General features: G+C 51.0%; 1 protein-coding gene and 1 long non-coding RNA gene across 2 annotated transcripts; one reads left to right on the top strand and one right to left on the bottom strand.

The window, feature by feature from the left end:
* Nucleotides 1–13306: 13306 nt before the first annotated feature.
* Nucleotides 13307–14866, bottom strand: LOC113259376 (uncharacterized). The gene is made up of 3 exons (XR_006410136.3): nt 14449–14866; nt 14198–14363; nt 13307–14084 (listed from the first exon to the last, which is right to left on the bottom strand). It is a non-coding gene; the product is annotated as an uncharacterized LOC113259376 (long non-coding RNA).
* A 131-nt stretch (nt 14867–14997) lies between these two features.
* SYNJ2 (synaptojanin 2) lies at nt 14998–113217 on the top strand. The gene is given in 28 exon segments (XM_026505137.4): nt 14998–15207; nt 41391–41477; nt 50790–51060; nt 55096–55321; nt 62423–62506; nt 69536–69597; nt 73895–73991; nt 76464–76636; nt 78109–78190; nt 78946–79095; nt 79171–79336; nt 86101–86292; nt 88228–88309; nt 89066–89206; nt 90797–90989; nt 93379–93537; nt 95072–95228; nt 96159–96276; nt 99694–99912; nt 100031–100109; nt 100650–100818; nt 101244–101417; nt 103134–103268; nt 104900–105012; nt 106084–106192; nt 107993–108144; nt 109585–109803; nt 109805–113217. Coding segments are annotated over 28 exon segments (4440 nt in total). The 5' UTR covers nt 14998–15080; the 3' UTR covers nt 110309–113217.
* The last annotated feature ends 8679 nt before the right edge of the window (nt 113218–121896 follow it).

Here is a 121896-nt window from a genome sequence, read left to right as displayed (position 1 = left end):
CCCCGAGAGGACGGTGGCGTTTGTGGGCCCCGCCTGGCGCTCCTGGCGATGCCTTCGCGCTCTGGCCAACGACCCTCGCACCGTTTCCAGTCCTGCGTGACTTCCGGAACCGTCTGGGTCCCGAGTTCGGGCGGCTGTGTCACCATCCTCCTGATTTCCTCCCAGGAGTGCCGGCGACCACACGGCCAGCCTCGTCCTTCCAGGGGACGCGCCTCCGGAGCACGCGCGCTGGCAGCACCCCCCCCCCCCCGCCCCTGTCTCCGGAGAATCTTCTCGCTCTGCCCTTCCCATCCTGGCCGCCTGGGCCCCTGAACACGGATCTCAGGCTCCTCAACTCAGCCAGACCACAAAACTCAGTTCGGTTTCCCCCTCCCCGTTCTGGGCCTGGCATCTGCTTGCAGCCAGTACTTTGGGGCCGACATGGGGCTCACCCCGCTTGCTTCTCCTCTCTCAGGGATCGAAGTCCTGCGCTGCCTGGGGTCGAATGGCTGAAGCCACTTTTCATAGATTCTGTCCATTTTTCTCTTCATTTAAGGGGGGGTAACTGGCCTCTAGTCCTCCATCGTTGCTAAACGTGGAAAACGTACTATTGTTTTTAAACTCTAAGGCCAGGGTAGCTTTCCTGCTCCCAGAGAGTGCTCGGCACGCACATCCGTCCCAATCTACTGTACTGTGAAGCGCGTTCCAGAAGTCCCCGTGAAAACACAAGCAGAAGGTTGAACAAAAATCAAAATGGCTGCACGGATGCTTCGGCAGGGCTCCGTTTTCCGCTGCGTAAGCTTTCTTTCCTTGCTCTCTTCTGCAGACCTCCCCTCCTTCCTTCTTAGCCTTTTGTTTCAGGAACCCAGGACGTCCCCTCCTCCCCGCAAGCATGGGAGCCTGGCAGCAAGCACACACTGCCTGTCGGAATTTCCCTGTAAGCCCCCAGCCCGTTGGCCGGCAAGGCAACAAAGCCAGCGTTCCTCTTTCTCCCAGGCTGTCTTCGCCTTCTAGTTCGTCTGCGAAGCCCGGAGGCGGATTTTGGGCAACACCTGCAGAGGCAGTACGTGGTTTGCTGCGTCGTGGCTCTCGCCTTCCTCTGGGCCCACGGTGCGCCCTGCTTCCCCAGGTGTCACCGTGTGCCTTGCTCTGGCCAAAGAGCGATGTTGCACTTGCACGGGGACGCACGGGATTGTGGGTGCGCATCTCTCCGGCTCTTCTCCGCGGCCCACGGTGACAAGGGGAGGAGGCGCTGAAGGGTTCAAGCAGCTTAGAACACAGAGCCAACACACACAGGGGAGGTGGCCCCAGGAGCTGCTGCCCACCGCTCCCCCCCCCCCCCCCGCACAGAATTGTCACCAGCGAGAAATAACCCCTGCCACGCTGAGCCACTGGATTGGAGTTGGGTCTCCGGTAGCACGAGCTGCACCGCATCCCCTCTGATCGGTATAGTCGCTCATCACTGAGCCAGAGTGTGAATTCACCCTAACCCTAAACAGGTGGCCAACAGGAAATATGTTGGCTTAAGGAAGCAGACGCATTTGAAAATGGGCCATTTGGAAAACTCTCGACCCACCTCAAAATGAAGAGCAGGAAGAAGCAAAACAAAAATTTACAAAGGCAAATAAACCACTTTTGTGAGATTCAGTTCTTTTGTTGACGTGTTTACATCACTCCAGACAGATCGATCCATTGTAGTTCAGGAGTGTTTATTCTCCCAGCACCACACATCTGAACAGAGTGAGAAGTGAGCTCCCGTAAACCGAAGGCTCTGCCTACAGATGCAGCAGTACTGACCCCCTCCCCCTCCCCGGGGAATTAAGGTTTTCTGGGGGAGCCCTCTGTTCTTGATCCTTTTCTTTTGGAAAATATTAACTGCATTGTCTAGTGCCTTGGAAATGTCTTCGTGGTTAAGATTTACTTCCCACCCTCTTTAGAGGTACGTGTGTGAGCCGCTTTTTCTAACTTGCTTCTAAGATAGGAATTCTTGGCCGTGTGGTCCATGTAATTGCCATGTATCGTGGTTTGTGGCGGGGCGCAGGGCTGAGGGAGCATCTGGCTCCAGGGGTCCCAGACAGACCAGGTTCGGCCACTCGCCGCAGACAGAACCCAAAGGCAGAGAAACGAGTGGGTGATGGAACAGGAAAGGGACTTATCCAGTGCGGCCAGTGCCGGGAAGACAGACTAGCGTCTCAGAGACGGTCTCCAAAGTGCTCCAAGTCCTTCCAGGTTTATATAAGGAGAATTGGGGCAAAGGTGGGTGGGCGCTTGCAGGTGGGCCGGGAAGGTCCTGTCCATCGTTGTCATGGACTCAGTCACGGCCAGGGTCTTGCTGGCTCGGGGCAGGCCTTGTTGCTTGAGGGGTAGTTTCGGTTCCCGTTACGGGAGGCTTCGCCCACGGGGTCTTCTGTGTGAGCCGAGAGCCCAGCTGGGAAGTCTGAGGTCAAGAGGGAGGCAGCCGAAATCCTCTTTCGGTACCACAGACAATTGCAGGGATATTATTTGTGTGCATGTTTTCCATTATTTTCAGAGGGGGAGCCACCGCTGATTTCTAACATTTCTGGGGAAAGGGGTTTATACCTTTCGTTATCTTATGAAAAGTGCGGGTGACTCGGGTAAGGATTCAGAGGTACTGCTTTAAAGACAGAGTGGATTTCCTCATCGTACCAGACTTGCTCACATTTCATCCGCCACATCCTGGTCTCCTCCCTCTTTCCCTTTCCTTGTAACACATGGACTGAAGGAATGTCCTGAAGAGGGAGGGATGGGTAATCTCACAAGTGGACGGGAGGTAGTTCCCACTGGGCCCTCAGAGCTTCCAGATGGTTCCCCCGGTCAGCTGTCTAAGCAAGACCCCGTATTTCAGTCCGGGGGGTCACTATGGAAAGCACCAGGGGCTCCTGCCGCCCAGAACCTCTGGGATAAGTGGGACCAGATGGCAGAGCGAAGATCTGCTCTCCCCCTTTGGCCAGTGGAGGGGAGAAAGGGAAAGGAGCTGAGGCTCGAGGAGAAAGGAGATATCCTTCTGCTACAGAGGTGTGTTTCCTTCAGAGCCCACGGCCGTGTGTGGCCCCCAGCAGAGTGTGAGATTTATGTGGGAAGGGTTTTGGGAAGAAGAGGGAAACTGTGGCAGAGAGGAGAGAGAGAGAGGGCAGTGAAGAGAGTGAGAAGACCCTGGCTATCTAGTCCATATTATTGTTTAAATAAATACGTGCAGGCCCCAGTGTGTGCCGGGTGGAGGCAGGAAGCAGGTGGAGCGTGGAAACCCCTCTCTGACTGCAGACATTGCTGCTTGCAAGGCTTCGGGGGAGCAGGATGGGGAGTCACCACCGATTTCCAACATAAATATGCTTAGAGGCACAAACTCTGGGGCATTTTTATAGTTCAAAAACCATGTCTTGGGGCGCCTGGGTGGCAGGCGTTGAGCGTCTGACTCTTGGTTTCAGCTCAGGTCGTGATCTCAGGGTCGTGGGATCGAGTCCCACGTCAGGCTCCGTGCTCAGCGGGGAGTCTGCTTGAGGATTCTCTCCCTCTCCCTCTGCTCCTCCCACTCATGGACTCTCTCTCTCTCTTTAAACTAAATAAATAAATCTTAAAAAAAAAAAAAAACAAACCATGTCTTTATTGAGAAGCAAACAGAATACCTCTTTTAACAAGGAATCCTTTAGGAAACTAGAAATAAGAACCTAAGACGGACAGGTGCCAAGTGACCTGGGGTCACAGCTCCCTTTTACTTTCTGTCTTGCTTACGAAGCTGTGACAGATCTTTCCTTAGTTCTCATTTTTGTTGCATCTTACTTGGATTTGTGTTCAGTTTTGTGGTTAAAACAGTCACAAAGTTTCATCTGAGAAAGGCTGTCTTGTTTATTCGGTTGTGGTCAGCTTTGACTTCCATGCTCCCTGTAGAGACAGGTCTGTACAATGACAAGGTGGCCTCCTGCTTCTAGAGCTATGGGGAGAATACCCATGCCCAGTGCCATACTCAGTAAACAAGGACAAACACTCTGGCCTGCAGAATTCATCAGCTGCACAGTGGAAAAACAAGTTCTCTCAAAGAGAGAAAATACGAAATCAGAGGCAGTGTAGCCAATGGGAAAAAACACAGGGTGAGGAGTCTGGAGAGCTGGTGTCTAATAGCAAGTCTTATCAGGGCCTCAGTCTCTTGTAGCAAATCAGAAATCATTCCTGTCCTTTCCACTTCGTGACTGCCTTGGGAGGAAAGAAATGACATATGGAAAAAATTAAAATAACATAACCGTTTCTAAGGCAGCACTGAGCCTTATGCCAAAATAACAAGACTGATGATCTGACGCTGACTGTTCTAGACACAGGAGACACTGCTGGTCAGCCAACCCCAAACCCATTCATGCCCATTCCCTTTTCTCTCTTGTCCATCTCAACCAAAGAGACAGGAAAAGTCCGCATTGTAGCTAATGCCAACTGTGTGACAGAGTTCTGGCCAATGAGACTTACGTGGAAATGTGTTGGGGGTTTCTGGAAAAAGCCTTTTGCCTTTTTCTTATAAAAGAGACGGAGCTGACTTGGATTCCTCTCTCCTTTATCTTGAATATAGGTGTGATGGCTGGAGCTGAAGCAGCCATTTTGTGATCCTGAAGACAATGCCAACATGCTAATGATGCAGTAGGTTGGGTCTGAGGACCCCAAAGGGGCCCAGCAGGACCAGCGAAGAGGGTCCTTGGCTTTGTGCAGGGTAGAAATCAAATGCGAGCAGAGAAAGTAAAAGCACAGTTTATTGAATAGTGTAAGTGACAGGTAGAAAATAGCAGATGGAATGTCTGGGAGACTTGGAAAGGATAAGAAAATGAGTCTCTTCGTCATTTGGGGCTAGAGGCTTATATTGGAAAAGGGGTCTAGGATACATGTTCTTTCAGAAATCCAGGACAGGGTCTGATCAAAGGTGAGTGACTGGGTAATAGGTGTTATTTTATAAATCATGGAAGGTAGCGGGTGTTGATGCCAGTGTGGGCCAAGGTTTGTTCGAAGCTAATGTTCTGGAACATGTTTGGGATCTAGCTCTTCTTAGATGTGATCAGGTGTTGGGAGCCTAGGACAAAAACTCAGAGAATGATTAACTCTCTCGCTTCCCATTGGAGTGGGAACATAGTTTCTTTGGTTTTCAGTCAGAAATATAGGGGGCGCCTGGATGGCTCAGTCGGTTAAGCATCTGCCTTCGGCTCAGGTCATGATCTAGGGGTCCTGGGATCGAGCCCCGAGTCCAGACTCCCTGCTCAGCGGAGAGCCTGCTTCTCCCTCTCCTTCTGCCACCCCCCCTGCTTGTGTGCACTCTCTCTCTCTCTCAAATAAATAAATAAAATCTTTAAAGTCCATATCTAGAGCATGTGTAAATAGGGCCTCAAGGGAAAACAGCAGAGACGGAGCCTTCCTAACGCGGAGTCCCATCAGCTTCCCTACCTCAGTAACAATTACGGTACAGAAAGAAAGAGCTGAGAGCTGCCCTGCCTGCGGATACCCTACCGCGAGAATCCCGGTTCATCTAAGACTTCTAGATTTGAGTTTTCCATTGCTTCCAGCCAAAGCCTTTTAAAGTACCCCTGATACACGGACTACAATATGTTATTACTGGAAGATATAACTAATTTTAATCAAAAGGGAATGACCAGGTAATGGTCCAAAATTTCACTGTATTTTTCAACACTGTATGACAAAGCAAAATTTAAGAGCAAATGTTGTAAGAATTTCTATTTTGGGGCGCCTGGGTGGCTCAGTCGGTTAAGTGTCTAACTCTTGCTTTTGGCTCAGGTCACGATCTCAGGGTTCTGGGCTTGAGCCCTGTGTCAGGGTCCCCACTCAGCAGGGAGTCTGCTTGTCCCCCTTTCTCCCTCTGCCCGTCCCCCTGCTCACACCCTCTCTCGCTCTCAAATAAATAAATAAATCTAGAAAAAAAAAAGAATTTCTATTTCAATAATTTTTAAACGTACAGTAAAAGAGCATAGTTGTAGATACATATTTTATTTATATAATTTATATTTTTAAAATTTTTATTTTGTTTTTAGTTCATTACAAATGTATACTTTGAAAGTTTTTAAACATGCAGAAAAGTACACACATCAAGAAACTGTTTCTTTTCTCACACACCCACAGGAGGGGTCATCACCCAGCCTCCCACTTGCATTCCTCCAGAAATGGGGAGCTTACTTCTACACAAGGCAGTCTTTTTTCTTCTTTTTGACCCCTAATTCCTAGAAAAATCTTTTGAACCTTGAACTCAAACTTACCCCCCATAACTTTTCCCCCTGCTGTCTGGAGTGACGATGTATAGGCCTTGTTCTAAAACCCCTGGTGGCATTTTCTCTATCTATGGATCTTGGAAGCCACTCAGAAAGGAGGTATTTCAGAGGAGGGTCAAGGATGGAACAGAAACAGGCCTGCCCATCGGCTGAGGTGGGAGCACATTCCAGAGGCCTGAGTCTCCCCCTGAGCAGGAACGTGCCCCTCCCCGCCCCCGCCCCCCGCTATTTGCCTGGCTCTGGTGCCAGGCATAGGAGGGGAGTGGGGGAAAGACCTTGGCTGTCAGAACCACTTGAGCTGACAATGACTGAACAGCCAGAACCGTCTCGATCATTGTCCTGCCGCTGGTAGGTGCTCTCTGAGTGTGGAACTGAACCGACAGGCAGACGCTAGCTGTTCGCGGCATCTGAAAGGCCCCACACCCTGACCTGGAACGGGTGTGCTTTGGCTGGTTTTCCAGCTGCGATGCTGGATTCAGGCGCGGCTGGCAGCTGGCACGCCTGCGTGCGGCACTTGGTCTTGGCCACAGAAGTCAAGAAAGCCCCCCGGGGCCCCAGAGCCCACGGGTGCCCACACAAGCTGTCTCTGTTTCAACCCATCTAAGCAGCAGGTGTTGTTGACCTTCAGCAGGAGATGGGGAGGGAAGGAAGACGCCCAGGACCTGGGGGCAGAGAGGGCCGGCGTCGCACAGACACGTGGGGGAGCGTCTGAATCACAGGGGCATCTGGGTTTGCTGAGCTCACCGCCGGCTGCCGGGCACACTCTGCTGGGGGCGGGTGAACTGTGTCCGGACCGGCTCTGGGGCAGTCCTGTGGGAGGCCGGTCTGCTTGAGGGGCCCTGTGAGAAAAAGCAAAGCAAGCCTGTACCCAGGTCCCCTGACCTCAGGTCATAGGTGCCGCCCCGTGCGGGCAGGTGTGTGTAGATAGATAGATCCAGTGGCGTATATTCCTCTCTCTCAAAAATAATAACGAACCTCCAACCACCCTCCTGTGACGTCTGCCTGACACCCAACCCCCGCGTAAAGGCCAGCGGGGCCAGGCCAGCTCTCCCAGAGACTTGAGATCCCGGCCGGCCAGGGGTGGGGGTGGCAGCCAGAATGCACAGTGGTTTCTGCCCCGAGTGACTGCAGACAGCTAGACAGGATCCCACTTGATTCCCTCGCAGCTGGTGAATGTCAGCTCAGTCGGCTGGGCTGCCCAGGCCGTGGGCTGCCTGCGACAGTCAGTACAGAGCCCCCCTCCTGCTGCTCCGATCAGCGCGACCCCTCAGTATTTCCCACGTTATCAGGACCCTGTGCATCAGTATTTCGATTCTGGACTCTGGGAATGAAAGACAAGGCACGTACCCTCTGAGCTGCCAGCTGCCCCATGTCTGCTTCAGAGGCTTGATTTCCCAGCCAGCTCCAAGCAGGTGTTCCTACGTCCTTCGTTTCTTCACTCAACAAGGACTCCTTGAACTCCAGGCGCCGGGGGTCCGATACTAACCATACAGATGCAGCCCTAGCTTTGCGGACCAGCGGGATGGGGGGACACACGGAGTGATGGCTAGCACATCCCTAGTGCCCACTGCGGCCCCGCACCGTCCCATACCCCTTCCCTGAATATTCCTTCTCATGAATCCATACAATAGATGAGGCATCTGAGGCACCAGGAAGGTAAGTAAATTGCTCAAGGTTGCCCAGTGGGGAAAGGGTAGATCTAGGCTTCAGACCCAGGCCATCGGGCTGCATCATTCCTGCCTTGGACTCCCACGTGATTTTGTCTGTGAAGGCAAGCCAGTGAAGCCCAGTGCATGAAGCATTCAGAGAGTGAACTGCCAGCAAGGGAAAGGGCAGGGAGATGTGGCGGGGAAATCGTGGGGTCAGAGCGCTCTGAAGGGTTGCGCGCGTGTAGGCTGAAGAAAGCAAGCTGGCCAAGGAGGGAACTTTCTGAGCATCACTAAAGACAAAACCGCAGTGGGCGGGAACGATGAAAGTGGAAAGACAAACTAATTGGTCACCATTGCAGGATGTGAATGGACCAGTTCGCAGTCATTATTTGAATGCTAGTAAATAGAGGAAAAGAATCCTATTCTGCCTGTTTTGTTTGTATGCCCATTTGGGTAACTTAGAGTCGATGGGAATTTTCCGTGTCTAGAATTTCGGCTACCAGTGAAGAAGGAATGAGAGAGTAGGATATAACTGTTGGCAAGGATTACAGCGTGGAGGGTAGGGGTCGTTATGGCACATGGAGGAGCAGCGGGACGTATGCTTCCTGATGGGAAGCACACACCACACCATGGGTCACAATGTGCTCGAGCTTCTATATCGTCCACGCCCCCCTCCCGCCACCCCCCCCCCCCCGCTATGGGCAAAGCAGCCAGAGGATGGCGCCACAGGGACCACGCTCAGCAGAGTCCCGTCATCCCCTTGATTACGCTCCCCGCAAGTCAGAGCGTCGCCAGAGGAGTGTGTCCGGCGTGCTCAGCAGGCTTTCGGAAGTGGAGAAACTGGAAGTCAGCCCAGGAAAGCCATGAGTGTGATGAGCGTGATGGAGACCAGGAGACACGAGGAGCGGTCCAGGAGCCTGGAGTGTTCCATCGGGGAAGCTAAGGGGGTTCAGAGTCACTGCCCCCAAGGCTCCTGTGTGCTTTTAATCCTCTAAGTCGACAACGAGATCTTCGGGCATACAGAGGGTGAAGCAAGAAGAAACGGGATGTAGAGAAGAACTGCTGTATCCCCAGCCGGCTTCTGCAGCTGTGCCGTCGGGGCTGGACCCGCGGCAGGCTTTGCCATCTGCTCCTTGAGACGCGTCCTTCCCTTGGACTCCAGGACGCTGTCACTGCCGGGTGCCCTCCCACCTCACGGGCGTCCCCCCACTCGGCGCCACAGGCCAGCCCCCAGCGCCTGGCGAACTCATCCAGGCCCCAGGCTGTAATGCCATCAGGATGTCCATGGCCTCGTGTTTACATCTCCGCGCAGCCTCGCCTGTGGACTACAGGCTTGCGTGACCAACTGCCCCCGCGCCACCTCATATATGGGATGTCACAGGCATCCCAAACTCACGTGACCAGCCATCGGCTCCTCCATCTGCTGTCTCCACCTGACGGCAGTGCCAGCCTTCCTGTTGCTCTGGCCAAAGCGTGGGGGTGTCCGAACTCCTGTCTTTTCCCCCGATTATTATCTGCTCTAACACCAAAACCAATGGCTCACCCTTCCAAGGCCTACACAGAATAGGACCATTTCTCTCCACCCCCCTCCCATTCTCCCTGTGGCACCCCCAGCAATGGCCTCCCTCTCTGCTCTCTGCTCTCCCTCCCTCTGCCCTGCACTCGGGTTTCAACTCAGCAGTTGGGATGGTCTGATGAAAACAGCGTCTGAGCATGTCACTGCTGTGCTCCCGTCTCTCAGAGCAAAAGTCCATGTCACCGTGGCCCACGTCCCCTCCACCTCCCCCTGTCCAGGCACTCCCTCCCCAGGGATTTGCACTGACTGTTCCTGGCACCAGAAATGCCCTTTCCTGAGATACCCTTGGGCTCATTCCCTCGATTACTTCAGTTCCTAACTCTGACAACACTTCTCAACAAGACCCCCCGTGACCCCCGTTTAAAATTGTCTCCCCCCCCCCCAGCAGTCTCCTGTCCTCCACAGCACTTTGTCACCTAGGATGTTATGCATTTTGTGTGTTTGACGTCCCCTCTGTCTGTGACAGGGACTTTTCTCTGTTTTGTGTGCTGCTATTTCTCCAGCGTCCAGAACAATCCTTGGCACACAGTAGGTGCTCAGAAAATATTTGTTCACTAAATTCATCAGCCAGGGTAAGAATCACTGCAATGGACGACCGCAGAAGCTGAATTCTCCGCCCTCGCAGATCGAGGTGGTTCTAAGCAGATTCATTTATTCACTGGCCTGGCTCCTTGGCTCCCACTAGGAATCAGGTACCGTTCTTGGACCGGGGAGATGCCAGGCACACATCAGACAAAACAAAACATCGCTGCTCAGCGAGCTTGTAACGGTGGGAGGAGGGTGACAGACAGGCTAAGTAAGTAAATAAGCGATTTCTTATGTTAGCGAGGGATGCGTGCTGAGGAGGAAATTTGAGCTGGGAAGGAGATATGAGATAGTGTATTCGTCTGTTTGGCCACCCGAACAAAGTTCCACAGACGGCGGGCTTAAACAACAGAAGTTTATTTCTCACAGTTCCTGAGGCTGGAGGTCAGAGGTCACAGTGTTGGCGAGCCCAGGTCCCGAAGCCCTCTTTCCCTGCGTCTGTAGACGGCCATCTTCCCCTGTGGCTTCACACGGTCTTCCCTCTGTGCAGGCCTGTGTCCTGACCCCCTCTTCTTACAGGCACACAGTCAGGTTGGATTAGGGCCCACCCACGTGGCTTCACTGTAGCTGAATCACCACGTGGTTTCATTTTAGCTGTCTCCAAACACAGTCACATGCTGACTGTGAGTTTGCAGTGATACAGCTCAGCCCATAATAGGGGGTTGGGTGGGTGGAGGAAATTTAGGTGGAGATGCTCAGAGGTAGGTTATGTGTGTTGGCTGAACAGAACAGAAGCTGATGGCCCGGGAGGGCAGGGTCCTGCATCACAGTGGACGTGGGCTTCTGGGAGTGTGGGTGTTCATGGGGAGCAGAGGGGAGGGTGACTAGTTCCAGGCTCACAGTCTTGGGCAAGGAGGGGCAGGGGTGAGGTGGTAGAAGGAGGCAGTCACTCTCTCAGCGCTGGAACGCTGTTCCTGGCCGAAGGGAGCCACCTGGCCCAAGGCTGTAGCCACCTTGGAAGCAGAGACGGGTCGATGCATTCAGGACACTCCAGGGGCCACACCACTCTCGTCAGTGAGGCCTGCACAGCAGCTCAACTTCATTCTCCCTTCCCTTGGCGTGGGGCCTGAGAACCCTCCCCAGTATGCCTCTGCTGGCGAATTCCCCAGCTCAGAGTCTGTGTCACAGAGAACCAAACCCGAGTTGACGGGGAGGCTAACAGTGGTCAGACCCTGGGTATATTTTTAAGGCATTGCTGACAGGATTGAGACATTGTCCTCCTTTGGCAAAGAACCCTCGAGAGGATCAGCTGAGGTTGTCCCTAGCTTTAGGATCCCATTATCTCCTCAAGCCCAGGGGACTTGGAGCTCGCCTTCTAGAGACAACTATGGCACAGCAAATGTTCTGGGCCTTTCCGGCTTTCCTCAGTTCCCATTCCCACCCCCTTTTTTGCTTATTGGGGGTTCAGCCGGAGCCAGGCCTTTGGAAGGATGATGCCTCTTATCCTCCTTCTCGACCCTGCCCTCCCACCGTCCTATCTCTCCGTCCGAAGAGCCCATCCTTCCACCCACGCTGGGGGCCTGGCCTTCCTCATCTCCAGAGGGGATGCACCCTTTCCACACAGGGTCTAACTCCCCCCTCCTGTCTTTGCTGCCCACCCTCCAACATGTGCAGGCCCGGCCCATCTTAGAAAGCCTCTGCGGTCCTCGCTGGCTGCATCAGATCTGTGTTTCTTGCAGACAGGCTCCTGGAGCAAGCCCACTATCCTTACTGCCTGCGGTTCCTCCTTAATTCTTTGCAAGCTGACTTTTTGCCCAACCCTCTAATAAAACTAACCACTCAAAGGTCACCAAACCAAGGTTTCTTCAGAGTCCTCATTCTTGAATTTTTTTTTAAATTTTTTAAGTAGGTTCCATACCCAGCAGGCTTGAACAAAGGACTCTGAGATCAAAAGTGGGATACTCAACCGAATAAGCCACCCAGGCGCCCCTGAATTCCTATTCATACAGACCCTTCTGAGGTTTACAACCACTGGCCACTCCTGCTTCCCTGGGCTTCTCTAATCTCTCAGGCTGCTGCTTTCGGGTCTTTTTCCCCTGCCCCTCCCAGGCTCAGATGCCTGTCTCCACGCCCCTGCGGAGACAGGCCCCTCACCACCTCCGCTGTTCCTGTCCGGTCTTTTCTACTGGGTGACCCGCTCATCTAAAGCTCAGCTCAACCCCAGCCACACCCACCAGCCTGCTCCCTAGTTCGCCTGTCTCTGTCATGGTGCCCCTCTGCCCCATTATCTAAACACGGGGCTCCCTTCTGACTCCTCGCTGTCCTTTTTGCCTCTCATGCAATCAGGCACCAGACACAGCTGTTCATTTCTTTCAAAGTTCTCCCCTCTTTCTCGCTCTGCTTTGAGGGCTTGCTGGCCTCCAGACTCCCCCAGGTCCTGCCTCCCCCAGCACAGCCAGCATGAATTTCCGGCGAGGGAGGGGTTCTCCACTCAGCGGGATGAAGGAGGTGGCTTTTCACTCCTTCCTCACTTCCTCCCCTTCCAATCACGGGCCCTCCAGGAGGACCCCATCTCAGGAGCAGAATATGCCCAGACTCTCCCCCTCAGATGGGTCCCCTTGCCTCCCCAGGTTCCACTCGCTGGTTAGGTATCAGAGCTGAGCTTTTTCCTGAATGTCTCAAGCTCTGCTACTTTCTCCATCTGCTAACTGTGCCAGCGCCCAGGGGGACCCTTGGCCCATCAAGGCAGTGTGCACGTACAGCCGGTGCTCCGTCCGCCACCCACGTTGACGGTCCATTCCAAACCAGAGGGCAGCCCCCTGAAAACCCAGCAGGCTCCTGGCTCGTTCAGCCACTTGTCAGAGGTAAGGGGACAGCCTCTACAGTTCACCGAGTCTGAGATGCACACCATACCATTGCCGAAATCTGGGCATAGCCAACAATTTAGTTACGTAGGTGAGCAGGCACCATCGTTTCTCAGTAGTACCTAAAATCGTGGTTCGTCTTCCAGTTGATTGTCTTAGATTCTATAAACTGTAAAGCTCCAGTGCTGGTCTTCACCGTAGGAAAATTCCTACAATATGTACAGCATGTCACTGTGCATAATTTGTCCCTTCAAATTATGTGATGCTAGAGAAAGCACAAAAGAGGGGGAGAGTTAAAATTTACAAAGACTAGTGAGATCTTATCTCTAATTTGTGAAACAGAGCTAAAAGAAATATAAAAACACGTCTCAAGCCACACATGAGCAAATGAGAGCTGAAATGTACATCTGTGAATCTGAGTACGTATAAATGCTATTTCCTGGGACCTCATCATTCCAGGAGGGCTTCCTGGAAGAAGTGAGCTTCAAGTTTAAAAGGAATGGAAAAGTGGGCCAGAGGCTACTTTGTATCCTTTCATGGGTACACTGTTCTCATGAGGGTAATATCTCCATTTCACAGAGGAAGAAAGTGTGTGGACAGCTTCTGAGCATCATACCTGGGATATCCACCACTTCAAAACTGAATTTGTGAGCAACAGGACAGGCTGAGGAATGATTTGAATCTCTGCCAGTGGTTTACATTTACTTTATTCCCCAATTCATCCCCTGGGAGGTTGTCCACGACCATTGAATATGGTCATTCCCAGTCGTTCCTGAATGTCTGCAAGGGCACCAGACTGTCCTGCTTGGCCCTCGGTGCTCTGCTCCTTCTGGAACATGCTCTGGAGACAAAGAGCTTGACCCACCGTCTTCTCAAGGTGAGCAGGTTGGGGTGAGAGGAGCCCAGTTGGTCTGGGAGCCTGATGGAGGTGTCTGGGACTGTCCATACACCCCATGACAGGAGAAGGAAACGAAACCTCCAAACCCACCCACGCAAGGAGCCCTTCAGGGTAAGCCCTCCCACTTCTCCCCTCCCCTGCAGATGACCAGTGCCAAGAGGGGCCCCGCCTCCCTTGACAGCTGCGAGGGCATCCGGGTAGGGGCCGCAGACTCCGGTGGATGATGCACGGGTTTGTGCTGAGGTCCTCGGGCCACAGGTACGAACTGGCTGATTGCTGTGTCTGCCCTGAAGTCACGGATTAGACCCAGAGCGGGAGGAGGGGCTGCAAGATGGAGGGGAGAAGGCAGCTGCAGGGAGAGAGGAGACCCCTCGCTCTGCCCCCACCAGCACCTCACAGCTGCCCCGCTTGTTACTTGCCGATCTTTCAGCCCTGACCTCTGACTCGGCCCCCATCCGGTGAGCCGGTGGGACAGGTACAGCCGCCATCTGACCGGGGAGGAAAGCTGGCTCAGAGAAGTCAAGGTCACAGAAGGGGCACGCCTAGAAGTCATGGTCTCCGTTTTCTCTGAGACAACACGCCTCTGATCCGCTCAAATTCTCCCTGGTGTGGATCACAATATCCTCACGTCTGGAAAGCTAGTAAAAGGCAACATTTCTTGAACACTTCCCACTCGCCGGGCACTCACCGAGCCCCCTCTGGGAGTTAACTGGCTCCTCAGCGCCACCTTAACCCCGCCTCTCCCGCAGGGCAACTGAGGCACAGAGCGTTGAAGGGCCGGGCCCAGGGTCGTCACCGCCTGGGCCGGGACTGGGGAGCGCAGGCCGCCGGCTCCCGCCCGGCCGCGGGCCGGGCCCGGGCTGCCCATATAAGGCCGCGGCGCCCTGCAGCGTTTCAGGCTCAACGGGGCACCCCGCGGCCGCGTCCTCCCGCGCGTCCAGGAATGTGTGGAATCTTCCTCCTGGCTGCCGCCCGCCGCAGGGAGGACTTCCCCTCCGGCCAGGGGCCCGGGATTAGCCCCCCTCCCCCAGCAAGGCCTCGGGGGCGCGGGGCGCCGACGCCAGGCCCGCCCGGCCGCCCGCAGCTGCCTGGCCGCTGGGGGGAGCGCGGCGCCTTCGCGAGCGGGAGGCGGGAGGCGGGAGGCGGCCGTGCGCCCTCACCTGCCCGGGGCGGCGCGGCTCGGCGGGGGCGGGAGGGGAGGCCGGGGAGGAGCCTGCGCGGGGCCGGCAGCCGGGCCCAAAGTGAAACTCCTGGCGCTTGCGGGAGCGCGGGGAGCGGAGCCGGGCTGCGCGCCCTCGGGCCGGACGCGCCCCGGCGCCCATGGCGCTGAGCAAGGCGCTGCGGCTGCTCGGGCGGCTGGACGCCTCGGGGGAGTGGAGCGTCCTGCTGGAGGCGCGCGGCCGCGGGGACTGCCTGCTCTTCGAGGCCGGCACAGTGGCCACGCTCGGTGAGTGCGACCGCGCCGCGGACCCGGGGTTGGGGCCGCGCGCCCTTGGTCTGCCGTCCCGGGGAGCGGCGCCCCAGACTTCGAGAAATGGGCACCTCCCTTCCCCGAGGTGACCAGCCCCGGGCGGCGCCGAGACAGCCGGGGCGTCGGGGTCGCGCGCGGGGTGCGGGCCGCCCGTTTGAATGATGTGACCCCGGGGACGCCGGAGTGCCCCTCAGGCTGGGCCCAGGGCGTGGCGGCCCGCAGCACCTCCTGGGGAACTGCCGTCGCCGCGCCCGCCGGGTGTTGCGTTCTTGGAGAGCCGGTGTGGCCTTTTCTGCCCCGTGCTCCGCCGGGACGCCTTACAGAGTCACCACGATCCCAGGGGATGGATTTAGGCGCCGCCCGGACCCCGTGCCCGGCGCTCGTTTTCTTTTGCACCTGTTGATGAAACCAGTGATTGCCCGTTGGTTTGTGTTGGCTAGCTTCTGTTTCGGAGGGGATGGGGGACGCAAGCACGGGCACATAGACCCCGGAGAAACCTCTGATGGCAGCTTTATTTACCTCCCATAGATAGTTGGCCCAGAAGCATCGGTTATGCAAAGTGCAGGACTTGTAAGCAAATGTACTACCTGGTGACTGTACCTTTCTGCTGGATGTATTTGAAGTTAGATGCCAAGCCAGTGTATTTCACGTCTGTGCTTCAGGAAGTGTTGAGACTGGCCTTGTGCCAAGGACTTTAGCGATGATCTCATTTAACTTTCACAATTCCGCAAAAGAGCTCCTATTATTCCCATATTATAGATGAGTAAACTGGGGCCTGAAGAGGCTATGAAACTTGCTTGCCCCAAGGTGACACACCTCTACCTGAATCCTATGCCGTTGTTTTTAAAGATTTATTTGAGAGGGGGAGAAGGGCAGAGGGAGAGAGAGGGAATCTCAAGCTGACTCCCTGCTGAGGGTGAGCCCCAGGTGGGGCTCCATCTCACACCCTGAGATCATGACCTGAGCTGAAATCAAGAGCCAGGTGCTTCACCGAATGAGTATATGGCTGTTATTATAACGTCATATGATGCATGGCTTCCTGGTATCCCCAACCAACACCCTGCCCCTTGTTTTGTGGCTAACTACATGGGGAAGGCCAAAGTGAGCAAAATCAGGTAGGACTGTTAGAACTTTAAATTTGGACACTGGAGAGTCGGCTTCCAGCTGGTGTCCTGCTATACCCTCTTACCTTGCTCGTCCTAAACAAAGCACAGAGGAAGGTCGGTGTCTAGGTTCTGAATGACCAGTGCACTCACTCCCACAACACTTTATAAATGTCTCTAGTCTCTCCCCCACAACATTTGTATGCATGGATTCTTCAGTTAGGATATACCTCTTGGAAAAACTATCTCTCCTATTTCAGCTTCCCTCATCATTTCATTAGCATATAGTTACCGGACTTGTTTTTAGTGGCTTCGTTACCGAAGCAGTGTCTCCAGTATCGTCAGTACCATAGTGTGTGTCCAGTCTTGATTACATTATTATCGGATTATTCCAGTTTGTGCTCTGTCCCGAAAAATCCAAGTTTGGTCATTTGCTAAGGTCTTGAAAGAAAACCACAGAAATTTCCATTCCATTTTAGATGTCTACTTCATACCACATTTATCAGAGCCGAGAGATTCATTTCATGGTACAAAAATACTCCTTCATCAAAGAGATTAAAACATCTGTCACTTGGATGACGGCAAGGGTAAGCAAGGGCCATGCACACTGAAGAGTTCCTTTGAAGCCACTTGGAGAAAAAGACTTTATTTTTTCAGAAGTTAAGACTTTAAAATGATTAATGAGAAGAATATAATGCATATTTTCCATTTGGAAATTAAGTTTGGGCTGTGATGCATGTATATTACTTTGGTGATTACGGTGGGCTAGATTCTAGTACAGAGGGTGTAATGGGAGGAATTGGCTTGTCTTCAACTCATGTGCAGCCCACATTTGTCATTTCACCTAGCATTCATTTTTCAGTAGAACTTAGGCTGAGTACTTAATTTTTAAAGTCTCTTTTTCTTAAGTGAAACTATTTTTAAAAAGCAGCTGTAGCGCTTGGTGGTATTGCTGGTCCCGCGGAGGATTATAAAAGCCTTCTGTTACTAGAAAGTTGTTGTTTCAGGCTTTTCAAGTATCCTAAACACGCCACCATTTGATAGAATGGTTCTGAATTTGAAATTCCCATCTGTGTTTCAAAGGGCTAGCGTCTTTGCTTTCCTTTCCTTGACAGGGACAAGCGTACTTTCGTTTTTTCCCCCGAGAAGGTTCCAATGCCTGCTTTTGCGTGGGACCGTGCGTCTGTGGAAGCCCGGTGGCTGGCGTTGGAATCCTGCCCTTGCACCCTTTCCATGAGGTTCAAGCTTGAGGGCAGCTTCCTCTCGCTTGAGCTGTGGTTTCCTGGGATGGGTCTCCCCGGGGAGGAACGAGAGGCCAGGGAGACTTAAGTGGACGGTTTATTACCGTGTGGGTGGCGGCTTCTCCCCAGCCCGCGAGTGTTCCTCCCAGTGAGTGTTCCTCCGCTCCCTCCCGCTCTGAAGTAGATGCATGCTGCTGTTTTCAGGGGGAGCAGCGGGAGAGCTGGTGCGCCCCCCAGCCGGCTGCAAGCGCAGCTCTTCAAGGCACACTTACCCCGTAAGGATCCACACTTGAAAAGGCCTCTCACCACCAGTAGGGGCTCAGCAATTGCTTCGCATTTGCAGGCAGTGCTCAGAGACAGTCAGGGGCTTGAGCTGGGCTGAGAGTTTAGGAAAAGCTGACGATCTCTTGTGGGTCTGTGGCTGGGCGCAGTCCTTCTGTTCCTTCTGTGGTGACTCTGGGGCCGGTCTCCACGCCCCGGGCCATCGAGCCTGCTAGCAGGAAGGCTGCTGAGGGAATACTTCTAAATTCCAGCGTCTGAAAGAATTAGGTTGAGAGTCTCTCTTCAGAGTGGATCAGTGGGAACAGGGATTCGGAAGCAGAAAAGCCAAACACGTTGGCACCAATTACAAAAGTTTTTATTACGTTTTCTTGGTGACCTGATTCAAAAGTAGGAGGCCTCTCAAGCACAGGTGGAAAGCCATAGCATGGAACAGTCCCTATGGTCCGCACTCCAGAGTTAGTGTGCAGGTGTTCTCTTACTTGCACGTCTGGACGAAAAGTACGTGCTGTTTCCTTTTGTGTCTTTTAGACTTAGTGAGGACCAGGTGAAGGGAACTGTGCCTATTGTTCATGGACTGCATTTTCAGAACGAGCACGGATACTCCAAAGTTCAGCCTTCTCCAAACAGCCTCCAGGAGGGGTGGCCTGCGAGCGTCCGTGTGTTTGCACGGGTGTTTGTGAGCGAGTGCAACCCTGCCTCTTTCCCCCAAGTACGCTTGCTGCTGAACAGGGAGCCGGGGCCGTGGGGGTGGGAGGGAGGCCTGGGAGACTTAATTAACTTAATTAGTGAGTGTCCCTAAATTACGCTGAGCTTCTGGGGGAAAGTTTCTGGGTAAACTCCGGGCCTGGGTTTTCCCAGCTGCTGTGTTTATGTAGCGACCACAATATCCTGCTTTGTTTGAATTGCTGGAATGGTCAGGGAGCCAGGCGAGGCTTCTGCCGAACTCTTGCCTTGCTCACTTTCCCTGGCTTTGCGGCCCGGAATCAGATGGTCAGTGCCTTGAAGTCTGACCTGCTGAAGGGCACTGAGAGAATCCGTGAGCGGCCAGGTTATCAGCTGTCCTGGGTGAAGACTGCAGGACACGTAGGGCCAGGTGTGGGCTCCGGGCCACTGACTTGGGACACCTGGGCAGCTCCCACGTGTTGGCCTCCACGGCACATGGCGGGGTCCTTCTTCGTGCTTGTAGGTAGGCTCAGCATGATATTCACGAACATGCAAACTGGGTTAGTGTGTACTACCCGCCGCTTGCGTACCTCGCCAGTAGGAATGTCATGTTATCTTGCCAGGCTCCTTTTTGGGGCCATGTGGCTCAGAAACCTTTCCTGTAACCTTTAAGTGTGAACATTTTCAAATGTACAAAAGTAGAAGGAAAAACAAATCCCCTGTTCCTGTCACTCAGCATTGATATCTGTCAATATATCTCAATTCTGTGTCACCTGTCCCTGTATTTTTTTTTAAAGATTTTTAAAATTTTATTTGAGAGAGCAAGTGAGAGAGAACGTGAGTGGAGGGGGGAGGGGCAGAGGGAGTGGGAGAAGCCGGCTCCCCACTGAGCAGGGAACCCCATTGGTGCTTGATCCCAGGACTCTGGGATCATGATCTGAGCCAAGGGCAGATGCCTAACTGACTGAGCCACCCAGGCGCCCCCGTCCCTGTATTTTTTACGAGAAGTGAATCTCCTAAAATATAGTTGGTTCAATGCCAAGCACGATTTTAATTTACTTGGCTTGGCTTTTTTTTTTTCCTGATTTGCATTTGTGTCTATGTGTGTAAGTTTAAAGATTACTTGACGGGTTGAGATGTGACCAACAACAGAGATGGTAGTGTGAATTGATTCTGAGACTCTGGCCAAGATATCTATATCTATATCTATCTATATCTATATTTAAAGATCTATTTATTTATTTTTGAGAGGTGGGGGGAGGGGCAGAGGGAAAGAGGGAAAGAAGCAGACTCCCCGCAGAGCACGGAGCCTGATCCCACAGTCCTGAGGTCCTGAGATCATGACCTGAGCCAAACCAGGAATCCGCTGAGATCATGACCTGAGCCAAACCAGGAATCCGCCGCTTAACCAACTGCACATGCAGGCGCCCCCTCTGGCCAAGATACATTTTTAAAAACAAAGTGACCTCATGGGAAGAGTAAACCTCTAGCTGGAAGAGCTGGATGTCCCCGCCTTGGGATGGCAGTGACGGGCTCACAAGGAGACAGTCTGAGACCTTTGGTGGCACTGCCCTAGACCATGGCGAGAGGGGGCCTTGCCTCGTGCCTCTTATTGTGCCTCTCTGGACCTCACTCCAGGTACACAGGACCCTGGGATCTTCTACCCAGGCGGTGCCCAGACTGCTGCTCTCCTGCTCATGTCTCTTCACAGGGTCTGTGACAGATGGCAGTGCACATGTCCCCTCCAGGCCCCGGGAAGGGGGTGTGGCAGGGCTGTGCAGTATGGGACTGAACGTAGGACACACTGGCTGGGGTGTCCTCAGGTGTGTGCATGAGGCCCCTGGCAGAGGGGTGTGAAGCCCAGAGGCGGGCGTAAGGAGGGGGTGGTGTCAGTGGAAAGAGAAGGGGCCCAGGCTAAGGGCAGTCACCCCCACTGGCCACATTCTGGACCTGATCTTCCAGTTAGCAACCGGGGTGAACTTCTCAAGCAAAGGGGGTAGAGCTTATTTGGTGGAACAGAACTCTGGCAAGTGTTCCGGGCACCCGTGTAAGTATGGGTGTCACCTCTGGGGTGTTCCTCGGGTACCCAGGTCCCCCTTTGTGATTTTGGGCAGCTCAGCATGTGTTGCTAGACTGGGTCAGCCTTCCCATCTGAGATGAGGAATATTTTCTGTTGTTGTTGGTTTTTTTCCCCCCTCTTGAAGTGTCCTTAAAGCCCTGGGAAACTGCCCCGGACTCAAACTTGGGAATCAGATGGGGGTCCCTAAACATTTCCGGGCAGGGCTGGTGGTGTGGTCACCAGCCACCTCCATCTGAAAATCGGATCCATTTTGTGGGGGTGTCTGCCCCTGACCAAGCTGAAGGCTTGAAGGCAAAGCCCCCAGAGCTGCACCAGCATCTCCAGGCCGCATCCGCAACAGACGTGCTTCTGACGAGACGAGATGGGCACGTTCAGGGCGGTGTGGCCTCCAGCAGGAAGGCGCTTCTGTTTTCCACACACTGCTAGACGTGGAGCAGACACTGGTAGACTCATCTGGGTGCTGGTAGGTGAGGGGCTGTCAGTGGGCAGGCCAGGGTCCACCTGCAAGGCCAGTGCAAAACAGCCCAGTTGTGGGCACTTTCTAATTGTGTTCAAGGAATGCCGTAAGGAGGTTCTGGGTGCTGTTACGTACATGTAAGTCATTCTTGAGGACTTAATGAAAACCTTAAGAAATATACATGTCCTTGGGGCACCTGGGTGGCTCAGTCGGTGAAGTGTCAGAATCTTGGTTTCAGCTCAGGTCATGATCTCATGGGTCCTGAGATGGAGCCGTTTGGGGCTCTGTGCTCAGCAGGGAGTCTGCTTGAGATTCTCTCTGCCCTTCCCCCCATGCTCGCTCGGGTGCGTGCGCGTGCACAGACACATGGCGCGAGCTCTCTCTCCCAAATAAATCTTAAAAAAGAAGAAATATGCATGTCCTTGATCCAATATTAAATGGATAGGAATTTATTTCAGGATATATTCATATATCATGAGCTCATTTTGCTTTAAAGATGTTCACTGCGAGCTGCTTTGAATTTTTAGCTGACTAAATAAACCTTGGTCCAACTTGATAATAATAGCTAACATTTATGGGGAAAAAATGGCTAACATTTATGGAGCACTTACCATGTGCCAGGCGCTGTTCTAAGTGGTTTATGTGTATTGATTTATTTAATGCTCACACCAAGGCAGGTATTAATTACGATTGCATTTTGCACTTGGAGAAAGCGAGGCACAGACGCGAGACTCTGCCTCTAGGTAGCAGTGGGGTCATGACTTGAACAAGGCCCAAAGGCTCTAGAGAACAGTATGTTTAGTAAAATCTCATCTCGAGAAAAAAAGAAAGTTTAGGGACGCCTGGGTGGCTCAGTTGGTTAAGTGTTTGCCTTCAGCTCAAGTCATGATCTCGGGGGCCCTGGGATCAATCCCTGTGTCAGGCTCCCTGCTCAGTGGACAGTCTGCTTCTCCTTCTCCCTTTGCCGCTCCCCGCTGCTCATGCTTATGCTCTCTCTCTCACTCAAATAAATGAATAAATAAATAAAATCTTTAAAAAAAAAGGAAAAGAAAGAAACAAAGTTCAATGTGTGTATGAAAAAGATTAGCTGTGTTTTCTGCATGCTTATTTTGGGTTTTAAAACACAAGCGTTGTCAGTGAAGATCAGGGATGCTGGTGAGTGTAAGTGTGTCGAACATCCCCATGGGGACTGGATTTTCATCCAATGCTTGTGTCAACAGGAGCGTTCAGGCTTGGGGAAGCCGTTGGTCCATTTTCTGAGCAGTGTGTGATAGCACGAAGGGGACATCTTCAAGAGAAAGGTGTGGGCTTCGGTCCTGCATTCCGTCAGAGCTGAGGCTTGTGCTGGGTGGTATCCGTCCAAGTGGATGTCCCCAGCACCTAGAACAGAGCCTGATTAGGAAGGACTCAAAGCTCTGAAGAAAGTGCTAAGTTTCTTAGCATAGAGGTAGCGTCAAGCCACCAGGCTCCCCAAGGACATGCTTCTGAACGGGAGGTGTGTCGAGCAGGTAACATGTTGGACTGGTGTCTTCCCAAAGACACCCTCCCAGTCATGAGTGGGGAGAGATGCCTGAGTGAGTGAATGCATCTTCCTGTCCTAAGTCTGCTCGTTCTAGAGGATTGGGGGTGGGGGTGGGGGCTCTGCCAGCTGGGTGGACAGAACTGTGTTTTGCACCCAAGGTGGGCACTAGGCATCTCTCATGGGCCTTGGTGCTTAGCAAAGGGACTGTCCAGGAAAGTTGGATGCCTCTGGCCAGGTCCTGGGGGAGTGGCAGTCCGCACTCTTGGCATATGAAGCTGGAGGGTTGCCATTTGCTTGTAAAGCTTCCTGGTGCAGAAAGTGACTCCAGGAGGAGGATTCACTTTGAGCATATTAGCTAAGGAGGGCAGGCAGGGCAGCTCCTTCTGGTGACCCAGTTCTTGGCAGCAGTTCCAAAGTACGAATATGAAAGTCTGAACTTAATTTTGTGGCAGTTTTTTGAGGATCAGGGACTCTCCCGGAGAGCCTTCTGTAATATCACGGGAGCTAGTACTTTAATTCTGTTGCTGCTTCCTGTCCCACCTCCTCCCTTCTCTGAGACCAGGCCTGATGGAGCCCACCCTCCCTGACTTCCTGGAGCCCCTGTCCAGCCTGACCACAGGCTGCCATGCTGTATGCACCCACTACCAGAGAACAGGCCTCATCTTCTGCCACTTCTGCTCCTTGACAAGGTCTGCGGCGGTGCTCATGGCAAAGCAGGTGATAAGAAATGAAGAGGGACCTTCCTTTGTCCTTTAGAGCAGTGTGAGGTCTCACAAAGCGGAACTTGGGCCAGCAGGGCACTCCTAGTTTTGGAATTAATGTGGGATTTGGGGGGTGGGGTGGGGAGAGGGCAGGGTGGTCACGGTGATGCCCAGACCCAGCATAGAACTGGAATGGTCTGGACACCCATCAAGATCTAGGAAAATGGCCAGATGTAAGCAGGGCATGACGTTCAGGTTATCTCTGCTGGCCAGCCGCCTTTTTGTATTCAGCTTGTATTGACTCTGTTACGGATTGATGGTGGTAATCTCTACTCAGAAAAAGCAAATTACTTCCCTTTCCCTCAGGTCTCACCCTAGAATGTTCCAGTGAGTCCTCCACTAAACCCTTCACCTGTTTCCTCTGCAGCCTAGTGGTGGGAGAGAGAAGAGGTGAATTCTAGCCTTGGCTCCTTATGCTGGTCCTTCTCTGAGCGAATTAACACCTCCGGCCTCAGAGTCCGCATCTGAAAACCAACCAATGACAAGCTACATTGCCTTCCCTTCTCTGGAATTCCATGTGTCTTTAAAAAACAAAACAAAACAAAACAACTAAACACTAAGCATAAGCAAATAAGCAGCTCCCTTACTTTACACACCTAGTTAAAATAATAAACTATCCAGAAATTTGAATCTTAGGAGAAGTGATCTGGAAGGTAAAATCTAAGATGGTTCAGAGTAAGTGTGAGGTAAGAATCTCATGTTATACATTTTTTTTATTAGAGACTTATGAATTAATTAAAAAGCATGAGATTATCTCTCCTTGGTTCTGCCCCTTTCCTGTAACTGGCAGAGAAAATTTTAAAAAGGCAATAGCAATTTAGCTTTAATTAGGGACACAAATTAAGGTATTTAAATATCATAAAATGTGCTAGAGTAGTAGCTCCTTTAGTTGGTTCTTTTTAGCATCCGTTAACATTCTGAAAATCCTTCCTTTCGTCATAAACATTACTTTTTAACAGTCTGCTCTGGAGGGGGGAGTTTGTGTGTCTGGGAATGTGCGGTCTCGTTTCAGCTGCGTTAGTGGCTCTGTTGTGTGAACTTAGCTTCACCTCACACCTTATCCATGGCTGATAATCCAGTTTGTTGGAAAAAAACTCTTCAGAGGAGACAGTTTTCTGCAGCTCCCGCTTCCCGATTAAGCAAAACTGAGGTCAGGGGGAGCCACGCTGGATCCTGCGGGCAGGAGGGATAGAACGCGGTCGGATGTGGCAGTCCACGTGCTCTGGCCCCGCGGAACTGTGACACTCGGGTCTGGGCCTGCTCCAATAATGGGCGTGTTTTTATGTAAATGGTGTAGATAAAGAAAGGGATATTGGAAACCCTGGGCTAGAAATAACTTGTCACCGGCAGGCCTGAGCCAAGCCCTTGTGATACGGTCCATCATAGTAGTATCTGCTTCTCTTACGCAGACCACCAGTAGCGGTGAGGGGAGGGGCCCTGGACCAGAGGGGCGGGGCCTGTGGCAGGAGGGGCGGGGCCTGTGGCTCCGGAGGGGTGGGGCCTGTGGTTCCGGAGGGGAGGGGCCGCGGACCAGCGGGGAAGAGAGGGTGGTTACTGCGCGCTCCTTTTCCTCCAGGACCTCTCCTGCTTTCCAAGCGGGTCTGTCTAGAGGGGACACTTTTTTCTAATTCACAGAAAGGCACCCTGTGGGCTCTAGGCTGCCTTGGAGAAAACAGACTGGTAAAGGCCTTTTTCTAACTTGTATGGCAGTGATAAAATTTTAACACAACTCTGGCCCTGGTATTTGCAGCTTACCCTTGCAACATAGGGGCACATTACATAAGAGCACATACATGAAGGGAAGAATTGTAATGAAATGCCATTGCTTGCGGCCGAATGGCTCCAGACCTGGGGGTTTCGGGTGTGTGTCTGACTTCAGCACGCTCTGCCTTAGGTTTCTGGTTCAGTTTTGCTGTTAGGAAATCTAGGTTGCTGAAAGCTTATTAGAATCTTGTCTTAAACGAGAAAATAGACCCAGATCCTGTAAGAAAAGTTGTGAGCTTTAGAGGCCAAACTTTGTGACTTTAGTTTGCTCACCAGCTTTCTCCTGGGCCTTGTAGGAGGGGCCTCAGTTTTGTGGCTTCTGTGTGTCCCCCTCCTCCACATCTGCAAGTCTTTTGGGTGCAGAGGATAAGCTTGTGCACTTAGAAGCTTCAGGAGATAGATCCTGAAGTATCTGTCAGTGAAATGATGGCGTATCTGGGATTTGTTTGGCAATATTGCGGGAGGCAGATGGATGGGCACGTATGCGCGTGCGCGCGCCCACACACGGCACGGGAGGGAACAGGTGAAACGAGACTGGGGAAATGTTGGTAACTGTTGGAGTTGGGTGGTAGGTATATGGGGGTTCGTGAGACTTAGTGAATTAATTAGCTGGCTGCTTTTCAAGCTCAGCAGATAAAAATTGATGGCTTTCCAATACCCTATCATGAGTCAATTAGAAATTAGAGTATCACATAGGAAAACAAAGATTCCACTCCCAGTGACAACAGTTTCCGAAAATACACATAAAAAAATATGTAAGGCCTAAAAGAAGAAAGCTATAAAACTTTACTAAAGCACCAAATAATTGGAAAGGTATCCTGTATTCTTTGATAGGAACATCGACATTGTAAAGATGTTCTTCTCCAAGTAATCTATAAATCCAAGTATCTTATGAGTAAAATCCAATTAAATTCCAATAGGAGTTTGATATAAAACATAATGGGCTGATTAAAGGGTATCTGGGACTCCCCCCCCCCCCCCACTTAAATGACAGCCCCATGTGGGTGGGGCAGAGGCTCAGGACAAAAACGCCTGAGTCATCCTGGACCCACTGTTTTCCTCCACTCCACCCAATCCCCCAGCAAGTCCAGACCTCTCGACCTCCACAAGGCTCTGGATATCTGGAGGCCACCAGCTCTGCAGCCCCCCCCCCCCCCATAAGTACAGTGCTCATCCAACCATGCCCTCCTTCACTTGGACTGACAGCCACCACCTAACTGGTGTCCCACTCCAGGGCTTTCCCCGCCCCCACACGGGGACCTGCTCGAGCCTGCACGGCCTATGGCCTCTGCCCTGGCTCTGGCCTCTCACTCTCTTCTCCTGAGCTCTGTCCATTTGAGCAGCCCTGACAGCTTTTGTACTTGCTGTACCTTCTGCCTGTAGTGTTCTTCCCCCAAGACCTCTGTCTGGTTGTGTCCTCCTCATTCGGGGCTATCTCGATGATTTTGGCGAGACTTTCCTGGCCACCCTCGCTGAACTGGCCCATGACATCCACACTCGCTGCGCCCCCATCGTCTCCATTCCATTACCTGCTTTCTCGTCTTCATAGCGCTTATTACGAGAAGCACCTTTGTTGTTTGTGTGCCCGTGTGCTATGTAACCTCGTGCACCACCAGAGTGTGGGCTCTATGGGAGCAGGCTGTTACAGGTTGCCCCGTGTTCCCCAAGAGACCTGTCCAAGTCCTAACCCACGGTAGCAAGATAACTGAATGTGACCTTATATGGAAATCAGGTCTTTGTAGCCCTAATTAAGTTGTAAACTAAGGTGAAGTCATGTGGGGGTAGGGTGGGCCCTTAATCCGGTAGGACTTCGTGTCCTTATAAAAAGAGAAGACACAGAAACAGACACACACAGAGGGAAGATGGCCATGTGAAGACAGAGGCAGAGATCAGAGCGATGGGGCTGCCAGCCAAGGATCCCTGGGGACCCCAGAAGCTGGAAGAGCCAAGGAAGTTTCCTCCTCTAGAGCCTTCAGAGGGAGCACGGCCCTGCCAACACCTGAGTGTGGACTTCGGACCTCCAGAACCCTGCGAGCATAAATTGTGGTTATTTTAAGCGCCCCAGTTTGTGGTTCTTGGTTACGACAGCCCCAGGAAACTACGACAAGGGGCATTTTCTTTCTTGCTTAGTACTGTTTTCTCAGCCCCACCTAGTCTGAGGAGTAGCTCCAGAACACTGCGGAACGATGAAGGAATGGCAAAGTAGCCAGAAGATTTTGGAAAAGATCAGTGAGGATGCACTTGATCTACCAGATCGTAAAGCATACTGTGAAGCCATAAGAATGGTACAACAGCAGGGGGCCTGCGTGGCTCAGCTGGCTAAGCTCAGGTCATGATCTCAGGTCCTGGGATTGAGCCTCACATCTGACTCCCTGCTTAGCACTCTCTCCCTCTGCCTACTGCTCCCCTTACTTGTGCACTCTCGCTCGCTCTCTGCGTCAAATAAATAAATAAAATCTTAAAAAAAAAAAAAAGAATGGTATAATGGACACAAATCAATAGATTAGAAGAGAGGGCTCAGAACAGACTGATGTAAATGGATTAATTTCGTTTATTGTAATGGTGACGATTTAATCAGCCAGGGAAAAGATGGATATTCAACAAACGGTGTTGGTAAAATTGACAATTCTGTGCCCGGTTGGGGCTCTTCCTTTACTCAGCCAGATATTCAGACTGGGTTCCCCTTGGATTGTCTGGTCTGAAAGGGAGAGGGCAGAAACCTCAGCTTGCCCACAGGACAGTGCTGGCTGTCCCTGCCCAGGAGACAGAGTGGTCTTTGCAGGAGTTCCTGCAGGTGACTGTTTGCACAGCCATCCATCTGCTGACCAGCTTCTCCCCTAGCTTAAAGCTTTGTGCCCTGTTGGAAACAGTATCTTTCTTCAAAAAAAAAAAATTTATTTGAGAGGGAGGGGGAAAGAGAGAGAAAGAGCAAGAGCACAAGACCAGGGGGAAGGAAAAGCAGACTCCCCGCTGAGCAGGGAGCCTGAGATCCCAGGACCCTGGGATCATGACCTGAGCCAAAGGCAGACGCTTAACCAAGTGAGCCACCCAGGCGCCCTGGAGCCAGTATCTCTTATCAAACCCCCAGAAGTATAGATTCCAGGCTTCACCCAAGCCTGGTGTCCTCATCAGCAGGTATAAATCATTTATGGCTCTTCTCTGTCCAGGAGCAACTGGCCAGTTAAGGTCATTTTTACCACAAGCAATGTTATCTAGTAACATAGTTGATGGTTTACCTTTATGGGGTTCCTAGGTTTTGTTAAGCCCATGGAGATGCTAATTAAGTTAGAGCCCTACATTATATCATATGTTAAAGCAAATTACAGAGGCCTTTAAGGTTAACTATAAAGAGCCCCAACTTTTAAAGTATTAGAAGAACATATAGGAGAAACTTTCACAGTTTTATGGTGTGGAAAGCCTTTCTAAACAAAGCATAAAACTCGGAAGTCAAAAAGATAAAGAAACGTGACAGATGTAAGAAATATTTCTTTGTTGAAGTGTAACACATAGAGAACAATGATCAAATCCTAAATGTACAGCTCTGAGAGTTTTCACAAAGCGAACACACCCACATGCCTGTGCAGGATCTGGAAACAGAGCCTGGGTGGCACCATAGGACCTCTGCTCAGCCTCCGCCCTGTGTCAGAATGATAGATTGGACTACATAAATATGTAAAACTCCAGGATATCAAAAGACACCATAAAGGTAGTTTAAAAAGGAGCAGGAGCCTGGAAAGAAATTGTGTATACCCGTCTGCAACATATAAAAGGGTCAAAGACTGACAATCATTGGCTATAAACAAGCGCCTACAAATCACAAAGAAGGACAAACAGTTCACCAGGAAAGATGGCAAAGGACATCTGAGTCATTCTCAAGAGGAAAACTACAAATCGCCCGAGCCACGGAGCCAGCACTGCCCACTCTGCTTTGGGCCATAAGCCGTGCTGGTTCTGTTCTCCATTTTTCTTGCCATCTCCCTCCTGTGACTCAGGCGTGGAGGTCCCAGGACAGACACTGCATTCCACCCAGTGTGACCCCTCCCTCCTGGCCCCCTCCCACCTGTCTCTCCCCTTAGGTATTGACCCGTTTCCCAGGAGACGTTTGGTTCTCTCATGCACTGGCTCCCAGGGCAGCGGCACAGGCCTCCAGATAAGCCCAAATTTGACTTGTCCTCTAGGGGACATACCTGTTCAGGTCCCAGCCAGGCTCAGTTCTGGGAATGTCAGGGTGGGGCTCAGGTGCTTGACACAGGAGCAATAGCTGTGGCTGGACCAGGAGTGGCAGAAAGTAGGAGGGGGCCGCCATTGCCAGAGGTTGGGGCAGGTGGCAGGTAAGGTATCCCATTCAAAAGGCCAGAGTTGGGGAAGACAAAATAGGCACCCAGAAAAGAGTGTGGGACTGGCATCAGAAGTAGTAAAGTGTTCATTCTGTAAAGGTGAACTTCCCAGAGAGAGGCTGCTGAAAAAAAGGATTTCACAGGTAAATGACTGGGAGAGTCTGTACCTGTGCCCCCCCACCCCCACCCCGGCAGAGATGTGCAGCTCAGGCCATGTGGTAAATACACCTGGTCAACCAGCCCAGGGATCCCAAACAAAGTATGTTTGACCTTCTGTTCACAGAGCACACATCAACATCTTAGGGTATACCAGCGTCTCTTGGGGTGCATTTGAGGAATCGCTGCCGTGAAGTGATTAAGATTCTAAGGGCAGGTTCTGACCCAGCCACAGACTTTCCTGTTTGCAAGCCTGGAGCTAATTCCAGGTACAGAAAGACTTTGGCTGGTTGGTAAGTCAGAGGAGGCAGTTCCCAAATCAATGAAATGTGGTAGTAGGGCCATTTGAGAAGGTTTCTTCTGCCCTTTTGTAAAAATGGTGTGAATATCTTCCCTTATGTTGTGTGGGGTCTCCGCGAGTAAGAAGCATGTTTAATTAATAGACACGTACGAGGAAGAGGCCCAACTAATTACAAAAGATGCCCCCAAATATTACATGTGGGGATGCGAATAATAAGGCACAATTCATGTGTCTGCTCAGAGTTGAACTTCCTTCATCTTTCCTGGGCCTGTGTGCCCTGTGTTTGCCCGAGGTCAGATCCAGCCGGGCTGCAGCCCCGCGTCCTTGTGGCACATCTAACACAAGTGAACACACTGGCGTTCTAATCACATCTCAAATGCTAGTTTTCCCGCTAAACAGCAGAACAACAATTTTTAAAAAATCAAAGAAGCCAGAGGGATGAATTATAGTCTGTTTTCTGGGTTAAAATACAGAGTAGGAACTGGCTTTCTGTAAGGATGAAATCTTACCTCAGCTTCCTGGAGCTGTGTCCTGACCTCAACAAGTCCCTCACCCACCAGCCTCTCCGAACCCCGTCTTACTGCAGGGACTCCCCCCAACCTGAGCCTTGCTGGGGGTAGGGCAGGCATCCTGCTGCCCATGCCCCCCTCTGGGCCAGGGTTCCTCCCCAAGAAGGACCACTCCTAGTGGATACACACGCCTCCTTACTGCGACCTCCCTTCCTCCTGGCCATGCTCTCCATTCATGGAGGAGCTGGGCTCCGGGCTCCCTGGGTTCTTCCACCACAACTCCTGTCCCTATCGTAGGTGAGCTCCTGGCCATCAGCATGACCCATTTGCCCCGCTGGCCTCTCTCTGCCCTCACCGTCTCCCTGCCAAGCCCTGCCTTCCCCTCACTTCACCCCACTAGGCCTACTTGTTACCCCAGTTCTCACGCCATCCTGCAAGTACATCGGGCACCCTTTCCTACCTGCTCCCTCCCTCACACCCCACCCAGACAGCTCTGCAGCCACCAGGCCCTCAGCAGCGGGGCCCTGAAACCTCCCCGCCACCCCCACCGACACTGCCTGCACACCCCCTCCCCCGTACTTACAACTCGCGCCATGCAGTGACCACTCCCGCCGGCGCTCTCCCCCTGGTGCGCCCCAGGCAGCTCCCAGCCATGGGCGAGGCCACGCCCCCGCTGCCCCACGCATGCGCCCGTGGTGCCTCGTGCGGCTGGAGGGAAACCCGCACCGCACGGACTTCTCGTTGCAACGCCACGAAGGGTTTTGGTGCTGGTCCTTAGTCTCCTGCGTTTTCCTATTCAGGTTGCTCTTCTGCTCTCCAGGATGGCTAACACCTTCTCAAGCCTTCAACACCTTGGCCCTCTCAGCTGTTTTGCTTCCTATTGCCCAGAGAAAATAAAAGGAATTAAAAGGAGAACTTTAAGGGGCCCCACTACCTGACCTGTTTGCCCCGTGCTGGCGCGCTCTCCACCTTCCTCTGTTACAGCGACAACCCCGTGCTCCTGTGTGTCCACCTTCCCGCCCCGTCCCTCTCACCCCCACTTTTGAAGACTGTGCTCCCACTCTTACCCCTTTCCTTCCAAGCTGGGTGATTCCCACCATTAAACCGACAGACAGTCGGATCTCATGTTAAGAAACGTCTCCCAGCCCCGCCCCTCACCTCCTTTCTCCATCCGCGCACATGACGGGGTCGTGCATACGTGCGGCCTCCGCTCTCGCTCCTCGCGTTCTCCTGGCACGCGGGACGTGCTTCGGCCAGGCTTTGGTACCTGCCACTCCTCCGAAGCCCTTCGTCAAGGTCTCCACGACTTCCACCTTGCTGGATCCCGCACAGGTCTGCCCTCCCTCCAGCAGCACCACCCAGGGATCGCACCTCCTTCCTGCAGCGAGGCTCCTTCCCCTGGCGGTGGTGTTCCTGCCTCGCTGCGGTTCTCCTGGCGGCTCAGACAACCCTGGCACAGAAATCCTTGGGAGGGATGGAGTTGACGCAGGCTCCCGCTGGGCAGCTCATGTAGCACGAGAAGATATGTGTGGATCACGCTACATGGCTTCCAAAGGGGTGTGTGTGTGTATGTGTATGCACACACATATGAGTGCAAATAGGGCTTCTCTGCAAAGGAGGAGGCTCTGAGGAGGGGTTGTAGCAGGGCTGGGAGGGTCCGTTCAGCTGGATGGATGACTGAGGAAGGAAGGAGGCAGAGGGATGTCCTGAGGAGCTGGTTTGGCTGATCGGTTAGAGAGGCAACTGGGGAAGTAGCTATTAAGGAGAACCTCCAGCGCCAGGCCAGGCCCGTGGACCTAATTTGTTAGTCATAGGAAGCGAACCGAAGGGCTTGCTGTGTGAGGAAGTGACGCATCGGGACTCGCTCCAGGAGGAGAGCCTGGGGGCACGCGGGAGAGTCTGGAGGCCCAGGCATGAGATCTGCGGTCAGGGGGGAACGCTGCCCCCAGGGAGCTGGTCTGCAGGATCCGCCCCCACGTGTACAGTGAACGCACACGTATTTGTAGAGAAACAGGTGTTGTTACGGTTCACTCTGGCTCCCCTCCCTGTGCTGCGCCCCGCTGCCCCTGTCCCCCGCTCTGTCAGAAGCGTGCTCAGCATGGGCAAAAGACTCCGATCGAGAGGCTCCGTGGCCAGCCCTGCACCCCAGCCCTCTTGTCGGAGGAGCCGGCCCCCTCCTCTTCCCGCCTGGTCACAGCCACAGCTGACCTTGGTGCAGGGAGGGACGTGGGGAGGGGCCCACCCCGCCCGGCCCCACAGATGTTTTTCCAGCTGTGGCTGCAGGAGATGATCCATTTCCCTTTTATTTTCTCTGCTCGGTTTGCACAGGCTAGCCCAGCCTTGGTGGGAGGCTGTGCATTTGCTTAGGTAATGTGTTTTTGAGGACCCACCCCCTCTCCCCTCCCCCCCGCTGGCTCTTCTGTGTGGCCTGGACTTTTTTGGTGAGAGGGAGAAGCAGGGGGGAGTACAGGAAAGTTTTTTCTTGGGGCTGACCTGCGTCTGCCCAGTTGGCTTTCATCGCGGCTCACAAGCTTCTGTTATAGACTGATGTTTTGATTTGCACTTTGCTTAGCAACCGTCCTGTGCCTCCATCAGCCCACCCCACCCCGAGAAAAACCATTGTCTTTCAGAAGAGCTGCTTTAGCTCTAAACTGATAACTCTGGAAGGAACAGCCCTAAGCCAGTCTGCACTGAGCTCCTGAAGGAGACACTGACCTTGATCTGGCTGATGCTGTCCTCTTGAGAGCCTGAAATACAAGACGATGGTTTAAAATCCTGCCCAAGAAGGCAGCCACAAATGGTACCTCAGTCTGGGGCTGTCTGCGTTGTTCAATTGACCTACTTATTTTTGTGACATGTGGGCTGGGCTTCGCTGGAATTCCCTTATGGTGTGTTATTGTGGAATATATTATGAAAGAAAGAAACATGTGTGGTTGGTTTGATTCTGGATCTGGACTGGCTGTGTGCAGACCAGGAACATGGCCTGCGTGGCCTGGGTTTTAGGAAGCAGAGCACGTTCTGGCTCTGTGGGTGACTTCTACTCTTGATGACACCAGCCCCAACTCGGGACATCAGGCCAAGTTTGCCCGGCTTTGGGGCAAGCCAGCCTCTCCCTGGTGGGCCTAAGTCCTGGCTGTTTCTCTTCCACTCCCATGGCCCACTGGCCCTGGGGGTGGGATGTGTGTCCCCAAGACCCCTCTTTGCCACCTCCGGACACTCCTTCCCTCCTCCATAAAAGCACTCAACTTTGAATCTCAATGTGCAGTGCCTAAGGGAGATCTTCCAAGGCTCATCCAAACTTCTAGACTGTGACGAGCCCACCGGGGAGCCACGGGTTGCTGGCAGAGCAGTGTGGGACGTTCTCCTGAACGTTTACCCAGCCATCAGGAGACCACAGGCCCATTTCACTCACCTGGTGTGCATGCCAGGGCTGTTTGCAGACAGGGTTCACTCACAGGATCCAGTGTCCTGAGCTTCCAGGGTCCCCTCAAAAGACAGGCTTTTTCGTTCCCAGGGTGTCCACATGGCCCCGTCATAGTTATTATAGGTCACCTGTGGTTCCTCGCAACCCAGATGCCTTCTACCAGTCAGGACTATTTTTAATCATAAGCCATGCTGTCTAGTAACATAGATAACTTATATCAGGTTACCAGGGAAGCAGGACTGGAATGTTAACCTGAGGTCAGTTCCCTTGCAGGCTCTGTTAACCCTTTGCCCACGCACACCGGGGACCCCGTCACCATTGCCCTATGTTGGAATTACCTGGTGATTTTACCTTGTTTAATGCCAGTGTCGCCAATGCTGAGGCTTGCTCTCGTTCTTGGTTCCTTCAGTCACCATGGTGATCCTCCTGAAACCGTTGGCCTTGGGCTCCCTGATCTCCCCCCCACCAAGTGGGTCCTCTACCCTGGTTCGGCCACTCTCTCCTATGGCCATGCTCTGGTCCCCCCTCTATCCGTGTCAAACACCCACTCTGCACCTACTATCCCCACCTTTTCAGCTTACCCCTTGGTTCCCTGTTAGGTGATCTGTGACCCTGCTAGGATGGTGGTCCCTGACCCTGCCACCCCCCACAGTTCCTTGCTGGCCCCCACGCCTCCCCTTCGGCGCCACAGGTCACAGCCACTAGCTCTGTCTTCGCCTCTCCCTGTGGGCCCTTGTCCCTCTCTTGCTTGTCCTGCTCGCTTGGTGATACTGCCAGTGAGATCCTCTCCTCCTCTGCATAGCTGGAAGTTTCCAGAGACCCACTACCATGCTGATAGTGTCGTTGCCACTTCATGATCCCTGAGTCCAGGTGGGACCTTCAGTGATTGTCCCAATGGGCTCTTCCTCGCCTCCCTCCTTCCAGCTCTGCCGCTCCTCCTCCACCTGCTCTTCTCCTCACTCTTAGCTGATGGACTTGCCTCTCGCTGCCCGGAAGCCCGTAGCGTTTGGGAGGAGACGTCCCCACCCCGCCTGCGCCCACATCCAGCCGCTGTCTGCTCCCTTGTCTCCTATTAACCACGGATGGACTGTTTTTGAGGTTGGCCCCCACTTAGACATTGGACTCCAGCGACCTTCTCTGGGGCCTCGCTCCAGCAGCTCCCCCCCTCCTACCACATCAGTTATTACTGTCCCAGAGCATTTCCACCAGCACATGTGTGTGGGTGCACATGCACACACGTATACACACACATATATGCACACACATACACACAGACATATACACATGCATGTACACACAGATGTATACACTCGTCATGTACACACATAAACACACAAACATGTACAGACACACATGCATGTACACGCATATATACGCACATACGTGCACATACACATGCATATATACACATGCACGTACACACAGATACACGCACACACATATCCCCACCCCCACGCACATGCATACACACAGAGTTCCTCAAAGAACTGTACACACTGTCTCTGTTTCTCCCTCTCCATTCAGCTTCTTGCCCCTCAACTCCACGGACACTGCTCGTTTCTGGCCACCAGCGCCTAACTGGAAGGACGGACACTCTGTCCTCATGTTACGGACACAGAGCAGCATCTGAGCTTGCTCACCCCTCCTGCCTCCTTTAAGCACTTTCTTCAACGACGTCCAGGACACCACGCATTTCTGGTTTTCCTTACATCTTTTTGGACATTTCTCTTCACTCTCCTTGATTTTTGAACCTGCTGTTTCCAGCACTCACTTCCCAGGTGGTCCCCTCCAATCTCCAGAGTTTAAATACCTTCTGTTTGCCGGGACCCCATTTGTATCTCTGGCGGGACTTCTGTGCTGGACTCCAGGCTGGCACAGCTCTGGCCTCACGTCTATGCTGGGGCACCTGTGGGCACCGCAGGCTCATCTGTCTGACCTGAGCCCCTGATGCCCCATCCAGGCCTGGCCCGTCAGTCTCTGTCACCCCAGTGACGGCTGCTCCAGCCTTCCCATTGTCCAGGAGGAAGACTCGGCATCATCCTTGGACCCTGTCTTTCTCTCATATCCCACATCAAGACTGTCCACAGATCCTTTGGGTTCAAACTATATACAGATAACTGGCGATATTAAGGAATTATGGGTTTTTTAGATGTGATAATGGTATTGTGGTTACATTTTTATTTTATTTTGTTTTAAATATATTTTTAAAGATTTTTATTTATTTATTTGACAGAGAAATAGAGCACAAGCAGGGGTTAGCTGCCGGCAGAGGGAGAGGGAGAAGCAGGCTTCCTGCTCAGGGAGCCTGATGTGGGACTCGATCCCAGGACCCGGGGATAATGACCTGAGGTGAAGGCAGATGCTTAACCAACTGAGCCACCCAGGCGCCCTGTGGTTACATTTTTAAGGGGAGCCTTTATCTCTCAGAGATTCTTACTAAAGTATTTATAGATGAAATGCTAGGAAGGTTGGGATTTACTCACAATAATCTAGGGCAATGATTTTCACCAGGAGGACTCATTAAAGCAGATTTCTGTGTCTCAAGGCCAGAGTTTCTGACTTAGTAGGGTTGCAGTGGACCCGATCATTTGTATTTCTAATGCAGGTTGATGCCTATTGTCTGAGGCCCACGTTATGAGCCCCACTGAGGGAAGGTAGAGGAGAGTGGTGGGGGTATGAGTGAAGAGGGCTGGGCAAGAGCTGATGGCAGGGGAGGCAGTAGGGACGTGGTAGTGCGGGTCCCTACGCTTGTGCCAGTACTCTATTTTTCTTTGCAGGTGTCCATAGGAAAGTGTGTGTGTGTGTCCAGAATTTGACTATTTCTCAGTACCTCCACTGCTACCACCCTGGTCCAAGCTAGCGTCATCTCTTGCCTGGATCATTGTAGGGGTCGGTCTCTTTGCTTTTCCCCTTGCCTCTCTAGGATCTGTTCTCAACAGAGCAGCCAGAGCAATCCTCCAAACCCTGCAGTGGCTCCCTGTCGCTCAGAGTGAAACCCCAGGTCTTTCTGTGACCTGCAAAGCTCTCTGCAATGTGTCCTCCACTCTGTTTCCTCTGCCAGGCGTGGAGCTCCTCGTTGGTCCTTGGATATGTCAGGAATGCTTCTGCCTCAGGACCTTGATACATGATCTCCTGGGCCTATAGTGGCTCCCCCCACCATCACTCTGCCGTCCCTGTCATTTCCTTTAAGCCTGCGTTCAGAAGTCGCCCTTGCAGTGAGGTCTTCTTAGACTACAGTATGTAAAATCTCACACACACACACCCCGCACACTTTACAGCCCCTTTCCCTGCTCCCTTTTCTCCTTAGCTCCTATCTGTATCATGCTTATTGAGCTTGTCTGTCCCCCTTGGCAGGAAGCTTACAAGGTACTTGGCACCCAGTAGGCCCCACCGCTCTGCCTTTCTGGATGTGCCTTGCCCGTGCCACTGTTCCTGGCTCCCACCCCCTCGCGGGTTGGCCTCCACTGTCATCTCATATCCATTCATGACATATGTTCCTTCTTTGCCACTGCCAAAGGCCTGCCTTGGCCAGCTCTGCTGTAGATGGATTTTTGTCTATGGTTCGCTGCTGTAGTTGTGTCTAGGACAGTGCCAGCCACAGCAGGCTCTCAGCACACGTTCGCTGGGCGCGTGACTGCGTCCCGGGGGTGAGAGGTGCATGAGGAAGAGGGCGGGAGAGCAAATGAGGGGACTTTCCTTAAAGGCTGGAAATTTGTGGCCAATGGGAGGGGAAGCGAAGGCATTCTAACATGGAAAAACCTACAGGAAATGCAACAAAAGTGTGAAAGACAGGAATAGTCTATTTTCGAAACATGAAGTAAGGGAGGACAGGAGTTGCAAATGGGCAGGCCAAATGCAGTCTGCAGAGGTGTGCGTTCAGCCCACACGATGCTTAAAATAAATTTGGATTGGTTGCCAACACTGAAAAATCAGGAGTGTCCTATTTCTCTCAAAAAACTGGAGAGGACTTGCTGGCCCTGGACTGACATGGGACTGACCATCTACCCCCGTTAGACGGTGTATATGTCCTCTGATCACCTGTGGCCCCCTCCAGAAGCTTCAGTCATTCATCACCTGCCTAGTGCTTGGAGACATTCGATCTGTGAGCTCCCTTTTGAAGAGCAAAATGGATTTCTTCCTTCAAACCTAACTGAGGAAATACAGTTGTTTGGGGTGAGCAGGGGTGTTGGGTGGTTTGAGAACAGGCTACCTGAGAGGCCAGGCCTCTGGGAATGCCGGGTACGGGCGGCGGGGGCGGGGGGCGGGGAGCTGCATTATGGAACCAGAATGTCCCCTCTTATACAGTGAGGGTTAGAAGGAGTGTTGGAGAGGAAGACATTGAAAAGAGAAAACAAGCTTATAGAAGAGACAGCTTGCCAACAAGTCTGGGCTTTAAAAGGACTGGCTCAGCACATGAAAAAGTGACCAAGTGTTGTGGGTTCCCATGTGTCCCCAAGAAAAGATATGTTGAAGTCCTAATTCACAATACGGCAGAATATGGAGCTGGGGTCGTTGCAGATGTCATTAGGTGAGACGAGATCGTGCTGGAGTCAGGTGGGCCCCAAATCCAATATGACCAGTGTCCTTTTAAGAAGAGGACAAGACACAGAGACACACATGGGGAAGACGGAGGCGGGGATGGGAGGGAGGTGGGGGGGTTGGGTGGGAACCAAGGACTGACAGCCCCCACCAGAAGCCAGTAGGAAGCAGGGAAGAAGCGTCCCCGGGAGGCTTCAGAAGGGGCCAGGCCCTGCCGACACCTGCTGCAAACTTCTGGCCTTTGGCCTTGTGACATGGACCGTGTTGTTGTTTGAGGCCAGTAAGGTAGCGACTTGCTGTGGGTTCCGATGTGTCCCGCAGAAAGGCGTTTCCGGTTGGGAGGCAGTAGCTTACAGGACTCCAGTGGGACCTGGTGGCCCTGGGGTTGTGCTTGTTTGTCTGCTAAATAAGGGGATGAAGAGCCTTTTGTTACTTGTACTGGCTTCATGTTCCTGGTGACGGGCTGTGATGCACGCACTTGTCACCTGTCACCTAGCAGAACAAGGGGCCAGCTGCGTTTCTAGAGCCCCATCTCGTGGGCACGTTCCCACCCCTGACGTGTGGATCTGACCACATCACTTCCGTGGGCAGTTTCCCTCTGTTTTGTTGTATCGGTCAGGATGATTTGCAGAGGTAAGGGAGTGCACAAAGCCTCCTTGTTGCTGGCTAACATGAGAACGGGGTGACGCTACGGCTTAGGGATTCTGTGTGAGGGCTTTCGTAAAGCTCCGAGGGTTGAAATATCTATATTTGTGTCAGATTTATTCTCGTGCTTTACCAACACGTGTCCCGAGAGGAGGGCCGGGATCCTGGTCCTGCCTGCAACACCTGCATGCGGGAGACCACGGGCTGGCCGTGCCTGTGGCCTGCGGGGATAGGCTTTCATGGGGTTTACTTGTCCTGGATCTGCGTGCAGGCCCGTTTCCAGCAGGACTCTGTAGGCACAGGGCACAGGGCCCGGCCCTCAGCAGTGGGCTTGCCATCACCTCTGGGCAGGGGACGTTGTTCATCTCAGCCAGGAGCAGATGCAGGGAATGCAGAGGCTACCTTGCGCCCCTCACCCATCATCGGTGTGGGAGCAGGAAGCCTGTGGCCTCCGAGAAATGGGTGATAGCCATCGGTGGGCCCCTAGGAGGTCAGCATCCTAAACCCTAGTCCCTGTGACTTTTACCTTGCGTGGCAAAACGGACTTTGCAGATGTGGTTAAGTGAAGGGCCTTGAGATGGGGAGATGGTCCTGGGTTACCTGGGTGGGCCTGGTGTACTCACAAGGGCCCTTAAAAGAGGGAGGAGGGGGGCACCGGGGTGGCTCAGCTGGTGAAGTGTTTGCCTTCAGCTCAGGTCATGATCTTGGGGTCCTGGAATGGAACCCCGAGTCAGGCTCCCGGCTCAGCAGGGAGTCGGCTTCTCTCTCTCTCCTTCTGCCCCTCCCCTTGCTCGTTCTCTCTCTCTCTCTCAAATAAATACATAAAATGAAAAAAAAAAGGGAGGAGGGAAGCAGGAGAGGGAGAGAGAAAGAGAAGTAAAGGTGGGAGCAGAGGCCAGAGTCAGGTTGCTGCTGGCTCTGAAGGGGGTGGGCAGGGTCAGGAGCCCAGGAACGCAGCCGGCTGGAGATACTGGGAAATGCCAGGAAACACGTTCTTTCCTAGAGCTTCCAGAGGAGTGCGGTCCTGCGACATTGATGTTAACCCAGTAAAGCCCATTCCGGAGGCTTCCGACCTGCACGGTTGTCAGCTCAGGGAGGTGTGTGGTTTGGAGCCGGTGGGTCTGGTGTTTGTGACCACAGCAGTGGCAGCAAGACCAGGGAATGACGTGCCTCGCGGCTGCCCCTCTCTGCACCCAGCCAAGGGAGTAGGTGGGCCGGGCCCCCCAGTCCTTCTCATAGTTAGCTGTAGGTTACTATGCCCCTGTGCCCCCCCAAACCCCCTAATCAATCAGAATGATTCCTGAGTATTGGGGGAGATGTGACTTAGTGAGCTGGCTCTTAACTTCTTCAGGGTCACTAACTGCTTTGCCATTGTGACGGAAACTGGCTCTGGGCCCCAGAAATAAATACATCCCCAAATTTGCACAGAGTTGTAGGGGTTCTACAGACCCCCTCCCCCCCCAGACGCTCTCCTGTGAAGCTGCAGTGTCCGCCGGACCTTCCTCTGTCACCGCACATTAAGAGCCCGTCTGTCACAGTGAATCAGAGGCAGAGTGACTGCTTTCCTGGTGAATGTCCCTAATGGTGTCTGCCAGGCCCTTATTTGAGGATTCATCCGGGTTCCTATTTTGTTCTCTGCATATAGAGACGTTCTTCAGAGGAAAGGTCCAAGGGCCTGTCGCCATCAATGCCAGATGGGTCTCTGGTGTCCTTGAAGGTCAAGGGCTCCCGGCTACAAAGGGTCCTTCCCTCTGTCAGGTCAGCTCTCTTCTTTTGCTTTCTCCCCAGGCTGTGTCTTGTCCTGGGCACTGGTGGTAACTGCTGAAGACCCCGGGGCTCTGCTCCTGCAGCTGCTGGGGGGGCGGGGTGGTGTGCCTCGGGCCCAGGCGCGGGGTCCCTGGGACACGTGGGCCTTCTGCGCAGTCTCCCCTGTCCGTTAGTTAGCAGGTCCCTGGGGGCAGGTGGGCACTCGCAGGACGAGCCTCCAGTTGGAAATATTTAGGAAAGGAGGTCCTCCCCATCGGGTAACGATGACTCACTCCTGTTTCTGAGCCTGCGGACTGGGCTGGGTCAGAGGCACCTGCTCCTGGCTTGAACCCCAGCACCTCCCGGCAGCCGGAGACGCTCCTCACCCTCCCCAGCCCCCCAGGGAGCTGTGGGAGCTTCCAGAGAGCAAGCTTTTTGTGGGAAGGTCCAAATCTCTGCAGCACGGTGATTCGCTAGTCAGAAAACCTCCACACACATTACTTGAGGCCGAGCTATTGTCTCTGCGTTTTCTTTTTCGAGTGGGTGGGGAGCCAGATTGGAAGGCTGCAGTGAATGAACTCCAACAGGAGACCCAGGCTGATGTTGTCTGTGATGTGTTTCTCTCCCAGCTCCGGAAGAGAAGGAGGTCATTAAAGGCCAGTATGGAAAACTCACGGATGCTTATGGCTGCTTGGGGGAGCTCAGGTTGAGGTCCGGTAAGTACCCGTCCAGACAGATCCGCAGCTGTCGGCACGTCTGAGGCTAGACTTCTAGGGCGCCGGGCAGACCTTCCCTTGCTTTCCGTTTGGAGAGACTGCCAGATTTAGGCATTTTATTTTAGCTGTTGTGATCTTTTAAAATGTTTCTTTATTTTGCTGGTCCTCCGTGCTGGGGAGGAGGTCAAGGTGAACGCAGCCTGATTCTCCCTGGTCTGTGCTGGGGAGGAGGAGAAAGTTGTGAGAAGGAAGCTCACCTGCATTGTCTGCCCTCCAGGACCTGAGTTTTTCCAAAGTCGGGTCTGGAGGACTGGGGGTGTCTGGGGGTGGGGGGTCTGCCCAGGGGGCTGTTTGTCGTTTAAGAGGGATCTAAAAGGGGTGGACACGGGAAGTCAGAAGCCCCCGGGCTCACAGGGTGGCTTGGAGAAGAGCGGGACTGGGCATGTGGGCGAGGAGAGAAGAGCCCCCGTGCACCTGCCATGGGACCCTGGGGGTGGGGTGTGGGGGAGAGGAAAGGAAAGTGCATTTGAAAAACGGGCTGTGTAGTCTGACTTTGAAAAGGCTGAGAACTCACAGGAACAAGCAGGCATCCTTGCTTGTATGAGACCCTGGGGGCTGCACTGTCAGCTGGGCAGCCATTGGGGGTCACAGCCTTTCCGTGGGGCCCCCACGTTGTCACCTCTGTGCCCCTGGACCTCACTTCTGGGTCTGCAGCCACCATTTCCTTCCTCCTGTCTCAGCCACCTCATTTATGTTGGCCCCACCCGGTGTCTCCAGGGACGTTTGGGGCCCAGGCCAGGGCACAGGTGACATCCCTCATTCTCAGTCCTGCTCCCCTGCTTCCCGAGCCGAGCATGTTAGGGCTGCACGTGTCCCACAGCAGCTGTGCTCACAGACTGAGGATTTTTTAAGCCGACAGAATGGCACTGTTGTTTGTCATTACTTTTCTGGGTCTTTTCTTTCATGGGTGGGCTCTTCTGAACTCTGATGATACCACCGATCGTTTTCAAATAGTGTGTAGGAAAAGCACTCAGTATAAATGGCAACGTGCATGCATTCAATGTCTGTTTTGTGCCCGGGGCTAGGTATACGGTAACTTACTTAATCCTAAAAATAAGCCAATACCATATTGTGTCTTTTCCACTGTTCATAGTAATGGAAACAGGCTCAGAGGGTTCGAGTCATCGCCTCAGGTAAGAAGAGTAGCTAGGATTCAAGCCCAGACCAAGCTGCCTTCATACACTCGCTTTTTCCCTGAAAACGTGCTGCCTGCCTCGGGTCTTCTGTGGGGCTTTTCCCCACAGTGATTTTAATGAGGTTACCAAAAATCCTGATGGCCCTCCCCTCCACGATGATGATGTGAGGATGCCAGCTAACCGTCCATAGCGCCTACTCCATGCCAGGCGCTGTCTTAACGTAGTAACTCGGATCTCCCAGCACGAGAGGTGGCAGCCTGTTACGCTCCTGCTTTACCCACACAGACAGGAGCTCAGAAAATTTAGGTGCTGTATTTTGTCTATTCTGTGATGTATAGCATCTTGGCTCTTAGGATGTTACCGTTGCTGACATCTTACAGTTATAACCGGCAGTGTTTTTCTGCTACATGAATCAACGATCCATTTTGCATCTGACCCAGACCTGGATTTAGCGCAGGCCAAGGTCAGGCAGTTCTCAAGGGGTGACCTCGGTTTTAAATGCATGCCTTCTGGCATCTGGGGTTGTTGTCAACCACCGGCATGTTCTGTCTTGAAAGGGGGCAGAAGAGGTTGAGCTTCCAAGGACAGGAAGAGCAGTACCTTTCTGTCATCCCAGAGGAAAGCGTTTTTACTCTGGATGATGATTTGGGATCGGCTGCAGGGAGTTACTCTTAACAGGGAAGGGCAGCAGCCCCCTGGTTTGAATCCTAGCTGTACTTCTTACCCGAGGCGATGACTTTAACCTTGAGAAATATTGTCAGACTGGGTCAGGGCGTCTGTGGGGCAGCTGGCCCAGGGTCAGGGCATCTGTGGGGCGACTGGCCCAGGGTCAGGGCAGACTTCCATGGAATCACCCCAGGGCAGGACTTGGAGAGAGGTGACCACGTGCTGGGGAGCTGTGGGGGGAGGAGGGCAAGGCCCTGCCCCCTTCCTGCAGCCTTTGCCACCACCCACCCGCCCCTCCCCCCAGGAGTGAGTGCGCACAGCCTTGGGGGGGCCCTCTGGAGGGCCGTCAAGTCCCCAGCCCCCATTTCTCCTGTCCTCTGATTACCCCCAGCCCCTCCTGCCAGAGTCGACCTCTGGGGCCGGCTGCCAGAGCTCTCCGAGGGGGTGAGGGTGACTTCCCAGTGTTGGAATGTCAGGATTCTTTGGCCTGTTTTCAACACATTCCTGAAAGGGCCCTAGGGTTATCTGAAGGATAGATGGAAGGATTGGGCCTTAAATCCCCTTTGGTTACGTGAAGGAGTATGTAGCTTTAACTTGATTTTCTTTTCCTGCTGCAAGTCCCCAGCCCAGAGCTAGCGTATTTTCTCCTCACCTGTTGGCGGTGTTGGGCGGTGCAGAGTGAAATCCCGATTTGGGGCTGCCACCAGCACAACCAGCCTGAGTTGGGGATGGGCCTCCCTTTTTGACTTTTTTAGGTTGAGGGTCTCTGTACAAAGAAAGAGACTTCCCCTTAGGCTTGTGACGTGGGGCAAGTTGTTGAATTTCCATCTACCTAAGTGAAGATAGCTGTTTTATGTTAGAAATTAAGAAACGTGCATAAAAATTGCATAAAAGCTTTATTCCAGGTTCCTAGGTTTTCATGGAGTCTGTAAGTCCCTCCTTCCTCCAGAAATGCCAGCGGGAAGGAGGTGGAGCCCCCACAATTAGCCGGGGAGTCGAGCTTCCTGATGCATCCGTGATACAAAGCACAGAAAGTGAGAGTATAGCGGTGGAAAGAATTTATCCCAATGATTACAGGGATTTAACTCCCTTTTAACCTAATCTCTCACGGCTTCCCTGTTTCATAGCCTCAAGGGTTGAATACAGTGAGGTCTATAGTGAATCGTGTCTTCTGGAATTGTGTAGTGTGCAGCCTGTGAAGCTGTACAGGACAGCCCTCCTAGATTCTGGTCCAGCTCCACGACAGACTCACTTTCTGTATTTATTAATCTCTCTGTATTCCCACATGCAAAACCAAGAAAATTGCCTCATCTCTATATTAGATCATTCTTAACAGGTCTTTAGGGGAGAATAAACCTGGTCTGAGCGTGGGTGCTGAGGGGGAGGGGCTGGCCTGCAGAGGGGTCCCTCTGGGAGAAGTAGGTGTGGGGTAGAGCTCAGGGCACCGAGTCCTGGTGGGTGCTTAATCTGCACAGGCTAGTGGAGGGCTCACTGCTGGGCAGTCACGACAAAATGAAATGTCTCTGGAGAGGGCAATGGGATCATCTTTAGTCTTGAGATTCGGGGTATGCCGTGTTCTCTAGAAAGTCTTGATATGGCCTTCATCAGTCTTAGGCAAATTTATGACCTGTATCCAGTGATGTGCTGGTAAATACTGGACATCCAGCTCTCTGGGGGCAAAAGCCCTGATAGGAAGCGTCTGCCAGTTTCCATGGTATAGCTAACCCACCCCTGGTGGATTTCAGGCTACCGTGCAGAGTTGGGGAAAGATGGGCACTGCTGGCTCCCATGAACCGGTGTAAGCTCCCAGCACACCCACGTCTGCACTACTTTCACGTTCTAGAAAGGGAAGGTGAAAGAGATCCTTGAAACTGTGCCATGTGGATGCAGGGTATTTAGGACTCTGAGCTGGTTGGTATAGGGTGGAGCCTTGGGGACCCACCCCTCCATGGGTGGGCAAGGCTAGAGCTCTGGAGTCCTCTGTCTACAGCTTTAGAGTATGAGATTGTCCTACACAAGCAGGATGGATAAGGTGGTCTGTAGGCACCCCAGGGTTGAGATTGGCACAAACCTTGCCAGGGAGTGAACTCCAAGGCTGAGCCAACAGAGAAATGCCAACGCAGGGGAAGCAGGAGGCCCAGCGGCCAGAACACACCCAGCATTGTCCCCACACAAACGGCATTGTGTCTGTGCATGACTCACCGTGCTTCCAGCGCCAGCTCTGCCCAGCCAGATGACCGTGGCCACAGCTAGAACAAGACACGGACCCCGTTCCTGCAGGGCTCAGGGGGCTGGGGGCAGCTGGGCCTTGGAGTTGGGTTTTGAAGGCAGCCCTCTCGAGGGAGAGAGTTTCTAAATCGACACTGAGGTCTCCGAGGTTGTTGTGTGTCCGGTAAAATACCCAGAAGGTAAAAATTTACCATTGTAACCAATTTAAAGTGGACAGTTTGGTGGCATTAAGGACATTTACGTTGTTGTACAACCATCACCGCCATCTGTCTCTAGAACTTCTTTCATCTTCCCGAACTTAAATCCTGTCCCCACTGAACAGTACATGTTGGGTGGCTGCCTCCCACTTCTCCACCCTGCTTGCTCAGGCTGCGGGACTTGTCTGGACCGTGAGCCTCCTGCCCCCCGGAGGGGTGTCTGTGTCCTTGTGTGTGATCCCTTCCGACCCTGGCTTGTCTTCAGGCCTGTGACCTGTTGCTTGCCCTCCCTGTCACCTCCCCTGACTGTGGCCAGCGACCTCTGACCCAGGCGTGCTCTCGCTTCGGCCCTGGAACCAGAGTTCCTCCGAGCTGGATGGGACGCAGAGGCCATCTGGTGCCTCGTTCTCTGAGGCCCAGAGAGGGGAGGAGACTGGACAGAGGCCCCGCAGGCCGGGGGAGGCGTGCACAGTCCAGAGCCTCACCTTCTGAGGCCAAAGCACGTTTGAGTTTTGTCTTTGCCTTGCTGTAGATCCTTACTGGTCTCAAGCCCCTGGCCTCAGCCTCGACTAATGAGTCCTGAGACCCGCCACCCCCCGGCCTTCTTGGCTCGGAGAAAACTGTTTTACTAAAAACAGTCTTGTGTGCAGTGTGAGCACTGGAGGGGACACCTCACACACCTGGGTCCCACCAGCCCCACTCTTATCCCCTAGACACACCTTCTTTGCGAGGATCGCAGGCCAACGCCGCACGGACAGGTAGGCCAGGGGCAGTGACCCCTCCCCCAACGGTCTGGTGCTGGCCTTGAAGCAGGACGCTTTCCTTAAAACCTGTAGTACGTGGAGCACATCCGAGGGCGCTAGACACAGTTGGGGAGGTGGAGTCATGCAGGGACTGGAGTGACAGGAAGCCATGGGCCAGGCTAAGGAGGGCCGGGTCCCCCTCCCAGAGAGCCCGTGGCCCGGCGCCGTTCCTCTGAGGTCACAGAGACTGTCCATGGCACACGGACTTGGTCAGTTCTGAGGAAAACAGTTCCTAGGTCCTCACCTCCTTGGTTTGCCTTGGAATGTCCCTGGGATGAGGGGCCTGTTTCTCATTCTCCTCTGTCCCTTCCACAGCCACCCACCTTCCATCTTACCTTTGTCTCCCTCCAGAATCGTGCCATGGCGTGTGGCTCTGGGAGGTAAATACCTACAGATGCCAAACAAAGGGCCGGTTCCCACTATTGTTGTCAGCACTGCTGAGGAAGCAAGTCCCCTCCGTGCCTGGTGACAGTCGGTGTACAAGTCAGGGGATAGCCAGCTGTTGGCTTCCTACAAAACTGGAGGAGACGTCAGTGGGCTATCAGCTGACAGCATTAATAGTAATTTGATGGACAGATTTTGTGATTTTTTTTTTTGGGCAGGTAACTCAGAAGGACGTGGAAGAGTGATTGGGCAACATGGCTATAGTGAAGCCCTTTCTGTTCCCATCGATCTCTGAATGTGAACGAGGTTTCTTAGTGTTCACGTCTATAAAAATGAAAAACAGAACTAGAATTGGTGCAGAATCTAGTTTTGTTCCATTAATAAATAATATTTATCTGTGGATATATGAACCACAAGTCCCATCCACCTTCCAACAAATCTCTGTTTTTTATGTTAAATCACTGTTTAGCAAAGCATTTTGTTTATATTGTTTGACCGATTTTGTACTAAAAATCATTGCAATGATAACTCAAGCCAAAGTCTTAAACACTTCAAGTGCTGGGACCAAACTGCTGCAGGGTATGATCGGGAGACACAGAAGCACAAAATATGTGTCATTAAGATGAAGTTCTGGGGGAACGTGAATTGGAAATATGAGGAAGATCCCATCTGTTGAACTTATTCATGCATTCCTTTATCAAACCAGAGTCTAGCTTCCACTGGTACTGGTAAAGAGGCCCACAACAGTTTTATTTTTACACGTCAATATTTAGCTTATGCTGGAAAATATATTATTCACAACCACTTAAATTAATGATGAAAACTTGTGGCGTCAAATGAGCACGCGGTGCATTAGTCAGCCATACCCCTAGTGAGACAGAAAGCCAGCCCACTGGAGACCGCCAGACCTGGGGGCCCGAGGGAGCCGGAGAGGGGGGACCCATGTTTGCATTGTGGGTCCAACACAGACTGGCTGAGCACTTGGGCGGATGATTTGGCTCCCCCTGGGGACAGTCCCTCGCGTGTAGAATGGCGGCCTCATCAGGCACGTTGGCCACCCGTCAGCAAGGACATAGGTGAGGAGCACGAGCTCTCGAAGCAGACTTGGTCTGAGTAACTTGCCCAGGCGGTAGAGCCCAACAGTGGATTCAAATCCCAGCTCCCCCACTATGTCACCTTGGGCAGGCTTCTTTTTTTTTTTTAAGATTTTTTTTTAAATTTATTTATTTGACAGAGACAGAGACAGCCAGCGAGAGAGGGAACACAAGCAGGGGGAGTGGGAGAGGAAGAAGCAGGCTCTCAGCGGAGGAGCCTGATGTGGGGCTCGATCCCAGAATGCTGGGATCACACCCTGAGCCGAAGGCAGACGCTTAACGACTGAGCCACCCAGGCGCCCCTTGGGCAGGCTTCTTAACCTCTCTGTGCCTCCATCTGCCTCTCTGTGAAATGGGGCCAGAAGTGGTACCTCCCCCATGGGCTTGTTGAGAGGAAGGTCACGGAACAGTGCCTGGTGCCCGGGAAGCACCGCCCTGAGAATCTGCTGTCATCAGATGCTTGGTTCCACTGCGCTCCTGTGGTGGCTTTTTTAAATTTACCTGTGCCCTCTCCCCACCCCTCATCCTGGGACCCAGGAGCTCCAGTTCTCATGGATTGTAAGAGCCGTTTTTTCATGCCTGCTGCAGCTGCCCCTCCCGAGCCTCCCTCGGGCCACTGCCCTGCGCAGGAAATGCCTACTGTCTTCGAAGCCACCGGGACTCTTGCCAGGGACTCGGTCCCCCCACGCAGAGGCTGATGAGGAAGTGCTGCTCGAAATCCACTCCACAACTTGGGTGGAGAGATGTAGTTTTCCATGCTTCTCCTTGACCCCACTCTCTATAGAATCTCCTCTGGGCTCGCAGCCTAGACCGCAGGGGCTGTCCCCTGGCCACGCCTCTGACTGTTCTCGAACTCTGCTTTCCCCACGCTGAGCACATTGAAAGAGGCAGATGGGATGCCTGGGCATTGGTTCTAGTACAGGCTACGGGAACATTTGTGTTTGGGAGGCTATAATTCGAGGACGTCAAGCCCACATAAACCCCACCTGTCTTCCAGAAATGATACTTATTCTGCTTAAGAAACTCAGCCCCCTGACACCTATCACTGTCCACAGCATAACTGCTTTATTCTTATGTTGCTTAAAGCAGTTTCCTGACAATCTGTCTGGGGAGGTGGGATATGAGCCAATATGGTCACCCTGTTGGTCCCCCCAGCAGGCATGGTAGGAGTGGTGACCTAGTCATTGGATGAAGGCATCTTTAAAAAAACCCAGACGTGTCCTGGCTCCGAGCAGCACTCTTCTTCCTATCAAGTGTGAGGAGGGAGTGGGGGGGACACAATGAGCAGTGGGACTTAAGGGGCTTTTATCAGAGTGTCTAAAATGTTGACCACCATGACTCCAGATAACGACCTCTGACCATTTGGAGTAGATCTTGCTGGGAGCAGATCCTTTAAACCTCAGCAGGGTGGGGAAACTATCCTCTGGACCAGAACCACACCAGCCCCCGAAGGCCAGTTGGTCATCCCACTCACTTCTCCTGAAACAGAGCAGGGGCACTGTCCCTGCTGTCCCCAGAGCAGAGCCTTGCGACACACCCCTGACTCCCACAGCATGGGCTTATCAGCACCTGTGCAGTGGGGGGTGCGGAAGAGAAGGCAGCACAGATGGTTTGGTGGGGTCCCCGGAGAGGCTGCCTCGCTCTCCTGACAGCCAGGTGGGCGGTGGTATGGGTAATCATTTCACGGGGAACGGGGAGGCCTGAGCTGCCCTCTCACTGGCTTCGGTAGGAAGTAGTCATTAAACAGCTGCCATGTGCAGTGCTGGGATATAACAATGAAACAGATTCCTGCCCCTAAAAAACTCCCCATCTACTGGGGGACACAGATGGGAACGAGGTTGTTAGCTTTGCGTGTATGAGGGGCACATAGCAATGTCTTGGGAAAGCAGGGCAGGCTCCCCAAAGGGTGGAGAGGAGTTCTCCTGGAAAGGAGGGACTGAGCTAGGGTGGCCCTGATGAACACTGGGAAGGCTCGTGGCTCTTCTGCAGGGTGGAGGCAGTGGGGGCGAGTGGGGAAGGCCTTGATAGGCAGATGGTGGGGGGAGGGGCATCCGGGACAGAGACAACATTTTGGGCAAAGGCCCAGGTGGTGAGGGCATATGGTATATTTCAGGAGCCACAAAGGACAGCCCGTGAGAGCTGCTGGACCATGGGTGTCCACAGGTGGGGAGGGATGGGGGTGGTCGGCCTGGGAGGAGTTCCCCTTTCAGTTCTGGGGGAAGTGGGAGCTGTGGAAGGATTTAAGCAGAGGGAGGTCTTCCATCAGGCAATTTCGAGAGGCTACTCCGGTGGCTGAGCTTGGAGGACTGACCGCACGGGGCGGGGGAGGGGGGGAGCTGAGCCAGGTGGTGCTTGAGGATTCGTGGAGAGGGCAGATTTGCAAGGCTTTAGGTGGCAGATAGTGGGAGAGGCTGTGGGGCTGGAAAGGCTCCAGGCCAGTGACCCTCGGGCTGGTGGGCAGCAGAATGGCCTGGCTGCTTGTTAAAACACAGGTGGCTGGCCCCTGGCCCTGCGGTCGGGATGGGGCCAAAAATTCACATTTCTAGGAGGTTCGCAAGTGGTGGCACTGCTGCTGCCCGTCAGTGGCCACCCTCCAAGAACCAGGCACTGGGCTTCAGGCTCAGGTGACAGAGATTCCTGGGGCTGCAAGGGAGTGAACACAGCCACGTGGTTGCAGTGGAAGCGTGGGTGCTTGTCCTCCGCTCCGTGTGGCCCTGAGCCCCCTTGTCTGTTTCCCTTCCAGGTGGCGCTTCCCTGAGCTTCCTGGTCTTGGTGACAGGCTGCACATCAGTGGGCAGAATTCCAGAGGCTGAAATCTACAAGATCACTGCCACCGACTTTTACCCTCTGCAGGAGGAGGCCAAGGAGGAGGACCGCCTCACAGCCTTGAGAAAGATCCTCAACTCGGGGGTCTTCTACTTCTCGTGGCCCAACGATGGGTCCAGCTTCGACCTCACCGTCCGGGTGCAGAAGCAGGGCCATGACAGCGATGAGTGGGGCAGCTCCTTCTTTTGGTGAGGGCCCTGGGTCATCTCTTACCACCCCGCCCCCCCACCCCCCTCCCCCTTGAGTCACATGGAGGACGGGCTCTGATCGGCACCTGCATCCTTGCTCTCCACTTTACATCATCCCCAGGATCCTGGGGTACTTCTTAGAGTCCAGTTGCTCTCAGCACAGTAGAAGGCTCACCCCCCCCATCCCCACCCCTGAGCTCAGGGAAGGTGTTCAAAGCAGTCTAATGTAGATTTAGAAAAGAAACTCTCCATAAGTAAGGAGCATAAGAGCCAACATCCACGTGGTACTTCCTAAGTGCCGGGCTGTGCTCAGTGTTCCTGTGGTTCTCTCAGCGATCCTGGTTCCCCTCTGGTGCACACACATTTACCACCGACGCTTATATATGGCGCTTATGTTCTAGTAAGTTCCCTGCTGGTACTAACTCAGAATCCTCATAGTCACCTATGAGGTAGGGTCTGTTTGTTATGCCCATTTTATAGATAAGGAGACTGAGGCTTGAACAAGTGAGGGAATTCGAACCCAGGCATTCTGGCTCCAGATCCTGTACTGTTAATCACCAAGCCAAACCAGCTCCTCCAGCAATGGGGAAACTGAGTCAGCCTGCCAAGGTGTCATGCGGTCATGTGGTAAGACATATCCTGAAGCCCAGACCAAGGTGCCTGGATTTCTGTATGTTTCGGCTTATTCGGGTGCTCCTTCCTGAACACAGCTAGGTGTGGATGACCGTATAAATATGGAAATTATCTATTGCTCTTTCTGGGCCCTGGGGGTCATGACCCTGACAAGTCCTGGGGGGGAGGTGTGGTGCAGTGATTTACATCGACTGGTGTCAGGCCTGGGTTGTCAACTGCTGTACCCCTCAGATTTGCCAGGAGACGTGTGAGAAGTGAGTCAGAAGCCAACGTGATGAAAATCGTGCTGTAGAAATTGCTCCAATATGCCTTATATACCGAATGTTCTTAGAATTCCAGTGCTGGCCCTTTGGAGCCACCCTAGTTTTCCAGCCCTAAGACAGGGTGGGTGAGGCTTATTTATATCCTTTATTTATGCCTGCCTCCCTCCCTGTGCCCAAACCCAGAAAGTCGGAGTTCTCCTTCACTGCATAAATGTTTTTTTCCTTGGTGCTTCGGGCCCCCCACCCCTGCCCGAGTTCTGTTTGGAGAAAGAGGCTTCACCATGTCCCGCCATGCACCTCGCATTCCCTACCCCCAGGCCCTCGTGGACCAGCTGGTTTTGTTGAGTTCTTGGGGCGGTAATGCACTCAAACTTGAAAACACCTGTGAGTCTCCTGCTGGTCTTGTTAAAATGTAGATTCTGATTCAGCAGGTCTGGGCTGGGGCCCCAGACTCAGTCAGTATTTCCAGCTGGGTAATGGTGGTGGCTCCTGTCCTGCTGGTTTGAGGACCCCTTTCTGAGAAGTAGGTCCGGGGGGTGGTGTTTCTGTGAAATCACTAAGTCCATTTTGCAGGGACCAGCAGGTGCCCCTGAAGTCAGCTGAAGTTAGGGATGCAGGGCTGGGGATTCTGAGGGGTGTCTGTGCTAAGGCCACGGAGCCACTTCCAACAGGGACTGCTGACATTCCTTGGCAACATCTCAGGACGGTAGGGGACACCTGGGGAACCAGGTGGCCCCGGCACCTTTGTGACCGCTCGTCAGGCCTCCTTCTGCCAGCTCTGGAGCTGGAGACTCAGGGTCCACAGAGAGCAGCAGGAAGGGTGTGGACTCACGAGGGGGAGGCTGAGGAGGGCTGGGGAAGGGGCAAGCCCCAAGTGGACAGCAGACTATATCTGGAGCTGAGAGGAAGTGGCAGTCTGGGGGGTGCCAGGCCGCTGGGCTACACCACACGTCAGGGTGTGTGGTGTTTGGGCGGCACCCACGGAACTGACCACAACTGAGTCAGCCCCGACTGAGTGGTCATGGCCTTGATTGCCTCAAGCCGCCATTCGGGGTGCCGTGTTCCAGATCTGGACCCACATCTGGAGTCAGATGGGGTCAACACGGAACGTGGCTGGTGAATGAGAGAGTGTAGGGCGGTGTGAAGTTGTTTTTCCGGGCCAGTGATGGACCCCACGGATAATTGCTTCCCAGTGGAATGCAAGCCCAGGAGGAAACTCACAGTGGTTTTCCTTTATAGATCTGGGTCTCTTCCTCCGAGGAGAAGAGCTGTCCTCCTACAGCTGCCAGGCCAGTGTGGCTACAAACGGGGATTCAGAGTTGACAGTTTGGCCAAAGGCTCCTTTGCCTGACCCCTGGTGACTGATGGCAGCCATAGCTGTGTAGCTAGAAGACTGGAATATTCTGGAGGCTTTGCCTTGATACCATGTGCAGATTTGTTACTAAAGCTGGTTCATCGTCTGAATTTTAGAGAGTGATTCAGAAGACGAAAGTGCGTTTTTGTAAAGGAGTGCTCCGTGCCCACATTGTTTAGGTAGACAAGCACAGTGGCTAGCAGAGCTCAGAAGGGGGTCCCATAGGCCGCTCCCTGAGGGGTGGGGTTTCTCGGCATCACGCTCAGGGTGGCGGAGGCTGGCCTGAGACCTTGGGAGCCTTGCTGCTTGGAGAAGCCACCTGAGACATCAGGGCTCACAGGGCACTTCTGAAGAAATGAGAGAAGGCTGCAATCCCTAAGGAAGGGTCTAGGGCAGCAACAGTGCTGCCTTTTTTAAGCAAATAGGGCATCGTGGTCTAGATTTGCTTAATACCCTGTGGGAGAGAGCCTTCTGGGAAGGTTCCTGCCTCACCAGGCGTGTCTGAGAGGCCTCGGAAGGTGCAAGGTGCTCCTCGGGTCCCCTGAGTGCCCCGAATAGAGCTCGGCCTGTAGTGTCGGGGGTCCTGGCACCCCTCCAAGGCCGCCCTTCTCAGAGTGGCCGCTGGGGCTGAGTAAGGTTGAGTGGGTGTTGGGGAAGCTGAGAGAGAGCAAGAGAAGCCAGTGGCCAGCACGGGTGAGGCTGGGCCTTGTGGGGCCTTCAGTGAGAGAGGACGCAGACCTGGGGCTGGCAGTGCCCGAGAAGAGGGCAGGCTCCCAGCTCCTCGCTGCTGCTTACTGGCTCCCAGACCTTGGGCAAGTCCTTCACTTCTCTGTGCCTCAGTTTCTTTGTCTGTAGGATGGGCTGAATGATAATACGTTTCACATGGGGCCTTTGGAGGATGAAGTGAGTTAATCCATCCCAAAGCACTTAAAATGGTACTCGGTGCACTTGATAAATGTTGGCTTTTATCCCTATCCTTATCATGGACACCAGGGGTCTGTCCCCAGAGCCCCAGAACAATCCACCAGATATGGGGATGAAATACTGGAACTTTTGTTGCTCTTATTTTCGTCTCATCCTTTTTATTTATTTTTAAAGATTTTATTTATTTGAGAGAGCAAGGTGGGGGAGGGAGAGAAGCAGACTCCCCACTGAGCAGGGAGCCCAAGGCCGGCTCCATCCCAGGACCCCGGGATCACAAGTTGAGCCGAAGGCAGACGCTTAGCCCACCGAGCCACCCAGGTGCCCCTTTGTTAATGCGTTTTACTTATTTTGGACTGCTTCCTACTGCTCTCATTGAGATAGGCTACACCTCATGGGCTATGTATGTCATTTAAATAAGCTTGCATGTACTTACTTAATGATTATTTATCATTATTTAATTACAAAACCTATGATTGAATTTTTTACTGATGGGATTTCTTTCTGAGCCATGTGGAGGCCAGGGATCCAAAGGAAGGCTCCTCCCACGATCCCCGGAAGGTGGTGGTTGGCTCTCCCTCCCCGCCCGGCTTTCCATTCGCTGACACTGCCGCCCGCAGTGGTTTTGGGAAGGACTTCCATGTCGACGCTGCGCGGCCTCGGCTGCCCTGCTGTTTGGGGGTCACAGAAGCGCGTGAACCTTCTGGCCCCGCTTCCCGAGCACCGAGTCCTCCGGGGGCGCTTCCCCCCACCCCATCCCCCCGCGTGAGTGCCGGCCCTGCGCCTGCCCTCCGCACTCGCTTCGGCGCAGTGTTGCGGGAGGATGCGCTGCGACCCTGGTCGCTGTGGGGCTCCGTTTTGCAGGAACCAGCTGCTGCACGTGCCGCTGAGACAGCACCAGGTGAGCTGCCGCGACTGGCTGCTGAAGGTCATCTGCGGCGTGGTGTCCGTCCGCACGGTGTACGCCTCGCACAAGCAGGCCAAAGCCTGCCTCATCTCCCGCATCAGCTGCGAGCGCGCCGGCGCTCGCTTCCACACCCGCGGCGTGAACGACGACGGCCACGTGTCCAACTTCGTGGAGACTGAGCAGGTTAGTGCCCGGGCCGCTCGGGGGCGCCTGGTGGTTCTCAGGGGACACAGCGGTGCTCGTGCATTTCCGTTTGGGGCAGAAGGGGCTCAGGCATAGTGGAGGGCGTTTCTGGTGATCGTGGCTTCTTCCTCTGATTGGAGACCAGAGCGAGTCCTCGGGGCTCTGCCTGCCACTGTGGCCTCCAGTTCGCCTGGGCTTTCTTTCGTGATTCGCTTTTGCTGGGGTCATACTGCTTCCCCAAGGTACTTTCAGCTAAAGGGAAGCCGGAATTTTTTCCATGGTCATAAAGGGTGGCCCTCATGTCAGAGGGCAGGCGATGGATGAACCAGCAGGGTTGGAAGATCTTCTTAAGACAAAAAGTAGACCAATAAAACAAGGGTGAGAGGAGAAACCATTTTTCATTCTAAATCAGCCAGAGCATGTCTTAGCATCTGAGAGTTGCAAAATCTGCGTGTTCAGCGGCACTCGCTTTCAGCTTCCATGAATATAACCATCTGCTTCATCTCTCATTGATATTTTTCCCCCTAAATTCTGTTCTCATTCCCAGAGATGCTGTCTTACATTGGTTTTTTTCTTTCGAGGTTGCAAATCTGTAGAATAAGGCCCCCTTGTAGACAGGTGGAGTAAATTCTGAGACAGGCGAGCCCCAGGACAGGCACAGGTGCCGCGTGGCTGTGGGTGTCCCGCTGCAAACAGCCTGTGTTTATTTAGCCATGATGTGGCTTTGCAGCCCCTCCTTCCTGCAGCTGTGAGAGGTGTTTTCTACCAGGACTTGAGCCCGTTTAATTCAGCACAGAACTGAACACCTGCTTTCTGGGTGTGAGCTGCGCCTGCTTGGGCTTAAGGTGAGGTGGTTCTCTTGGAGTCAGAGGCTGACTAGGAGAGCTTGGGAACGGGAGCTTTCAGAGGAGTGGCAGGGCCACTTGCTTGCCTATGAATTCTGTTCATTCTGTCTGCTCTCCTGGATATAAATAATATCTGGTTTAAAATGTCAGAGAAATTGTGGCCCCGAGATGGAGGATATTTTTTTTCTTGCTCGTGTCCACGCGACGAAAAGTACTTCCTTTTGTTTGCATGGCCCCACCCGCATCACCACGTCCCATCCCCGTGCTTACCCTTGTGCGGTGAGCCTTTGAATCCGCGCATTCAACAGATCTTTATTGTTTCTCACCCGCCAGGGGCTGAGCGCTGTGCCAGGAACTGGGGGCCAGAGGTGCAAAGCATATTTGTACAAATCAAAATGCCTGGGCCCCTGAACCTGGTAACCGGGTGGAAGAGGTTTTCATCAGCAGCGCTGGAGCTTGGCCCCTGCCTTGCTCTCCATCGGCCTTTGGGTACACAGTCCCTTATTTGCTCTTCCTTGTTTGGTGCTCCCCAGAGTTGTGAGTTTCAACCATATTTTTTAAAAACTGGGGTCTCATCTATTGTATCTTACCAAGGAAATTGTTGGAAAAGCACCTGCCCTCCCTATCACTGGCGTTCCTGAGATTGGGCATTTGAACACTGTGGATGTAAGCCGCTGTAACAAAGTGCCACAGACAGGGCTTAAAAGAACTAGTATTTATTGTCTTACAGTTCTGGAGGCCAAAGGTCCGAAATCTGGGTGTTGGCAGGACCATGCTCCCTCTGAAGCCCCTAGAGGAAGATCCTTCCTGCCTCTTCCAGCTCTGGGGGCCCCCTTTGTGCAGCCCTCCCATCTCTGCCTCACCTCCATGTGGTGGCCCTCTCCCAGGGCGTCTGTCTCCCCTTTCACGAGGAGACCCACCCTGTCCAATATGTCCCATCTTAACTGCATCTGCAGTGGCCGTCTCCAAATAAGGTCACGTTCCGCGGTGGTAGGAATTAGGACTTAAACATGTCTTCTGGGGGGACACCACTGAACCAATAAGACATAATTCGGTGTTAAGGGACAGTGCTTTAAATGCAGTACATTTAGCTTTATGGAAAATCTCGACGCTGTGCTTGCTTTTCTCATTTTTCTACAGACTGGGTCTGGGGACTTTGCTCTGGTTATTTCATCTATGTGTGTCTTGGTGACTGGCATTGTCCCACATGCGCAGTTGCTCGGGCTCAAGAGACAGGGCCCTTGTTTCCTCGTGGCCGGCCCACCAAGGCCTTAGAGACACCACCGGCCTGCCCTCTGGCTCCGGGAGCCTGCAGCCTCGTGCTATTTAAATGGCCTCCACCTGCCTCCCTTCTCAGGACTGGGGAGGGATTTCCTTGTTCACACAACCTTTGCGGTCTTCCTAGTTCCTGTTTTCTCTCCCTTTTTCTCCTCTGGACCCAGAGTTGCTTTTTTTTTGGATTAAACCCTCAGCCCAGCCTTCCCAGCCTTGCTCTAGAAGCAGCGGGCAAGCTGACAGGCAGCCGGACACCCCGAGGATGGGCGGTGAATGTGGACCTCATCTGAGACCAACATGGCTCCTTGGGCCCATGGTGATTTTGCTTTTACCAGAAGTGTATCGGGGCAAGGGGCCCATGGTCACCTTGCACCCAGAGAAGTTCTTTGTGGGGCTACTCCCAGCAGACCCAGTGCTCTCCCAGGATGATTCATGTCTGCAGAGAGCCCTCAGACAGTGTGACCACCATGGTGGGCGGGTGGGTGGGTGGCGAAGAAGGCCACCCCAGGGGCGGGGAGGGGTCAGTGCCCAGAGCCAACTCCAGGTGTTTCCTCGAGGGCAACAGGGAAGCAAAATGAGCCCCTGAATGTGGTTGTGAGCCCGCCCAGGCAGGGAAGCAGCAGGAACGGGACAGGCACCTTCGCTGTCCTGGGCGTGTCCCCCACGGTCGGTGCTCAGCGGCAGGGGTCTTGCCTGCAGGGACGGGAAAGCCAACAGAGCAAGGGAGGGCAGGGCGACAGACGACACAGGGCCAGGTGGGGCAGCCGAGGAGGGGCAGGAAGGCGTAGAGGAGATTGAGGGCAGAAGTGAAGGCGTGCGCTTCCCGAGGAAAGCACCGGCCGAGAGACACCCTGACCATACCCTGGGGAGCCAGCACAGCCCGGGGGGGGGGGGGGGGGTCCGCCCCTTCCCGAAGCCAGGTAGTGTCGGCCATAGCTGCGTCATCCCTTTTCCTGAAATGCTTTCGGAGGCGGGATGAGCAGCCGTGGCTGAAGGAAAGCAGGGGCTCCCCGAGACACAAGAATCTCGTGTGCCCCCCGCCCCTGTACAGGACAGTCGTTTTCTCTGGCTCTGCAATCGTGGCGTGGTTTTTGTTTACATCACTTTGTACCAGTAGAAGTGCTCAGGTTGATCTAAGTTGTTTGTTTTTAATGCAAAAATCTTTTCCAAAGTGGAGCATATCCGTAACTAATGTTCCTGCCAAGCACAGCTCTGCCTTCCCCCCTGCACCTGCTGGTGAAGGGGCTTCTGGGTATCGGCACCCGAGGGCGACGTGCGGCCTGTGGGCGTCTGCCACGCTCAGGGGCAGCTTGGGAGGGGGAGCTGCGCAGAAACCACCCGGAAAACCTGCTGTGACCCTGTTGAGGTTGGCCTATCGGGGCTGCGGCGATGGGAGGGGGGCATGGAGAAGTCGCTGCCAGCAGCCCCCCCTGGCCTGCTCCCTGGCATTTGTGGAACCGAGACTGTCCGGCCTGGGAAAGGGTGGTGCCATGGGGTAGCGTGAACCTCCCTGCCGTCGTGGTGGCTTGGCTCTGGGTGACAGCACGTGTGCATTGCTCCCCGAGGCCTTCGAATCAAAGCAATGCCAGTGATGCACTAGGCGGTGGGGTTGATTCGTCCCGGTGGCGTGGCGTTGCCGGCTTTGTGACCTGATGTTGGGAGAAGGGCCGGCTTTGGAACATGGGCCCCTCACCAGAGATCGGCAGGCAGGCTCTTGGAGGAAACCGGGGCTGAGCCGCAGCGGGAAAGGGTCTCCACTGGGTCTGCTTGGTGGCTCTCGGGGTTGCCCATAGATCCCAGGCCCCTGTACGGAAGTGAGGCTCTTCAGACCCCAGCCTGTGGCCACTTGGAAGTGGGGGTCCTTCCCTGAGTGTGTGAAGGTGCTGACGGAGGGCTGCGCTGTGCTCCTTTGAAAATGGTGGGACTAGGCAGAGAGCAGGCGGGTCCCCTGAGGCGGGGTCTCTCCTAAATTAAATGCTCAGGGAGCCAGAAGGGGGAGATGCTTTCAGCACTACCCACTCTGCCTTGCTTTAGTGTTTTTCCTAAGAGGGATGAACAAGCTTTCTCCTCCAAGGCAGGCCGCGTGTGTGTGCACGTGCATGTGGGGGGGGAGGGGAGGAGGTCATGTGTGCACGCACAGGTGTGTGCATTGGTGTGTGGTATGTGAGTGCATGTTTGTGCAGGGGTGTTTCGCAGGGGTGTTTGTGTGCATTGGTGTGTATGGCGTGTGTGTGCAGGTGTGGACCTTGTCTCAGTCTTCCTGGGAAGAAGCCTTTTGGCTCCACTGTGAGTCATACCTGGTAGGATTGCTCTGCAGCTGTGACTCACCATGCAGAAAAACAAACCCCAAAAAGTCCCTTTGGTCTACCAAAAGAAAAAAAAGAGGAAAAATATTTGGCTATTGAAAATAAGGCCACTGATTAATCCGGAAGGGTAAGGACGGCTGCGTGTCCTCCCAGGAATGCAACAGACTTGGAAAGCACTGGTTTGCAAACACCTCACCTGGAAATGGGAGTTGGGCAGAAGCCTTCCAGATAAAAGAGTATCTGCTGGGCCGCAAGTCTCCCTGCATCTTATCCCTTTCTTCTCAGGGTCCTTGGGTTTCTGCTCCCACCACTCCGTGAAAGGGGCCACTCCGAGTTGCCAAGGCCAGGGTGTCCCAGGCCCGGGTTGGGCTCGCCACGGCTCAGCCATGACAGACTCCCTCCCACCCCTTGTGTGTCCCTACAGTACTGCTCCCCACAGCCTAAGCCCTGCTCCCCCAGTGCTCTGACCCCCACCCTGTCTGTCAGGCCTCTTCAGGGGCCTCATCCACATGCCTGGGCAGTGCTCCCTGCCCTCAAGAGCAAGGAGCCGCCGTCCTGCACTGGGATCACCTTCCCTCATTACTCATTTACTCCTCCCTACGACTAGGTGACAGTAACTCCACTGAGAGAAGGAAACTGAGGCCCAAAGGTTAAAGAACACGCCCAGGGTCACCCTGCAGGGCACAGGGGAGCTGGCAGGTGGAATGGAAGGTGCTGTCCCAGAGCCCGTGTACTGACCCGCTTTCTGGCTCTACCCTCCTCTCTCCTGCCCCGAGATCCCAATGCCCTCTGTGAAAACCCTTCTGGGAGGTGAGGCATCGAGTCTGTCAGGAGTATTAAAACCTGTGTTCCTTAGCTCAGGAAGGAAAGCACCCCGGATCCACTGCCTGTTTTGTCTTATCACCTTGACAACAAAGAAGGTGGTCCCGATGATGAATGGGGTGCAAAGCTTTAGCATCTTCATGTGGGAGGGAGGAGTGGAGAAATTCAGAGGCATCTTTTCTTCCTGTCCCAGGGGTGGGGTCTGGAGAGTGGGGCCTCCTGGTGGGTGTTTTCTGAAGCACGTTCTGCCTGTGCAAGTTCCAGCTCAAGAGGGGTGTGGTCTGATGCTAGAGGTAGCTTGTTGAGCATGTCTTAAAGGGAAGGGTAATAGTCCCATAGCTTAAGTCAGGTCCTGGCACTGTTAAGGACTATCCTTATAGAGAACTGTTGGCTAAATTGGTTTCCTTCTCAGTCATCTGGACCTGTATGCTCTTCATCTCACAGTAGTCCATGATGCCTGCATCGGTTTAAGCAATCTGCTGCTTTCTTCTGTTTTTGTTTTAAGATTTTTTAATTTGAGAGAGAAAGAGGGAGAGAGAGCGAGCCTGAGCAGGGGGGGGCGGGGGGCAGAGAGAGAGGAATAAGCAGACTCCCGCTGAGCAGGGAACCCAATACGGCTCGATCCCAGGACCCAGGGATCATGACCTGAGCTGAAGGCAGATGCTGAACTGACTGAGCCACCCAGGCGCCCCTGTTTTTGGTTTTTGTTTTTGTTTTGAGCTGGATAATAGGGGGGAGCAAATTTGCTGGTAGTCCATATCTGGAAACAGACAAGTTCTTCACCCAGTGCTTTTCCATTTGGAAAAAGAGAGGAGTTCAGCTCCCGTCTCCTTTGGTCCCAGGGAGCTGCAGGTCTGATGCTCAGGTCCTCCACCGCAGAATTACTAATGCGTGTGTGATCTGAGCGTGATCTAGCCGCACGGAAAGCTACCATGTAAGGGAGCAGGCTGGTAAGAAATGGAAAGGATCGGCAGCATTGCCCAGGCCGGCCCTGCCAGGCCAGGGTAGAATTACTCAGATAAAGGGCAGCACATCTGATAGTCGCCATAGCCTCCCTTCGTGCTGCTCAGGACCGCGCTTCTTGTCCCTGTAACACTCCCCTGCAATGTCGGGGGCGCCTGCAGGCCGATGAGCTGGCACACCCCGAAGTAACGGTGGGTGGGGTGGGGGAGGAGATCTGTGCTTTAGCGGGTGAGTATCCCGTGCGTCCAGGCAGGCGCTTCCCACCGCCCGAAGCGTGTGAAGGCTGTGCCGTGTATGTTGACTTAGCGGTGGGCTTAAGAACACAGTGGCCCAGGGCCAGGAGCAACTACAAGTTCATGTCAAGTCTTGGCCTGCGTGGTCAAGCGCAGTGTCAGTGACTCGTGTGGTCACCCAGGGCTTTTGGCTAAGCTCGTTCGTTTCATCCATCCCTTTCCAGTTGCTCTCTGCTACTTAGCTAGTTGACAAGGTGAAAATCGAGGGCTGGAAGGAAGGGCTTAGTTCGGTTCCAGAGCACATTTGCTTCTGTTCCTCCAGTGGGGAGCGGGGAGGCGCTGCTGGGCTTTCCAGGGAGCTGGGTGAGGCTGTGTTTAGTCCCGGTCAGCTGCGGGTCTCCCCGGGAGGCCCTGTGCCCGCTCCAGACTCCTGTGAGGCTGGTCAGCTGCCAGCATGCCCGTGAGCACACGGGGCCAGCCTGTGGGTCAGGGAGCGGCGAGGCCAGGCTGGCCAGGGGAACAGAGGGCGCAGAAGTCCGCTGTCTGCCCTTCATCCGGGCTGGTGTCGGGTCTCAGGCGGCCAGATCCCGTTACCCGGCCCCAGGACATTCAGTTTCATTGAGGAATACTTTCCCTTTATGTTTCCTTGTGGTGCAGACGATTTACATGGATGACGGAGTGTCGTCTTTTGTCCAGATCAGAGGCTCCGTTCCGCTGTTTTGGGAGCAGCCAGGGCTTCAGGTAGGTAATGAAAAAAATAAGTCACCTGCCTCTCTCCTCTGGACAGCTGTGGTTTGTTTCTTTTAACCGTATTTCTGTCAGTTTCTAGGCTTGTTCCTCAGGCCCATTGGATTGAGCTGAGCTGCCAAAGTGTGCACACCTGTGTGTGTGTGTGTGTGTGTGTGTGTGCGTGCACGCTCGCGTGTGTATGTGTGTGTGCGTGGTGTTTATATACAGAAATGTACACACTGTGTGTAATTCTCTGACCCCAAGTTTGCTGTTGATGCGGCCCACGTGGGAAGGGAGGTCTTTGCTGATAAGAGAACCGCATGATGTAATTGAGTAGAATTACTTTCTTAGCCGCCAAGGTCAATGTATTGAGAACACGGCCAAAGATGTTTTTTGAGAGCTGAGGCCATCCTATGGGGCTCTGAAAGGTTTTCAGGCCCTGGCCATGCAGCAGGTCCAAGGGCCGGAGGTGCCTGCTGTGGGGCCACGTGAGAATGGCACAGAACTTTCCCGTGATTTCTAAAAATACACCTTGCAGTCTAAACCAGGGCTCTGGTCCGTGCCAGAGGTATTTGGCGTTCTGTCTCCTGGGAAGAGTTCAGGGCGTGATACCACGTTCCAAGGACATGTTTGCCCTCCGTGGAACTGTGCACTGCCTCGTTTGCAAGTTCCTTCCCTGGAGGGTCACGGGCCAAGTGGGTCCGAGGTTACTCAGCATTGACCCCAGATCTTCCGCTCTGGTTGGAGCGATACTCTGGGTGCCCAGAAGACCTCTCTGCCAGGCCTCTGTGGCTCCCGTTCCTCTTACCGAGGACTCTGTGTGATGGCGGTTGGGTCGTCAGCGGTGGCTCAGGGCCGTCTGCCACGTTCTTGGGGGGTGTTTGACAGCACTGGGTCTTTCCCCGGCCTTTGACTTGACCCTGTGGCAGCAGAAGGCACTTTGTCCATGTGGCTGTCATCATGCAGTGGACAGCCTTGATAAGGAACCACGGTCAGTTCTTGGAGTGAGGTGGAGGCATGAGGGTCTCCTGAGGGTCTGACTTCTGGTGGAGGGGGAAGCTTTTTTAGCCTTCAGTCTTCCCATCAGAAAGGAACAACTAAGATGTGCGAGGATGGCTGGTGGCATTACGTGGCAGCATGGAGAGACACTCCTGAGGATGATTAGGACAGGCAAGATGATGCTGGAGCTCATCCCAAAACAGTTTTTTTAAAATGGCTGTATTGTGATAGAATTTACATACCATAAACTACACCCATTTAAAGCATACAATTCAGTGGTTTTTAGTGCATTTACAGAGTCACATAGCCATCACCGTGGTCTAATTTTAGAGGACTCATCGCCCCTAAGAACCCTGTCCCCGCGGGCCGTCACCCCTCCCCGTGCCCCCCTCCCAGCTCTCCCCGAGGCCGAAGCAACTGTCAGTCTGCTTTCTATCTCTATAGATTTGCCCATTCGGGACATTCCAAAAAGGGTTTTTGAAACTTGATTTTTTTTTTTAAGATTTGGAGTTTACCCTCCTGAAACTTCTGGAGCTCTGTATTTAGAAGAATAAAAAGCAAGTGAGTAGCGGATAAAAAAGGAAGCAGGAGACAATGTTACGTTTCACATGAAGATTTTAAGAAATCCAGAAATTGAGGGTGGTCGTGATAGTCTTGGAATTTGGGAAGGAGCCTTTGAAGTGTATCCCCTTCGCCCCTGTGTCCAGTTCTGGGTCCTTCTGACCTCAGACACTGACCCTGAGACCAGGATTTGGGATGGCCGCGATTGCCAACGGGCTCCTTCTTGCCTTACAGGCTGGCTGTCTGCAGGGGGATACATGAGAGTGAGTCTGATTGCCCAGACCTTTGAGAAGGGGCACAGGTCCCTGAGAAGGGGCTCTCCAGCTCTTTGTATCTTCCATCCCATTTCTAGGACTCTCCATGTTCCAGTCTCCGTCTTCTCAAAATAGCAAAATTGGTCTGTCATTCCTGTCTTTAATTTTGGTCCCCAGCTTGACCCACTTGATGCAGCCTGACCCTGCCATGGAACAGCTGCCCTCAATCTGACATGAGCATTCTCGGTGGGGTTCCGGGGGCTCGCTTTTTGGCAGCCATGGCGCCTTTTAGATTCATAACACTTGTGCTTCTCCAGAGCTTCTGTGGTTTTTTTCAAAATAAGCTTCAAAAGGCTTTAGTGTTCATTAATCTTATGAAGGATTTGCTAACCTTTGGGTTTGATACCCATGTTTATCTTCTAAAACCTTCCACCATCAGAGAGATTAGGTCATCTTCGCAGGGTGACCAGGTTCACTCACGGTCTGCATTCACCCTCCTCCCTGAACTATCAACGGCAAGCCTGAGGGTTGATTCTGGTTGTTTTTCTCCCCTCCTTCTTCACTTAGGTTAGATGAAAAATGCAAAGATTTTTGGGCAGATAGCTTGCATCTTAAGTTGCAGTGTTGCAACCTCTGGGGGCTCTCCCTGGGAACCGACGCGCCCCGCCAGGGATGGGGCGTAGGTGTGGGGACGGGCAGAGAGGACTTGGGACGATGATTTGTCTGCACGTTTGCACAGCAGTGGTGCCTTCCTTACAAACTCCTGGATCCTGACGCCATTTCTAGCCACGTGTACCTTACACAGTTTCGTCTTTACCATGTAAACAGCTTTGCGGTTTATAAATAGCCACACTGAAATTTTACACTTAAAGCTAATTGCTCCCCTGGTATGATTAGTGAGAGAGTATATTTGTTCTATACTCTTCGTCCGTTGAAGATTTTGCTCCCCTGTCGCTTTACAGTCTTCCTCCCTGTAACGTGCGTGTACAGACGGTCTTGCCAAGGTGAGTTAGGTCTCTGTTTCGAAGCTTCATACGACGTCAGCAGCTGGAGGAGGATGCAAAGTAGATTAGTCCCCTCTGCTGTTCCCACCTTGCCTGCACTCGCCCCCTCCCCGTCACACCCTGTTTACTAGGCCCTCGGGTTCACGGCACTGTATGTGCTCATTTGTGTGGCTGTACTTTTTTTGGTCCCTAAAAGGGTGTGAGATGGCTTGTAGCACAACAGTTTCAGAAGAGGTTGGGGTGAGGGAAAGATCCTTCTAATGCGAACGAATATAATCCGGGACAGAGTCGCGAGCGCATTGCGGACCCCGGGTCCTGCGTGTTTGCACGAGCCCCTGTGTCCGGGACAGAGTCGCGCATGCACTGTGGGACCCAGGTCCTGCGTGTTTGCACGAGCCCCTGTGTCCGGGACAGAGTCGCGCATGCACTGTGGGACCCGGGTCCTGCGTGTTTGCACGAGCCCCTGTGCGGGACAGAGTCGCGCATGCACTGTGGGACCCGGGTCCTGCGTGTTTGCACGAGCCCCTGTGTCCGGGACAGAGTCGCGCATGCACTGTGGGACCCGGGTCCTGCGTGTTTGCACGAGCCCCTGTGTCCGGGACAGAGTCGCGCATGCACTGTGGGACCCGGGTCCTGCGTGTTTGCACGAGCCCCTGTCTCCGGGACGGAGTCGCGCATGCACTGTGGGACCCGGGTCCTGCATGTTTGCACGAGCCCCTGTCTCCGGGACAGAGTCGCGCATGCACTGTGGGACCTGGGTCCTGCGTGTTTGCACGAGCTCCTGTGTCCGGGACAGAGTCGTGCGAGCACTGTGGGCCCTGGGTCCTGTGTGTTTGCACGAGCTCCTGTGTTTCACCAGCAGCCATCACTAAAAGAACCAAGATTGCGAGGTAGCTTCTCCTGTGATTCAGAGCATAAGCTTTGCAGCGGCAGGACCTGGTTCCAGTTCAAGTTCTGGCTCCCCTACTTAGGGACCATATTCTTTTGACAAGTTTTTATCTCAGAAAAAGGTTCTTATCAACAAAAAACAAAAAACCTGAGAAGTTCCTGTCTTTGCTAAGCCTTGGTTTTCTCCTCTGTACGTGGGGTTAACAACCGACCTCACGGGCTGTGGGGAGGGTTAGCTGCCACAGCGCGTAGTAGAATTCAGCGCAGTTTCCAGAACCCAGAGGACACACAAGTGTCAGCTGTCAGTATTTGTAACGTACATCACACCATCCAGGAGACAGGAACACAGGTTGCATTGGGAGAGTGTGGCACTTTGCGCCCAGAGAGCGGAGTCAGAGCTTCACCCATCTCCACGAGGCCTGTGAGGTGGGGACAGTGTCCACGTATCTCTCTGTCAAGACGAGGCACGAGGATGAGGCTCCCAGGTGTCCCATCACTCCGCCCTCAGAGAAGCCATGTGTTCATCCCACAGCCGCTCACTGACATCTGTGGGTACGTGGGGGCACTTTAGGTCACAGCCCCTGCCTTCAGGAGAAGGGGACAGGTCATGACGGTGTGGCGTGCGTAGCGCCCATGGGAGAGGAGGCCACCATGCCTGGGGCAGCTGTGGGGAGGGCCAGCTTGCCCGGCGGAGGGGGTGGGCATCTGAACCGACTCGGGGGGACAGGGCCACGTCGGCCAGCCTGCGGTGGGGACTGCACGTGCCGGGGTGGCGGCCCCAGCGGTCACACGTGTCCCGGGAGTGGGAAGGTTTGCTGCTCGCAGCCCGAGCATGGGGGCCATGGCCAGATGTCAGACCAGAGAGGCAGGCAAGGGCCAGACGGAGACGGGCTTTCTGTGGTAGGCTGCGGAGTTTACGTTTTACTCCAGGAGCTGCTAAAAGGGGGGGGGGGGGGGGCGCTCCAACTTGGCTGCACTGGTGCCCACACTGCGTGCTGTCCCAGTTCAGTCCCAGCGTCCAGTCGTCTGTGACTGGAATTTCTAACTGCTCATAGAAGAAACTTTGAGTTATGATTCGGGGAGAGGCAGCCATGGCCAGTAACAGAACTTGTCACGACTAAACACCGGGCTTCTGAGCCCTGAACCATTGTTTTCCTGCTTTCCCCTTACTGCCTTCCCCTGGGAAGGATTCTGGAAACAGCCGCAGCTTAGGGCAGATTTCTAGCGCTGACGGACAGGCTGACCGCGCAGCAAGCAGCCCCTTCTCTTGGGCTTCAGCCCCTGGGGATCTTGCGCACGGTGGCTCAGAGGAACGTGGGCCTGCTTTCCGCCCACACCTGCCTCGTGAGTTCAGAAGACAGGCGCTGACTGGCCTCGGAGGGCAGGAGAGAGCAGTTTTCTCACAACTTGGCTGTGCAGGTTGTGGGAATTAAGTCTCGCATGTCCTCAGCTGGGGCCTTTGGGAAAAGGAGCCCAGAACACACACAGCAGCAAAGTGAAAGCGATCGGTGGAGCCTCTCCTAAGGACTCCCAAGGTTTCTTAGGACCAAAAGGGACTCGGGACTTTATTTGTAGAAGTCATTTAGACAGATATGCCTAATCCCAGTGATTTCTAAATCTGTTGCTGAGAAGCCAGTCATCTAGAATGGCTCTTTCCTAGGGTATGAAGAGGGGCAGATGTATGACTTGTGGCGGGAAGACTTGTAAATAACCCTCGGTCCACACTCCACAGTGACCCTCGGTGGTGCAGACAGACGAGCCTAACGACACCGCGTTTATAATGCCCCACAACCAGCAAAGCCGAGCAATACACTTCCAGAAACGTTTTATCTTAGATAATTCCAGACCTGCAGAAAAGTTGTAGGAACAGCAGAGAGCACTCCCATGCTACCTGTCCCCAGATTCACTCGGTGTGCACCTCTTGCTGTCCACACGTGACCCGTTATTTCCGGAATCCCTGGAGAGCGGGTCGCATACATCAGATCTCCTTAATACGTCAGGACGTTTTTCCTGAAAGCAAGTATGTTCTCTTGCATCAGCACAGGATGGGTACATGGTCAGCTGGTGTGACACGGTGCTCTAAACCGACCTGCGGTCTGCATTCCAGATTTATCAGTCGTGGCACTTTTCCCCCTTTGGTTGGGGATCCAGGCCAGGACCCTGCCCTGAATGTCATTGTCACATCTCCAGTCTCCTTTAATCTCTGGATCAGTTCCTCTGCCTTCTGTCTCTTGGACATTGATGTTTTTGGAGAATGCAGATCTTTTTCTTTAAATTGGAGGTGCCTCATATGGGGGTTTCTGGGTGTTTCATTATGATTGGGTTCATGGTGTGGATCTCTGACAGCACCACATCCTTGTCCGAGTGTCCCATCTGCGTCCACGTGCCCCCTCATTAGTGATGTTAGTTTCTCACTCAGGCATGGTGCTACTCAGTTTCTTTCCTTATAGTTAATATGTCCTCCTTTTCAACTAGTAAACATCTGCGAGACTCAGACCGTGTTAGTATCGTATTCCTCATCAAACTCTCCCTTAACGTTTATGACCAGCAGCTGATTTTTGCTGAACTGTTCTTTACTATGATGGTTATAAAATGGTGATTTTTCCAGCACTGTCTCCATACTTATCGACTGGTGTTCTACTCTAAGGAAGAGCCCCCCTTCTCCCTATCCACCTGCCCACCTCTCTGTCCATTCATCTGTCCACTCGTCCAGCCAGTTCTGATCTATAGAGACTTATGAATTCTTATTGCAGTCATCAGATTATAATCCATTACTGTCCTTTATAGTTCAGTGCGCACACTGTCCCACATTTGTCCGGAGAGAGCCTTTTCAAACTGGCTCCAATAACAATACGTAGTTTTAAGTTTGTTTTTTGAACTTTCAATATGAAATAGGTAATTCTAAATCATAAGGCAAATTAGTTTGCAGGTAGCTATAACTCAGATTTTAGGGGTGGTCGAGGTCCCCAGCCTTGCTGAGGAGGCCGAGAAGTGGTTTCTCTCTCCCTGCTTGGCTTACGTTCACCTCTGCACTGTGGAAGGCCTTGCAGATCTGACGTGGGCCTCATGGGCTGACTCTGAAGTTTCTCTTCTGCCTTTGGAAGAATTCCAGCCAGCACGGGGCCCATGCAGCAGTGGGGACAGGCTGCAGCAGAGCCAGACTCGGGCTTTGGGATCTGAGTTCAAAGCCAACCTTCCAGGTCTGTGCATGGGCCACAGAAGGGGCGAGAGGCGGCCACGTGCAGCCTGGCTGGCAGCGAGGGGGATGGGGAAGACCATCACTTCCTGGGTTCACGGAGCAGGAGGAGTCACTAGTGTTATTTCTCTTGCTCTAGGTTGGCTCTCATCATCTGAGACTCAACAGAGGCCTAGAAGCCAACGCCCCTGCTTTCGACAGGTAGGGTTGTCTGGCACCATCCTAAGCCTGCCATCCTTTCGGGAGTCTTCCCCCCCACCAGACAGCAGCACAGGGGACAGCGGGAGGGGGAGGGTCCCCAATCCTGGACCTTATCTGCCTTTTACTTTGGTTCTTTGGGCAAGAGGGGAGTTTATAAAATGGGATTTTTAGTGGCTCTCAGGTTTTCCTGAAAGTTCATTAATACTGAGGTAACTCTTGGCAGTTATGTTATCAGATCCTTCTTTAACGAAGCTTTATCCCTTTGTCCTAGTTAACAAGGGATAACCTAAATTATAGGATATTTGTGGCTGCGTGTTTTTCTTTTAAAAGCGATATATTCCCAGACTTAAAAAGTCACAGTATAGAAAGGTGTAAAGTGAGAAACGAAAGGACTGTTGACTTCCAGCTCCTACTAAAGATTTCACTATTAGGTTTTTACGTATCGTTCTAGAAAACCATTTGGCAGATATACAGTTCATTTTCTGCACCACAAACTAGACCATTACACATTCCTTGTTATGGAACTTTCTTAAGCCATCTGTCAACTAAACAGTAACTTGTATTTGGCATAGTTCATCGCTTCTTTAAAATATTTGCGTTTTTAATCTAAATACTAATTTTAAAAATTAGCAAATGTCATAAAGATCCCAAGAGTGATTTCTTTAAGGGTATCACTCATTCTACCTGAAGCTCAATTTGGACGTGAAGTCTGCGTGCTGCGTCCTTCCTATTACCGCAGACTGGCAACAGCAGCCCGTGACCGTGAGTTAGCACGTTAGGACTAGTGGGCCGTCACTGTAGAGCGGGCTGTATGTGCACCTGAAAATGCTCTTGCCTGTTTCCAGAACGCCGCTAACGTGTTCTGCGCATTGTGTAGATGGAGTTGTTGTGGGAGACACCGATCTGCCTGAAATGTCCTTAGGAAATTGAGCACAGGATTCCTCCCCAGCCGACCACAGTAGAAGGGAAGGGGCATGCACGCTGGGCTTGTTTCAAAAGCCTTGTGTTGGTGAGCTTTCAAAAAATATATTTTAAGAATGTTTACTTGGACTTAAATTTTTTTTTTTTTTAAGATTTTATTTATTTGACAGAGATAGAGACAGCCAGCGAGAGAGGGAACACAAGCAGGGGGAGTGGGAGAGGAAGAAGCGGGCTCATAGCGGAGGAGCCTGACGTGGGGCTCGATCCCATAACGCCGGATCACGCCCTGAGCCGAAGGCAGACGCTCAACCGCTGTGCCACCCAGGCGCCCCAGGACTTAAATATTTTTAAATCCTGTTAGTGTGTGGTGTGTGCACCCGAAAGGATAAGCCCTCTCTTCTCACAGGAGCCCATTCAAGACCGTAAGCCCTTTGACGGGCAGTGGCCACTGGAAATGTGGCTCACGGCTCGCTCCCTTCCTGAGGCAGTCTAGCTGGACGTAGCTGAGCTCCACGTGCCCTCACGGCCCAGGGCCGGAGCTGCCTGGCCTCACGCTGGGTGCTGCCCCCATGCGCTCATTTCAGTGCCGCGTAGGAGCTCGGGCACGTGATTCTCCAGCGGACCCACCGCAGGGGGTGTCCTACATCTGTGGCACATCGGGCGCTCTCAGGAGTTTCTCCGTTCTTTGATGTGCTTGGTCCAAAATAAATCCCTTACCCCCCCAACCTGCCCCCACAAAACCCCTTTCCCTGGTAGTCTGGGTATGCACGGAGTACCTGTGGCCAATGCTATCCTGTTCCCTGGGTTGTTCACTGTTACCTCTTGTCCACCTGCTGTCCGGGGGAGGGAAGGGGGTGCACTGAGCCGGCCTTGGCTGTGCTGGCCTGAGGAGGATCTTGTCTCGCTGGTAGAGTTTGGATGGAAGTATTAACCTTCCATGGGGGGGCGGCGCCTGGGTCTCACCCGTGTGGGATGCTGGCTCCCCAGCTCCTTCCTCCCTCTCTTTGCACAGAGCTGTTTGCATCTGCAGCCCCAGGGTGGACACTAGGGTGTGTTTCCTTGCTGGCCGCTCAGTTATGCCCTGACTACCCCACTTCTAATGCCTCGAAAAGCCCCCCAGTTCTCCAAGGAGCTCTACACAACAGTAACAGATGGGCAGGCGGGGGAAGGACCCTGGGTGCCCAGAGCAGAGAGGCCAGGCTGGAGTCTCACTGGCCTTGGGGTGGGCCCCAGCACTTCCTCTGGGAGCGCTGAGGTCAGTTTTAGTGTGTCACTAATAAGTGTATCATCTTATTTTAAAAGTAAAAAGAAGAGAAGGGGGGGCACCTGGGTGGCTTAATCGGTTAAGCATCTGCCTTCAGCTCAGGTCATGATCTCAGGGTCTTGGGATCGAATCCCAAATTGGGCTCCTTGCTCAGTGGGGAGTCTGCTTCTCCCTCTCCCTCTGTGTGCTTGCTCGCTGTCCCTCTCAAATAAATAAATAAAAAAATTTTTAAAATTTTTAAAAAGGAAGGAAAGGAAAACCAGCTCCCATGTGCCAAGCACTGACTTGTCACTTTTGTCTTCTTAGTCCTCAAAACCATCTTTTACAGGAGGACGATTAGCTTTAAGGTACAAAGGAAGAGCTCAGAAGGGATGAGTAATTTGATCAAGGGTGCTTGGGGCTGGTGTGATGAGCGATACTGTTTCTCTTCCAACTCTCAGTTTCTAACCAGTTGAGACACAGGGTCACACATCAGCCTTATTTCTGATAACCTGCATTGTGGATGGTGGCCTGCATGTGTGGCCACAGTGGGCTTCCTTGCGTTTCACCCCCAAATCAGGGCTTGCGCAGCGACTGACAGAGCCGGGCAGCTGAGACTTGCCCCCAGAGCAGAGCCTACCCTTTGGCGCCATGTGTCTGTCCTCTGGCCAGGACACACCTTCCCTGGGCAGGCCGACCCAGAAGAGCCCAGAGGGGCTGAGCCATGTGCCCTCCGTTTCTTCCCATACCCTCACCCAGAGCACAGGCTTTGCAGAAGCCCGGATTGTACCAATCTAATTGAGCCCTACCTCTTCCCGGGGCGGGGACACGCAGGGGTCCGGGGTGGGGGGGGTACACCGCAGGGAGCGCGGGGCTGCCAGGAGCATCTTGAGAATTATGCCACGTAGAGATAGGAGCTCACCCTTAACAAGTCAGCAGAGGACCTAAATTCAAACTACCCCCTTCAGGATCCGTATTCTACTGTACCGTGCTACCCCTCAAAGTTGGTAAGAGAGTGTCTTTTCCTTTATTGGGCTAAAATTGGTTCCTTTGTGCTAATTAACTTAAAAAGAACATGTCATCCTAGAAATTTGGAAAATACAAATATGTATAAAGAAGAAAAAAATTCAAGTCACATAAAATTCCACCACTTTTAATATCGTGGCATGCTATCTTCTAGTCTTTTTTCTATCTTTACACGTGAAGATTGCATGATGAAAATATGGTTTACATCTGCTTTTTGTATGGTCTTTTCCCTGTATTTTTTTAAGTTACATTTAAGCATTCCTACCATTATTAAGATTGTAAAGTTAACTTTTCAAAAGCTAGAGATAAAGGATAAATATTAGTCTTTCCCTAATATTTCAACATATATATATATTTTTAAAGATTTTGTATATTTTTTTGAGAGAGAAAGAGAGTGTAGGCAGGGGGAGGCACAGAAGGAGAGGGAGAGGGAGGGGGAAAGGATCTCAAGCAGACTCCACACTGAGCATGGAGCCAGACTCGGGGCTTGATCTTATGACCCTGAGATCATGACCTGAGCCAAGACCAAGAGTCAGATGCTTAAACAACTGAGCCACCCAGGCGCCCCACAACATACGTATTTTTAAAATTCTCTGATCTATGAATATTTTCCTAAAGCCTGAAATTTTACACATAATTACACATAATGAAATATGGCACTTAGATAACAGACACTGAAGTTAACAACCCTTCTACCAGCTTTTCTAGTTTAGAGAAGGAAGTGAAATTAGAGATTAATTTCAGAAATGTGCTTCTTGGACTCTGTTAATAAAAGGCTGAGTTAACTGTTCTAGATTTAATAGTGGTACTTTACAGAAAGTCCAGCATATCCTTCGTCTGATGTTACGCTTAGTCTGATAGGCTGTGAATTATTCTTGGCCTGAGCCTTGCATGCAAACAGTTAACACGCTTGTCCCTGACCGTGGGGTGGGTGGCTTGGGAGAGTCTGGTTTTCTCTCCTCCGCCCCCCAACCAATATTGCGTCCTGGGGAACAGCTCCTCCCGGACCTCTGGTGCCAAGCAGGTCCCTCCTGCACCCCGTGCCCTCGAGGGTAGGGCCAGCAGTCTGTGTGCTGACGACACCGGTCACGTCCTGTTCCATTGCAGGCATATGGTGCTTCTGAAGGAGCAGTATGGGAAGCAGGTGGTCGTAAACCTGCTGGGGAGCAGAGGCGGAGAGGAGGTGCTCAACAGAGCCTTCAAGGTAAATGCTGTGCTACTTACTGTTCGGGGAGGGGGGCGCGGTGGGTGAGGGTGATGAGGACCCCCCCTCGGAGGCACGCTTCTGTGCAGGACTGGGACCAACACTGCTCTCACCATGTTTGGGGAGTTCTTTCCCACCAGCTCTGTCGCATTCGGTGATTGGGCTCCTGATGTATGAAATTTAATTTTTATGAACTGATGGTTAGAGAATTTGCTCAAAGTCAAACAAAGCATCTGCTACCTCCAGCTGCATTTCCCCCGGGGCCCCCCTGGGGCTTGCGGAGCTCGGGACAGCCAGGCCCCTCTCCTTGGTTCTCTTGGACACACAGGCGGCCCCGCACACATGTGGGCTCAGGGAGCCTGAGCTCCCCTTCCTTCCTTGGTCTGGCTGTGCTGCTGGCCAGAGCCTCCTGGCACACTCAGCCAGAAACCTGCCGGGCCCTTGGCCTAGAGCAGTCCTTCAGAGCTCCTGCTCGGTTTAAAGCAAGGAATCTCAGCGTGATTTCCTCCCACTGACTTCAGCCTTCAAATCTTCATCCCTGTCAGGGCTCTCCCTGAAAACAGCTTCCTTTGCCCGGCTCCCCACGGGCTCCCTGAGGCTCCTCTGGGCACTTTCAGGGGTGGGGATGGGGTGCAGGGGAGCAGGGGGGTGGTGCAGGGGGGAGGCCTGAGCAGGGAAGGAACCTTTGAAGGAAGAGCTCCACCCACCTCACCCAGGCCTCTCCCTGTTCCCAGAGCTCCTAAGTGTATTCAGTCTGCTAGGTGAACAGCTCCAGAGTGAGCTGTGGGCGATGTCCACTTTCCTTTCCCAGTGGCCCGTGACCCCCACTTAACAGAGAAAAGCCCTCTGGCTGTTCCAAGGTCCAGGAAGCCCCTTGTAGGGAGAGTGAAATCGGACCTCACCTCATGGGAAGCAGCGTTTGCTGCCTCCCTGACTCCTGACCTCTGGCCAGTAGGAGCTGAGCCCCGTGGGTGCTCCTTCCACTCCGCTCAGAAAGGCCATGTGCTCAGAGCAGACTCTCTGGTGACCAATTTCGTTTGGCCAGACCTGCTTTTCCTGTTCGGTTTGTTGCTATTGGCAATAAGCCTGCTGAGTATCTCCCCTCCCAGCCATCTTGGCAGAAACGTCGACAGCTTATTTTAAGGAAAAAGAAGGAAAGAACAGGATCTCTTTTCCCTTTATGTCTTGGGTTATGGAGAGGGGATGTCCTCAGCACCCCATCCGCCAGCGGAAGTGCCCCCTGCTGACGGGCTCTTTGTCAAGAGTGGGCCAGGAGGCAGCAGTGGTCCTGTGGCCCAGGTGGAGGAGGGCAGGCTGCTGGGCAGGGTGGAGGGAGGAGGGGGATGCCGCTTGGAGGAGACCCGCTGGTGTCACACCCTCAGCCCTGAGGTCTGAGCACCAGCAGCCCACCCGCGGTCCTCAGGCCACAACCCGACAAGGTGCTCACTCCAAAGTGTGATGTCGCAAAGGAGTACGCTACTCAGCCCAGCGGGCTGCTTTTCCCAGCAAGACTCTGGCTGGTCCCAGCCATGCGCTGACTGACGTTCTGGCTCACGGCGGATGGGCACTTCGAGTTGCAGGGACCAGAAGGCCCAAAGCCCTTCTAGTCTTTCAAGGTCATTAGACTCTCTGGACAAATCTAACCCAAACTACGCAGGAGGGTCCAGGGTGTGACGGGCCTGAGGCCGGGCGCCCTGGGGAGGCCGCCATTTCATCTTCTACCACAGGGCTCCTGAGAGAGCTCCGGAGTTGCCTGGGAGGTTCCTTGTGTGGGAGGGAGGCCTCTGTCAGGAGGAGCACCACGCTGCCTGGAGCCCACCTGCTATGCATCCCCATCTATGGCCTCGCCTCCCCACCAGCTCCTGCGCGGGCCTGGGCCCACTGGCCCTGACCACTGGTCACCCCCATCCTGCAGGCTCACTGGGCCGTGCCTCTGGCACCTCCCCTCACGGGGACCCAGAGGACTTTGATGGGAGAATTGGGCACCAATGAGCACACCCCCCTAGGCTTACGCTTGTCAGGATGGGACTGGTTACCAGGGCAACAGGGAGCTGGATTATGAGCTCCCCAGACTGCTGGGCTGCCCTGTCCCTGATGGGCCCGTGCACTTGGGGGCCTGCAGGACGGAGTGGTCCTTCCCTCCTCGGCACCCTCCCAAGGGCCCTGTGGGAGGGTGATGTCGGTTCAGGGCTGGGAGCCAGGGAGCCAGAGCGTCTCCGGCTGTCTTCTGCCTGGGGTGGGCCTTTGCCCCGCTGCAGGCAAGGTGCCCTTCGCAGGATTGCCCTCCGAGTCTTTGTTCTTCCGCTTCTGGGTCAGGACTGATAAACAGCTCGGTCCCCCATAGGCCTTAAAGCTAAAGCCTGTGCCCTGGCCAGTGCCTTGGTTAGCCTCCCCGCCTCCAGCCAGGAGAGGTTCGCAGTCCCCGTGTTCCTTCCCTCGCTCCCCTGCCACCCTCTCCCTTTCCACTTTCAGAAGTTGCTCTGGGCTTCTTGCCACGCCGGCGACACGCCTATGATCAACTTTGACTTCCATCAGTTGGCCAAAGGCGGGAAACTAGAGAAGTTGGAGAACTTGCTGAGGCCCCAGCTGAAGCTTCACTGGGATGACTTTGACGTGTTTGCCAAGGGCGAGAATGTAAGTCCACGGTGAGTCTCCGCCTGCGTCCTCATCCTCCTGCCGGGTGACTGGCAGAGCGGCCGGGTGTCCTCCTGGGCTGGGCGCCTCCCCTGCTGCTCAGCTCCGCTTGCAGGCTCCGGGACCACAGGCTCAGGGATGTGGGGGATCCTGGGCTCCGGGCGCCTTCTTCCCCTTCCCAGCTTAGAACATGCTTCTGAATTTTGTGAATAGATGGCAAAGCATGGTTTTCTGGCAAAATAAATTATAAATAAAGGGACTAGGTTAAAATGTGGAGCTGTGGTGACCATAGAACTTACTGTCCGAACTGAAGAAAGCCCATGAGAGTCAAGAGAGACAGCTGGCATCAGCCCCATTGCCCACGGAGCCCGGGGTCTGGGTTTTCCTGCTCAGAGCTGAGCAGAAATAGCAAGCCCACTTTCTGCAAATCACAATGCAGTCAGTCCTCGTTCTCCACAGATTCTCTATTTGCAAATTTGTCCATTGCTAACATTTATTTGTAACCCCAAATTCAATACTTATGGTCCTTTCAGGGCCATTGACAGACATGCTCAGAACTGTGAAAAATTTGAGTCACCGAGTACATCATGTCCCCAGCCGAGGGGGGGACAAGGCAACACTCTGCCGTTTGGTTTCAGCTCTCCTACGATAATGTGTCCTTTTTGTGGTCTGTGTGGTGCCACGTGGTCACACTTTTGTGCATTTTATTGGTGATTTCACTGTTTAAAATGGCCCCCAAACGCAGTGCCAAGCGCTGGCAGGCGTTCGCAAGCACAAGGTGGCTGTGATGGGGAAAGTACAGCTATGTTAGAGTGCGGTTGGCTGGGAGTGCAGGGTTAACGAATCAGCAATCCGTGTGAAAGTGCCTGTAAACAGAAACACACATAAAACAAGTTTACGTTGAGTAGTTGGTGAAAATGTGGGAGAGCAGAGGCTTGCAGGAACCTAACCCTAGATTTCCCCTGGGAGCAGTAGGTCAGCATTTGCTAATCTGCTAATGGGTCAGTTCACTAGTTGTTTTTTTTTTCTTTTTAAGATTTTTCTCTTTATTTGAGAGAGAGAGATCGGGGTGAGGGGCAGAGGGAGAGGATCTCATGGAGAATCCCTGTTGAGCAGGGAGCCAACGCGGGGCTCAGTCCCATGACCCCGAGATCCTGACATCATGACCTTAGCCAAAACCAAGACTTAACCAACTGAGCTACCCAGGCACCCCCTCAATTCACTAATTGTTCATGGCAACTTTCTAGAATGTAACTATGGCAAACAATGAAAATTGGCATATCTTATAACGACCCAGGTGTGCATGCCGCTCCAGCAGTGCTGGGGCCCCTCCTGGTGCATGCTGGGGATTGTGGTGGGCGACTAGAGTAGGTGAGGGTCGGCACCAGTGTTCTCAGAGGCCTGCAGTCAAACATAGGCCATTGTGCTGTGGCCATTGCTCCTTCAACAACTTGTAACCATTTGTGCTTCTTGTTTTCCTAAGTTTTCAGAAAGGCACTTTGCGGATGAACTGTCTTGATTGCCTGGACCGAACCAACACAGTGCAGAGCTTCGTAGCCCTCGAGGTCTGTCCCTGCTGTGCGAGGCCCCTTGGGCCACCTGGGTCATGTCCCATGCCTCCCTAGGCAAGATAAGGGGGACATCACTGGGCTAACTTTCTAACAGTGGGAACGTGGGGCAGAGATGTGCCAGGCATCAAACAGCGAGGTTTGCCTGGGTGGCTGGCTTGCCCCCATACCACTATATGCCTTTGCCCCATTCGTAGGCGCACTTTGTGGAATGCATCCCAGACATGGGCACCCAAAGGAGCCAGGTGCCACCTTGAGAAGCAGTGGTTGTATGTAATGATTACTGTGAATATCCAGTTGGGCAAGGGTAGTGTGAGGCTGGCTGAGATGAGGCTGGATTTGGAGTGTGGGAGGGAGACCCAAGTCTGTCTAGTGACCCACTGGCCCAGGGCCTGGTTGACCACTCCTGCTCACTGATGGGGGGAGGGGTGGAGTCACTGCTGCCTGCCGGGCTCTCCATCCCCGTGGTGGTCAGGGCTGTGGCCTGGGGGAGGAGGTCAGGAGTAAGGGGCCCAGAGGAGGGCTGGCGGCATGATAAAGACAAGGTTGGATAGAGTTGGGTGAGCTGTGGTTGGAAGCCCCGTTCTTTGCTGCAAGGTTCCCTGCTCTCTGGACGGGCACAGAGTGACCCACAATCTGCCATAAAGGAACTCACTGGGATGATGCCTGGTGACATTCAGCCGAAGCAGCTGTGGGTAGTGGGAGCTTCCAGGTGAGAAGAGAGTGACATCTGTTCCTTACTTCCCATCCAGGTCCTTCATCTGCAGCTCGAGAGCCTAGGGCTGAATTCAAAGCCCATCGCTGACCGCTTTGTGGAGTCCTTCAAAGCCATGTGGTCTCTGAACGGGCACAACCTGAGCAAGATGTTCACGGGCAGCCGGGCCCTGGAAGGGAAGGCCAAGGTAGGAACAGGCCACAAGGAGAGAGGGAGGGCCTGCGTGGATCCCTCTCATGGCCTCTGGTCTGGCTCATGGCAGGTGGGTAAGCTGAAGGACGGGGCCCGGTCTGTGTCTCGCACTATCCAGTCCAACTTCTTCGATGGGGTGAAGCAGGAGGCCATCAAGCTGCTGCTAGTTGGGGATGTCTACACCGAGGAGTCTGCAGACAAAGGAAGGATGCTCCTGGACAACACGGCCCTGCTGGGTAAGGGGGCTCCCACTCCACTTACATGGGGGTGTCCAGCTGCCCTGCCCCCAGAGGGAGTGCATGTGGGGGGTTGCTAGCCAGCCCTTCCCACTCCTCCTCATGTAATCCCAAAAGGCAGGTAGCAGACACTCCCCTGAGCTGAGCTTCCGTGCTCTGCCCTTCTAGTCTATGACTTCAGCTTGACCACTTGACCTAAGCAGCCTACAGCTGTGTTTTGTATTCTTTTATGAGATGGTCAGTCATGTGTAGCCACAAGAGGAGGCTCAGGAAAAAACAAAGTTTATTCTTCAGATGTAAGGACATACAGGGGCGCCTGCGTGACTCAGTCAGTTAAGTGTCTTTGGCTTTGGCTCAGGTCGTGATCTCAGGGTCATGAGATCGAGTCCGGTATTGGGCATCAGGCTTCATGCTCAGCATGGAGCCTGCATAAGATTCTCTCCCTCTCCCTCTGTCCCTCCCACCCCACTCATACACCTGCACTCCTCTCTTCTCTCTCTCAAAACAAACGAACAAACATACAGACGAAAAGTGAAAGGATGGAAAAAGATGTTTTATGCAAATGAAAAAAAAAAAGCTGGCATAGCTATACTCTAAGTAGACAAAAAGAGACTTTAAAACAAAGACTAAAAATAGATGAAGGGCATTATGTAATGATAAAGGGGTCCATTAAACAAGACGACATAACATGTATAAATATATATGCACCCAACGTACGAGTACTAGGATTTTTAAATATTAACAGGCCTAAAGGGAGAAATTTACAGCAATACAACAACAGTCAGGGATTTTAATATCCCACTTACATCCGTGGATAAATCATCCAGACAGAAAATGAATAAGGAGACATTGGCCTTAAACAACACATTAGACCAGATGGACTTAACAGACAAGCAGAACATTCCACCCAAAAGCCAACAGAATACACATTCTTCCTAAGTACACAGGGAACATTCTTTGGGCTGGGTCATATGTTAGGCCACAGAACAAGTCTTAATAAATTCAAGAAGAGTGAGCTCATATGCAGCATCTTCTCTGACCACAATGGTATGAAACTAGAAATCAATTATAAGAAAGCTGGAAAAAACACAAAAATGTAGACTTAGACAATGTGCTACTGAACAAAGACTGATGGGTCATCAAAGAAGCAAGGGAGAAATCGAAAAATACCTAGAGACAAACAAGAACAGAAATAAAACACACCACAATCTTTGGGACGCAGCCAGAGCACTTCTAGGAGGAAAGAGCGTATCTAGGCCTACCTCAAGAAACGAGAGAAATCTCAAACAGTCTTAACTTTACAACTAGAGGAACTGGAAAAAGAAGAACAAATGAAGGCCAGAGTCAGTAGAAGGAAGGAAGTAATAAAGATCAGAGTGGAAAATAAATGAAATAAAGATTTAAAAGCAGCAGAAAAGACCTATGAGTTGGTTCTTTGAAAAAGATGAAACTAGGTTGATAAAACTGTAGCTAGACTAACCAAGAAAAAGAAGAGGTCGCTGATCAGAAGTGAAAGAGGAGAAATCACAGCTGACCCCACAGAAGTACAAAGGATCATAGGAGACTCTTACACATAATTCTATACCAACAAATCAGACAGCCCAGAAGAGATGGGTACATACCATTCTTCCAAGACCGGGTCATGAAGAAATATGAAATTTGCATAGACTGATTATCCATAAGAAGATTGAATCCAAAATCAAAACCCTCCCGACCGGGGCACCTGGCTGTTTCAGTTGGTAGAACTCGCAACTCTTGATCTTGGGGTTGTGAGTTTGAGCCCCCTGTTGAGAAGAGAGATTTTAAAAAATAAAATAGAGTGGCTGAAAATTAAAACCAACCCCCCCCCCCAAAAAAAAACACCCCTCCCAATACACATAAGTCCCATGACCTAAAAGCCTCACTGGTGAATTCTACCAAACATTCAAAGATTAGATACCTGTTCTTCTGAACTCTTCCAAAAAACTGAAAAGGAGGAAATATCTTTCCATTTATTTGCCTCTTTTTCAGTTTTGTTCATCGGTGTCCTCTAATTCTAAAATTCATTTTATCAAAACCAGACAAGGATGTCACGTACCCACACACAAAACTGTAGGCCAGTGTCATTGATGAGCACTGACTCATAAAGCTACGATAAAATTTATGTAGCAAACCGAATTCAACAATTATCAGGAGGGATTTATTCCAGTGATGCGAGGTTCAACATCCATAACTCAGTCAGCTGATCTACCACGTTAACAAAATGAAGGGCAAAAATCCTGTTGACCAGGGCACCTGGGTGGCTCAGTCAGTTAAATGTCTGCCTTTGACTCAGGTCATGATCTCAGGGTCCTGGGATTGAGCTCCGCATCAGGCTCCTTGCTCAGTGGGGTGTCTGCTTCTCCGTCTCACTCTGCCTCCCCCCCACCCCGTTCATGCTGTCTTACGCATGCGCTCTCTCTCAAATCTTTAAAAAAAAATCCTGTTGATCATCTCAATAGATACAGAAAAAGCATTTGACAAAATTCAACATCCATTCCTGATAAAAACTCTCAACAAAGTTTGTAGAGGGAATTTACCTAAACATAATGAAGGTTATGTATGACCAGCCCACAGCTAACATTGCACTCAGTGGTGAAAAGCTGAAAGCTTTTCATCTGAGATCAGGAACAAGACAAGGATGCCTAGTCTTGCCACTCTCTTCAACGCATATTAGAAGTCCAACCCACAGCAATTAGGCAAGAAAAAGAAAAGGCACCCAAATTAGAAAGAATAGAACTGTCACTATTTGCAAATGACACACTATATACAGAAAACCCAAAAGACCACAGAACTGTTAGAATAAATGAATTTAGTGAAGTAGCAGGACACAGAGTCAACACAGAAATCTGTGGTGTTTCTATACATTAATAACATTATCAGACTAAAAAATTAAGAAAACCACTCTACTTAAAATTGCATCAAAAAGAATAACATACCTAGGAATAAATTTAACCAAGGAGGTGGAAGATCTGTACTCTGAAAATTATAAGACACTGATGAACAAGACTGAAAAAGAGGCAAATAAATGGAAAGATATTCTATGTTAGTGGACTGGAAGAATTAATATTGTTAAAACGTGCATACTGCCCAGAATAACGTACAGATTCAGTGTAATCCCTATCAAAATTCCAGTGGCATTTTTCACAGAACTAGAACAATACTGTTAAAATTTGTATGGCATCACAAAAGACCCTGAATAACCAAGGCAATCTTGAGAAAAAAGAACAAAGCTGGAGGTATCCAGCTCCCTGATTGCAAACTAAACTATAAACTTATAGTAAAACAGTATAGTATTGCTGTAAAAACACACAGAACAATGGAACAAAATTGAGAGCCCAGATTTAAACCGATGCATATATGGACAGGAAATTTATGACAAAGGAGCCAAGAACATACAAAAAACAGTCCCTTCAATAAATGGTGTTGGGAAAACTGGACCACTGTCTTACACAAACGTCAACTCAAAATGGATTAAAGACTTGAATGTAAGACCTGAAACCATAAAATTTCTAGAAGGAAACACAGGTAGTAAGGTCGCCAGCATTGCTCTAAGCAGTGTTTTTTTTTTTTGGATCTGACTCCAAAGGCAAGGGAAACAAAAGCACGCATAAACAGGGGGGGTTATATCAAACAGAAAGGCATCTGCAAAGCAAAAGAAATCACCAGAACAAAAGGCCAGGGTTAAGCATTCGAGTCTTGGTTTCAGCTCAGGTCAAGATCTCAGGGTTGTGAGATGAAGCCCCACATTGGGCTCCATGCTGGGCGCGGAGCCTTCTTAAGATTCTCTCTCTCCCTCTCCCTCTCCCTCTTCACCCCTCTCAAAAAAAAAAAAAAAAAAAAAAAAAAAGGCAGCCTACTGAATGGGAGAGTTTTGCAAATCCTAATTGGTTAAGGTGTTAGTATCCAAAATATGTAAAGACCTCCTACAACTCACTAGCAGCAATAAAAAGTCAAGCAATTGGATTTAAAAAATTGGGCAGGGGATCTGAACAGACCTATTTATAAAGAAGACTTCCAGGTGGTCACCTGGACATGAGAAGATGTCCAACATCATTAATTACTAGGGAATGCAAATCGAAATGTAATCAAGATCTAACCTCACACCGGTCAGAAAGACAACAAGCACTGGAGAGGGTTGTGACGATAAGGGAGTCGTTGTGCACTGTTTCTGGGGGTGTAAATTGGCACAGTCACCCTGGAAAGCAGTATGAGATCCTTCAGAAAATGCAGAACATGACCCAGCTCCCCACTTCTGGGGATTTATCTGAAGAATGTAAAAACGCTGATTCAAAAAGGTACACATACCCTTATGTCACACGTGCACACGCGTGTACACACTGGAATACTACTCAGCCACGAAAAGGAATGAAAGCCTGCCGTTTGCAACAGCCTGGACGGACTTGAAGGTATTATGCTAAGTGAGGTAAGTCAGGTGGGGAAAGACAGATGCCATGTGATTTCACTCGTGTGGGATCTAAAAACGGAAGCAAACTTACACATACAAATAGATCGGTGGTTACCAGAGAGGGGGGAGGTGGGCAGATGGGTGGAGGGGGTCAAATGTATGGTGATAGCCCGTAACTAGACTTTTGGTGGCGATCCTTTTGTAGTGCAGACAGATGGAGAGTTGTAACGTCTCACACCTGAGACTTACATAATGTTATCTACCGATTTTACCTCAGTTTTAAAAATGTATTATCCTTGCGGGTCCTAGACATGGAAGGCATGCCACACAGGGATATATTGGGGTTTCTTTACTGGGGTTTCCGCAGGAAAGGCAGGGCAGGATAAACAGCTTAGGAATGGTCGGTTTGAATAACTCTGGTAGCCTTTGGGCAGTAGGCGTGGACTCTAGTTGAATGGTACCTGGTCCTGCATGATTGAGGCAGAGGAAGATACAAAATATGTATACAGTAGCAGCTATCAGTGTATTTCCTGGGGGCCCGGGCTTTCTGGCCTTGAGTGCGAGCCCGCTCTTGTACTTTCTTGTGTATTTCCAAGCCAAGAGGAGGGGGAGAGTCAGAAGATGCTTCCGGAGTCCCTGTACTATGCTACGTGTCAGCTTCTTGGAGTGCTAACTCCTGCCAGAAACCCTTTCTCAGCCCCAGTGGGTTCTTGGTCCCATCCCCCAATATCATTCATCCCAGGGAGTCTCCCGTGACAGTGGCCTCCTTTTGTTAGGGTCTCAGGACCCCGTAGAACCGGAGGAGGGAGAAGGAGGGGTTGTCTCCGGGCATCAGGACACCTTCTGCTCTCAGGGGGCAAGACTGTCATGCTTCTGTCAATAGCTACAGGGTTCTTCCTGTTAGTCGAGCTATAGTGGACATACGAGATTATGTTACTTTTGTGTGCACAACGTAATGATTCGATGTTTGTGTACATTGTGAAATGATCACAGTAAGTCTAGTTAATATCCATCACCACACGTAGTTCCAGAAAAGTTTTTATGATGAGACCCTTTAAGATCTATTCTCTTAGCAACTTTGAAATATACAACCCAGTATTATAAACTCTGGTGGCCCCGCTGTTCCTTACACCTCCAGGACTTACTGATTTTATAACTGTACCTTTGACTCCCTTCACCTTTCCCTCCCCCAGCCCCCCCAGCCCCCATTCTGTTCTCTATGAGTTCATGAGTTTTAGGGGGTTTTGGTTTTTACCTTCCACCTCTGAATGAACTCGAGGTTTCTTTGAGGGAATTTTAATGGCATCTTATCCCCTAGACCCTGGAAATGCTGTAGAGCTCTCAGTGGACAAGAAGGGGAGAACCCAACATTTTTCCTTATAAGAATGTGTAAGCTTTAAGAAATTTTTGAAAAATTAATTTGCCCGTGCTTAACATGGTTTTGCAGCCCCTTTGCTGCTTTCATTCTTCCCTGGGGGACTCTCACTTGGCTTCCGGTGGCCACGGTGATTATTTGTGTCGACCTGGAAATAAGGCCAGCTCAGTCACAGCTGCAAGAGGGTCTGCGCAGCACAGCGTCTTGTTAAGTAGATATGTAGGCGTGACTTTGAGGTGAGGTGAGTCACTATTCCAAAAAATGGAATATCTTTTGGATATCCAGAGGATGGAGCTGGTTCAGAGTAATGCTTTTTTAAAGGCTTGAGTCCAACATAAAGCAAACGAAACATCTCCTGAGGGATGGAGGGTGAAAAAAGGCAGAGAAGGGGTAAGACATTTCAAGTGTTAGATACAGGTGTTGAAAGGGTGTAGGTTGCCGTGTCCCCTTGCTTATGTCCCCACTGGATCGTGGAGGAAATGCCGAGGCGGACACTCCCTGTGCAGTCTGGTCGGGTAAAGCGTATGAAGGAGGAACGTCTGGTCCTGCGTTTTCAAGATTTTGTGGCAAAAATGCCCCAGGGGAAGTGTACTGGTTATGGTGGCTTTTACCCTCTCTTTTTTTTTTTTTTCCAAGATTTTATTCATTTGAGAGAGAGAGACAGAGCACAAGCAGGGGGAGAGGCAGAGGGAGAAGCAGGCTCCCCACTGAGCAGGGAGCCTGACGCGGGACTCGATCCCAGGACCCTGGGATCATGGCCTGAGCCAAAGGCAGGCGCTTTACCTACTGAGCCCCCCCAGGCGCCCCTGGCTTTAGCCTCTTACCTCCTTCTCAAGGAGCACACCTGGCCCTAGCCTGTGGGATCTGCAGCCCTGTCTCCGATAGGGAGCCCCCTCCATGTTTTTGGAGGGTGCGGGTGGCTGTGCGATGCGGACACACCTGCCCTCTCCTGCCTGCTCACAGTGACTCCCAGGATCCTGAGAGCCATGGCCGAGCGCCAGTCGGAGTTCACGAATTTCAAGCGGATCCGGATCGCCGCGGGGACCTGGAACGTGAACGGAGGCAAGCAGTTCAGGAGCAAGCTCCTGGGCACGGCCGAGCTGGCCGACTGGCTGCTCGACTCCCCCAAGCTCGCCGGCCTCGCGGGATCCCCGGGTGAGTGCAGCAGCTTTGACCGCCAAGTGCAGGTTCCGGGGAGCCCTGGGTTTGACCTTTCCCCGCAGCCAGGGACTCCTGAGATCTGGTATTTGGTGTTCTCCCTCCTCAGGACGTTTCGAAAGGGCTGTGGTCCCAGTTTCCAGAACACGTCTGGAAAATTATTGGATGCCTTCTCTTTTCCAAACGTGTGGAAGGGTTGTCGGAGTGGGGGTCTCTCTTTTCATGGACAGAGGTTTCACAGTGTGAGGTTTTGCTCAGTAGCACCGCGTTTGTCGTGAGGAGGAGGATGGGGCCCCTAGAGCCCCGTCCCTGTAGGAAGCCGGGCTGGAGGCCGCACACATTTCATGTCACTGCTGGCCTAGAACATCCATCCCGGCCCCCTCCCCACACGCCTCCGGCTGCCCACCTGCGGTAAGTCGTCACCGAAGGACTTGTGTGCCCTTTAAGAACAAAGTAGTTCCAAATTCGGCACTTCACCTTTTGTCTTGTACCATGCAAGGGAAGGCGGAATGGCCTCAGAATGCAGGATTTGAAGCATAAGTGGTTTTCTGCAGTCAGCGTTTCTGTGGGGCCGGCCTTCTCCAGCTCCCATGGATTGTGCGAGAGAGCGGCCAGCAGGTCTCTGCCTGTGGACGTGCAGGAACCGCGCGATCTCAGCAGCTGCCCTGAGCAGTGCCTGGAGCCCGTCCCTCGCTGTCATGGGCCGTCTGCACGCGTGCACGCGCACACACACACAGCCCTGTACTGAGGCGCAGGGTGGCTTGAGTCCACAGTCCAGTGTTCCTGGGATTCCTGTGCGGTGGTGACCATCCACAGTGCCCCCGGGGCAGGCCCTGTACGTGCTGAGAACAGAGAACAACCCCAGCTGAGGGAGCTTCCCTCCCCATTTTCGGAAAAATGGCTCTGCGTCTGCATGCAGGGATGGGGGGTGGTGACAGCAAGCTGGCAGTTACTTTGCAGGGGATTTTATTGGGATGGCGGGCTCAGCAGCCCCACTAGCAACTCATAGGGTCCAGGAGGAAGGAGGGGTTGTGGGGACTCTTGCCAGCAGAGCAGATGAATGGGTATTTTTTTCTTTAAACAAAGAAGAGACACTCAAAGCCAGTTAAGCTTGCAGTTCTAGGTTGCCCTGTGAGGCCAACAGGAAAGGAAGTGGATGGCCTGGCCTTTCCTGGTGGAGTCAGGGAGGGTGGGGTCTCTCTTTTTCTGCAGCGCTGGGAACCACGGCCTGGCTTGAGGGCTCAGGGACTGAGTGGCGGTGCGGGGGGAGCACTGGAGAGATGCGGCCAGTGGCATCCCTGTTAAAGGGACACGGAAAGAGTAGATGAGCAACACCTCGGCTTGCAGTGCTCCCCGTAAAACACATTCCTGTAGCAGACCTCAGCGGTCCCTGAGCTGGGCAGGGTCTTCCTCCTCCAGCCGCCAGGATGGCAGTCCCCTGGGACAGGACCACATCAGTCAGTCATTAACCGGGCAGGTCTGGGCCCAGCACTGTGCAAAGTACAGAGGGACACAGGCAAGCGTGAGACTTGCCTTTGGGTCTGATGCGTACTTCAGTGACCAGGAAGGAAGAGGGACCCACAGGGCAGTGCCCTTACTACCTGCTGGGTGGGGCAGGTATGTCACACACGTCCTCTGATGGATGCTTCACAACGTCCTTGTGAGATGGTGGTTACCATCCCTTCTGCGGACAGAGGAACAGGTTTGGAGAGGTCACTAGTGTGCCCCAGGATGGAGACCGGGAAAGGCCGTGGGCACCGGGGAAGGTGACGGAAGGTGGGAATCAACATGGAGCTTCACTGAGTCATCTGGACGAGTGCACCTGGGCAGCAGCACACCTGGGCTCGAATGTGGCACATGTGGCACCCCACGTGTCCACGAATGCAGGCCTTGTGCTGTCTGATTTCCTCTAACTCCCGCCTTTCCCCCTAGATGAGGACAGCCCAGCTGACATATTTGCCGTGGGGTTTGAAGAGATGGTGGAACTGAGCGCAGGGAATATCGTCAATGCCAGGTGAGGGTCTGGGCACGAGGGCTGCAGGATCGCACCCTGAAACTCACCTGAGGTTTTCCTGAGCCAGATGCCTGGCTAGGAGCAGGACACTGGGGCGTCCTGCTTCTACATCCACTGCCCTGTGACCCTCGGGGTGTAGGTACTCCTGATGGCACTCCTGCCCCCCCAACACACAGATGTGCACCTCCGGTTCCTCTTTCTTTGCAAATTAAGGAAATCGAAGGAAGGGTGGGTTACTACTCTATATTCTGAGTCATGCTTTGAGCTGGCGACTGCACACCTGGAGGGCGTGGGCTGAGGGCCGGGCTGGAAGGTGCTGATTCACCTTTCCTGGGGAAGGTGAGAAGCATAAGTGTGGGGAGAAGGTGCTTCTCTCTCTCCGCCAGATACAAAGGAAAGAAAACCGTTGCATTAATATTTTGTATAGGGTCAACTGGACTTTTTCTTTCCTAGTTTAATTTCAAAGAACTTTCTGAACAAATAATAAATGATCTCACCAGCTCTTAATGAGCAAGATGCTGTGTCGGGTTTTAGGTGGTGGGGGTGAGGTGAGGTATGTGCGATGATGTGTATGACACAAACAGAAATACTCGGATAGTGCGCTGCGGGAATGAAGGCATGGCACTAACATGGGAGTGGGGACAGCGTGGCACCTCTTTTTATTCTATAAAAAGAATAAGGGCTGAAAGAATTTGTCAGTGGGAGAGCCCATTTCCAGCAGACTGTAAACCATCATTTCTTTCTCGTCTTTTCCAGTACCACCAACAGGAAGATGTGGGGTGAGCAGCTCCAGAAAGCCATCTCACGCTCTCATAGGTACATTCTCTTGACTTCGGCACAGCTGGTGGGCGTCTGTCTGTATATCTTTGTACGTCCATACCATGTCCCGTTCATCAGGTAAGAACATTTAGTTTATGAACATCTGGGGGGACGCGGGGTTGTTCGTCTTGGTGTTTTGTTCAGACTTCCTCTTCCTCCTCCCCTCCTGCAACAGGAATCAGGACTTGCCATTATTCTAGATAAATGTAACCCCCCGAGGAAAAAGCAGGCTGAATAGAATATTGTCTGGTGACTAAAAAGCCACAGTGGGAACCTCGTGGGCCAGGAAGCTGGACTCTTTCAGAAGGGGTGATTGTTGTCTTCCCAAGCTCAATTCTGTGCAAGGAAAGGGATTCCTTGATGAAGCGTTAGACAGGAAACCTCTGACCAAGAGCTGAGTAACTCATCGGGAAATGCCACTTCTTTTGTCTCTTTTGAAAAGAGTTCTAAATAAGATGTGTGGGCAGAAAGCTTCTACCACTGTCACCCCGTTGTAATGCCCCTAAAGTGACCACTTGGTATATGTCAGAAAAGGAACACTCAGCAAATGAGTGTCCTCTTAGGAAAGTGTGTGTGTGCACGTGTGTGTGTGTGTGCGTGTGCGTGTGCATACATGTGTCTGCATGCATGTGTGTTTTAAGGTTTGGGAAGAACTCACCTTTTCCCTCGATGACTCATAACCTCCCACTGCTACCTGGTCTCACTCATGTCCGTAGAATTTCCTCCCGCGCCAGGCTGAACTCACTGTCCATGCCGGGCTAGACCTTTCCCCCTTCCTGGTTGAAGACCTGTGAATATTTAGAGGACCAGAGGCATGCCGGGGGCAGTGCTGGGAGAGCATGACTGTGCTCCGCACTCATCATCCTCTCCTATGACTTTGGAAAAATCTTTAAGCTCGTGTCCCCCCGAGTGTTTGTTTTGGCAGCTGGGCGGTGTCCGAAGTGAGTGGGTGAAAGTCAGGAAAGGTAAGGTCAGGGTAAAGGTTAGAGATGAACCACGAGAGAGGGAGCGATGCTGGGGAGCTCCCGATTGCCCAGAGGCCGCCCAGGGTCCCCGGCCTCTCCTCCAGCCTTAGCTGGCTTAGCTCGGATGCCTTGGCCGGTTATCCCCTCACCTTGTCTGCCTGCTGGTAGTCTCAGGGAGCAGGTGTTGGCCTCTGAGTGCCTCAAGCTCGGGTCAAGCTGGCATTCTCCTGTGAGCAGGTGTCTACGCGGAAACCGGCTATGCAGCCCAGCCCAAATAACTAGATGCTTCCTGTTTCTTAACACGTGTTTGACCTGGTGGCACCTCCCGTGGTTTGCAGGAGATCCGTGAGGGGTGGGGCAGGGCACGGTGAAGTCCGAGCTGCGAGCTGCGGCAGGGGCCCCAGGATGAGGACTTGGGAGCAGAAAGCAGGGATGGAGGTGGGAGCTTCCCGGGTGTTTTGTGAGCGCAGGGCACTTGAGAGTTGAGGCAGTGGAGCCGGTCCTCCAGACCCGCCACAGGGAGAGGAGAGAGGTCAGGGGTGACGGCCACGCAGTCACGGGGTGGCCTGGCTGCCCGAAAGGTAATTTAAACAGATTCCCAGCCGCAAGCCTCGCTCGTGTGTGGCCCAGCTCTTCGCTGCTGCAAAGCTGGCTCTCGCTTTTCCTTCTGAGCCGCTAAGGAGCCACGCCTTCTGTGTTGCAGGGACGTGGCCATTGACACGGTGAAGACAGGCATGGGAGGAAAGGCGGGGAACAAAGGGGCCGTGGGCATCCGCTTCCAGTTCCACAGCACCAGCTTTTGCTTCGTGTGCAGTCACCTGACAGCCGGGCAGTCCCAGGTGAAGGAGAGGAACGAAGACTACAGGGAGATCACCCAGAAGCTGAGTTTCCCGATGGTGAGAGCACCGTGGCAGGGCTGGGCGGGGGCCTGGGATGGGACCGGCACAGGAGTGCTAGCGCCCTGCTCAGTGCAGCACCGCCCCTGGTGTTCTGAGCTGCTGATAGAGGCCAGGCATAGGGGTTGGGGGGTGGTGCGACTACGGGAGGGTCCCTGCCCTTGGGTCTCGGCTCTGGGGGAGGGGAAGTGACCTGGGCTGGGACAGTAGAGCGAAGGCCAGGGGACGTCCCTGGCGTGTTCTGTGCCCCATCTCTATTATACATTTCCCGAATGTCCATATACACCCTACATTTTCTTTGCATTTTTGTGCGTTTTCTGATTTTCTCGTTCACTGTCCGTGCTTTGTCCAAGTTGGTGAAGAACATCTGAATCCAAACAGTACCAGATTTGGTTTTCTTAAGACTCATGGTCTTCAGACGTACATTCCCTTGCAGCTCAGATAAGAACACCCGTTTTTTGAAACTGGTGTATTCATAACCTAAGAGCCCTGGATCCTCCCACCTGGTCTCCAGGTTGCGGATAGCGTGCGCCATACTGCCCTCTAGTGGTGTCAGGGGTTTCCATCCCAAAGCCAGCGGATCTCCTTTCCAGACTCAGAGTCAGATTTCTCCTTCTCATGTAGAGATGATTGCATGCACCGCTTCAGCCTGGTGCAAGCCCCCTGTCTCCCTGCAGTGAGGGGAGGCCCGCTTTTTCCACCAGATGTTCTGCCCATGTCTGTAACACAGCTGGCTGGGTCATGGAGCTCCTCCGTGTGAGCCCAGATAGATCCCGTGAACCTGACATCCTGTTTACTGGGCTGCACAAGTACTCAAGGCAAAAACTCTTTCATTTTCACTAATAAGTGAATCTCTGCTCTAGTTTTTATTTCTTGGATTAAAGAAGAAATACATAGAGCTGGGAAATTTACAATGTGAAGTCTTCTAGACTATAGATGACATGCACGTTTCTTTGTGTGTCCATTTAGTTAAAAAAAAAAAAAAGTCCAGCCCCTCTCACTTAAAGTGCTATTTTGAAATAATAAACTTCGGACACATTCAAAATATTCAAAGGGCTTAAATAGAGCTTTTTTTTTTCAATAACAGAATGTGTATAAGTTAACACTCTACACCTGTGTTGCCTGGTAGACTAGCCACTAGCCACAGGCAGGTATTTAAATCTAAATTAATTAAAATTAAATAAAACAAAAAGTTCCTTGGTTACACTGGCCACGTTTCTTGATGGCCACTCCGTGGCTGCTTGTGGCTGGTGGCTCCTGTTTGGACAGCAGGGATGGAAAACATTTCCATCACTGCAGCAAGTTCTGAGCTGCAGTGTTCTACACACGCATTGATTTGGTTGTGATCATGTTAATCTTCTGTCCACATTACTGTTGTGGGCTGCAGGGAGTGGAAATGCCGCATGAGGATAGTAGAAGCAGATTTTGGCGTTAGGCAGATCTGAGTTCAGATGTCGCCTTTGTGATGCATCAGTGGTGTAACTTTAGCAAGTTCTTTTTTTTTTTTTAAGATTTTATTTATTTATTTGACAGAGATAGCCAGCGAGAGAGGGAACACAAGCAGGGGGAGTGGGAGAGGAAGAAACAGGCTCATAGCGGAGCCTGATGTGGGGCTCGATCCCATAACGCCGGGATCATGCCCTGAGCCAAAGGCAGACGCTTAACCGCTGTGCCACCCACGCGCCCCTAGCAAGTTCTTTTGAACTTTTTATTTTTATCTAAAAGAGAGCCAATAGTGCGTGCTTCACAGGATTGCTGTCTGGGCAGTGCGCCCCCAGAATGGAGCCCAGCACAGGTAGACAGGTATTAGGGGTGATGTGTTGTGGCTGCTGTCGTTGGCCCTATGATTCATGGCAGGGAAGGAAGGGCAAGGATCCCGCGCTCTCCGGGGCTGCTCTGGGGGACCACGGGCTCAGGCTGGGCTAGACAGGGCGGGGGAGGGAAGAATGGGACAGAGGGTCACAGAATGAAAATGGATAAAATCCATGACATTTTACAAAGTTGCATGTTATGAGCATTTTTATGTGCTTAAGCCTGATCCTCATAACACTGAGTGTTTGGGCAACTCGTCTTTGCATGTAGACGTAATGAAAGCAGGAGCACAGCCCGATCTCAGAGCCGGGGCGGGCGCAGTGAAGATGGACAGTTGTGCTTCCCAGTTAGACATGAGCTTTCCAAACCACTCAAAAACACTGTCATTTAAAATGAGGGAACCCACGTAAAAGCTCCCCAGTAGGTGTACGGGATTAAGGAAAGAGTAAGGAAGGAAGTCTTCTGTTAAGTAACATTTTAAGAAAAAACACGTCCGTATCGTCTGTGTCGTGAGTTTCCCTCCCCCTCCCCCACCTCCTTTGCAAGATGGGCCGAAATGACTGATTTTCTTGAACAGGGAAGAAACATTTTTTCTCACGATTACGTGTTTTGGTGTGGCGATTTCAACTACCGCATTGATCTCACTTATGAGGAAGTCTTCTATTTTGTGAAACGCCAAGACTGGAAGAAACTTCTGGAATTTGATCAGCTGCAGCTACAGAAATCAAGTGGGAAAGTAAGTCGGGTTCTTGAGTCAGTAGGTGTGCTCCCCTGGAGTCAGAGCTGCTTGGAAGGGCCACGCGTCTGCATGGCCAGCCTCGTAGGGCCTGCCGTACTTACATACACTCAAGCACCGACTCACACTCCACCGAGTACTGTTTTGGTGAGATCTCTGTTTCTCATTGGTGAGCACACTCACACATTCTAACAATATTTAATATACTTTATATACCAATCGATGTGGATAATCCTCTAGACCATCCTACAAATTAGGTATTATACCCATTTTATAGGTAAGAAAACTGAGGCCCCAGGTCAAATGAGTCCAAGGTCACACAGTCAGTACACAGCCATGATGCAGTCTGTGTCTATCAAGCTACAGAGCTCATGTTTTATCGCCTATAGACCCATGTGCAGTTTTTCTAAGATTTATTTGTTCATTTTAGGCACAGCACGAGTGGGGGGGGCAGAGGGAGAGGGAGAAAATCTCAAGCAGACTTCCCACTGAGCATGGAGCCTGACACGGGACTTGATCTCATGACCTGTGAGATCATGACCCGAGCGGCAACCGAGAGTCAGATGCGGAACCAACTGAGCCACCAAGGGGTCCCCCATGTGCAGTTTTTTAGTGACTCCTTAGGCCATGACGTGATAGGAAAGATTTAAATATGGGATCTGTCCTCAGTTTTTCAAGGTCACCCTGGCCAGCTTCCGGATGACCCAAAGGTTATCTTTTCCAGCTACTACGTCTGCTCGTTTTTGTGCCTGTTAGCTTTGTAGGGGGGCTTATACGACAGAAGCACAACCACACTCCATTTACCTTTTTAAAAATGCGGCTGGTCCCGTGTGCAGAGCTGGGGGAGCTAAGGTCTGTCCTACAGCGATATTCAGGCATTCTTCGCGGTTTTCTCTTCACTCCCCGCTCAGCCCTGCCACGGACGTGGATTGCCGAGGGGTGGCCAGATGGGAAAGTAACCACACCACACCTCTCTAGAACAGGTTTTTCTTTCTTCCTCCTACCAGTGTTGTCCACACCCTTCCACGGATGCATGGAGAGCAGTAGTGAGGTCTGTTCCAGGGTCTTCTCACGGCACTGGGTCTGGATCCAGAGCCAAACAGAAACAGAGTTCAGTTTCAGTTCTGTGCTTCTATTTACCCAACTCATTTAGTGAGCAAATATGAACGGAGGCCTTGTCGGGCCTGGCCGGGTGTTGCACTAGGTCTGGCGCTGAGCGGATGGGCACCTGGAGTCCTCGCCTCGTGCCTTCCACTGTGTCCCGGGCACTGACCAGCGGACAGTGGTGCATTGGGTACCCGAGGTGGGTGGGAGAGCCCGGCGTGGTGTGTGAGTCAGTGGAATGAATAATCAGCGCTCTTTTGCTAATGAAATAGCACACACGTGTTCAGTTTTAAACGTATTTGCAACTGTAATGTTGCGTCTGTATCTTTTTAGGACTGGAGCACTCCGGAATGTGCTTTTTTGTTTTTTGTTTTTGCATCTGATGTACAGAATCTAGAACTAAGGTTGTCTTGGTCTTTTCTCCCAATAGATTTTTAAAGACTTTCACGAAGGCGCCATTAATTTTGGACCTACCTACAAGTATGACGTTGGCTCAGCTGCGTATGACACGAGTGACAAATGCCGCACCCCTGCCTGGACAGACAGGGTCCTGTGGTGGAGGAAGAGGCACTCTTTTGACAGGACAGGTGCGTGAGACGTGTGCGCATTCAGAGCTGGTGGAGGGTGAACGATCGGTAGCATAGTGGAGACGTCAGTCGCTTTTATTCGACACAGTGCCGTTTGTGTAAATAACAACTTTCTTGATAACGCGAAACTACAGGAAGGTCATTCCGGTTGGTAGCCCCTAAACTTTGGAAGTTGTGCTTTGGGGAGCGCCCCCCCGGCTCTCCCCGTCCCTGGCTCGCGGCTGTCCCCCCAACCCCACGCCGTCTGCCTTCTGCTCTGGGTGGACAGCAAGGAGACAAGCCTCGGCTCTTCCTCTCCAGTGACTCCCTCTCCCTCTCACACGGATGCACTGTGTCCCGCGCGTTTCGTTCAACGGACCTCTTACCTGCTGAAAGCTCCGACTCCATATCGACCATGAGCCAGACGCAGGAAAGAAGAGTTTTTTTCTCAATTAGTTGTCGAGTACGTTTTGCATCGTTAGTGATGGCTAACTAGGAAGGGCGGTTGATTTAGAACACCTGGAGGTAAAACAGCTCCTCTTTCCTGGCAAGACGGATGCAGAGATTTCAAAGCCAGGGAATCACGTGGTTCAGATCCGTCTTTCGACATCTGTGGACATCTCCGGGGCACCGTGAGACAGGATGCTGTGATGTCCTTAGCCTCGGCTTTGCCTACATAAAGGGCTGCAGACTTCCTGTGTTCCTGTGGCCCCCCAGCCACGTCTGCATTCCCGCTCAGGTTGTCCACGGGGGAGGAAGTGGGCAGCCATAGATTACATAGATTAGCTACCCCAGACCCCCAAGCCAGCTCGGCATGGCTTCCGGCCTGGCAGGTTAGAGCAAGTGAGTCCGAGACAGGTGTCTGTGCCGCAGGTCCCCGTCGTAAGATTCCTCAGTCGGCGTTCCCATATGTTGATACCGTTTTGTGTTGTGTGTGGATCTCTTGAGTAGCTGGAGAACTCAACCTTCTTGACAACGACGTAGAAGCCGACAGCACCGTCAGACATTCCTGGTCTCCTGGTGCCCTCAAATATTACGGCCGAGCAGAACTACAAGCGTCTGATCACAGGTATGGCCCTCGCTGCCGCGGGCACGTTCTCCTGGGCTGGGGAAAGCGGCGTCTGCTGCTCCCTGCAGAGAACGGACGTGCAGTCCCCCTCAGAGTGCGTGCGTGCACGCGTGTGAGATAGAGGAAAGAAGGAAGAACAGTGTGACCAGTAGCTGTGTCCCCACCCCCAAGGACGAGTCCATGTTAGTACTGTAATTGCTCATATCATGAACGACCTCATCGATGAAAATGGCAAAGAGGCAGCCTTAGTATTTTGTCATCTAAATCCCCGTAAACAATGCCATCCTGCAACTTGCTTTTTTGTCACTTAATGTCTTTGAGATACGATCATGTCAGTGTTACAGACCTGGCTCATTCCCTTGTAATTGCTGTCCAGTATTCCACTAAATATATCCATGGAATTTACCCATTCACCTACTGGTGACATTTTTTTCTAGTATTTTATCATTACAAACGCCAAAGGGTTTTTAAGTGTTGGATTCCGAGTTCTTAAATGCTCTGAGCTGTTGGTTTGGCCTGGCGTGTCTTGCATTACGGATGGAACACAGCAGCAGGGCCGGTCAGCTCCATGTGCGCTGGGACCAGCCACAGGGGGAATATCTTTAAAGAGACAGAGGATGGCACCTGAGGGTGTGAATAGGAAGGGTTTGATCTTCCCACGGCTGCCCCAAAACTAGCCTATCAGTTTCAGCTTCTACAAGGAAAGAAATTAGGAGAGAGCATTGGTGGTGAACAGCTGGTCAACCAGTAGGTCTAAATCTTTAGATATTCTAAATTCTTAAGAAACCTGTTGTTGCAAATACACACCTAGACAAGAACCTTGGGAAATCTCCAGTTATAGGACTTTCTATAGCAAACTATAGGTTTTCTAGTTCCGTGAGTGTCTTTAGAAGCAATTCATTTAACCATCATTCCCTGAAGAGCCTTGTATATGAGGCCCTGTTCCTGGCACTGAGGATTAACAGTGAACAAAACAGACAAGACCACGTTCTCATGGAATCGTCTAGTGAGGACAGACAGACAGTAAACAGATGTGAAAGGAGAAACAGTAATGACAAGACTCAAAGGGTTGGTGCTCTTTTATACCCAGTGTTCAAGGAAGGCCTTTCAGATATGATAACCGTGGAGCCCAGACCTGAAAGAAGTGAGAGTGTGAGCCATAGGGGTGTCAGGGGAAGAGCATTCCAGGGTGAGGAGGCAGGCAGTGAACCTTCAGGGATCCAGAGAATCAAGGTGGAATAGAAAGAGTAGAGGAAGTCATAGGAGCTGGACAAGCAGCACAGGCCATGTGGAACCCTGTGGGCCACAAGAACGTTGGGTTGTACTCAGGCTAAGGAGTGGCGTTATCTGACGAGGTGTTGACAGAATCAGCCAAAGAGAGTCCAGGGGCCTGGGAAGAAGCTAGTGCAGTAAGCAAGAGTAGCGCCAACCCTGGACCAGGTGGTCATGGGTCCCCATGGAAAGTGGTTGGGTTCTGGATAGATTTTGAAAGTGGGGCCCACAGAATTGCCTGAGGGATTAGATGGCGTGTGTGTGTGTGTGTGTGTGTGTGTGTGTGTGTGTGGAGAGAGAGAGAGAGAGAGAGAGGGAGCGAGAGAGAGAGAGGATTTGAGGAGCACCCCAGAGTTTGGCCTGAGCAGCTGGAAGGATGGAGTAGCTTTCGCTCAGCTGGGATGCTGGGAGCTGCAGATCGGTCATACTGGTTTGAGGTGCACCTTAGACATTTATGGATCTTTCCGATTACAGAAGCAAAGCCCCTCCATCATGGACATTTAGGGGAAACATACGTCCACAAACAAACCCTCCGTGGTTCCGCCCTCTGAGACCAAGTGTGCAGCGGTCTGCTATGTTTATTCTGCATTTCCCAAGCACGTGAGAAGATCTTACACCAACATGTGAACCTGTGTGGGTGTGTGCTTGTGTGCAGACACCGTTTTATGTATATATATGTGTATAAGAACGTTAGGATTATATTTTGCAGACTTATCATTTTGCCTTACTACCTTCGTATTTTTAAATTAAACTTTTTATGTTGAGGTAATTCTAGATTGATATGCAATTTTAAGGAATAATACAGACAGCGCGGGTCCGCTTTTTCCAGGCCCCACAGTGAGGGGATCCTGTCACTCTGTAGCATGGTGTCACCACCGGGATAGCAACAGTGTCACTGTCAAGATACGGAACATCTTCACCACAGCCCTCCCTGCCCCCTGACCCGTCTGCTGCTGCTCTTTTTCTCCCTTTCCATAATTCCGTTATTCCAAGCATGTTACATAGATGGAATCAGAATGGGGAGGACTGGCTTCTTCCCGCCAGCCTCAGCGTCTGCAGGTTTGTGCGGTTGCCGCACACGGCAGTAGCCGGCTCGCATTCCTGCTGGGGGCGCTGCCCGTGCGCTCTTGCACCTGCCTTCCTCAGCCACGACGTCACTTCAGGTGTCCTGCCGCTCAGTGCCACTCAGTGCATATCCCTGTATCAGATTGTTCTCCATCTTCTTTTTTCTTCTAGATGAAAAAGAAAGCAAAGGAAGGAAGGAAGGAAAGAAAGAAAGAAATCTAACAATGGCGACATAAATTAGTGGGAGGGTCACACTGATTATCACTCATATCTCTTCGATTTCGCAGTGACCCCTGGTCTTAAATGTCATCACCACATGATCTGTATTGTCTTCTATTTTGTTGCCACTTAATGCTGTATTGTAAATGCCTTCAATAAGATTACATAATCTTCATAATAGAGAATTTCCTAAATTTTTGTAAAGAGAGTAAACCCATCCCTATATCACAATGGCAATAACGATTACATTATTTCCTGCTGATCTGTTTTCCTGCGTATGTCAACTTCTCTGACATTATTCTTATTAACTGTATAAAATATTATCATATGGTTGCACCATAACCTGTTTGCCTGTTATGGGACAGTTAGACTGTCTCCCCTTCCCCTTCCATCAACAGTGCTGTAATAATCATCCTTGTGTACAAATCTGTGTGTGAACCTCTGATCATTTTCTCAGAACAAAGGCCTAGTATTAAAATTAGTAGGTTAAAAGAGATGACCATTTTTGAGATTCTTAACACCAATTGCCAAGTAGCCCTCCAAAACCTCAAACCCCCCAGCGAAAGGGGAATTCCCACTTCTCTCTATCCTCGGCATCTACTGGCAAGTACCATGGAGAAAAATCTCCTAACGGCTGGCACTGTTTTCTCTAAATCATCCTTAGGTAAGAATGCCAAGACAATGCTAAGTTTGGCCACAGATAGAGTCTGAAAGCCTAGGACAGGGCAGCCAGGCCACCGGCGCTGGGCTGGGGCCGCACCCGTGGGTCGTTGATGTTCACTCTTGACAGCGGAGTGCTGGGGGTTGGGACCTGCTGGGCCCCATTACCCATCACCTGTCTTCCCTCTGCGTCTACCGCAGACCCGTGCTGGCGATCGTGGAGGTCGAAGTACAAGAAGTCGATGTGAGTGCTCGGGAGACAGTGTTCCGGGAAGTGTCCTCTTTCCAGGGCCCCCTGGATGCTACCGTCGTAGTCAACCTTCAGTCACCAACCTTAGAAGAGAAAAACGAGTTTCCTGAAGATGTGCGCGCAGAACTCATGCAGACCCTGGGCAATTATGGGACCATCGTTCTTGTCAGGTAACTAGCGCCCCGGCAGGCGCATGTCCCATGTGCGTGTCATGTCCATGGCTGGCCGGAACCCATGAGAGCTGCCGATCGTTCTTGGCATTGACTCGGCACATCTCATTTATTCCAGGATCAACCAAGGGCAGATGCTGGTGACTTTTGCAGACAGTCACTCGGCTCTCAGCGTCCTGGATGTGGATGGTATGAAGGTGAGTTCTGCTTGGTCACCCGTGGAGTGGGGGCGGTTTACTCCCCAGTTTTCTTGGGTACCACATGAGGCAGGAGTTAGCGCCCTTCCTTCTGGTGTCTGTTTCTGGTATCCTTATTGAGGTCTCTAATGTCCAGCCCTAGCCACTTGCAGAATTTGGAAGGAAGAGCAAGTTTTAGAGGGTAGACCCTGCCTGAGTCACTGGGTCTGTCTTGGCTCACACCTGCATGTGGGAGAACATTTGTGGTCCTTCTTTTAGACAATGTAGTTAGGAATATCAGCGTACAGGCAGCTTCCATTTTGATGAATCCTGGTTTTATGTTCACATGGGATGAAAAGCTGGAGATGCTAATTCAACTTTTATTTGAACCAAATGTGAGCTCTGCTGATCTTGCCTGAGGTCTAGACCCTCAACTTTTCTTGGCAAAACATGAAGATTGGCCTGCTGCTAATGCAGGAGTTTGATCCAGATGCCCTTTGGAAGCAAAAGGGGTGTTTCTGAGGTCTGTACTCCCTTCTCATGGCCACTCTGTCCTCACAGGTGAAAGGCAGAGCCGTGAAGATCAGACCAAAGACCAAGGACTGGCTGAAAGGTTTGCAGGAGGAGATCATCCGAAAGCGGGATAGCATGGCCTCCATGTCTCCCACTGCCAATTCCTGTTTGCTGGAGGAAAACTTTGACTTCACAACTCTGGACTACGAGTCAGAGGGTGAGTAGCTCTGTAAGGACCTCCTGGTCATTGTGGCGAGGCCAACAGGCAAGACGTTCCAGCAATCAGCATGAGATTTGCAAGACCCCTTCTCACACCTAAAGGTGACAGAGGGTCCTTGGAGCACAAGCACTATATTCCATGTACTAAGTTGGGCACTGTGCACGTTGAGGGGTGATGCGTGAAGTGGTAAATAAGACCTGGAGCCATCTGAAATGACAGTGAGAACAGTGGTTTTGAGGCTGTCTGGGCTGTGGGCTCAGGCCCGGGTCTCAGGCCTGAATGGAATTGGGGTCCTATACCTGTTGACATGTGGATGCCCCGGGCTGCCGGAGGCTGGGCCGCAGGCATCCTGACGCCGAGCAACAAGCCGGGATGGTGAAACAGACCCACTGATGAAAGGCTGTGCCGTTTCCTTCCCCAAGGGGATATTCTCGAAGATGACGAAGACTATTTGGTGGATGAGCTAAGTCAGCCTGTGGTCTCAGACGGCGAGATGGGCGGGGACAGCCTCTCCGAAGCCCCCAGTTCCACAGCAGCGGGGCCTGCCAGCAAGTCACCTGCGCTCACTAAAAAGAAGCAGCACCCGACCTACAAAGGTAGTTTGGCCCTTGCTTTTCTAAAGAGCCTCTGGCATCGAATCCGCCCGCTCTCTCAGCACCAGGGCATTGCTTGAGGCCACCAGTTAAGTGCTCACAGCCCGCGCTGGGCTAAAACAACAAGTCCTAGCAAGTGGGTGCAAACCGGGCTCTGGGCCCGTATCCACCACACTGATTTCCTCTAGTGCTTTTTATTTATTTATTTATTTATTTATTTTTCACCACGGGTCCCGCTATAGCACGCCAGATCCGTGGTAATTCCTGTTTCCTCTGGAAACAGTCCTGAACTGGCGTTACGTTTGTAATTCTGTTATCCGTCTCCACAGTGTCTGTTTCAATCCCCTAAGAGACGTAATTATTTTTTTATTAAAATATAATCGACGTGCGACGTTATATTGATTTCAGGTGTACAACTTAGTGAACCAGTAATTCTGTACGTTACCCGGTGTGTGGTTACCATCTGTCACCATGTAATGTTGGAAAGCAGTAGTATTGACTATTCCCTACGCTATACTTTTCATCCCTGTGACTGACTGATTCTATAGCTGGAAGTTGGTATCTCTTAATCCCCTTCACCTATTCCCCCCTCACCTACCCCCCAGTGACCAGGTCCACCAGGTCTCTGTATGAGTGTGTTTCTGGGTTTGGGGGTTTTTTGGCTGTTGTTTGTTTTGCTTTTTAGATTCCACGTGTAAGTGAAATCATACTTGTCTTTCTATGTCTGATGTTTTTCATTTAGCACACCTCTGGGTCCATCCAGTATCTATGTCCTGAGCGCTGGTGTCTGGTTACATTCCTAGAACATGTTATTACACAGTAATATGATCCATTAGCGTCATCCTGTCGTTCGAGACTTAAACAAAGAGGGACTGAAAGGCCTGCAGATTAAACTGCAAAGCCCTAGGTTACAGGGCGTAGTGGCCTTTTTGAATAAGTTTTAAAACCTGCTGGCCTTTCATGGGCTGGAAAGTAGGGTCGTTCGTGCCCCAGGCGCAGACTGCTACAGCCACAAGCAGCTTCCAGCTGCTGCTCGCGATGCCTCCCCGGTTGGAGGAAAGCTCTGTCCGGTGCGTTCGGGAGCTTACCGTGAGCTGCGGCTGAGAATACAGAACAGCTGAAAGCAAATTGAGATGCTTCCCAGGGAAGATAATTTGCTGGGAGAGGTGCAGACACCCCCAAGCCCCTTTGTGCCACGGTCCCAAGGGTGGTTGTAGCCTGGCTGCGTTGAGCCATCCGGAGCTCTTAAACGTATAGTTGCTGAGCCCCGTCCTGGAGATGTGGGTTTGGCAGGGGTGGGCTGGGACCTTGGAAATCTGGTCTTCCATGGAGCTCCCCAGATGCCTGAGGTGCATGGCTGGGTTTGGCAGGCAGAGAATAGTCTCAGCTTCCGAAACAGCCATCCTATGTTAGAGTGAGGGATTCAGACTGAGGGGCTCCAGTCTTCGCCTGTCTCCTCTACTCTGTGTGAGTCTCCTTCATTATTTCAGGACGAGACACCCCTACACTTGGAAAACTTTCCATGTCTCTCATGTCCGGACAAGAAGCCTTGTCCACAGTTCATCTCCTGTTCCAAGCAGGCATTGGGTGCCCCCCCCCCGCCCTCCCATGCCAGCAGAGAGGGGGACCCTGTGCTGCAGGGGGCCCTCCTGCACAGTCAGTTCGGTGCAGAGCTGAGTCTGAGCCCCCCCCTCACGCGCGTCCTGCCGTGTCCTCCAGATGATGCTGGGCTGGCGGCGCTCACGCAGGAGCTGGAAGCAGTTGGAGATTTCCGGCGCCGCTCTCCAAGCCGGTCTCTGTCGGTGCCCACTAGGCCTCGGCCGCCTCACCCACCGCAGAGACCCCCCCCTCCAAGTAAGACTTCCTTGCTTTCGGCTTGCCACCGTGCCTGCTGGGAATAACCACCTATTTCCTGCTACTTAACACCGGCCTCTGAGTCGCTGCAGCCTCGCCCGGGGCCCGGCGCCTTACCCTCCTCACGCTCCTTTTTGTGTTGATCCCAGAGATCGTTGTGTTTCTCACACCAACTACGTGATGCTTTTACACAACTGTTGGCCTTCCCGTAGCTGTGGTTTGCCTTAAGGGGCTTCCTGTGGGAGACAGTAGAGAATGGAAAATTGAGGGGGCCTCCAAGCAAAGACCTTCTAGCACCTTCCTCCCCAGCCCCGCAGAAGTGGCCTTCTGTCCGTGTCTGCTGCCCCCCTGCCTGTTTCCCAGGGCTCCAGTAAGCCCCGATACCCGACACTCCAGGCGTCCTGGCTTCTGCGGGCCCGTGCCTGCTGCCCCTGGTGTCGGCCGCCTGAGGATGGGCCCTTCCCGGCTCGGCTCCGAGGACAGTGTTCTTCTTCCTGTCTCCTCCAGAGCAGTCCTTGCGCCCTCAAGCTTCCCTTAACGACCTGAAAAGACATTTGTGATGTGCTTTTGAGCACTTTCTGTTTTAGCTCTACTGTTTATTTCTCCCCCCGCCCCCCAACCCCAAAAGAGTGACAGTCGGACAGAGATTCTCCCGCAGGCTTTACTTTCCCTTTGGGCTCATCTTGGCTTACGTCACAATAGTAATCGATGGCGAGCTGGGAGCACTTTTTAAGCATATTCTTTCCTTTTCTGAGTTAACACTCAGAGAATAAAATAAATAAAAAGTAAAATTTATATCGTACTGTGGAAACTTACAAAAATAGATAAATATAAAAAATAAAATTTTAAAATACACTTGATTGTCTACAAGTAACAATTGTTAACCACAAGATTTCTAGCCTTTTTCTAGTTATATGCATCTGTATCTACACATGGTTTTTTATTTTTTATAAAACTGGTATCCGTTCTGTTTGGTCATTTGTCTTTCATCTTATGTCTGTGTCTTCAAATTTTTTTTTTTTTAAGATTTATTTATTTTTACAGAGAGAGCAAGCGCTTGCCAGTGTGGGGGGAGGGGCAGAGGGAGACAGAGAGAGGGTCCCAGGCAGACTCCGTACTGAGCGCAGAGCCCAACGTGGGGCTCGATCTCACAACCCTGAGATCACAGCCTGAGCTGAAACCAGGAGTCGAGCACTCACCCAACTGGGCCACCTAGACACAGTTCTAAATATGATTTCTTAATGACTGTAAGTGTAACTTAATATCATTTATTCCCTGCTTTGGGATTTTTTATATTTTGCCCACAAACCATTTTTAAAATGGGGTCCTAATAACAGTAGTGTATTTTAAGCCATTCAAAAATACAGGCTTTTATATCAGAGTTTTGAACCCCCCCCCCACCAGGATGTTAGAGTAAAATTTGCATTCAAATAATACTTCTCTAGAGAATAGGCACAAACTATCTGGGAATCAAAAGAGAAATTTAATATCGACCCTGTGGATGCCCACCTGCCCGCACGGGCTGAGACCCGAACTGCGTCTGGGGTTGGCCTGGCGCTCGGCTGGCTGGGAATTGGCCTCAAAGCAGCCGGTGACATCACTGAGACTGACTCTGCCCTTGGTTTCCGCAGCGGGTTTAATGGTGAAAAAGTCGGCGTCGGACGTGTCCATCTCCTCTGGCACCCATGGACAGTACTCGATTCTGCAGACGGCGAGACTTCTGCCGGGAGCACCTCAGCAGGCAGTGAGTTCTGTGTTCGGCTCAAAGCAAAACGGGCCAGCATCCCAACCCAAGGGACTGCCCCGTGGTTCATCTTCAGCCCCCAAGCCCTTATGGGATTGCCTCTTCTCAGTGAACACGTAAACCTGCCAGCTCGTTCCTATAGCCAGAGCTTAGGAGCAGGTCTGTTACAGGGTTTCTGCGTGGTTGTACAGAGGCTTAGAGAGAAAATCATATTGGATGGCAAATCTGCCATGTCCCTGTGGGGTGGAACTGTTAGCTTCCAGACTCCCCTGCTTCTCTGCTCTCCGAGGCTTCCCTTTGACCTTGGTGTGTAGAGCAGCGCTCGGTAGGAGGCCAAACAGGGAAAATTCCCATCAGTTGTCTTGAGAGAAGAGGCTCAGAAGAAGAGTAAGAGGGCCTAAATAGCACAGTAGGAGAACACTAGTAATAACCACAGTCGGGGAGGATTGTAGAGACGGGAAGTTCCGGAGGATGACAGTGAGCTGCTCAGGAAGACAGGAGGTGGCGGTCAGTGGAATGGAGGGGAGGGAGGTGAAGCCGGGGTGCTAGGTGGAGGCGAGCTGTCCTGGGAGGCTGGACCAGATGTCACGCGTGACAGCAGGAGGGAATGACTAGGTCTCAGTGGCTGACAGTAGTGAAGGCAGGTCATCAGTGGCAGCCCAGAGGTTTGGGTGAAGAGGGAGAAAAAGCACTTTCGAGAAAAGAGTGGAAGGTGTTTCAGTAACTCTGCTGAGCTGTGGGAAAAGTGGCTTCTGATGATGCTTTCTCGCTTTCAGCTGGTTAATGAGATAGATAGTGGTTTACCCACATTGCAAAGACCGGAAACCGCCCAGTTTAGGAGAGGAGGCTTGTCAGCTCTGAGTTATTGCATTCCTCTTCTTGGTATGACAGTACTTCTGCGAGGAGGAGGCTTGAAGGATTTGGTCTCGACTGGAGTTTGTGTTTAACTCCGGTCTGATGGAGCCCCGTGCCCCTCACCCCTGCAAACTGATCAGTAGGCAGTGAGTGCACCAGGCGAGCCTGTTTACCTGCCTCTGTTAATATGCTTTTCTTCTTGTTTCTGTCCTGAAGCCCAAAGCCAGGACGGGGATAAGTAAACCCTACAATGTCAAGCAGATCAAAACTACCAACGCTCAGGAGGCAGAAGCAGCCATCCGGTGTCTCCTGGAAGCCAGCGGAGGTGAGTGTTCTGCTGGGGCTCTCCTTCTGGTCTTTTCTATGCATCTTCCTACTAAAAGGGGCCTAGAAGAGAAAGTAACTTTTTTTTTTTTTTTCTGGAGGCAGTAAGAAATTGAAAGCACCCTTTAGCGACATTTTATAAAATTCCACTACAAATAATTATTGTCCATTTAAAATTGTATATTTAAAATTCAGTAAGAATATAGAAGTAACCCCAGGATTATTAAGAAGCACTTTAAGGTAGAGACTGAAAGAAACAAAAATGAATTTTAGAAAAGGATAACATTCCAGGCACTAACATCTTCTGCCGGCTCCATAAAAAGAGAATTTGAGACCCATCCCTATTTCAGGCACAAAACCTTTTAAAGTCACCAGCAAGTATAGATTCTTTACTGTCAGGCAGGGACCTCTTCCCCGCTGTACTGCCTGTTAATTTTTTGGTGCTGTTATTTCATTCAACCCATGTTAATTGTATTAATCATACTCACATTCAAGATTGCTGGTACTAATATTTTTGAGGGTTTTGTTTTTTGGTTTTGCTTTTGTACAAATATCCCTTTTGGAGAGGAGAGATCCTGCCCTCTGAAGAGCCAGTCACAGCTGTCTATTTGCTTTTAGACAGGATGGGTAACTTATTTGGAATCCCAAGTAACACTGAAGGAGGGCATGAAGGAAGAGGTCAAGAAACACTGTTGTAGGATAACACTATCATGAGTGGTTTCTTTTTTTTATTAAGAAATAATAACACAGTTGTATGGATGTAACCACCCACGTGACCACCAACTGATGAGTAGATACAATGTAGTGTAACCATATAGCGGAATATTATTCAGCCATAAAGAAGAATGTATTCATATATATGCTTTATCATGGGTGAATCTTGACCATATTATGCTGAGTAAAAGCAGCTAAATACAAAAGGTTATATATTGTATGATTCCATTATGTATGTATGTATGTATTATTTATTCAAGAGCATCAGTGGGGTGGGGAGAGGGAGAGAGAGAATCTTAAGCAGGCTCCATGCCCAGTGAGGACGACGACTCAGGGCTTGATCTCGACCCTGAGATCATGACCTGAGCCAAAATCAAGAGTTGGATGCTTAACCGACTGAGCCACTCAGGCACCCCTGTATGATTCCATTTATACAAAGTGTCCAGAATTGGCAAATCTATACAGAGAGAAAGTAACTAGTAGTTTCCAGGGGTCGGGGGAGGAGGGAATGGAGGGGTGACTGCTAATGGGGACAGGGTTCCTTTTTGTGGTGATGAGGATATTCTGGAATCAGATAGTGGTGATGGTTTGTACAACTCAGGGAATATACTAAAAAACCCTGAATTGTATCTTTAAAAGGGTGAATTCACGGCATGTGAATTATATCTCAATAAAGCTACTTTTTAAAAATATTCAGTGAATGTAGAGGTTAGGAGAGGTTTGAGGTCTGAAATCTACCCAGGATCCCAGCCTAACATTTTCTTGGTCATGAGCCCTGCTGAGATTTCGAGACGGTTCAGATTACCTCCCCAGAGAAATGCACACAGACCTGAAACTTTGCACGTAATGTCTGGGCCTCACTGATCCCCCACGAAGACCATCCCTGTCGAGAAGGCGACCATGAGAAGCTGGGGGCTAAACCTAGCTGGTAGGTCCTGACAGCCCTCGAAGATCTTGTTTTTAGAAAAAATGAAATACTTTGCCTTAGCAAATTACTCTTAGGATTGCGGACTGCCTAAATATTAAATCATGCAGTGAACAGCCATGTCCTGTCCACTTCAGCTGTCCGTACCCCTGTGTGTTTCAGGCGCCCCAGGAGACGCCCTAAATGCCACAGCTCTGAGGGACCCAGGGCCTTCCAAACCAGAGCCCACAGCAGGGGTGGCCCCACTCCTGCCCCGGCGGCCTGCGCCCAGAGTCCCTGCCATCAAGAAGCCAGCCTTGCGGAGGACAGGAAAGGTAAGAAGCTCTCGCAAAGCCTCTTACTTCCGAGATGCTCCAGGGTCTGGGGAGAGGAGGCCTAGACACGGCCCCGTCCGTGAGGACACTGCTTGGCCTTCGCTTCCTCCTTCACATCCCTGCCGTGTCCTTGGCTCTTGCTGAGCAGAAAAACCAGGCGTCTCTCACAGCGATGGAACAGCTTGGAGGTGTCAGGCCTCCTCAATGTTCTATTGGAGCCCCCAAATGGAGCCACTGGGGGTGCTTTTTCCCCATTTGTATGTATCCGTGTCATGTGCATGTGGTTGCACGTGTATAGATTTTTACTCGCCGGTTGGTGGATTCGCAGTGTGGACGCGCTCTGCGCGGCCTCTGACACCGGGGCCCGGACACCTTCTCTTGCCACTTTTCTTGCAGATTGTGTTTTGCTCTCGCTCTCAAGCTTCTCAGCCTTGCTTGCTGCTTCAAAGACATGAGTTTGTCAGGACAGTGGCAGCCCAAAGACTGGCACCTCTAGAGACATCTGGATCTTCCGTTTGATCTCGGTGTTCTAGTAACAGGACCCTCGGTAATCGGCCGGCTGGCCTCTTCCGGAGTGACTGCTGCTTTTCTGTCTGTACGACGTGTGCGATGTGGCTTTGCCGCTTGCTCTGTGTTCTCGGCAGTGATCTGCCCCACGTTTGCACATCGCCCTGCCTCCTTACAAAGCAGACCTCTTTCCTCCTCCTTTTCCCTCTGTCTGCTCTGTCTTTTCTTTTCAAAGAAATGGGCAGAATGGGTCACTTTCCCGGGATCGCCGTGCAGGAGTCACAGTGAAAGGCTGGTGGAGAAGGATTGTTGCTGCGGTGTGTTTTCTAAAGAATCAGAGGAAATGCGGACATGCTGGTGCTTTACCATATGAACGGCTCCTTGGGTACAAAAGCTCCTTCTGCACCGCGCAGTTGTTCTGTGATAGCTTTGAGTCAGAAGCGAGGAAGCGACGTTCCTACGTGAAATTTGCCATCTACCGTATGTAATTATCAAAGACTGAAGGAGCAGGCCGATCCATTAGCCTTCAGTTGGCTCACGGCCCTCCCATAAGTTCCGTCCGCCTCGCGCGGTGCACGCGGAATTGTCAAAGCTGTGGCCTCAGAGAAGGTAGTTTCAGAGGTTCGCTTTTCATGAAGGAAAAGCATCACCCCATTTCCTAAGGTAACAAAGAATATTCACCGCGTGGCTCTGGTTTTCAACTTCCCACTCCTAAGGGGTCGGTCCTGCTGCTACTTGGTACATGTGTGTCCCTCCTGTGCTCTCTCGTACCTGGTCACACGTCCCCATCCCAGGCATTCTCAAATCTCGAATTTGCTAGAATGTCCGCTTAGCGCCATCTCTGCTCCCCTGCTGAACCTGTCTGGGTGCTGACTCCGCGCCCCCAGGGCTGGCTTCTGACTGACTGACACTCTTTGTCCTGCCTTTCCTCAGCCGGAGTCACCGGAAGACCAGTTTGGGCAACAGACGGTCCATTTTACAATCGGGCCCCCAGAGACGAGCCTTGAAACCCCTCCTCTAGCCTCCGTCCCTCCTGTCCCCAAACCGAGGACGCTTCAGCCTGGGAAGGGCGCCGAGAGGAAGCCGAGCGGGGGGCAGCTGGCACCAGACGCCGCCCCTCCCGTGGCCGCCCCTCCCGTGGCCGCCCCGCCGCCCCCCGCTGGACGTCCCGCCTCCCGTGCCCCTGGCCCCCCCGCGGAGGAAGAAGTCGGCCCCCGCCGCCTTCCACCTGCAGCTGCTGCAGAGCCCCGACAGCCCGCTCCTCTGCGCCCTCACGTGCAGCGGCGACCGTCCCCCCGCACAGCCCCCCGACGGGGGCGCTCGCCTTCCGCAGCCCGCGAGCCCCGAACCCGATGGCCCCAAGGAGCCCAAGCCCGAGGCGGCCTCCCCTCTCGGTGATTCTCAGGATCCCTTCTGGAGCCTTCTCCACCACCCCAGCGTGCTGAAGAGTACGTGGCTTTCCAAGAGCTCCGACCCGCTGGACTCGGGGACGAGGGGCCTGGAAAGAGCACACGCAGCCCCGCCGCCAGCCTCTGCCTCGGCTGCCCGGGAGCCGCTCCCGGAGCCCGGGCGGGAGGCCCTCGATCACTGGGTGACCGTCAGTGACAAGGACAAGAGGACGGTGCTGCAGGTGTTTGACCCGCTGGCGAAAACATGAGTGGGAAGCTTGGACAGCAGCTGTCCTGCAGAAAGGGTGCCTTCTTCCCGCAGGTCTCTTCCCAGGAAAAGCCCCGAGCCTGGGCCTCAGCCCCCCAGTGCCCACCCCCCGCCCGCCTACTTTGACCCCCCACCCCCACAAAGAGACCTCTGTTTAAAGGCACACTGAAAAAACATTTGTACTTACTGTCACTCTTGGGTAGTTTCCAGAAATCGTGTCTCTTGTTCAATCAGATGGTTATTCAGCCACCAAGATGGGTTTTCGATCCGACTGGTGCATTTTCGTGTCCTCTCGGGTAGGAGAAAGCTCCGGTTGGATCTGATGTGTGGATTTGAGGAAAGGGAGTCTCACTGATAATGTCCAAGACGTTCTCTCTGGTTGGATTTTACGTGGTTTTTTTATTTTATGTGTCTGTGGTGTTTTGAAAATGTTGTTTGTATTTTACAGATTTGGGGTAACTTTCTGGTGATCCCCCTGAAGGTTGAGGTATCAACTGCAAGGTGGCTGGGACCATTAAGAGCTGTAGCTGGCCTGCTGACACTGGGTTAAAAAAAAATCAGAGTTGAAAGCGGCAAATAGATCAACCAAATGACTAGAGGACGCGTTCCCGTGAGCCCTTGTATTTAAGTACATGTATAGGAACCTTGATTATGTGGGGGACAGTGTCGACACTGTTGGGGTTCGGACTCCTACACTATTAGCTTAACCGGAGCTTAAGCTGGCTGAAGACTCCCGCCTAGACCGTGTCTTAGCCGCTACGTGCCCCGTAACGCGCTGCAGTCTTGAGCCCTGGTGTGCCAGTTAAACCAGTTTATACACTGGTTTTTTTCCTATTAAAGGTTTTTTTCCTCTTAAAGGAAGCCTCATGGCTTCTTTCTCCCCTTACATTCCATACCGAGGAAAAGCACAAACCTTGCACACTCATGCTGGCACGTAACATTGGTCCCCTCAGTACGTTAGGAAGAATATTTCATTTCGCCTGGGCTGCCTGGCTGTGGCTTCAGGAAGGAAAGTACCACCTGTCCCTGTATATAAGAGACCCCAGGGCAGCATTTTTGGGTTTGCTTATTTATCTGTTTATTAGGTTTATTTTTTTTTTGTCTATACATTTGCACCACCACTTCTTGCCTAGTTAGTCCTTTAGAAAGACATCCCCAGACTATTTTACATTTTAAGAATAGTGTTGTAAGGCCTAGAATCCGTTGGGAGCAGATGCCGTATTTTTGCTAACAAGAAATTCACTAGTGAAATCTTAGTATACCACATACTGTATTTAGGAGTTTTTAATGTCCTAGAATCATACAGCAGTGGCTCGGTATTATCCCTGATGGGACCGGAGAGTTGGTTAGGATGGCACTAATCATCCTGCTGGGGCGGCGGGGAGTGGGTACCACTCTTTTCGCGCCTCTGGGATTCCGAATAATTGCTCATTGCCACTATCAAGGTACCTGCAGATTATTAAAATCTGACACTCAGCACAAAAACAAAGCTGCAACCTTTATCACATTTCATTTGAAAACTGATAAAGGAAAAAGGTCTTAGTGACCCACAGGGATAAACAGATAATATATGTAGTCGACCAGTCTTAAAAAGAGGCTGTTTGTGGCCTTAGCTCATTAGGACACTTCCTGTAACGTGTAAGTACTTTATAGCCCGTTTACCACTCTGACAAACACGAGTAAACAACATAATTCTTGAAGAGTTAGGGGGAGGAAAACACAAGATGGGTAAATGGCTTGGAGAAGTTAAGTAATTTGCCAGAATTCACATTGCTACTAAGAGTACAATTGGGAATGGAATCAAAGATTTCCTCATTTAAATGTTCTCTCCTCTGTCACCTCTTTTTCCCACCAAAAGGTGAATTCGAAAGCCGATAAATGCAACACAGCGGTTGCTTGCAAAGCTGGAAATAGGCCCAACTTTCAGGTTTCTTCTTTGTTCTAGATTTGAGTAGCCAATAAATGGGACAGAGAACAGAATTTTAATGAAGAAAGGTGCTCATCACACAAGTGGCTCTTAAGGATCTGACATTAAGTATTAACACAGAATTGCGTTGACCTCGGGAGACAGGTCACAAGAAAAATTCTAAAGTGGTTTAACATAAAGAATCGAGCAAATATTTGATCAGGGGTGTTCAAATTTCGTGAACAACATAGACTGGATTTTGAGGTGATCACATGTAAGGTTCACGCACCAACGTTCTCTTAAAAAAGAGTTGGAATTGCCTTAGTTTTTAGGTCAGTGCTTTAAGAGGTGGTGGGTTTCCTAGGTTAGCAGCAGAGTTGGCTAAATATTCTGGACAATGAGCCACCGCCAGCCTGGGGATTTCTTTGTGGGTTTTTCATTTTTGGTTTTTCTCTGCCCCCGCACAGGCCTTGCAGGGTCTTTCATTACCGCTCTGTAAGACAGAACAGTTCACCGCGGAGAATTTGAGGCATAGAACTTTACGATTCAACATTGTCTCTGTGACCCCAATTATATTCCCTTTTCCAACCTAATCTTCTCTGACTTCTTGCCTATTTTTAAAATACGTTCCAGTAAATGACTGAAATTAGGACATCTGCTCGAGCAATTCCTGTGAAAGTTATATAAGTTGTTGAATTTCAAGATAGAATTCTCGGGATATATGGAAGTACAAGCAAAGTAATGCATTAAAACGTTTGCTTTATAATAAAATAATTTTATCAGAAAGCTGCAAAAATTATTTATTGGGTGACTAGTAATTAAAACCCTGTAATGTTTATTTGAAGTGATAATTTGGACTGCAATTGTAAAAAATGCCTATTAAATATTTTGTCTTTTTTTTTTTTTTTGATTTGTTTCTTTTTGGATATGAAAGAATGTTGGGATATCTTCTTTGTCTTGCCTTCTATTCTGGACGAAATGTGATTACTAATTATTCCTCTGAATTTGGGTTTTGGTTCTTTTTTATAAATGGTGTGAGGTAGGGGGGCCAACATCATCTTGCCAAGGGATATAGTATCCCATTCATTAAATAACAAACGTTGGTCTTGCTTCGTTTAATTCGGTTTCTCGAGAGGTTGTTCAATTTTATTGGCACTTTCAAATAACATTGGGATTTATATAGCCTTTCTATTTTATTTTTTTCTGTTGATTTTTAAAACATTTTTCATTAACTTCAATTTACATCTTTTTTCTTTTTAATTTTGTTCTTAATTTCGTCTTAATTCCTTAATTAAAGGTAGCAGTAGATTCCATTTAGACTTTCTCACTTAATAGTAAAGATATTTAAAGTTATATATTTCCCCCTGATTATAGCTTTAAGTGCACCCCACACATTTTGGCATGAGATATTCTCCTTTTCATTACTTTCTAAATTAATTTGCTTTTCTCTCTCATCCAAGGGAGCCTCATTTTCTAAGAGTTAAGGGTTTGACATTTAAAAATTGTTTACCTCTAATTTTTTGGATTATGACCTGAGAATATGGCCTAGATAAACCTACTTTTTAAAATTCATTAAGGTTTGCCCTGTGGTCAAGAGCAGGATTCATTTTTGAAGTGGGTTCATCAATATAGAATAATTTTTTTTTTTTTAGTAAGATACAAAATTGTGTGTGTGTGAGAGAGAGAGTGAGCAAGAGAGAGATTTGATGTATCAACTCTTCTATACTCCAAATGGAACAGGTCTTTCTATAGGGCAGATGGGGGGGGTACATAGTTCTCCAATGCATTGGCCTCCCACCTCCTCCCATTATTCTTACCGAGATTCCTTGGGTTTTATTGAATTAATGCTTCTCAGTTTAAGTCTTTGGTCAATCTCTAGACATGTTGAATGATTGCCTTTGCTAATTTCAACTAGTTTAGTAGATGCCTCTCTGAGGGAGACATTTCCCTGTGCTCCTCGTCCTGCCATTCCAGACCTTCTAACCCCCAGGCAGTCTGTTCAGTGCACTGGATTACTTGTCAATCTCTGCCAATACTATATTGTCTTTTTTTTTTTAACTAATTTTTATTAAGTCTTAATTTTCTTTAACTTTGGTATCTGGTAAAACAAGCCCTCCTACCTCATTCTTTTTCTGAAGAGAATCTTGGCTATTGCTGACTCTTTGAAATTATAAATCAATTTTAGAAGCAATTCATCAATTCTATTAAAAAAATAAAACCTATTGGAATTGTTTACTGGGTATGCATGGAATAGAATAGACAACTTTACAAGATTGACTCTTCAATCTAAGACCATAATATGTTCATTTCTCAAAGTTTTAAACATTATTTCTAAATATATATAAAATCATAGGGAATAGTTTGAACCCTCATATGTCCATCACCAAGATTTAATAGTAATTAACATTTTGGTGTATTTGCTTTATATTTTTCCTTTAAAGTATTTTAAAGGAAGGAATTCTATTACGATACTTGACTTCTATACTAAATACTTTTTTTTTCTTAAGATTTTATTTATTTATTTGACAGAGACAGCAAGAGAGGGAACACAGGGGAAGTGGGAGAGGGAGAAGCAGACTTCCCGCTGAGCAGGGAGCCTGATGCGGGGCTCAATCCCAGGATCCTGAGCTGAAGGCAGACGCTTAACAACTGAGCCACCCAGGTGCCCCAATTACTAAATACTTCTAATATATACCTCTAAAGAACATTTTTGTAGCCTTAATACCGTAACTATAACAATTCTTACTTTAAAATTCATTTGCTATATTTTGCTGGTACTTAAATATGAGTTTTTTGTGTATGGACTGCCTCAGTCTTGTTAAACTCATAAAACTAACAATTTACTGTATTTCAGTATACCTAATATACCATCCATATTCCATATTATACCATACCATTATAAGATATGCCATATATATACTATAATTCTTAAGAAGGTGCTACGGCAGGATGCCTGGGTGGCTCCGTCAGTTAAGCATCTGCCTTTGGCTCAGGTCATGATCTCAGGGTCCTGGGATCGAGTCCCACATCGGGCTCCTTGCTCAGCAGGAGTCTCCTTCTCCCTCTGCCTACCACTCCCCCTGCTTGTGCTCTCTCTCTCTCTCTGTCAACTGACAAATAAATAATATCTTTAAAAAAAAAAAGTGCTATGGCCTGAATGTTTGTGTGTCCCCCCAATTCATATGTTGAAGTCTTAAGCCCCTGAGATGATGGTATTAGGAAGTGAGCCCTTCAGGAGGTGCTTAGGTCATGAGGGAGGGGCCTTCACGAATGTGATTAGAGTTCTTATAAAAGAGACCTCTCCGAGACCTCGCGCCCTCTCCACGTGTGAGGACACAGAAAGAAGGTGCCAGTTACAAGCTAGGAAAAGGGCTTTCACCAGAACATGCCCCCGTGGGTGCCATGATCGTGGACATCCAGCCTCCAGACGGTGTAGTTCGTAAACCACGGTCTGCGGTGTGTGGTACGGCAGCCCAAACAGACGAAGGACTCTTCATCTGTTGTGAGGTGCAGCCCAATTACAGAGATGTTAAAATAAATTTTAATGTGTCTTAAAATTGATAAAATACGTTCTCTGTAGAGTCTTGGATTTTCTATGTAGATAAGCATATCCTCTGCAAACAGGTTTTGTTTCTTGCTTTCCCATCCCTGTACCTTTGTTATACCTTTTTCTTGCTGTATAGAGCTGGCTAGGACATTTAGTACAATGTGAAATACAAGTGTTGGTAACAGACATGCTCCTCAAATGGAAAGTGTTCATATTTTTGCCATTAAGTATGATGTCTGTTGTTTTTTGTTCTCTAGACACCCTCTTAATTAGGCTAAGGAAATTCTTTTCATGGATTGCTGAATTTATCTTTTTCATGAATAGTTGAATTTTATCAGACATTTTTTACATGTATTGAAATGATTATGACTTTTCCCTTTTTTTTTTCTTTAATAGGGTGAATGACGATCGATTTTCCAATGCTAAACAACCTTGCATTCTTGGTATAAATCCAACTTGGATGGATCATATTGTCTTTTTTTTTTTTAAGATTTTATTTATTTTAGTGGGAGAGACAGAGATAGCAACAGAGATAGAGCACAGGTGGAGAGGAGAGGGAGAAAAGCAAGCTCCCCACTGAGCAGGGAGCCCAAAAGGGGCTCGATACCAGGACCCTGGTGGGATCATGGCCTGAGCCGAAGTCAGACACTTAACTGAGCCACCCAGGCACCCCCAGATCATATTTTCTTTTAAACTATTACTGGATTTAGATTGTCAGTATTTTTGCTCAGGATTTTTTCAACTCTGTTCATAATTGAGATTCTCTTTTTTGTACTGTCCTTGGTATCAAAGTTAAACTAACCTCATAAGTTGGGGAGTATGCTCTTTCCTACTAACTGGAAGAATTCAATATTGAAATTACTTTCTCCTTAAACTTTTGGCAGAGTTCACCAGAAAAGTCAACTGGGTCTATAGTTTCTTCATAAGAAGATTTTTTTTTTAATCACTGATTCTGTATCTGTAATAGTCACAGGACTAGTTTCTACTTCGCAGACAAGTTCTCTAAGTCACGGACCAGTTGGGTAAGTTATATTTTTCTTGGAATTTTTTATTTCATCTAAAATTTAATAATATTGACCTTAAAGTATTTGTAATATCCTTTTAATGTTTACATTATAGCGATAACTCCTTTTCATTCTAATATTGGTAAATTGTGCCCTTTTTTCTTAACTGGTCTCACTAGAGGTTTGTCAATTTTATTAGACTTTTCAAAGAATCAGGTTTTTTTGAGACTCCGTTTTCTATTTAACTAATCTGTGCTCCTTTTAAATTGTTTTTTTATTTTACTCATTTTTCTAATTTCTTGAGATCAGTGCTTAGTTCATTCAACCATTTGGTCAAATTTGAAAAGAATGCATATTCCGCATCCCTTAGACACAGTTCTCTAAATATTTCAGTGGGTCAAGTCTGGAAAGCACGTAGTTCAAATCTTGTATTCTCCCCCTCGGTTTTTGGTCTGTTTGTTCTGTCAGGCATATGTTAAAATCTCCCATGGTGTCTATTCTTATAGTTCTCTCCATTTTTGCATTATATAATTTTAGGTTATATACTCATGTTATATACAGTTAAAATTTATTATTTTCCTTGTGAATTTCATCTTTTGTAACTATGAAATGAAATGACTCTCTTTTTCTCTAATAATTCTTGTCCTAAAGTATGTTTTATATGATATAGCTACATCATCTTGCTTTTGGTATTTGCATGACATGTCTTTTTCCATCTTTTAAATTTTGAACCTCTCTGTGTGTCATGCTTCAGATGGGTCTATTATAAATGGCATAGAATTGAATGTTGTTTTCTTATCTAGCCTGACACATTTATCTTTTAACTGGGATATTTAGTCCATTTACATTTGATGTAAGAATTGCTATATTTGGGTTTAAATTTTACTCTGTTGTCTGTACTGTCTCTCTGTACTATCTATTCTTTGTTTCTTTTCCCCTGCCGCCTTTTGGATTTTTATCATGCCTCTTTTTCTTCTAATTTGTCCTTGTGTCCTATTTTTGTTGATTACATTTTTATTGGTTATCTTAGAACTTACAACGTGTGCCATTAAATTCTCCAAGTCTAATGTTAACCATTACTTCACCTTCCTCTTGAATAAGGCAGTGACCCTGGAATACTTTAACTCTGTATACACCATCACAAATATAGTTGCTGTGTATTTTAATTTTATATATTTTAATACTCAAGTCATTATTGTTACGTACAATCAATTTTCATTCGGTTTATCCATATAGTTGCCTCTCTCTTTGTTCTGCATTTCTTCTTGAATCTCAGCACCTCTGGCTGATCATTTATGTATCTTCTATCTGAAGTACATCCCTTAATATTTCCATTACTGAAAGTCAGCTGGTGGTAAATTCTTAATTTATATAAAATGTCCATTTCATCTTAATATTTTAAATGTCATCGTTTTTACTGAATGTATAATTCAAGGGTGGGAGTGGTGTTCTTTCAGCGCACTGACAATACCATCGCAATGTCTTCAGGCTTCCATTGGCTGATGACTTAACAGCAGCCTTCAGTGTTGTTCCCTTAAACTTTTGTCCTCTTGGCTTGGCTTTTCTGCAGTTTCACTGTACGGTGTATAGATGTGGATTTATTTTTATTCGCTCTACTTTGGAATTGTTGAACTTCTAGAATCTGTGCGTGAGTTGGTGTCTTTCATTAGTTCTGGGAACTTTTCAACCATTTTCTCTTCAAATACTGCCTCTGGGACATTCTTTTTCTCCCTTCTTTCTGGGACGCTCATGAAACATATGATGGAACTTGTTATCTTTTTATTTGCTTGTATCCTTAGCCTCTCTTCTGTATTTTCCACCTTCTTGTCTCTGCTGAATTCTGAATAATTTTTCTGACCTCTCTTCCAGTTCACAAATTTTCTTTGGTTGTATCTAATGTAATTTCAGCTTTCTTTTTTAGAAGCTGCTTTTGGTACTTTCTAAAATCTAAGTCACTATATAGTTTCCTGTTTCTAGAAAACTTTCAACCTTGTATTCTTTAAATAGTAAGCATAGTTATTTTAGCATCTATCTCTGATAGTTCCAATATCTCAAAACTTTTTGGAGGAGGGGATCTTTCTATTTGTTCCCATTGGTGGTATCTTATTTCCTTGTATGCCAGTTATCTTTGTTTAGTGATTATGCCATTTGGAAAAGTATTTGTAGGAATAATTTAAGGGCTGGTATGAATGTGTCTTCCTCCTTTCTCGGATGTCTGGGGACACTACCAGTATGGGATCCTTTGATTCAAATTGTCAGCTTGCAAATCCCTGGACCACTCAAGAGTCACAAACACAGGATGTTTACTTCCAGGTCACCCTTATTTCATATATATAGCCCTTTGCAGTCCCAGCTTAATGAATGTGTTGGGTTATCAGATTCCCTAGTCTTTTTTTTTTTAAAGATTTTTTTTATTTATTTATTTGACAGAGACAGAGACATCCAGCGAGAGAGGGAACACAAGCAGGGGGAGTGGGAGAGGAAGAAGCAGGCTCATAGCGGAGGAGCCTGATGTGGGGCTCGATCCCACAACTCCGGGATCACGCCCTGAGCCGAAGGCAGACGCTTAACTGCTGTACCACCCAGGCGCCCCCAGATTCCCTAGTCTTTGACTTCTGTCCCCTTCACCTTGCAAATTTGCCAAAACCACAACTCAGTCTCTCAGTGGTTTGTTTTGGCTCTAGAAATGACCACAGAGTGGGGCCTTGCACAAAGATGCCCAGCTAAGGTGGGTAAGTGGGATCAGAAATATAACCCCGCCCTATGTCACAAGACATGTACTGGAGGAAGAAGGGCCTTTTAAAAATTATCTGGCCGTAGGGAACATTTTTTGTAACTATCTGGGCAGAGGGGCTGCCAGATATGCCAGTGGCATCCTTGCCTCAAGCAAAAGTAGTTTCAACTGCTGGTTTCCTCTCTGGTTTCTTGCCTTTTCCTACATTTTTGCCAATAGTTTTTTTGCTAGCACTTTGATAAGTTAAAAACATTTCATCCAGATTTGTTGGTTCTCCTCAATGGAAGGTGGTTCCAGATCATCTGGCCTGCTATTACTGAAGCAGAAGTTATAGTTAATTTTTTTTTAACTTTGTAAATGGTTCTATTTGGGGTAATCTCATTTACAGAGCAAAAGTCTGTAAGAACAGAATCACTATTCAAGAGTCATTTTTTAAACTTAGTTTCAGAGGTGGAATTTAGTGATCCAGCAGTTGTGTATAAACCCAGTGCTTATCACATCAAGTGCCCTCCTTAATGCCCATCACCCAGTTATCCCTTCCCCCCACCGACCTCCCCTCCAGCAACCCTCAGTTTGCTTCCTAGAGTTCAGTGTCTCTTATGATTGGCCTCCCTCTCAATTTTCATCTTAATTTATTTTTCCTTCCCTTCCCCGATGTTCATCTGTTTGTTTCTTATTTCCACATGAGTGAAATCATATAGTATTTGTCTTTCTCTGACTTATTTTGCTTAGCATAATACCCTGTAGTTGCATCCACATCATTGCAAATGGCAAGATTTCATTCTTTTTGCTGGCTGAGTAATATTCCATTGTGTATAAATACCACATCTTCTTTATCCAGTCATCTGTCAATGGACATCTGGGCCCTTTCCATACTTTGACTACTTTGGACACTGCTGCTATAAACATTGGGGTGCATGTGCCCCTTTAAATCACTATGTTTGTATCCTTTGGATAAATACCCAGGAGTGCAATTGCTGGGTTATAGGGTAGCTCTATTTTCAACTTCTTGAGGAAACTCCATACTGTTTTTCAAAGTGGCTGTACCAGTTTGCATTCCCACCAACAGTGCAAGAGGATTCCCCTTTCTCTGCATCCTTGCCAACACCTGTTGTTTCCTGAGTTGTTCATTTTAGCCATTCTGACTGGTGTGAGGTGGTATGTCCTTGTGGTTTTGATTTGTATTTCCCTGATGCTGAGTGATATCGACCATCTTTTCATGTGTCTGTTGGCCGTTTGTATGTTTTCTTTGGAGAAATATTTGTTCATGTCTTCTGCCCATTTCTTGACTGGATTTTTTGACTTTGGGGTGTTGAGTTTGGTAAGTTCTTTACAAATTTTGGATACTAGGCCTTTATCTGATAAGACATTTGCAAATATCTTCTCCCATTCCATAGGTTGCCTTTTAGTTTTGTTGACTGTTTCCTTTTCTGTGCAAAACCTTTTTATCTTGATGAAGTCCCAGTATTCAAAATTCCCCTTTTCATTGATATTTTAAGTTATCTTTGTTCTTCTAAGATTTACTCTAGCTTATGTACATTGCAATAACTTGACTAGTAATGGCTATGATTTGAATTTTGACTTCTGTAAAGCCTCATTTTTAGAATAGTGTATCAACATATCATGCTCATAAAAATTCAGCATTATAGAAAAAGTATGAAAAGCTAAAAATTCACCCAAAATCTACCCAGAAATAATGATCATTAACATTGTCATGCTAGAAATTTTTCTCTGTAATGTACAGTAACATATCAGATGATTAATATTTTAACATCACACTCTATGTCATTGTGTAATAGTAATAAACTTAATTTATCTGAAATTAACCTAAGAGGATCAAACTGTAAGAACTGACTAACAATGTTCCCTGAGTTCCTCAGGCTTCCTCATGTTGATCCGTTACCTCTGTAGCCGGTCAGGCACGATTTGGCGGAGTACAGAATTCTTTCTGGCCGACCTTACTGTTTTGTAACTCAGGAGGCTTTGTTTTTAGGGTATTTGTTTGCATTTTAAAGTATGCTATTTTCATCCTTTTTTTTTCTTTGTAAGCCTGGATTTAACCAGTAAGCAAATTTGTCAGAAGGGGCACATGGGTCCCTATTGCCTGAGTTTATATCGGCAATGTAAGTCTTTAGCCTTTATAGTTGAATGATGACTTTTTATCTATTCTAATTATTTTCCTTCTGTATCTGTTGTGGTTCTGCGTCCATTAGCCATTACTCTGTTGAGAGGATTTTCATCCATGTCTTTTATTCTTTTACATGGTACCATGGTCTCTGCTTTATTCTATAATCGTACTGATTTGGTTTTCATTTTGCTTCCATATCTCCACCTTTTTCCCTGTGTGTCACGTTTCACTGTTGGTGTTCAGGGATTATGTTTCCTTTTAGAATCGAAC

This window comes from Ursus arctos, unplaced genomic scaffold, assembly GCF_023065955.2.
Source record: "Ursus arctos isolate Adak ecotype North America unplaced genomic scaffold, UrsArc2.0 scaffold_13, whole genome shotgun sequence".
NCBI classification, from domain to species: Eukaryota; Metazoa; Chordata; class Mammalia; order Carnivora; family Ursidae; genus Ursus; species Ursus arctos.
This window is presented reverse-complemented; position numbering and strand designations above follow the sequence as displayed.